The sequence below is a fragment of the Nerophis lumbriciformis genome, linkage group LG26 (genome assembly GCF_033978685.3).
Source record: "Nerophis lumbriciformis linkage group LG26, RoL_Nlum_v2.1, whole genome shotgun sequence".
NCBI lineage: Eukaryota > Metazoa > Chordata > Actinopteri > Syngnathiformes > Syngnathidae > Nerophis > Nerophis lumbriciformis.
The window spans coordinates 22720001-22840000 of record NC_084573.2 but is presented as its reverse complement, the minus strand read 5'-3'; the positions used below and the strand labels follow the sequence as shown (position 1 = coordinate 22840000).

Sequence of the window (120000 nt, the reverse complement as noted above, 5' to 3'; positions counted from 1 at the left end):
TCTTTGTCTTCTTCTTGATTTTGTTCTTCTTTTTTTCCTCGTTCTTTTTCTTCTTGTTCTTATTAATGTTTTTATTGTTCATCATCTTCTTGTTTTTCGTGTTCTTCCTTTTCTTCTATTTTTTGTTCTTCTCCTTGTCCTTCTCCTTCTTCTTCAGCCTATTTCACTTCACTGCAGGACGAAGGCCTCTTCACAAGTTTTCCATTTTGTTCAATCTCCAGCTCTTCTTTGCCAAGCAATGCCACTTTGTGCTGTTAACTCATCCCTCCATCTTCTGCTTTTTCAGACTAGATGTCTAGGAGTTCCATCTGCTGTCATACCTGCTGCCCAGGTGTGCTGCCCATCTCCATGTCTTTGATGCGATGGTCAACATAATACCCTGTATCTGACAGCCTGTCCTTACACCATCATGATTCTTTCCGTCACCCTCAGTCTGTTCTCCAAACATGTGATGGTTGTCCAGGTTCAGACACCATATGAGAGAAGAGGAATGATACACGGGTCAAATATGAGGAGAGTAGAGTCTCGTGAGATGAGCCAAACTTCACCCAAACCGTCTGGATTCTTCTCCTCATTTCCTCGCCGGTCTATTGACTGTTAATAACAATCAGGTCAGTGTTTTTCATACCTACCATTCTTTTCTCTTTGACTAATTTCACTTGATAAAACTTTTTCCAACACCCCCCTCTACAAAATAATAGTCTATATGATCTGTGCTGATATCGGATCAATATCGGCCAATACTCCAGGCTCCAACATCTGTATCGTATGATCTGTAAACTCCTAGGACTCTTGAACTACACACCCCGTTTCCATATGAGTTGGGAAATTGTGTTAGATGTAAATATAAACGGAATACAATGATTTTCAAATTCTTTTCAACCCATATTCAATTGAATGCACTACAAAGACAATATATTTGATGTTCAAACTCATAAACTTTATTTTTTTTTTTGCAAATAATAATTAACTTAGAATTTCATGGATGCAACACGCGCCAAAGTAGTTGGGAAAGGGCATGTTCACCACTGTGTTACATGGCCTTTCCTTTTAACAACACTCAGTAAACGTTTGGGAACGGAGGAGACACATTTTTTAAGCTTCTCAGGTGGAATTCTTTCCCATTCTTGCTTGATGTACAGCTTAAGTTGTCAGTCCGGGGGTCTCCATTGTGGTATTTTAGGCTTCATAATGAGCCACACATTTTCAATAGGAGACAGGTCTGGACTACAAGCAGGCCAGTCTAGTACCCGCACTCTTTTACTATGAAGCCATGTTGATGTAACATGTGGCTTGGCATTGTCTTGCTGAAATAAGCAGGGGCGTCCATGGTAACGTTGCTTGGATGGCAACATATGTTGCTCCAAAACCTGTATGTACCTTTCAGCATTAATGGCGCCTTCACAGATGTGTAAGTTACCCATGTCTTGGGCACTAATACACCCCCATACCATCACAGATGCTTTGCTTTTCAACTTTGCGCCTATAACAATCCGGATTGTTATTTTCCTCTTTGGTCCGGAGGACACGACGTCCACATTGTCCAAAAACAATTTGAAATGTGGACTCGTCAGACCACAGAACACTTTTTCACTTTGTATCAGTCCATCTTAGATGAGCTCAGGCCTAGCGAAGCCGACGGCGTTTCTGGGTGTTGTTGATAAACGGTTTTCGCCTTGCATAGGAGAGTTTTAACTTGCACTTACAGATGTAGTTACTGACAGTGGGTTTCTTAAGTGTTCCTGAGCCCATGTGGTGATATCCTTTACACACTGATGTTGCTTGTTGATGCAGTACAGCCTGAGGGATCGAAGGTCACGGGCTTAGCTGCTTACGTGCAGTGATTTCTCCAGATTCTCTGAACCCTTTGATGATATTACGGACCGTAGATGGTGAAATCCCTAAATTCCTTGCAATAGCTGGTTGAGAAAGGTTTTTCTTAAACTGTTCAACAATTTGCTCACGCATTTGTTGACAAAGTGGCGACCCTCGCCCCATCCTTGTTTGTGAATGACTGGGCATTTCATGGAATCTACTTTTATACCCAATCATGGCACCCACCTGTTCCCAATTTGCCTGTTCACCTGTGGGATGTTCCAAATAAGCGTTTGATGAGCATTCCTCAACTTTATCAGTATTTATTGCCACCTTTCCCAACTTCTTTGTCACGTGTTGCTGGCATCAAATTCTAAGTTACTGATTATTTGCAAAAAAAAAAAAGTTGATCAGTTTGAACATCAAATATGTTGTCTTTGTAGCATATTCAACTGAATATGGGTTGAAAATGATTTGCAAATCATTGTATTCCGTTTATATTTACATCTAACACAATTTCCCAACTCATATGGAAACGGGGTTTGTAATATTTATTCCGATACATCCTTTGAACTTCTTGAGCTGAAAAGGCAAACGTAACGATCTTGCTCGCTGTCACTCATCACTCGCATCGTGTCTTCTTCACCCAACGCCCTTTTGACACGCCGCTCTCTTTGGACTTTTGCCCGCCGAGGGTCTTGAAGGGCAAGGCGAGTGGCGGACATGTTTTGTCGTGCGGCGCACACCTCCAGCCTGCTAACAGCGGGACAACAGCCACCTTGTTAAGTGCATTCCCTCAGGCTCCAACCCAAATCCATGCTTGACCCCTCCTGATAAACTCTGCTATGGATAGCCCTGTGTCCAGATCCTGTTTAAAATAAGGCCCGGTCAAGAGTTGCCACGGTTACGCACGTGTGTGCACATGTTATATACGACAAGGCTCGTCTGATTGTGTTTGCGCGACCTTCCAGGTTGCATGGAAACCATATCCCGGATAAGGCATTATCTGTACTCTGAGAAGCATAGCTCCTGTATAGTATACTGTAGAATAATACGCCAGCATGTAAACAGCTTCTGCAGGCGTCTGTTGCTATAGTAACAAGTCATGTGCTGGCATCAAAACACACTTGGACACAGGTGACAGAAACCTAACACTTCAATCATGATAAGAAAGACAGGATGTACAAAACCCAAAACCAGTGAAGTTGGCACGTTGTGTAAATGGTAAATAAAAACAGAATACAATGATTTGCAAATCCTTTTCAACTTATATTCAATTGAATAGACTGCAAAGATAAAATATTTAATGTTCGAACTGAGAAACTTCTTTTTTTTTTTTTTGCAAATAATCATTAACTTAGAATTTAATGGCAGCAACACATTGCAAATAAGTTGGCACAGGGGCATTTTTACCACTGTGTTACATGGCCTTTCCTTTTAACAACACTCAGTAAATGTTTGGGAAATGAGGAGACCAATTTTTGAAGCTTTTCAGGTGGAATTCTTTCCCATTCTTGCTTGATGTACAGCTTAAGTTGTTCAACAGTCCGGGGGTCTCCGTTGTCGTATTTTAGGCTTCATAATGCGCCACACATTTTCAATGGGAGACAGGTCTGGACTACAGGCAGGCCAGTCTAGTACCCGCACTCTTTTACCATGAAACCACGCTTTTGTAACACGTGCAGAAAGAGGCTTGGCATTGTCTTAATAAGCAGGGGCGTCCATGATAACATTGCTTGGATGGCACCATATGTTGCTCCAAAACCTGTATGTACCTTTCAGCATTAATGGCGCCTTCACAGATGTGTAAGTTACCCATGTCTTGGGCACTAATACACCCCCATACCATCACAGATGCTGGCTTTTCAACTTTGCGCCTAGAACAATCCGGATGGTTCTTTTCCTCTTTGGTCCGGAAGACGAGGGACAAGCGGTAGAAAATGGATGGATGGATGGACACGGCATCCACAGTTTACAAAAACAATTTGAAATGTGGACTCGTCAGACCACAGAACACTTTTCCACTTTGCATCAGTCCATCTTAGAAGAGCTCGGGCCCTGCGAAGCCGGCGGCGTTTCTGGGTGTTGTTGATAAATGGCTTTGGCTTTGCATAGTAGAGTTTTAACTTGCACTTACAGATGTAGCGACCAACTGTAGTTACTGACAGTGGTTTTCTGAAGTGTTCCTAAGCCAATGGGGTCATATCCTTTACACACTGATGTCACTTTTTGATGCAGTACCGCCTGATGGATCAAAGGTCCGTAATATCATCGCTTACGTGCAGTGATTTCTTCAGATTCTCTGAACTTTTTGAAGATATTACGTACCATAGATGGTGATACCCCTAAATTCCTTGCAACAGCTCGTTGAGAAATGTTGTTCTTAAGCTGTTGCGCAATTTGCTCACGCATTTGTTCACAAAGTGGTGACCCTCGCCCCATCCTTGTTTGTGAATGACTGAGAATTTCATGGAAGATGCTTTCATACCCAATCATGGCACCCACCTGTTCCCAATTAGCCTGTTCACCTGTGGGATGTTCCAAATAAGTGTTTGATATAATAACCCGGTGTGCCTAATGTAAGGAATAAGTTTGGTTGCGCTTACTCACCTTGAAACAATTTTATTTGGTACATTGTGTAATGATAAGTGTGACCAGTAGATGGCAGTCAAACATAAGAGATACGTGTAGGCTGCACCGTTTGATGTGCTTCAACATAAGAGTATTATTATGGTGTGTGTATAAGGTAAGACATATTATCTGGCGTTTTGTTTCGCGATATTATGCAAAAGCAACATTTCTTACCTTCTGGTACCTGCTGATCTGTATTTGGGATCTGTATAAATCCTGAAAAATTGTGCGCGTCCGCCTTTATGGTCGGTGACGACACCGTAGTCAATAAGATTCTTCTTTTCCCTATCTTCTTGTTATGTGACATTCATCTTCCACTGTTGCCATTTTTAATATAAAGTAGTGTAAAGTTCTTACTTATATCTGTCAGTAAACTCACCATGAAAGCGCTAAAGCTCGAAGATGAGCTGTAAAACAAAGACAAAGAAACCACCATTACATGTTATGTAGACCACAAGGAAGTCTTTTACATTTAGAAAAAAATAAAAATAATATGACTCCTTTAATGCACCTTATAATCCGGTGCGCCTTATATGGGTTATGGGTTATACTTGTTTAGCGCTTTTCTACCTTCAAGGTACTCAAAGCGCTTTGACACTATTTCCACATTCACCCATTCACACACACATTCACACACTGATGGCGGGAGCTGCCATGCAAGGCCCTAACCACCACCCATCAGGAGCAAGGGTGAAGTGTCTTGCTCAAGGACACAAGGGACGTGACGAGGTTGGTAGAAGGTGGGGATCGAACCAGGAACCCTCAGGTTGCTGGCATGGCCACTCTCCCAACTGCGCCACGCCGTCCCCCTTGTATATGAAAAAAGATCGAAAACAGACCATTCATCGGCAGTGCGCCTTATAATCCGGTGCGCCCTATTGTCCGGAAAATACTGTAAATTAATATTATTAACACAGACATTCGTAAATGCGTTAGCATATTAGCTAATGCTACCGACGCTAGCTTAATTACGTTACGATAGCACGCACAAATATGCCTGAAAATACTCCTACAGACATCACAAATGGAACGGTGAAGTAAGTAAGAATGGTTTTAGTTGTATTGTAAAACTTACAAACGTTGCTTGTAGACAGAACGGCACTTCTACTTCCGGTTGAAAGCTCAGTCTAAACAGAAGGGCGATGCAGCACTGCAGCACCAGCAGTGAGCGAAGTCGTACAAAAGATGGCGGAATAGCACAAAAAATAACATACCTATTCAGTGTCTTTGCTTGTTTTTTTTGTTTTGTTTTATATATTTGCTAGTGATGGGTCCGGCAACGCCGATGCATCGGCGCATGCGTCGAGCTCATAGAGCAAAACCCTGTGTCGGTGCGCGTACCGCTTTTAGAAAGTCACGTGACCGATCATGAGCTGTTTCGGTCACGTGACCGATACGCGAACTGTGTCGCACTGACGCCTCCTCTGTGCCCTGTGAGCGGGTCTTTTCTACAGCCGGAGAAATAATAACTAAGAAGAGAAATCGTCTAAAATTTAATACGTTGGAAAACATGTTTTTTTTAATAAAATTGTGTAAAAAAAAATAAAAATAAAATTCCCAGTCCACAAGCATCCTCATTCACAACACGTTCTCTTAGATTTCCATGTTATGATACATGTTCACATTATTTATTGATTGTATCTAAAAAAAGATACAAATATATTTTTATTTAATTGAAGATATGAAATAATCCCAAATGAAATACAATGACTTGGTTTATATTATTGTATATACTAGGTCATAAAATCAGTGTCAGTTGAGTCGGTCCATAGGTTGCCTGTAGGGATTTTTAATGTCCAGCAGATGTCAGTATTTAGTGACACAGTATCGACACAGTATCAATACAGTTTTGCAATGTGTCGAAACGCTTCATGACGCCTCATCAACCCATCACTAAATTATTTGCATTATGGCCGTCGGTAAAGAAAAATCCATAAATTTGCTGCACCGTTTTTTTAAACAGCAGGGTAAAAAAAAGTAGTAGTTCGGAATTTACGGTACACACATGAAAAACCACATTATCTTCGTATGTGTTCATTTGACATGTAATGAACAGTTTGGACCTGATGTAGTAAAGCAGGGGTCTTCAACGTTGTCCAGGCCGAGGGCCCCATATTATATCAAACTGGTAATAAAGGTACCTTGTTATTGTGCAATATTCAGTTTTTCTTTTGTGTAGTGTTCTAATCTAGGATGTTTTTATTTTGTCTTTATTATGTGTGTGTGTGTGGGCAGCACGGTGGAACAGGGGTTAGTGCATGTGCCTCACAATACAAAGATCCTGAGTAGTCCTGGGTTCAATCCCTGGGATGTTCACTCCTTTATTTAACTACTAACTTTATCAGTGTTCAAATAACATAAGTACTAGCTTTAATGTTTTGTCATCTCATCGAATTGAACACAGGCTGTGAAGATTGTGTATTCGACATGAGAGGTAGCACTCCGGTTTATTTTTGTTGGCCAAACTATTGGTGTTGTTGGAGAAGAACAACGCTTGTTTATTTAACTTTATTTTCATTAGCAAATTAGCAGCACGGTGGACCAGGGGTTAGTGCGTCTGCCTCACAATACGAAGGTCCTGGGTTCGATCCTGCGCTCGGGATCTTTCTGTGTGGAGTTTGCATGTTCTCCCCGTGACTGCGTGGCTCCGGGTACCCCGGCTTCCTCCCAACGCCAAAATACATGCACCTGGGGATAGGTTGATTGGCGACACTAAATTGGCACTAGTGTGTGAATGTGAGTGTGAATGTTGTCTGTCTGTGTTGGCCCTGTGATGAGGTGGCGACTTGTCCAGGGTGTACCCCGCTTTCCGCTCGAATGCAGCTGAGATAGGCTCCAGCACCCTCAGCGACCCCAAAAGTGACAAGCGGTAGAAAATGGATGGATGGATGGATGTGTGTGTGTGTGTGCGCGGGCCAATGAAAAACAACCCGTGGGCCGCAAATGGCCCCAAGGTCGCACTTTGGACACCCCCGTTTGATAGTATTTTATGAATTAACTCCTCTGGATAATACACATGTTCATGTATAAATACCTTTTAGTTCCTGAAACATCTTCTGGACACCTTCTAGAATAATATTATAATTATATAATTCGAGCAGTTTTTGTCGTCTATAAGACAGTTTCATTTGTACATCTTCGTGTTTATAAATAATTAGTTTTTGGAGTCATGAATAAAAAGAGTTAAAAGAGTAAACAGACAGACAGGTAAAAGACGTTTGGCGACGTGAGGAGGCTCCAGGTTTTTGGTGGTCTTAAGCCCCCATGAAGCCTGCTCTCCATCAGCTGGCTGCAGGCAGTAATTGCTCCTGACTCCCAGGACCTGGCACCCACATGTCCATGGAAGGATGGGATCAACACGTTACGGGTGCCCCAGTGGTCGCTGATAAGACTTTTTTTTTTTTTTGGAAGCCTTTTTTTGTGGGCCACATTCCATGCAGGCTCCATGCTCAGGCTCAAAAGGTCACATTTTATTATAAACAAGAAAAACCCGCAATTAAAACTCTTTTTCATAAACACCAAACATGATTTTTTAAATATACTATGTAATATTGTAAGTTATTATATACTATTATGTGAATTATATTATATTTGTAATATTAATACATTATTTTAACAAACAGGACTAACTGTCAAACATGCAAAAATAAGCTAACCAAAACAATAAAACAACTGAAAAAAAAAAGTTATTGTAATTTCAATTGTATTGTTGTTAAATGTAGCCATATTGTACTGAGCAGCCAAGACCGTCAAAATGATCAAATTCTCTTTTTATTTGCTAAGTATGACGTGAGGCGTGCACGTATTAAGTAGTGTTATCACTGGAGGATGAGGCTGTACAGTGGGTGTGTCGGCATTGCCACAGTCAGTACACAACACTTAAAATGAGGGCGGAACGATCCATAAATTGGCGGTGCCGATACCAAGGGTGGTATCAGTATATGATTGATACGAGAGAATGGATGGATATTTTTACTTTCTCCAAATCTTTTTTGTTGTTTTTGTTGATATGTACAAACTCGTGGAATGATTCTCAGGACACTGGAGGTCTTTGAGGGCATCGGTATCAGCCGTATCGGAATGGGCAACAAAAAAACCCTGATCAAAACCTCCCTACCGATATGTATTAACTATAATTCCTTTGTATTTATAGTGAGTGTTATTGACAGTTTATTAATATCAACACAATATTTTAACTAGTTTCTTATTCTTGTTTATTACATACAATTTTATAACGTACAAAACAAAGTCAATAATACACAATAACTGCCCTCAAAGTCCCGCCGTGTCCAGGGATTTACCGTATTTTCCAGACTATAAGGCGGACTAAAAATATATTTTTTGCTCAAAACTCGACAGTGCGCCTTATAACCCGGTGCGCCTAAAGTACGGAATAATTCTGGTTTTGCTTACCGACCTCGAAGCTATTTTATTTGGTACATGGTGTAATGATGAGTGTGACCAGTAGATGGCAGTCAAACATAAGAGATACGTGTAGACTGCAATATGATGTCAATATGACTCAAGTAAACAACACTAATATTTTTTATGTTCCATTGAAAATATAGAACATTACACACGGCGCCCAAAAATCTATCAAAATGTTTTAGTACTACTTTGGTAAGCTAAGAAGCCGTACCGCTGGATGGATTGTCGGTGCATTATGGCTACCACAGTCAGACGTGTTGTGCTTCAACATACGAGTATTATTATGGTGAGTGTATAAGGGAACACATATTATCTGGCGTTTTGTTTCGCAATATTATGCAAAAGCAAATTTTCTTACTTTCTGGTACCTGCTGATCTGTATTTGGGATCTGCATACGTCCTGAAAATTTGCGCGAGTCCGCCTTTGTAGTCTGTGCCAACACCGTTGTCGATAAGCTTCTTCTTTTTCTCTATCTTCTTGTTATGGGGCATTCATCCTCAGCTGTTGCCATTTCTAATATAAAGTAGTGTAAAGTTCTTACTTATATATGTCAGTAAACTCGCCATGAAAGCGCTAAAACATACCGGTGTAGTGAGTTTACTTTATTCACCCAAGGAACTTTAGTTATTAGAGAGTTCCGGTCGGACGTTTTTTCACGGGACACATTTTCGGCGGATGAGGAAATGCTGCTCTGTTATTGATTTAAGTAAAGTCTGAATGTCATTAAAACAGTTAGCGCCATCTTTTGACACTTCTTCCACTCCCGTCCTTGTACGCTACACCGATACAACAAAGATGACGGGGAGAATACGCTACCGAAGGTGAGCCCCGTAAATAAAACGGCGCATCCGGAAGCGACTGTCAGAAATGGTCTGTAAAACATAATCCATGCAAAATTTTGACCAAAGAACCACCATTACATATTATGTAGACCACAAGGAAGTGTTTTACATTTAGAAAAAAATAAGATAAACATGACTCCTTTAATGCGCCCTATAATCCGGTGCGCCTTATACAAACCCCGTTTCCATATGAGTTGGGAAATTGTGTTAGATGTAAATATAAACGGAATACAATGATTTGCAAATCCTTTTCAACCCATATTCAGTTGAATGCACTACAAAGACAACATATTTGATGTTCAAACTCATAAACATTATTTATTTTTTGCAAATAATAATTAACTTAGAATTTCATGGCTGCAACACGTGCCAAAGTAGTTGGGAAAGGGCATGTTCACCACTGTGTTACATGGCCTTTCCTTTTAACAACACTCAGTAAACGTTTGGGAACTGAGGAGACACATTTTTTAAGCTTCTCAGGTGGAATTCTTTCCCATTCTTGCTTGATGTACAGCTTAAGTTGTTCAACAGTCCGGGGGTCTCCGTTGTGGTATTTTAGGCTTCATAATGCGCCACACATTTTCAATGGGAGACAGGTCTGGACTACAGGCAGGCCAGTCTAGTACCCGCACTCTTTTACTATGAAGCCACGTTGATGTAACATGTGGCTTGGCATTGTCTTGCTGAAATAAGCAGGGGCGTCCATGGTAACGTTGCTTGGATGGCAACATATGTTGCTCCAAAACCTGTATGTACCTTTCAGCATTAATGGCACCTTCACAGCTGTGTAAGTTACCCATGTCTTGGGCACTAATACACCCTCATAACATCACAAATGCTGGCTTTTACACTTTGCGCCTGTAACAATCCGGATGGTTCTTTTCCTCTTTGTTCCGGAGGACACGACGTCAACAGTTGCCAAAAACAATTTGAAATGTGGACTCGTCAGACGACAGAACACTTTTCCACTTTGTATCAGTCCATCTTAGATGAGCTCAGGCCCAGCGAAGCCGACGACGTTTCTGGGTGTTGTTGATAAACGGTTTTCGCCTTGCATAGGAGAGTTTTAGCTTGCACTTACAGATGTAGCGACCAACTGTAGTTACTGACAGTGGGCTTCTGAAGTGTTCCTGAGCCCATGTGGTGATATCCTTTACACACTGATGTTGCTTGTTGATGCAGTACAGCCTGAGGGATCGAAGGTCACGGGCTTAGCTGCTTACGTGCAGTGATTTCTCCAGATTCTCTGAACCCTTTGATGATATTACGGACCGTAGATGGTGAAATCCCTAAATTCCTTGCAATAGCTGGTTGAGAAAGGTTTTTCTTAAACTGTTCAATAATTTGCTCACGTATTTGTTGACAAAGTGGTGACCCTCGCCCCATCCTTTTTTGTGAATGACTGAGCATTTCATGGAATCTACTTTTATACCCAATCATGGCACCCACCTGTTCCCAGTTAGCCTGCACACCAGTGGGATGTTCCAAATAAGTGTTTGATGAGCATTCCTCAACTTTATCAGTATTTATTGCCACCTTTCCCAACTTCTTTGTCACGTGTTGCTGGCATCAAATTCTAAAGTTAATGATTATTTGCAAAAAAAAAGTTTATCAGTTTGAACATCAAATATGTTGTCTTTGTAGCATATTCAACTGAATATGGGTTGAAAATGATTTGCAAATCATTGTATTCTGTTTATATTTACATATTACACAATTTCTCAACTCATATGGAAACGGGGTTTGTATTTGAAAAAAGATCGAAAATAGACCATTCATCGGCAGTGCGCCTTATAATCCGGTGCGCTTTATGGTCCGGAAAATACGGTATTTCCTGCGTTTGTAAACATCGACAACAACAGAACATAAAAATATCGACCGTATCAAAAAAGTTCCATTTCCTGTTCTATGGTTATCATTAGAGATGTCCGATAATGGCTTTTTTGCCGATATCCGATATTCCGATATTGTCCAACTCTTAATTACCGATTCCAATATGAACTGATACTGATATATACAGTCGTGGAATTGAAGGTATGCCAAGGGGTACGTGAGATTTTTTTTTAAATATTCTAAAAATAGCAACAATTCAAAAATCCTTTATAAATATAAATAAAAACCTATCTTTTTTTCCAAATAGTTCAAGAAAGACCACTACAAATGAGCAATATTTTGCACTGATTTAATAAATCAGAAACTGATGACATAGTGCTGTATTTTACTTCTTTATCTCTTTTTTTCAACCAAAAATGCTTTGCTCTGATTAGGGGGTACTTGAATTTAAAAAAAATTCACAGGGGGTACATCACTGAAAAAAGGTTGAGAACCACTGTACTAGAGTAATAAATTAAACAATAACAGTCCTCATTTAGTGCAAGACTGCCTGGCATACTGTATAACAGGACATTATAAACTGGTGGTTGGGGGCGTGGCTAAGAGGGGAGGAGTATATTTACAGCTAGAATTCACCAAGTCAAGTATTTCATATATATATATATATATATATATATATATATATATATATATATATATATATATATATATATATATATATATATATATGGGTTGTACTTGTATAGCGCTTTTCTACCTTCAAGGTACTCAAAGCGCTTTGACACTACTTCCACATTTACCCATTCACACACACATTCACACACTGATGGAGGGAGCTGCCATGCAAGGCGCTAACCAGCACCCATCAGGAGCAAGGGTGAAGTGTCTTGCTCAGGACACAACGGACATGACGAGGTTGGTACTAGGTGGGGATTGAACCTGGGACCCTCGGGTCGCGCACGGCCACTCTGCCACTGCGCCATGCCGTCCCCATATATATATATATATATATATGTGTGTATATATATATATATATATATATATATATATATATATATATATATATATATATATATATATATATATATATATATAAGAAATACTTGACTTTCAGTGAATTCTAGCTATAAATATATATTTATTTTATTGTATATATATATATATATATATATATATATATATATATATATATATATATATATATATATATATATACATATATATAAAAGAAATACTTGAATTTCAGTGTTCATTTATTTTACCGGAAGTGGATCTTGAATTTTGAACTTGTTGAGTTAAGGGTTGAATTGTCCATCCTTGTTCTATTCTCTGTCACTATTTTTCTAACCATGCTGAACACCCTCTCTGATGATGCATTGCTGTGTGGCACGCACAAAAGTGCTTTCATCAAATGCACTATATGGCAGTATTGTCCTGTTTAAGAGTGTCACAACATTGCTATTTACGGCAGACGAACTGCTTTACGGTAGACCAAAACGTGACTGCTGTTGTGTGTTGTTACCGCACTGGGAGGACGTTAATGAAACTGCCTAACAATAAACCCACATAAGGAACCAAAAACTCGCCCTCGATCATTCTACAGTTATAACGTCATTGGGCAGGCACACCGTTTATATTGTGGGAAAGCGGACTCAGGTCCGCATGGACCTGAGTCCGCCAGAATTTCGGGAGATTTTCGGGAGATAATTTGTCCCGGGAGGTTTTCGGGAGAGGCGCTGAATTTCGGGAGTCTCCCGGAAAATCCGGGAGGGTTGGCAAGTATGACTTAATCCCTACGTCCGTGTTTTACCGAATACGTACCACTCCGTACAGCGGCGTTTTAAAAAGTCATTAATTTTACTTTTTGAAACCGATACCGATAATTTCCGATATTACATTTTAAGCATTCATCGGCTGATAATATCGGACATCTCTAATTATCATCACATTTGTCCTCGTTGCCGCCATTCTGTGACGGTATGACACAAAACGTTGACATGCTCCCACGTCCAAAGCTTCTGCTTTATTTGGCTTTCCTTTTCTCTCCCTGGCCTCTTTAATTGAGTCCCGTGTGGACTTGTGTCCAAGGCACAATACCTTCAGTCAGCAGGCCCTCCCTCCTTATCGTGCCCCGGCAGCTTGGCCGGATCAGGCACTGTAAAAGGCGGAGGAACGTGGCGCTCCGCTCATTGTTTTCATATTTGTTTTGATGTAAATCAGCGCACAAATGTGTTACGTCCTGCCCTTGTGCGGCGCGAGTCTCGCTGGACGCAGGAAGTTGGCTGCGGCGAGATTGCAAACCTGCAGATGGGTTTCCATTATAATGCTTTTTATTCATATGAGAGGGTGACACCCACCAGGGCGGGGTGGAGGTCAGTTTCCACTTGCTCTTCTGACTTTTGACCTGGTCACAAGTAGGGATAGTGTAGGGGTCCGTCACCCCCAGAGGGTCCGCATAGGTACTGCGGGGATTCGTAAAGTATTTAGTTGTTGGAACGTTTTCATATGTTATTACTAATACTAATTGCCAAGTTGCCAGCTAGCAATTAGCGTGATATTTGCACATTAGTTGCCGGGTAGCAATTAGCACTCTGGTTGTCAATCGATCAACTCATCAATCAATCAAATTTGATTGATACAGCCCTTAGTTAGGAGTGTCTCAAAGGGATTCACAAACTCACAGTGACGTCCTTTGATCTGAGCCCTCATCCGGCCAAGGAAAAACTAAAAAAAAAACCAGTCAATTAGCAAAGAGTGCGGCAGTTGCCAGCTAACAATTTGCTAGCAATTAGCGTTTTATTTGCCACCAAGCGATGAGCGTGCTGGTTGTGCAACATTTGCCGGCTAGCGATTAGTGCACCAGTTGCTAACTAGCGATTAGCGTGCTGGTTGTCCGCCAGCAATTTGCGTGCCAGTTGCCAGCTAGCAATGAGTGTACTAGTTGTCAGATAGCAATTTTTGGACAAGTTGCCAGCGAGAAATTAGCGCTCTGATTGCCAGGTTGCGATTAGCTCTATAGTTATCAATCAAATTGTATTATTACAGCCCTAAATTAGGAGTGTCTCGAAGGGATTCACAAACTCACAATGACGTCCTTTGATCTGAGTCCTCATAAGGCCAAGGAAAAACTAAAAAAAACCCCAGTCAATTAGCAAATAGTTCGCCAGTTGCCAGCTAGCGATGTGCTGACAAGTTGGCAGCTAACAATTAACTAGCAATTAGCGTTTTATTTGCCACCAAGCGATGAGCGTGCTGGTTGTGCAACATTTGCCGGCTAGCGATTAGTGCACCAGTTGCTAACTAGCGATTAGCCTGCTGGTTGTCAGCTAAAAATTTGCGGACCAGTTGCCAGCTAGAAATTAGCACTCAATTTGTCAGTTAGCTATTAGCGTGCCAGTTGCCAGCTAGCAATGAGTGTACTAGTTGTCAGATAGCAATTTTTGGACAAGTTGCCATCTAGCAATTAGCGCTCTGATTGCCAGGTAGCGATTAGCTCTATAGTTATCAATCAAATGTTATTAATACAGCCCTAAATTAGAAGGGATTCACAAATTCACAATGACGTCCTTTGATCTGAGGCCTCATTCAGCCAAGGAAAAACTAAAAATACCTGCAGTCGGTTAGCAGTTAGTGCGATTTGCTGACTTGTTGTCAGGTAGCGATTTCCAGACGAGTTGGCAGCTAACAATTTGCTAGCAATTAGGGTTTTATTTGCCACCAAACGATGAGCGTGCTGGTTGTGCAACATTTGCCGGCCAGCGATTAGTGCACCAGTTGCTAACTAGCGATTAGCGTGGTGGTTGTCAGCTAGCAATTAGCGGGTTTTTTGCCAGCTAGAAATTAGCACTCACGTTGTCAGTTAGCTTTTATCGTGCCAGTTGCCCGCTAGCAATGAGTGTACTAGTTGTCAGATAGCAATTTTTGGACAAGTTGCCAGCTAGCAATTAGCTAACAATTAGTGTTTTATTTGCCACCAAGTGATACAACCAATAGTAAGTTAATGTTAAATCTTATTGTGAAAAGTAATCACCCGATTCCTATTTTCAACAATCCATTCATTTGAGCAGGAAAACGCTGAACAACTCTTTGTTTTCTACCTGTCAACTGTCAGTTTAGGCTGCTCGCCGGCTCCTCATCACCACTTCAAGATGGCAGCCCAATTTCTCGCGTCACAGCAGCCAATGCTGCGTCTGATTGATTGATTGAGACTTTTATTAGTAGATTGCACAGTACAGTACATATTCCGTACAATTGACCACTAAATGGTAACACCCGAATACGTTTTTCAACTTGTTTAAGTCGGGGTCCACGTTAATCAATTCATGGTAAACTTATACGATGTATTTGAGAGACTTTGCTTCGGTCTTATTTTACCGGAAGTGGATCTTGACTTTTGAAGCAACGAAGTGTTGCACTGAATTTGTATAAACTGATTTCTTTACACTTTTTTGGATTTTAACAAACGGAATTTTTAAACACTAAATTCGCTCACAATTTTGTATTCAATGAAATTGTCGGCATAATTTGATCCGTTCACAAAATTCAAAGGCAAAAGTTACATAAATCAAGTGCCCCCCCAAAAGCTTTCCTAATAGGAACAAAATATTTTGTTCCCAACATGTGCGGTGATGACAGCCGTGTGTGCTTTGTCCTCTGCAGGCTTCCGTAGGATTCCTTTGCTGTCAGTGTTCCGCGGTGACAGACCAAACATCGCCGAGCCACACAACCCAAGCCCCCCTGCACTCAACTATGGAGGAGATCAGCAACATTGAAGTGGTTCCTTGCACAGACTCCGACTACCTAAAGCCCTTCAGGCTGCACTACAACCAGGTGAGCAGTTTGTGTGACAAGCGTTGACAAAAAAAAAAAAAAGATGCTCGCTGGATGCTGCGGGTTAGCCCAACCCCCCTTTCTCTTTCCACTTTGTGAGCTAGCACAACATGAAGGCTACGTTGACCTTAAACACAAACCCCGACAGCGACAATTGACATTTGTGAACAATAATAATGAACAATAATGCGTGTTCTCGCTTACAGTAGACTCGGCTTTGACACTGCTGTTGGTGTGAAACCTGGCAGCTAATGTACAGCTTGAGGCTAGCATGCTAACGTTAGCCTGCTACAGATGTTTCAGCAGCTCTGTTAATATACCTCATTTGCCTCGTCCAACACAAATAAAGCTCCTATTTAGGTTCGATAAGTTTAATAACAGCCCGAATAAGACTTGTTGATATTTGTTATTGATGGCAGCTTGTCCTCAACATAGGGCTGGGCAATATGGCCTTTTATTAATATCTCGATATTTTTAGGCCATGTCACGATACACGATATATATCTCGATATTTTGCCTTAGCCTTGAATGAACACTTGATGCATATAATCACAGCAGTATGATGATTCTATGTGTCTACATCAGTGACGTGCGGTGAGGTTCATGACTGGTGAGGCACTGACTTCATCACAGTCAGATTTACAAACATATGAACCCTAAAGAGTATCTTATTCACCATTTGATTGGCAGCAGTTAACGGGTTATGTTTAAAACTCATACCAGCATTCTTCCCTGCTTGGCACTCAGCATCAAGGGTTGGAATTGGGGGTTAAAACACCAACAATTATTCCCGGGCGCGGCGCCGCTGCTGCCCACTGCTCCCCTCACATCCCAGGGGGTGAGCAAGGGGATGGGTCAAATGCAGAGGACAAATGTCACCACACCTAGTGTGTGTGTGACAATCATTGGTACTTTAACTTAACTTTAACTTTACACATACAAACTGTAGCACACAAAAAAAGCACATTTAATAAAAAAAACGTTATTATGGTCTTACCTTTATTTATAAGTGCGGGAACAGTGGTGTTCGTGTTGGAGGAGTTGTGAATGAATGAAATATGAAATCCGTGCTGCAGTCTGCAGGTGTACCTAATGTTGTGTCCCTGCAGTCGTTCACGGCTCCTCCGGCGCGAGCAATGTTATTTTTGCACTTTTTGGCTTCTTGTTAAGTGACTTTTTTTGGGTGGATTTGGTCTTGCACGTGGAGGGTTTGGGTATGGGCTTTGGTTGGTGTGGCGCTCCCGTCGGGGGGTGCAGTCTGCACGGAGGTGCAATAACCGGCACCAGGAGGCGGGATTACGCGAGCCTCACACAGTGCGTCTTCGCAGCAGTTTTATGATTGCTCAGCACAAGAAATACGTTACACACATACAGTTGTTGACAAAATACACTGTACATTATATACCTCAGCTAACTAAACTATGGAAATGTATAATATAGTTCATATAGCAATACGGTCTCACTGCACAGCAGGCCAGCAGTTAGCCGAGTCCGCAATCCATGTTGAGGCACAACTGAGTGACGTGCCTCAACTGGCTGCTGATCACCGCACCGTCTCTTCTCAGTATTTGAACGGCAAATGTGAAAATTCAGCGATTTTGAATAAAAATAATCTAAAACTGGTGAAGTTAAATGGAAAATAACTTTATAGTATAATCACTGGATACATATAACAATTTAATTAATTTGTTTTCTTTTTACATTTTTTTTCTTTCCATGATGGCAGGTGAGGCCCCGCTTCACCTGCCTCTAGTGACCGCACGTCACTGGTATACATCAGTGTTTTTCAACCACTGTTCCGCTGCACACTGGTGTGCCGTGAGAGATTATGCAATTTCACCTATTTGGGGTAAAAATATTTTTTGCAAACAAGTAATTATAATCTACAAATAATGTGCCCTTGTTGAGTGTCGGTGCTGTCTAGAACTCGGCAGCGTAACAATGTTATACTCTTCCATATCAGTAGGTGGCAGCCGGTAGCTAATTGCTTTGTAGATGTCGGGAACATGGTTTGTCGTGATCACAACATGCAGATGACAGTGGGAGGCAGTGTGCAGGTAAAAAGGTGTCTAATGTTAAAACCGAAAATAAACAAAAGGTGAGTGAAAGGCATTGAAGCTTAGGGAACGAAACTAAAACTGAACTGGCTACAAAGTAAACAAAAACAGAATGCTGGACGACAGCAAAGACTTACTGTGGCGCAGAGACGGCAATGTCACGCCAAATTTCTTCCCCCTACAAAAACCTTCCCCCCCCCCCCATTTATTTCCGGGGTAATTTCCTCTTATGTCATTGACAGCGATCGATAACACTTTGGCTTTGAGACAGGACAGCAGCACACACAATATTGTAGTGAAATGGTTTCAACAATAATGTTGATTTAAAGTACAGACATTTAACAGTATTATATATTAATTAATATTTTTTGCACGTTACCACGAAGACAGAAATTCCCAGCAGCGGCCCTAACACTCTGCCTGAAATTTTCCCCTAACACTCCGCCTGGAATTTTTCGAAGCCTGCTGGTGTTTGACATAAGTCCCCTGGGAAAGATAAAGACAAATGTCATTCAGTGACACCACCATTTTCAGGAGATTTGGATTCTATCGATCGCTGTCAATGACGTAAGTAAGAGGAAATGACGTAAGAGGAAATGACCCCGGAAGTAAATGGGGGGGGGGGTTTGGTAGGGGGAAGAAATTTGGCGTGACAGCGTCCACAATGTACATCCGAACATGACATGACAATCAACAATGTCCCCACTAAGAAGGAAAAAAACAAACTGAAATATTCTTGATTGCTTAAAACAAAGTAGATGAGGGGAATATCGCTCAAAGGAAGGCATGAACCTGCTTCAGGAAAATACCAACAAAACAGGAAAAGTCAACAAGATAGGAGCGCAAGACAAGAACTAAGACACTACACACAAAAAAAACTCAAAATAAGTCAGGGCGTGATGTGACAGGTGGTGACAGTACACCTACTTTGAGACAAGAGCTATATTGATGCATGCTTGGTTATGGTTTAAAATCATATCCAACTATTGCGACAATGACTTTTTACTGTCAATATCGGCTACCGAGTTGAATTTTTTAATGATTTCCGCTGGTGGTGTGCCTCCGGATTTTTTCTATGAAAAAAATGTGCGTTGGCTCAAAAAAGGTTGAAAAACACTGGTCTACATTAAAACATTCTTGTTCATACTGCATTAATATATATTAGGGGTGTAACGGTACACAAAAATTTCGGTTCGGTACGTACCTCGGTTTAGAGGTCACGGTTCGGTTCATTTTCGATACAGTAAGAAAACAACAAAATATACATTTTTTGGTTATTTATTTACCAAATTTATTAACAATGGCATACCATACATATACACACAGGGTCCATTGCCAGGGTTAATGTGGTCAACATATATAAAATAAAAACTAAATAAGATAAGGCTCCGAATGGTTTCTTAACAAAACCTTTCTACATATAAAGGGCTTTTTTTGATTGATTGATTGAGACTTTTATTAGTAGATTGCATAGTACAGTACATATTCCGTACAATTGACCACTAAATGGTAACACCCCAATAAGTTTTTCAACTTGTTTAAGTCGGGGTCCACGTTAATCAACAATAAACTACCTCAAGTTGTTGCTCAGATTAAATAAAATGACAAAACTTTTCTTCTACATATAAAAAGTGCACCATTAAACAGTTTCAAGTCAACTCAGCCTCAGATTAACTTTTCTTTCCCACCCCCAGCCTGGCTAACTTGGCAGTAAGAGGTGGGAGCTGTTTGCTCATTTTTATCTTTGTTGAAGCGATGTTCACTTGGAGGTGGTGCCGCTTCAAATGGGTTAGCATGTTTGACGTGTTGGCAGAAGCATGCCTTACCGCTGCTGAACAATGTCGGCAAACCTCCGTCCTCCGCACCGCGCAGCCGAAGTGTTCCCAAACGGGAGATCTTAACGAGGCAGGAGGGTCTTCCAGCTCTGGCTTTTATATGTTGTCGTAGCCCGGTCGTTGCTAGCATGCCGTGTGTTATGCCTCGGTGTGCATTGTTTACACAATGTGCGCTACGCTACCTAATATGTCCGTGTGGAAACTCGTTCGGTACACCTCCGAACCGAACCGAAACCCCCGTACCGAAACGGTTCAATACAAATACATGTACCGTTACACCTCTAATATATGCTCATTTTAAACTTTCATGCAGAGAGGGAAATCACAACTAAGTCAATTTACCCAAACTGTATTTATTAAACAGTTATTAAGCAGTGGCACAAACATTCATGTCATTTCCAAAACAGAAAGTGCAAGATTGTCAGAGACATTTTAAAACAAGCTATGAGTGCACTTTTGTGCATGATGTCACTAAGATGACTTATCAAAACAACACTAAATTAAAGTGCACTTTTTGTACAGAACGCCACTACAATAGTTTAAAACAAATAGAGTGCACTTTTGTGCATGATGTCACACAATATATTTCAATATGTGTCAAATAAAAATGAGCTGCATAATAGGAAATCAAATAGTGTATGTCCTTCGCTATGTGGTTATCTCCTTCTGTTGTTTTCATACGGTGTTGATGTGGAAATAGTTGCTCGGGCATTTTGTTGGTGTGGCACCGAACATAGATGTTGACATGCGGAGTTTCAAGCACTCCTTATTCTCGAGCGGGTGACTTTTCAAATGATGCTACATTAGCAGTGCTGCTACTTTTTGTAGCAACGCTTTTGCCGCATAAATGTTGAACATATTCCCGCTTGAAGCCAAACCACCGCCAGACGATGGACCCCGTGCTGTTTTTCTTGGGAAATAATTCTTCCTTCATTTGTTACCAGATTCGCACCCTCTCTCTCTCTCTCTCGTATTACCACCCGCACCGCTCCGTTAGCATCACAGCTAACGTTACCATGTCGCTACCTGTCTGCTCCGCGGGAGCGTGTGACGTTGCACACGTGACGTATGTAAGAAGGTGCGCTTGTTTTAAGTCTCTGTGAGAAGGAGAGACAAGAAAGAGTGAGAAAAGCCTGAAGTGTAATGCCCGCAGCTAAAAGCAACTGCGTGAGAACGTATACTCGAATATCACAATATAGTCATTTTCTATATCGCACAGAGACAAACCCGCGATATATCGAGTATATCGATATATATCGGCCAGCCCTACCTCAACAGTATCAGTTGAAAGCAGGGGTGTCAAACTAATTTTAGATCGGGGGCCGCATGGGAGAAAAATCTACTCCCAAGTGGGCCGGACTGGTAAAATCACGGCACGATAACTTAAAAATAAAGACAACTTCAGGATATTTTCTTTGTTTAAAAATTGAACAAGCACAGTCTGAAAATGTACATATCATAATGTTTTTTTTTTACGCTTACATGTTGCGGTTAATAGTATTCTATCTTTATTTGTCGTTATGTATACTCTCTGAATACAATATGTGATAATTTTCAATCTGTCAAGATAAGAAAATGATATCAAAATCAAATTACAGTAGGTTATTTAATAATAATAATAATGATAATGGATTAGATTTTTTATCGCACTTTTCTATTGTTAGATACTCAAAGCGCTCACAGAGAAGTGGTAACCCATCATTCATTCACACCTGCTGGTGGTAAGCTACATTTGTAGCCACAGCTGCCCTGGGGTAGACTGACGGAAGCGAGGCTGCCAGTTTGCGCCTACGGCCCCTCCGACCACCACCTATCATTCATTCATCATTCATTCACCAGTGTGAGCGGCACCAGGGGCAAGGGTGAAGTGTCAAGAGACGGGGGAGCGAACCTGCAACCCTCAGGTTTGTGGCACAACGGCTCTACCCACCGCGCCATACCGCCCCTTTGTTTATGTAGTTTGATCTGATGTACTAACATCATGTGGTTTATTTTGTACATATGTAGCATCATCTACAAAGATACAAAGAATTGCTATTGCGACATCCAGTGGACAAATTTAGAACAGCAGTTTCTTTCATTCAAAATTTCAGGTTCATTTTCATACTTAGCAAATTCATCCCGCGGGCCGGATAAAACATGTTTGCGGGCCTTATATATATATATATATATATATATATATATATACATACAGTATATATATATATATATATATATACAGTATATATACAGTATATATATATATATATATATATATATATATATATATATATATATATATATATATATACATATACATACATTCGCCATACACTTGTAAAGATAATAATGTCACGGCTGTCTTGAGTCTCCAATACTTTCTACAACTCTTATGTTTTTGTGATAGAGTGATTAGAGCACATACTTGTTGGTCACAAAAAACATTCATGAAGTTTGGTTCTTTTATGAATGTATTATGGGTCTACTGAAAATGTGACCAAATCTGCTGGGTCAAAAGTATACATACAGCAATGTTAATATTTGGTTACATGTCTCTTGGCAAGTTTCACTGCAATAAGGCACTTTTGGTAGCCATCCACACGCTTCTGGCAAGCTTCTGGTTGAATTTTTGACCACTCCTCTTGACAAAATTGGTGCAGTTCAGCTAAATTTGTTGTTTTTCTGACATGGACTTGTTTCTTCAGCATTGTCCACACCAGGACTTTGGGAAGGCCATTCTAAAACCTTAATTCTAGCCTGATTTAGCCATTCCTTTACCACTTTTGACGTGTGTTTGAGGTCATTGTCCTGTTGGAACACCCAACTGCGCCCAAGAACCAACCTCTTGGCTGCTGATTTTAGGTTGTCCTGAAGAATTTGGAGGTAATTCTCCTTTTTTATTGTCCCATTTACTCTCTGTAAAGCACCAGTTCCATTGGCAGCAAAACAGGCCCAGAGCATAATACTACCACCACCATGCTTGACGGTAGATTTGGTGTTCCTGGGATTAAATGCCTCACCTTTTCTCCTCCAAACATATTGCTGGGTATTGTGGCCAAACAGCTCAATTTTTGTTTCATTTGACATCACATGGACAAAGATAAGACCTTCTGGAGGAAAGTTCTGTTGCCAGCCCTAACACCAACATACATATCCAATGTTTTATATGCCATGCATCAGATATTATAATGTAACATTGAGTTGGGGAAGACACAGATGTTAGCAACACTGGCATACCTATTTGAGTGACAGTGCTAACGTCATATTTTAACAGTGTATCATGCTCAGCATGATCACTGAAGAGAAAAAACAATGGCCAGGCGTCGGTCTTTGTTTAAGAATCTGTAAAGAAACCTGCTGTGGTAACAGTTTATTTAGGCATAAACACGAAGCAGCCTTATATTAGATACTGTACACCTCTTGATGGAGTGCAGATCCACGCCACTGCAAATTACAATCACCATTGTAGACAGGTTTTATTTGTCAGCATTATTACCTTGTGCAGAGGCAGATATTTTGCTACAGTAATAGATAAATTCATGTCCTGCCAGGGCAGGGGTCAGCAACCCAACATGTTGAAAGAGCCATAATGGACCAAAAATACAAAAAACAAATCTGTCTGGAGCCTCAAAAAGTTAAAAGCCTTATGTAAGTGTTATAATGAAGGCAACACATTAAGTTAGTGTCTCAGAGGGTGAGATAACTCCTGGAAATTACTGGCTTAAAACTGCCAAAGGTATAGAAGTGTGTGCCCAAGTTAAAGGAAAAGACAGGCTGTCTTCTTCTAATGGATTTATTACAATCTTTGCAAGATGGGTAACGTTTGCTGTGGTCAGACCAACATAGCACACAATCAGAAATGCAGCCAATATTACATACAGATAATGTGTCGTGAGACATGCAAAAGTAAGTAAAGGAAATTAAATGAACTCAAATGTACCTACAAATGAGGCATAATGATGCAATATGTACACACAGCCAGCCTAAATAGCATGTTAGCATGAATTATTAGCACTCCACGCAAGTCAATAACATCAACAAAGCTCACCTTTGCACATTCAAGCACAGCATAAAACGTTTTGGTGGACAAAATGAGACAAACAAAGAGTGGCATAAAACACGTCATACTGTGGCAGCGACGGAGAAAGTTGTACACGTAAACCAACTACGGTGAGTTCAAGGACCGCCAAAATTAGTTGGACAGAACTGGCCAAATACCACTAGGGCAGTGCTAAAGAGCCGCATGTGGCTCGAGAGCCGCAGGTTGCTGACCCCGAGCTAGGGTATATTTTTGGTTAAGTGGTTAGTGTATCCTACTATAGTCCCATACTGAAGTTCGCTACGACAAGTATCTTTAACAAGCGGTATTTGCTGTTAAATGTAAGGTAACTTACGTAAATGCAATTAACTTATTTCTTTTTGCTTGTACAACAGTTAAATCATAACTTAAGAAATCCCCAATACCGTATTTTTCGGAGTATAAGTCGCACCTGCCGAAAATGCATAATAAAAAAGGAAACAAACATATAAGTCGCACTGGAGCTCGGCCAAACTATGAAAGAAATTGCGATTTATAGTCCGAAAAATACGGTACATGACCCTTGTATGGATTATTTCTATTTCCATTATTTCCATCTGGAATTATTTTTGGTTCCCTAATTTAAAATTGTTCACAAAGCGACCATTCCCCAAAACCATGTATTGTTAAACAGTATGATCTCACTTTCTTTTTCGACAGTATTTGAGCAGTGTATGTACTTAAAGTACTTTAAGGACACCCTTACTTCACTGCACTGTATGTACTTTTAAGTACTTAAGAGAAGTAAGGGTGTCCCAATACTACTTTATCACTTCCGATTATGATACCAATATTGGAGGCTTGAGTATTGGCCGATACCGATATTGATCCAATCAGCTTGATCATACATACTTTTATTATTTTTTTAGTGTTAAAAGTTAAAAAAAAGGCTTTCTCAAGTGAAATTACTCAGACAGGAAAACAATGGGAGCTATGAAAACACTAATCTATTCATTAGGAGTGCAAAAAAAAAAATCGATTAAAATCTAAAACACGATTGTTACTCTAAATCAATTCATAATTTTCAAAAATCGATTTAGAATTTTTTTTTATTTTTTTATAACAATCAAATTTTAAAAATATCTTTTTAGGCAATCTTCATGCAACCAGTGGGAGCATTTCTAACCTGTAACCTGTTTTGAAAAAGTTTTGTTATAATTATCATACCAAATAATACATTGCGAGAATCTGTTTGAATTGAGAATTCACTACGAATTGAATCGTCACCCCAAGGAATCGGATCGAATCATTAGGTGCCCAAAGATTCACACCTCTCCTGTTCATTAACTGCCTGGAATGGATTTATGCTGTCTTTAAGTTAAATTGTAGTGGTAATTGTTTTTTTTGGCGACACCTTATGGCCACAATAATTCATTAAGTTAGGAATGATGCGGACACGTTTGTTACTTCTGCCTTACACACTTCTGTAAGTAATGTAATTGTAAGTATATTTTTGTATGCGTTGATATTGACAAATGTTGTCTTTTAGACTGCGGTATTGTTCAATTAAGGGCACTTAATACGTACTGTATGTCTAGCTTGTTTGCTATTAGCTGTTGTGCTAGCTCCCAGTAGCCGATAGCCTACCATGTTTCCTTTTAGTAAATGACTTCACTAAAACACAACACCAACCTTGTGTGTTTATAGGAGGACATTTAGATGTTAACTGGCTGTCGAGCTTTGCATACTTTATCAGAGATTTTAGATCCAAGCCGATATAATTCGATGCTTTTTTGTTTTGCTAATATCGGATCAGGAGACACGTATTTTGAAGGAGACCCTTTGCCGACTCGCCTTCATTACAAGCTCAGTCACCATGGTGCTTATAGTTTTTTTTTCACCATTTGGTGTTCACACCTGTGACAGGAGGTGGGGGTTCAGCTTATCAAGAGAATGGCGGAACAGCTAATATGGCAGATGGGCAACAAAGGAGATGATGATGGTGGACTCCCTCTCTTTCATCCTGGCCAAGTCCTTTCCAGATCACGATAGGCTGTTCAGGGAGTCCCCACAAAGGCTTTTCAGCCACTTTCCCCCCCAAAAAACCCTTTTGTCGCACAGCACATCTGCAGCCTCGCGTTGCTCCCTCACAAGCGTATATACTCACACTCTATAGTCCTAAGTGGTTCTCTCTCGTCATCATTCATGTTTATCGGTCTCCTCTCTATTAAAAAAAGGTGACTGTCTCCTGTTGACTCTGGGAAATGATACTCACCATTGTTGCCTCATTCAAGTTGCTACTTCATGCAGGCTAATCACCTTCATTTATTCATGATAATGATTTGAATTATTCAGCCTGTGTAGCTTACAGCCTGTGGCCCCTCAGCTCTTCAGTGAATACATCCATTATGATCTTAAAACACATTTTCTCTCTTGAACTATTGGTGGTCAGCCTTGACCTAAACTGCATCAAATAAAGTCACCTTAAAGCTTCCATAAAGGAAAACCACCACTGGCTGGCATATGCTACCAATAGTAGTTTAAAAGAACATACCAGTGTTGGCGCTAGGAATTTTCAAAATCAAGTTATAAAAATGGGGTCCCACAGTAAATTTTTGGGGTCACACTTTTTTGTAACCTGATGCCACTTTTCATTGAAGCTTCGCTTCTTGGGTTTATTGCTCGCCATGATGAAAACAATAACACGTGGGAGTCCTAATACCGGAAATGCAGTATTTGTGATCGATAAAACTTTTGTTGAATCACAATTTATGAAGCTTACTTTGAAGTCGACCAATAATTAATAATAATTAACAATTTGACCTGGCATATATAAACAAAACAAAACACCAGCGGAAAGCGATAATCGATAAAAATAAAAAAACAAGCAACCAAGCGGTAAAAAAATAAAAAAATCCGCGTCCACGGGACGTGCGGACTTCCAGAAATTTGCGTCCTTTCTGATTACAATGCGTAAAAAGACACAAAAAGTGCATTATCTCCAACACTGCATACTAAATTGTACGAACAATGTTTATCCATCCATCCATTTTCTACCGCTTGTTTTTCACAATTACACATTAACCTGTATATAAATTGTCATTCGAGCCGAACACGATGACTGGCGTTCATGGCCTTCACAGCTATGTTACACATGAACATGTCCTACTGTAAGAGTGTGCACATATAACAACGCAGTCTCAAAGAAGCAATCAACAATTTACTGTCATGCTGACATTACCATAGGCTGTATTCTATGATAGCTAAAGTTAGTAGCTAGTAGTGCAGCAAATAAATTACTGCAGTACTAATGAATTCAAACAGAAGTTATACTGTCTTGGAAAGATACCAGCATTTTTTTTTTTTCATGCCGTGGTGACATTGCTGACAACATGAGCCGAGGCTCACACACAGCACTTACAAGTGGAAACAGTGTGGGTACAGAAGAAGGATCATGGACGTATTTTGGCTTCAAAACTACTGATAAAGGTGAAGCTACAAACACCGAGCGGTGCTTTAAAACATGTGTTGGGCGATGTAGAAAATATACAATGTGGCTTAGACTTAGACAAACTTTGATGATCCACTGGGGGAATTGTTATACACAGTAGCTCAGTTACAAAGGATGAAAAAGGATAATTGAACACTCACAGAGGCACAAAAAGAGGGCGAAAACAATAAGTAAAAAGTAGACTAAAAATTCACCATTTACATGAGATAATATATAATGATATAAAATATAACATATACAGTACAGGCCAAAAGTTTGGACACACCTTCTCATTCAATGCGTTTTCTTTATTTTTATTCTCTCGATGAGCTTCAAGAGGTAGTCACCTGAAATGGTTTTCACTTCACAGGTGGGCTTGAAGCTCATCAAGAGAATGAATGCCAAGGGTGTGCAAAGCAGTAATCAGAGCAAAGGGTGGCTATTTTGAAGAAACCAGAATATAAAACATGTTTTCAGTTATTTTACCTTTTTTTGTTAAGTACACAACTCCACGTGTTCATTCATAGTTTTGTTGCCTTCAGTGACAATCTACAATGTAAATAGTCATGAAAATAAAGAAAACGCATTGAATGAGGAGGTGTGTCCAAACTTTTGGCCTGTACTGTGTATGTGTATATATATATATATATATATATATATATATATATATATATATATATTAGGGGTGTGGGAAAAAATCAATTCGGATTCGAATTGCGATTCTCATGTTGTGCGATTCAGAATCGATTCTCATTTTTAAAAAATCGCTTTATTTTTTATTTTTAAATTATTATTTTTTTGTTTTAATTTTTTTTTTCTTTTTTTTTTTTTTTTTCATTAATCACTCCAACAAAACAATACACAGCAATACCATAACAATGCAATCCAATTCCAAAACCAAACCCGACCCAGCAACACTCAGAACTGCAATAAACAGAGCAATTGAGCGGAGACACAAACACGACACAGAACAAACCAAAAGTTGTGAAACAAAAATTAATATTATCAGCAACAGTATCAATATTAGTTACAATTTCAACATAGCAGTGATTAAAAATCCCTCATTGACATTATCATTAGACATTTATAAAAAAAAAAAAAAGAACAAAAGTGTCACAATGGCTTACACTTGCATCGCATCTCATAAGCTTGACAACACACTGTGTCCAATATTTTCGCAAGGATAAAATAAGTCATATTTTTGGTTCATTTAATAGTTAAAACAAATTTACATTATTGCAATCAGTTGATAAAATATTGTCCTTTACAATTATAAAAGCTTTTTACAAAAATCTACTATGCTTGCATGTCAGCAGACTGGGGTAGATCCTGCTGAAATCCTATGTATTGAATGAATAGAGAATCGTTTTGAATCTGGAAAATATCGTTTTTGAATTGAGAATCGCGTTGAATTAAAAAAAAAATCGATTTTGAATCGAATCGTGACCCCAAGAATCTATATTGAATCGAATCGTGGGACACCCAAAGATTCGCAGCCCTAATATATATATATAAATATATATATATAGAATAAATATGACAATATAACAATTACCATTTATAAATGATATACATTTTGTTCGACGATATCATTTTTATATCGTCATATCGGGATAATGCATGTTGATGTGTGGCAAAAAAAATGAAAGTTTCCTCAATGTACTGCAAAGTCGTCGCTAGCTAGCGTTTAACGAGTCTCCACAGTGTTTTAGCTACTTCTAAATCACTAATCCTTGCCTCCATGGCGACAAATAAACGACAGTACATTTTTTACAAGTAACATCCCTGCTGGATGAGGAATACAGTAGCTAAACACCAATCAATCAATCAATCAATCAATCAAGCAATGTTTATTTATATAGCCCTAAATCACAAGTGTCTCAAAGGGTTGCACAAGCCACAACGACATCCGCGGTACAGAGCCCAAATATGCTCCACTACACACCATGGAAGGATACAATTGCTAACCACTAACAGCAGACTAGCGCTCCTGAATGTAAACAAATGGGTGTGTCTATACAAATATCGACTGTAACGAAACCAAGCACAAGAGCGGTACATAGTTGATACTATAATGATTACAACTCATATTTGCAGTATCTCAAAATCCTGTGTCAGTTTTTTATTGTTTATAAACTCAGGAAATGCATCCCCTGGACGCAGGAGGACTTAAGTATGACCAATTTATGACCAAAATATTGGTATTGGGATAACACCAGTAGCTAGGGAAGTAATGATATCAGTTCATGGTATTGTTGAATGTAGTGCTATGCGATATGGACAAATATATATCATGATATAGGTCATTTTATATCCTGATCGCCATATAGTATTCTTTATTAAAATAATCCATATTCACACACGAAAATAATGCAAATTTCACTTTTTTTTGTATAGAATCTTTATTTGATATAAAAAGGATAAGTAAAAATTAAGAATTATTGTTCGTATCACCCTTCTTTTTAACAGTGTAGGCCAGATCATGTTAAAGTTGAAGTTAAAGTGCCAATGATTGTCACACACACACGAGGTGTGGTGAAATTATTCTCTGCCTTTGACCCATCACCCTTGATCAACCCCTGGTAGGTAAGGGGAGCAGTGGGCATCAGCGGTGGCCGCGCCCGGGAATCATTTTGGTGATTTAACCCCCAATGTCTACGCACATGAATTTAGAGATGGAATCTGTAATTTTTTCGGTATCTGCAGTGCTGCTTGTCATAGACCAGGGCCTTCAACGTTGTCCAGGCCAAGGGTGGAGAGAAGAACCGGGGCACCCCCTACTTATATAATTTTGAAACTTTGATTGTATTTTACGTTAGGGCTGGGCGATTATATGATTGTGATCGTTGATTGTGATTCATTTCAGTTCGATCAGCTCTTAGCATATATTACCTCAATCAAACAGTCTGTTATCAAATAGTCTGTTACAATCTGTTAGAAGATACTGAAGTAGTCAACAGTAGAGAGGCAACGGTGTTCGGTATAATCCTGCAGGAAACAATCTGCCTTTATTGAATAAAAAAAGAAAGTGATATTAATCGAGATCAGATGATATGAAAAAAATATACTTTTTGTGCCATATCGTCTTGCCCTATTTGACAAGAAAACTGGTACTTTGTTATTGTGCAATACTAAAGATATTCAAATGATAACAATGTTGTGCCACTAGTCGCCAGCTGGCAACTAGCGCGCTAATCACTAGCTGGCAACTACTGCGCTAAATACTAGCTGCAACTACTGCGCTAATAACTAGCTGGCAGCTGTTACGTTAATCGCTAGCTGGCAACTAATGCCTTAATAAGTAACTGACAACTACCGCACCAATAACTTGCTGGCAACTGGTGAGCTAATCGCCCCCTGGCAACTAGTGCGCTAGTAATTAGCTGACAACTAGTGCGCTTTTACGTAGCTAGCAAGTGGCGTGCTAATCACCAGCTGGCAGCTATCACGCCAACCGCCCGTTGGCAATTAGTGTGTTAATAACTAGCTGACAACTATCCCCTAATACCTAACTGGCGACTAGCGCACTAATCACCCACTTGACAACTACCGCGCTACTAACTAGCTGACAACTAGCACGCTAATAACTAGCTGGCAACTAACGTGCCAATCGTTGGCTGACAACTCGGGTGTCAATCACAATCCAAGCCTTGATATTAATCTTTGTGATTACCAAAAGGTTTCATATCATTTGTCAATAATTATAATGTTAAACTGTAAGTAGGTTAGATACAGTTATTAAATATGATTAAAATCAAGAGTAAGATTACTATTCAGTGTTACTATTTGAGTGGGCCCTGGACCCCTCTGTAGTGGAAAAGTTTGGCCCCAAGTAGGGCTGGGCGATATATCGATATACGCGATATATAGCGGGTTTGTCTCTGTTCGATATAGAAAATGACTATATCGTGATATTCGAGTATACGTTCTCACACAGTTGCTTTTAGCTGCTGGCATTACATTACAGGCTCTCCTCGCTCTTTCCTGTGTCTCCTTCTCACAGACAGACAAGCACACCTTCTTACACACGTCACATACTGTCACGACATACGTCACATACGTATACGCCCTCGCGCAGCAAAGAGGTAGCAGCATGGCTAACGTTAGCTGTGATGCTAGCGCAGCCGTGTGAGTGGTAATACGAGAGAGAGACGGTGCAAATCTGGTAACAAATGAAGGAATAATTAATTCCCCCAAAAAACAGCAGGGGTCCATCGTCTGGCGGTGGTTTGGCTTCAAGTGGGAATATGTCGAACAGACAGCCGTAATTTGTCAAGTGTGGGGCAAAAGCGTTGCTATAAAAAGTAGCATTACTGCTAATATGAAGCATCATTTGAAAAGTCACCTGCTAGAGAATGAAGAGTGCTTACTCCGCATGTCAACATCTCCGTTCGGTGCCACACGCCCACACCATCAAAATGCAGAGGCAAACATTTCCAGATCAACACCGTATGAAAAAATTTTTGATTTTTTTAGTTGTGATTTCCTTCTCTGCATGAAAGTTTTAAAGTAGCATATATTAATGCAGTATGATGAAGAATGTTTTAATGTAGACACATAGAATCATCATACTGCTGTGATTATATGCATCAAGTGTTCATTCAAGGCTAAGGCAAAATATCGATATATATATCGTGTATCGCGATATGGCCTTAAAATATCGCAATATTAAAAAAAGGCCATATCACCCAGCCCTAGCCCCAAGGTCAAAAAGGTTCTAAATCAGTGGTTCTTAACCTTGTTGGAGGTACCGAACCCCACCAGTTTCATATGCGCATTCACCGAACCCTTCTTTAGTGAAAAATAAAATGTTTTTTTTTTTTCAAATTCAAGACAAGGTTATATGTTTTTGGTAACACTTCAGTATGGGGAACATATTCTAAGTAAAAAAGTTTTTTGGAGACTCTGGGAACATGTTCTAAGTAACAAAGACTTAATTTAGAGTTATTTGTTTAGGTTTAGGGTTAGGGCCAGGGTTAGAGGGTTAGGGTTATAATAAGGCCATGCCGAATAAGGCATTAATAAGTAATGACTAGTTAAGAGCCAATATGTTACTAATTTGCATGTTAATAAGCAACTAATTAATGGTGAATATGTTCCCCATACTAAAGTGTTACCATGTTTTATTACTGGTGCACAAAATGAACCGTGCATGAACATCACCTTGTTCAAACGACAAAACCAACACAGTGCATAAACTCACAACAAATTACACACCTGCAAATCAGTCTGACTTCTGCTGTTGTCATATCCGTTAAACGCCGATAGGGAGAAGTTTTTATTTACACGGTGAGTTGGGTGTGTTTTGACCTCCACCGAACCCCTGAGGCCGACTCACCAAAGCCCTAGGGTTCCATCGAACCCAGGTTAAGAACCACTGTTCTAAATAGTTTTTGTTTTACATAATTTTAAATGCGCCAGCTTGTAATTAACATATTTATTAGCATGAGATACTCTGCTCATAAGTTTTTAGGGAATATAATTAAAATAATTTTGCATGACTGTCAAATGATACCATAACATAATGCAATATTTTCCAATGCAATTTATGAAGTTGACGTAAAAGAAAGTGTGTCTATTTTACATAGAGTGTGTGATATGGATATAATAGTGTTGGAGGATATGGTTGTTATTTTGATACAGTGCGTGCTTGGGAAGCTGCTGATCCTGTGGATCCTCATCACAGGTCGGCTGTCGCAAAGTGTGCTTCTTTTGTTCCTTGAGATGTCGCCGATCATTAGTGGAGCAGCTGTAAAGTGCGTGCGATGCTGGGAAGATCACAATCCAAGCAAAATCCTCCGAGCATATGTTTCGGAATCAAAGAGCACTATTGAATTTGAAGAACTCAGTTGATTTTGCTTTTTCCCCACTTTCTGCAGCAGCTGCCAGCTTTGTAGTGTCGAGCGTGGCGAGCACAGTAGGTGCATGCGCCGGTCATCACACGTTAAGCACCTAAAAGATCAAGACGATACGCCCTGTCTCCACAATGGCCATTCAAACTGGAGTTTGATGCCCCAAAGCCAGGGGGACCACATTAATTTCAAGCCCCCCCCGTTAGCTTAGCACTGTGTCATAATCCACATCGAACATGACTCGGCGGCCCTCCTGAGCCATTGCACCTGCCCCACCCTCCTCTCAGCAAGAGGGTGTAGTAATGAGAGGAACCCCACCATCTGGGAGTGGTGACAAGATCCTCGAGAGAGAGAGAGAGAATGGCTGCATTCGAGTGTCATCTCTTCAGTACTCCAATTACAAATCCGTAGTGATGTTCTGCTGCGATTGTGCTAAATAACACTTTCTCTCGTAAGAGACATGACAGGTGGTGCTGGTGTTTATCTAAAATATCGAGCTATCCCTTCAGTGTTTGTGCCTCCTATGGGAAAGTTCATGCAGTTCCGTTCGGTTTTGTTAGGTGCAGTACACAATTTGCACCCTCATTTGATATCAACTGCACTTTTAAGATGTAAGATGTCTAGTAGCAAGTAGGGATGGGCGATATGGCTTAAACCAGAGGTGTGAAACTCATTTTAGCTCAGGAGCCGCGTGGAGGAAAATCTGTGCACACATGGGCCGAACTATTAAAATCCATCCATCCATCCATCTTCTTCCGCTTATCCGAGGTCGGGTCGCGGGGGCAGCAGCTTAAGCAGGGAAGCCCAGACTTCCCTCTCCCCAGCCACTTCGTCCAGCTCCTCCCGGGGGATCCCGAGGCGTTCCCAGGCCAGCCGGGAGAGATAGTCTTCCCAGCGTGTCCTGGGTCTTCCCCGTGGCCTCCTACCGGTCGGACGTGCCCGAAACACCTTCCTAGGGAGGCGTTCGGGTGGCATCCTGACCAGATGCCCGAACCACCTCATCTGGCTCCTCTCGATGTGGAGGAGCAGCGGCTTTACTTTGAGCTCCCCCCGAATGACAGAGCTTCTCACCCTATCTCTAAGGGAGAGCCCCGCCACTCGGCGGAGGAAACTCATTTCGGCCGCTTGTACCCGTGATCTTGTCCTTTCGGTCATGACCCAAAGCTCATGACCATAGGTGAGGATGGGAACGTAGATCGACCGGTAAATTGAGAGCTTTGCCTTCCGGCTCAGCTCCTTCTTCACCACAACGGATCGATACAGCGTCCGCATTACTGAAAACGCCGCACCGATCCGCCTGTCGATCTCACGATCCACTCTTCCCCCACTCGTGAACAAGACTCCGAGGTACTTGAACTCCTCCACTTGGGGCAAGATCTCCTCCCTAACCCGGAGATGGCACTCCACCCTTTTCCGGGAGAGAACCATGGACTCGGACTTGGAGGTGCTGATTCCCATCCCAGTCGCTTCACACTCGGCTGCGAACCGATCCAGTGAGAGCTGAAGATCTTGGCCGGAGGAAGCCATCAGGACCACATCATCTGCAAATAGCAGTGACCTAATCCTGCAGCCACCAAACCAGATCCCCTCAACGCCCTGACTGCGCCTAGAAATTCTGTCCATAAAGGTTATGAACAGAATCGGTGACAAAGGGCAGCCTTGGCGGAGTCCAACCCTCACCGGAAACGTGTCCGACTTACTGCCGGCAATGCGGACCAAGCTCTGACACTGATTATACAGGGAGCGAACTGCCACAATAAGACAGTCCGTTACCCCATACTCTCTGAGCACTCCCTACAGGACTTCCCGGAGTACACGGTCGAATGCCTTCTCCAAGTCCACAAAGCACATGTAGACTGGTTGGGCAAACTCCCATGCACCCTCAAGGACCCTGCCGAGAGTATAGAGCTGGTCCACAGTTCCACGACCAGGACGAAAACCACACTGTTCCTCCTGAATCCGAGGTTCGACTATCCGGCGTAGCCTCCTCTCCAGTACACCTGAATAGACCTTACCGGGAAGGCTGAGGAGTGTGATCCCACGATAGTTGGAACACACCCTCCGGTTCCCCTTCTTAAAGAGAGGAACCACCACCCCGGTCTGCCAATCCAGAGGTACCGCCCCCTATTAAAATCATGGCATTAAAACTAAAAAAATAAAGATAACTTCAGATTGTTTTCTTTGTCTTACTTTGGCCAAAAATAGAACACACACATTCTGAAAATCCATCCATCCATCCATCCATTTTCTACCGCTTATTCCCTTTGGGGTCGCGGGGGGCGTTGGAGCCTATCTCAGCTACAATCGGGCGGAAGGCGGGGTACACCCTGGACAAGTCGCCACCTCATCGCAGGGCCAACACAGATAGACAGACAACATTCACACTCACATCCACACACTAGGGCCAATTTAGTATTGCCAATCAACTTATGCCCAGGTGCATGTCTTTTGGAAGTGGGAGGAAGCCGGAGTACCCGGAGGGAACCCATGCAGTCACGGGGAGAACATGCAAACTCCACACAGAAAGATCCCGAGCCCGGGATTGAACCCCAGACTACTCAGGACCTTCGTATTGTGAGGCAGATGCACTAACCCCTCTCCCACCGTGAAGCCCTCATTCTGAAAATATTACAATAAAAATATAGAAAACAATACCGGCACCAGTAAAGTTTAGATCCATGAAGGAAAGGAGAATGTGAATGAATGTTAGTAACTAAATAAATATACATATGCATAAAAATTTTCTTTTGTATTATTTTTTTTAATGAATTAAGTAACGTTTATGACAACCTTTTTCCAAAACACAATATAGAATGTGAGATATAACAGGATAATGCCTTTGTTTTCAAAACGGTTACAAAAAAGTTGAACCCCAAAAATTTACTGTGGGACCCCATTTTTATGACTTGATGGGGTCCCTAGGATATCACCCCGAGGGCCATAGATAATTCACTCACGGCCTGGATCTGGCCCGCGGGCCTTGACTTTGACAGATAGGGCTTAAACCAATATACAATATAACGTGATGTATATTACAGCCTCCTGCGATAACGATATATATTCCGATATATTATTTTGCATTAAATGATAATTGGCATTTCAAAACAGTTACAAAGGCTCCTAATTTGGCTGCTGAGATTACATATGTCATAATTTCCTGTTGTAATATTTCTCAAAACTATTATTAATCTACTTGTCCATTTACTGTTAATATCTGGTTACATTCTGTTGTAACATGTTACTATCTACATTTCTATTAGAATGTAGTAAGCACTTTTATTATTCTGTTGTTTGAATACATTAGTTTTGGGTGATACTCGTACTCATATACCGATATATATTTTGGCTGAATATACGATATATATCGCTGTATATTTCCCAGAAAGTGAATTTAGACACAGTCAAACCAAATATGCATGTCAAGTTGTTTTATTGAAACAAATGGGTAAATTTCTGGAAATTTTAAAGTTTCATGCTAGTTCGGTGCACATAACATATTAAAAGCTTTGAAAATGACATAAGAATAGTAAAATATAGTGTTGTCCTGATACCAATATTTTGGTACCGATACCAAAATGTATTTCGATACTTTTCTAAATAAAGGATACCACAAAAAATTGCATTATAGGCTTTATTTTAACATGTTTTTCCTTAAATAAAATAGTGAACATCCTAGACACCTTTTCTTTTAGTAGTAAGTAAGCACACAAAGGCTCCTAATTTAGTCTGCTGATGTATGCAGTAACATATTGTGTCATTTTCCATTCTATTATTTTGACAACATTATTAAGGACGAGTGGTAGAAAATGAATTATTAATCTACTTGTTCATTTACTGTTAATATCTGCTTACTTTCTCTTTTAACATGTTCTAGCTACACTTCTGTTAAAATGAAATAATCACCTATTCTTCTGTTGTTGGATACTTTACATAAGTTTTGGATGATACCACAAATTTGGGTATCAATCGATATCAAGTAGTTACAGGATCATACATTAGTCATATTCAAAGTCCTCATGTGTCCAGGGACATATTTCCTGAGTTTATAAACATAATGTAATTTTTGTTTAAATGAATGAAGATATTATGATGCCAAAATATTGATGTAATCATAGTAGTAGCGACTTGATACGCTCCTATACTTGGTATCATTACAGTGGATGTCAGGTGTAGAACCACCAATGGCGTTTGTTTACATTTTGACACCGGTGAGCTACGGTGTGTAGTGAAGCATGTTTAGCTATTCCTCGTCCTACAGGGATGATACTTGTAACGGTGGTGGGGGACCGGTACTTTTCAGAGGCGGTATAGTATCGAATATGATTCATTAGTATCGCGGTACTATACAAATACCGGTATACAGTACAACCCTAGTACAATATAACTATAATCCTCAGCTAATAACAAAAACACAAACATAAAATAAAGTCCCTGGTTTAAGGGGACATTTTAAACATCAGCAGCAACTTGGAAGAAAAAAAATTATCTTGAACAATCGTGTTTTTTTAGCTCAACATTTTTAGAAGACCCTTGATCCCCTTGAAAATTTAAGCCAGAAACACCGAGCTGCCAACTGCAGATTGTGTACACATTTGTTGTAGCTGTGCTTCTTGAGCAAAGTACTTGTGACTGGGAAGCTCATATAACAAATGTATTATTTCTGGCAGCCTTTTAAAATCCGTTTTTTTTCATACCGTTGCAACTAAGAGCATATCTAGTTACACAAAGTTTATATTTTGGCAGAGATATGTCTTCTCCGTTGCATCCATCTCTCTCGCGTTGTTAATTTGAAAGAATCACGTGAATTGCCGAGTCTTGAGTCAACGGACCCGATTGCTGGCAATACTGCTGAGGATTTTTTTTTCATTAAGAGCAATATCCGGGGGGAAATGGGATCGGCACGACACCGAGGAAGGAGGGACACAGCACCCATTGCAGACACAATGAGCAGAGACACCTCTGCATTAAGACATTAAGGATTATATATATCAATATGCAGGCCTCAAATTTTAACTTTTTAAGGTCAAGGCAAGTGTTGCTTTAAAGGAGGGCTCATATTTAAGGGCACCAAGGCAAACATTATTTTCTTTTGAGGCAGGGGCTCCAAAGCATGCATATATATATATGCATGCATGCATGCATGTTTCCTCACCTCATTAACTCTCAGTCAAAGCAGCTGATGAACGCTGTATTGAGAAAATAAAAGCAACATCAAATAGTTTTCTTCTTCGCTGTATATTTTCAAGTGCGTCTGTCTCCAATATTGTCCACACCTGTCTCCATCTAAACACAGCAGTGCGCTCTTAAACGCACGGCGGGAAGCGAGGGAAAATGACGTTAAACTAAGCGCTTGGATTCGTTTACTCCAATGGAAAAAATTTTCGGAGCAAAGTCTGTGTCTTTAGTCCGCCATGATTATCAAGCCAAATGACGCTAGTACGCATGCGTCTGACTTCGTGTTGCCTAAAGTGCATTTATTAATGGCGGTTTTTCGGTAATTAAAAAATTAGACGGTGTTACGAACTGTCTGGAATTTTATCGCAAATTATCAGTATACCATTTATTGTTACATCTCTCGTCTCTTAACAAGTAAAAAGTCAAGGGCAGTCACGGCATGTTCTTGCCGCCGATGTTGCCGTGGTTAAATTCGAGCCCTGAATATGGCAGTATTGTCTCAAATACATATCTCTTTCTAAAATATACTGGTATAACTCCGGTATACTGCCCAGCCCTAGATGATACTACAAATTTTGGGTATCGATTCAATACCAAGTAGTTACTAGGGGTGTGAATATTTGGGTACCTTATGATTCGATCCAATTCCGATTCCTGGGGTAGCGATTCAATTCAGAATCGATTCTCTATTGAAACCGATTCTCACGATGTATTATTTGGTAGAATAATTATAATGAAACATTTTCAAAACAGGTTACAGGTTAGAAAAGCTCCTTATGGTTTTACGAATATGGCCTAAAAACATATTTGAAAAAAATAAAAAGTAACTTTTGATAATTATGAATTGATTTAGAATTGGGATTAATAGGAATCGCTCCAATTTTTCTTTAACACAGGCAGTATTGGCCATAGCAATGCTGATACTTTAAATTTTCAAGATAATTGAATGTTTTCATTTTTGATCACAATTATAATCAGACAAAACACAAGATGGCGGTGTAATATTATCAATATATTTTTTTCTACTATTGGTTATGATATAAATTATTTGTTTTTTTATCCCCATTAAGTCCTCTTGTGTCCATGGAGCTCATTTCCTAAGTTTGTAAACAATAACAAAAACGCCAAAATATTTTGTGGTTGTAAAAAATATCGATCTAATCACTGTAGTATCAACCATACACTGATACTGTATTTGGTATCGTTGCTGTCTATATTTGTGTAGATCTGCCCACCTCTGTTTACATTCAAGCAGTGTTGCCAACTTTTCGCTAAATCTAGTGACTTTCTTTGGATGTTTTGGAGACATGCAAGGGCGTAACTCTGCAGTTAATATCCTAAATGAACAGCCGGTGCTGCTGCAGGCAGAGCAGAGAGGAGATCCACACCCATTCTGTGCAAAGCTGCCGCTGTTTCGGCCTTGGTTTACAGAGTGAGATGTAAAACTAAAAGTTTCATCATTATCACGCTAAAAATAAAAACAAACCCATCGTTCATGTTAATGAGCCAGTCAATAAATTTGGTTAGTTTGTGATTATTCCAACCCTTCTGTCTTTTGATCAAATTTAATAAATTTTAACGAGGAAGAACAAAGAAAAATACAACTAAACTAAGAATTAACAGAAGAAAGTTCATTTACTGTTCTAATCATAATTAGCATTGTATGTGGCCAGCACAGTGGAACAGGGGTTAGTGCATAGTCGAATACAAAGGTCCTGAGTAGTCCTGAGTTCAATCCCGGGCTCGGGATCTTTCTGTGTGGAGTTCGCATGTTCTCCCCGTGACTGCGTGGGTTCCCTCCGGGTACTCCGGCTTCCTCCCGCCTCCAAAAACATGCACCTGGGGATAGGTTGATAGGCAACACTAAATTGGCCCTCGTGTGTGAATGTGAGTGTGAATGTTGTCTGTCTATCTGTGTTGGCCCTGTGATGAGGTGGCGACTTGTCCAGGGTGTACCCCGCTTTCCGCCCGAATGCAGCTGAGATAGGCTCCAGCAACCCCCGCGACCCCAAAAGGGACAAGCGCTAAAAAATGGCTGGACGGATGGATGGATGTCTCCAACAACATTATTTCTCTCTCGTACAGCATCCATTGTGTAAAAAAAAAATATATATATATACATATATGCAAATGGGGCGAAAATGTCATCTACCGACTTTTATGACAGCCAATAGCTACTTTCTGTATTGAGTAATTGACTTTACCAACTCTGTATTTAAGATTTCTAGTTCAGTGTTTAGTAGGGGTGTGAACCTTTGGGCACCTAAAGATTTGATCCGATTTCTATTGCTGGATTCAGCATGATTCTCAATTCTAACCGATTCTCGCATTGTATTTTATGGTATAATATAATAATATGCATCATGAAACTTTTTAAAAACAGGATACAGGTTAGAAAAGCTCTTTGTGGTTGCATGGAGATGGCATTAAAACATATTTAAAAAAAATATTCTTATATAATTCATAATTTTAAAACATTGACTAATATACCGGTATATATATATATATATATATATATATATATATATATATATATATATCAGTGACGTGCGGTGAGGTTCATGACACAAAAAAGCACATTTAATAAAAAAAAACCTTATTATGGTCCTACCTTTACTTATAAATGAAGTCCATGCGCAGCTCCTTTTGAACAAAAGCATCGATAACTTGTTTATAGAAGTCTTCCTTATCTTTTTTCAGTTTTAAAAGTCTCTCTGTCTCGATGGAGATCTTCCTTTAAGTATTACCTCCTGCTTCGATTGAAAGTCCAGTTTAGAAAACTGTTTTATTTTAGATATGTAATCCTCCATGTTAATAGTCCAGGCAAGAGGAAAAAAATAAACGATCGCTGCTAACTGTTGCTGCTTGTTGTCACTTCTTCTGCAGCCGAGTAGTCGCAGAAATGCTCCCTGGGATCACTACCGCCCTCTACTACCAGGAGGCGGCATTACTGCGAGCCTCACACAGTGCGTCTTCGCAGCAGTTTTATTATTGCTCAGCACAAGAAATACGTTACACACATACAGTTGTTGACAAAATACACTGTACATTATATACCTCAGCTAACTAAACTATGGAAATGTATAATATAATTCATATAGCAATACGGTCTCACTGCACAGCAGGCCAGCAGTTAGCCGAGTCATTGCGCAATCCATGGTGAGGCTCAACTCAGTGACGTGCCTCAACTGGCTGCTGACTCACCGCAAGTCTCTTCTCAGTATTTGAACGGCAAATGTGAAAATTCAGCGATTTTGAATAAAAAATAATCTAAAAATGGTGAAGTTAAATGGAAAATAACTTTATAGTATAATCACTGGATACATATAACAAATTAATTTTATTTTAATTTTTTTTCTTTCCATGATGGCACGTGAGGCCCTGCCTCCCCTGATTGCACGTCACTGCTATATATATATATATATATATATATATATATATATATATATATATATATATATATATATATATATATATATACATATATATATATATATTTTAGACAATGTTTTAAAATTATGAATTATATAAGAATAATTTTTTTTAAATATGTTTTAAAATGGATGGATGGATGGTTGCTTTGGCATTTTGTTGGTGTGGCACCGGCCGGAGATGTTGACATGCAGAGTTTCAAGCACTTTTCATTCTCTAGCGGGTGACTTCTCAAATGATGCTACAAATTAGTAGTGCTGCTACTTTTTGTAGCAACACTTTTGCCGCATACTTGACATATTACGGTTGTCTGTTCAACATCTTCCCGCTTGAATTCAAACCACCGCCAGACGATGGACCCCATGCTGTTTGTCTTGGGAATTAATTCGTCTTCCTTCATTTGTTACCAGATTCGCACCTTCTCTCTCTCGTATTACCACTCACACCACCTGCTACAGCTAACTTTACCCATGCTGCTACGTCTCTGTTCGGCGACAGCATATGACGTTGCACGCGCGACAGAATGTGACGTATGTAAGAAGGTGCGCTTGTTTTATCTCTCTGTGAGAAGGAGAGACAAGAAAGAGTGAGAAACGCCTGTACTGTAATGCCCGCAGCTAAAAGCAACTGCGTGAGAACGTATACTCGAATATCACGATATAGTAATTTTCTACATCGCACAGAGACAAACCCGCGATATATCGAGTATATTCGATATATCGCCCAGCCCTAGTTAGATCGCATTGATAACACTAAAAGTTCTATCGTCAGCCACATTTTTATCATTTGTGTCACATATCTTCCATATCGCACAACTCTATTGTTTGTTAATTTGTGAATTGGAATTTATCAGTGGAAACAGAACGTTATCTGTTTTTCTGTACTGCTTGTAGCCCACGGCTCCACAAAGGTTGGACAATCCTGGTTAATCCTGGGGCGGTATAGCTCGGTTGGTAGAGTGTCCGTGCCATCAACCTGAGGGTTGCAGGTTCGATCCCCGCTTCCGCCATCCAAGTCACTGCCGTTGTGTCCTTGGGCAAGACACTTTACCCACCTGCTCCCAGTGCCACCCACACTGGTTTAAATGTAACTTAGATATTGGGTTTTCACTATGTAAAGCGCTTTGAGTCACTAGAGAAAAGCGCCATATGAATATAATTCACTTCACTTCACTTCACAAATAAGTTTCACAATTCTGGCTAATGTTTAAAAAATCAGTTTAGGACACCGACAGTAAACCTAACATTTTCCAATGGATTTGAAAAACACGAAAGATGACACTGCAGCTGCCAGTGTAAAATATGTAAGTCTCAGCGTGTAGGAGGCAATCTTGCAGGACTCAACAAGCATTTCAATCATTTCAGATTGTTTTCCACACAAAGTGGGGTGCGGCTTGCTTGGCTTCGGCAAGGAATGATAGCCAGTAAGACCGATTATAGATACATTTCATAGTTGCTCTCCAAGCCTTTGGACTGATAGAACAATGGTGAATGTGGTGTGTTGCTTTTCTGCACTGCTATTATTGTTGTCGACGAACCAACCACCGTTAAAAAGACTTGACTGTCACCACGTCCCCAGAGTCACAGTGCCAAACATAAAGGATATCAAGGGTAAAACTTTCAGTGTGGGATTCAAATACAAATGCGCTGTAGCCATGTTAGCAAGTTAAAGCTATGCATGTAAACTTATAGTAATAATAACAAAGTGACCTGGTGAAATTGTCCCTCAAAATATCCACACACCGAGGGATACAGTACTTAGTCTTGCTACCTAGAAATCAATACTGGTACTCATTGGTACTAATTTTTGGTACTTTTGTGTGTGTTAATACATGTTTTTTTTTGATTAATCAATCCAACAAAATAAATACACAATAATATTATAATAATACAGATCCAATTCCAAAACCAAACCCGGCCCAGCAACATTCAGAATAGCAATCAACAGAGCAATTGAGAGGACACACAAACATGACACAAAACAATCCAAAAGTAGTCAAACACAAATTAATAATATCAACAACAGTATCAATATTAATAAGAATTCCAACATAGCAGTGATTAGAAATCCCTCATTGACATTATCATCGCAGCCATTTATAAAAAAATAAAAACATTTGCAAAATGAACAATAGTGGCAGTGTTGTAACGCGTTACTGTAACGCCGTTAGTTTCGGCGGTAACTAGTAATCTAACGCGTTATTTTTTTATATTCAATAACTCAGTTACCGTTACTACATGATGCGTTACTGCGTTATTTTACGTTACTTTTTATGTAGTATCGGCTAGAAACTGAGGATCTGAGTGTGTTTTATTCCAGCGAAGCAGAGACGTGCTTCTGATTCTTCCTCTGCGCTCTCTGTGTGTGCGTGTGACTGTGTCTGAGTGTGGGAAGGGGAGGGGAGGGGAGGGGGGTGCGCAATACAACCGTTGGCCAACAAAAAAGTAACCACAGAACACTATACGCCTATACGGTATAGTGTTCTGTGGTTACTTTTTGGTTGGCCAAGCGGACGTGACGACAGGCTGTCCCCACTCAGATCCGCACAGACCGGGAGGGGGCGTGCCTTAAGTCCGGCTGGAAATCGGCAGAAATTTGGAGAATGGTTGTCCCAGGGAGAGGCAGTGAAATTCGGGAGGGTTGGCAAGTATGAGATATTCTCACTTCTTTTCTTTTGTCGAGCACAAAGAAAAGAACATTTTAGTTAAATGTAAGTTGTGTCTTGGATCAAAGATCCCGTCTACTGCCCAAAACAACAATTCAAATCTGCCTGGTTAGGCTCTGTGTATGTCACGTGTGCCTTCCTTAGGTGAAGCCAGCTTTACAGCTATGTTGTTGATTGATTGATTGATTGATTGAAACTTTTATTAGTAGATTGCACAGTACAGTACATATTCCGTACAATTGACCACTAAATGGTAACACCCAAATACGTTTTTTAACTTGTTTAAGTCGGGGTCCAGATACAGATATATACTATCAAATATATACTAACATCATAATACAGTCATCACACAAGATAATCATCAGGGTATATACATTGAATTATTTACATTATTTACAATCCGGGGTGTGGGATATGGAGGGGGGGGGTTAGGTTTGGTTGGTATCAACACTTCAGTCATCAATTGCATCATCAGAGAAATGGACATTGAAACAGTGTAGGACTGACTTGGTAGGATATGTACAGCAAGTAGTGGACACGGAGAGAGAGATCAGAAAGTATAAGAAAAAGTGTCTACATTTGATTATTTACAATCCGAAGAGGTATTATGTGGAAGGGAGGGTGTTAGTTTAAGGTTGTAGTTGCCTGGAGATGTTCTTTTAGTGCGGTTTTGAAGGAGGATAGAGATGCCCTTTCTTTTACACCTGTTGGGAGTGCATTCCATATTGAAGTGGCATAGAAAGAGAATGAGTTAAGACCTTTATTAGTTCGGAATCTGGGTTTAACGTGGTTAGTGTTAGTGTTAGTGTTATTATGCTGTTTGTTACTTATGTATGTTATGTTGCAGCTATTTAAAATAGTTTTGTCAATTTGTTCTGGCCTGAAATAAATTGGCCCTTTGAAACATATCTTTGTCTTTGTGTGTTGTATGTAGAGCACATTGCTTAGCAGAGTTCAGTGATGCAAATGTATGTCAAGTTGATCAACAGATTGTATTATTCTCCAGTGCAATAACAGTACTAAAATGAAGGCTAAAAGGGCATTAATGGGAGCTTTAAAAAAAAAAAGTAGAAGAAGTAACTAAATAGTTACTTTTCACAGTAACGCATTACTTTTTGGTGTAAGTAACTGAGTTAGTAACTGAGTTACTTTTGAAATAAAGTAACTAGTAACTGTAACTAGTTACTGTTTTTCAGTAACTAACCCAACACTGAATAGTGGAACAGTGGCTTACACTTGCATCGCATCTCATAATCTTGACAACACATTGTGTCCAATATTTTCCACAAAGATAAAATAATTCATATTTTCGGTTCATTTAATAGTTAAAACAAATGTTAATAATAGATGCCATATTCCAATATATGACTCATTATTATCTAAACTAAATGCAGTTTTTTTTCTACTGATATCATTTCTATAGCTTGTGTATACCAGTCAGTATGAGTTGGACTATCAACATCTATCCATTTTTTTTTATTTTTTCCCTTTTTGTTGTGATGCATATTGAAAGAAATGCATGTATACTACGGCGTGGCGCAGTGGAAGAGTGGCCGTGCGCGACACGAGGGTCCCTGGTTCAATCCCCACCTAGTACCAACCTCGTCATGTCCGTTGTGTCCTGAGCAAGACACTTCACCCTTGCTCCTGATGGGTGCTGGTTAGCGCCTTGCATGGCAGCTCCCTCCATCAGTGTGTGAATGTGTGTGTGAATGGGTAAATGTGGAAGTAGTGTCAAAGCGCTTTGAGTACCTTGAAGGTAGAAAAGCGCTATACAAGTACAACCCATTTATCATTTAAATTGATGCAGATCCTCAAGAATATGTGTTAACACATGTTAATTGTTTATTAATAACATAAAAAAATATATTCAACATTTCTTGCACAGTGAGCTGATAATGGTATTAGGGGTGTATCGATACAACCCTCAACTATTGGCCGATACCGTTATTTATCCGATATGATTTCAGTATGATTCGTAGTAAATGATTTTAAAAAACAACCTTAAGACAGACTTATGTTGTCTTTAAACTCAAGTGAAGTAATTGTTGTTTTTTGCAACACCAAGTGGCCACAATAATTTTTTAGAGTAGACCTACGCATTATGCAAAACCAACTTTTCTGACCTATTGGCACCCGTTTTTGTGTAATTGGGATCTACATAAGTCCCGAAAATTTGAAAAGAAACAATGGAGGCATTGCGGAGATATTTATAAAACAATCTTGCTGAAAAGCTTTGCATGAGTCCGACATTGTCAATAAGCCCCTTATTCTATATCCTCTTGTTGTGGGCCAGACTGACTCGTACATGCACATGCATCCCCTGCTGTTGCCATTTCTAATACAAAGTAGCGTATAGTTCCAATTTATATCTGTCTGTAGTCTCAATATGGAATTGCTAAAAAATGCAACAAAAATTGGCTGGGAGAAGATGCGGTCCAAGTGGAGCCACGTAAATAGAATGGCGCATTTTTAAGAAGCGGCCATAAAGTGGCATGAAGATGGTCTGTAAAACATAGGGCCTGAATTACTAATATCCAAACACCACGCGCTGAAGAGTGTGTGCAAACAATAAAATAGCGTGTGCTATTAGTGGGTGTGTTGTGTGCGATTAACTAAGATTGTGTGTGCAATTAAAAAGTGGTGCAGACCGCCCTATTTAAATGAGGATTTTGCATGTGCTAAACGTGGAATCACCACTGAGACACTCCCATTTACTGCACCTTCATGTTAAGCTCCTACCTTTGGCGTTTTGCTATCTTTTTAAAGATGCAGGAAACATCCACCACTTTTTATGGGCATTTTAAAAGCAGTCCTGCAGTGCAGCTGTATTCAATGTCAATCAATCAATGTTTATTTATATAGCCCTAAATCACAAGTGTCTCAAAGGGCTGCACAAGCCACAACGACATCCTCGGTACAAAGCCCACATAAGGGCAAGGAAAAACTCACCCCAGTGGGACGTCGATGTGAATGACTATGAGAAACCTTGGAGAGGACCGCATATGTGGGTAACCCCCCCCCCCCCTCTAGGGGAGACCGAATGCAATGGATGTCGAGTGGGTCTGACATAATATTGTGAGAGTCCAGTCCATATTGAAACCAGGTGAAGGTGTGGACGATATTGGAGACAGACTCATTTGTATCACACTAAAAGTATACAGCGAAGGAGAAAACTATTTGATGTTGCTTTAATTTTCTCAATAGAGCGTCCATCAGCTGCTGTGACTGAGAGTTAATGACATGAGGAAACATGCAGCAGGCATTGTGTAGGGAACGTTGCCACAACTTGTTTATAAAGTAGTTTGTTTGTTTACTGGGATGTTCTCTCCTGTATTTAACCACTAACTTTATCAGTGTTCAAATAACATAAGTCCATCCATCCATCCATTTTCTACCGCTTATTCCCTTTGGGGTTGCGGGGGGCGCTGGAGCCTATCTCAGCTACAATCGGGCGGAAGGCGGGGTACACCCTGGACAAGTCGCCACCTCATCGCAGGGCAATAACATAAGTACTAGCTTTAATGTATTGAATGCAGGCTGTGAAGATTGTGTATTCAACATGAGAGGTACCACTCCAGTTTATTTTTGTTGGCCAAACTGTTGGTGTTGTTGGAGAAGAACAACGCTTGTTTATTTAACTTTATTTTCATTAGCCAAACTGCTTTGTGTTTTATTTTGATATCAAAAAGTAAACGGCAAGTTTTTTGGTTTTTTTACATTACTTGTGTTTTTTTTATTTCATAAAGTTATTATTTTAAAAAACATTCATGTGACATGTCATGTTGTTAATATTTCATGGTGTATAGTTCATTCATATACGACATTTCTGCGCAAACTCATAATGGATTTGTCCCAATACAGCATGTACATAAAAATGTACATAACTTTAAAAAAAACATCCCTCTATCAAAATGTTTTAAATTTTAAAAGCAGTCCTGCAGAGCATCTATATTGAAACCACTTTTTTTTTTTTTTTTTACCGCTGAAGGTGTGTTCATTGGAGAAAGGCTGCACTTACTCCATGTAAGATGCAAAATTGCATACTTAAAACCGTTTTTTTCATATAAGAAATATTTTAATAATATATATTCAATGTGAAAAAAACAGTCATTAAAAAAATACTGAAACAAAACGCATCAATTGAATTTGTTTTAATCAGCCCCTTAAGTCCTCTAGCAGCTATAAAATTATGTTGCTGAATAGACGATATGTGGAATCATTTTTATTTCTGACCGTCCAAAATGTTGACATATACGTAGGACAGAGGATTCTCATCTGTCCATCGTCTTGTCTTTGCAGCGTTAGCACTGATCCTGCAGCCGTGTGTGGAACTGTCAGTTTGCGCGTCCTTCTCACACATGCTAAATAATTTGCAAAATAGTGTTTGCAAAACGGCATATATTTTGCATATTAATGAAGACAGAGGCGCGGAATGGATTGCACACCTTATTCTGCTCACTTAACTCAATCAAACTCAATCCACTTTGCACACGTTTAGTATGTCGTGTGCTCTCCAGTTTGTACGTGTTTGTGTACACACAAACCTTTAGTAAATCAGGCCCATAATCTGTGCACAATTTTAACCAAAGAACCACCATTACATGTTATGTAGACCAAAAGGAAGTGTTTTAAGTGTGGAAAAAGTGTGAAAAAAACCCCAACAATATGACCCTTTTCGTTTGCGTTTGACGTTTATGCAGTAAATTCAGTGATGCGGACACGTTTGTTACTGTATACTTCCTAGTATGCTTCTTGCTGGAGTCTTTATATATGTAAGTATTATTGTATGCCACGACCGTATATGTCTATCTTGTGTGCTTCGCTGTTGTGTAGCTGCTAGCTCCTAGTAGCCTGTAGCCTACCATGTTTATTTTTTGTAAATGAGTTGACTAAAATACAAAAAACAACAACAAAAAACAACCTTCTGTGCTTATTGGAGGGCATTTTTTTGTTAACTGACTGTTGAGTTTTGCACAAATAAACACGCTGCAGGACTGCTTGTATCAAAGCTTATATCAGAGATATTAGATGTTACTAAATATCATCCGATACTTGTTTTTTAGCGGATAACGGATTGATATCTGATCTCAACACTGAGTTGGGACTCCTCATAGTTGTTATATCTTATTTTCTTACACTTCTGAGTCTCATTTGCAAGCGTTATAGTAGACACTTTGTATGCAGTTACAATTTCAAGACATTAGTTGGCAATAGCTTATAGAATTGTGGTCTTTATCTTTAATTTCAATATGCCAGTCTTTTCTTGCGCCCTACAAAGTGTTTGTACTGTAAGTATTGTACTTATTCCACACCAGCTGTTTGAGTTTGACGCTTATCTTTTTTGTATTTTGTATTACCAAATTTGGAGAGGTGTTGAAATTGCCATGTAAAATCGCTAATGCTGATCGGTAGCATGTCTGAGGTTCATGTCTATTAGCATCGAGCTAGCGCATTTTCAAATGTGTAGCTTAACTGTACTCTCCAATAGGTAAACTGTATCATGATGTAAGTGTTTTGTATCGGACGATAACGATAATTATTGATTCTTTTTTAGGACCTATCAAAAATAAGGGCCAGTAGAAACATTTATTACAATTAAACATTTTTATTTAATATGTAAGTGTCCCTTTGATTTTAAGCCTCTGAGATAAGGCAGAAAGGAAAGAAAATGCCAACACAACGAGGGAAAATACTCAATACATGTAAACACAATTTCTAAAATCACATTGAACACTTAAGAATAATCTCTTAAAATGAAGGTAAAAAATAGGGAATATGTAAGAAATGCTTAATCAAGTAACAAAATAGTGTGAAGTGTGAAAATGTAAACATCGAAAAGAACACTTTTTTTGCAGGTTTAGTGCCAGGAAGTTAACAGCTAAGGTCTTGGTCTGACTATTGTCCGTTTAAAAAAAAAATCCCCCAAAACTGCTATACTTTTGAGGGTACTTTGCCAGTTTTCCCCACCAATCCATCCATTAGCCTATCTCAGCTACAATCGGGCGTAAGGCGGGGTACACCCTGGACAAGTCGCCACCTCATCACAGCTTTGCCAGTTTTATCAAAAAGAAAAAAAAGAAAAAAGAATTCACTCTCTGCCATACTTATTTTCAGTTTCTCTTTTCACTCCATGCAAACCATAAATCGCTAGACATCAAGATGACCCAACCAAAGTTGATACCGTTACCTTTTGTTGGCCTTTAGCGTGTCACTCCCACTGATCAGTGATAACTTCCTGCGTTGCTCGGTTACCACAGCGTCAGTGCCTTTGTTCATGCTTTGCAACTTCCAGTTTCTTCCGACATTGAAGAAAAAGAAAATATCAAACACGGTTTTTTTATAATTACGTGTCTATCGCGATATACTGTACATTTATACCGTTTTATCACCCAGCACTACTTTCTAGCGCCTTCTTTTTGCTTTGTTACCTCAAGGCATTCCGATTAAGTTCGATCTGAGTGCTTGACTGCTTGTTTCTCTGGCAACCCGGCATTGCGTCACATGCAACAAAGTTAAGTTGCTGTGACTGAGAGTTAATGAGGTGAGGAAACATGCAGCAGGCGATGTGTCGATAATGTTGCCACAACTTGTTTATAAAGTAGTTTGTTTACTGGGATGTTCACTCCTTTATTTAACTACCAACTTTATCAGTGTTGAAATAAAATAAGTACTAGCTTTAGTGTTTTGTCATCTCATCGAATTGAACGCAGGCTGTGAAGATTGTGTATTCGATATGAGAGGTACCACTCCTGTTGATTTTTGTTGGCCAAACTGTTGGTGTTGTTGGAGAAGAACAACGCTTGTTTATTCAACTTTATTTTCATTAGCCAAACTGCTTTGTGTTTTATTTTGATATCAAAAAGTAAACGGCAAGTTTTTTTTGTTTTTTTACGTGTTATTTTTTATTTCATAAAGTTGTTATTTTAAAAACCATTCATGTGACATATCATGTTAATATTTTATGGTGTATAGTAAATTTCTATACGACATTTCTGCGCAAACTCTTAATGGATCTGTCCCCATAAGGCATGTACATGTAAATGTACATAACTTAAAGAATACCGTATTTTTCGGATTATAAATCGCAGTTTTTATACTCTGGAGCGATTTATGTGTGAAATTATTAACACATTACCGTAAAATATCAAATAATATTATTTACCTAATTCACGTAAGAGACTAGGCGTATATCAGCAATCGTCACACACATACGTCAACCAATAAAAATTTGGCGGGGGCGGGTCATGGCAGAAGTGCATTGTGGGTCATGGCAGAAGTGCATTGTGGGTCATGGCAGAAGTGCATTGTGAAAAAAAAGATGCTACCTGCTACTACTTCCGCACCTATGAAAATGGATCATTTCAACATTGGCGGTAACTTATAAAAACTGAGAAGGGCTGAACAAAAATGGCACCGAAAAGGAAATCACATACTGCAGGTTACAAGCTGGACGTAGTGAAATATGCAGCAGAAAACGGCAAGAGGAAGCGGCGCATCGTCTACCGTTGGAGTTGGCAGAGTTGTTTAGAAGCGACACCGAGGAAGAAGATTTCATGGGATTTAGCGATTAGGAGTGACAGATTGTTTGGTAAACGTATAGTATGTTCTATATGTTATAGTTATTTGAATGACTCTTACCATAATATGTTACGTTAACATACCAGGCACGTTCTCAGTTGGTTATTTATGCCTCATATAATGTAGTATTCAGCCTGTTGTTCACTATTCTTTATTTATTTTAAATTGCCTTTCAAATGTCTATTCTTGGTGTTGGGTTTTATCAAATAAATTTCCCGGAAAAATGCGACTTATACTCGAGTGCGACTTATATATGTTTTTTTCCTTCTTTAATATGCATTTTCGGCCGGTGCGACTTATACTCCGGAGCGACTTATAGTCCGAAAAATACGGTACCTCTCTCTATCAAAATGTAAAAATAGAGTTAAAGGCTTCATGTAATGAGAAAAAGATGACACGTTGATAATTAACTATTAATGAACAAAAAAACAAATATTTGTCTTTAAATGTATGGATAACCTTTTTATTTCGACATTACAAATTACATGATGGCGTCATGGCGTTCACACTGTTTTACCTAACATGATTAATAATTATGACTTCAATATTGATCAAATTCATTTTAATTATTATTTTGGCCATCATTTTGCAGCCCTATGTATAAGACTAAATATCATACATTAACACTATTATCTCCATTGACAAAAAAAAAAAGTTAAAGTACCACTGATAGGCACACACACACTAGGTGTGGTAAAATTACTCTCTGCATTTGACCCATCCCCTTATTGCACCCCCAGGGCGTTGAGGGGAGCAGTGAGCAGCAGCGGTGGCTGCGCTCGGGAATCATTTTGGTGATTTAACCCCCAATTCCAACCCTTGATGCTGATTGCCAAGCACGGAGGTAATTGGTCCCATTTTTGGTATGACTCTGCCGGGGTTTGAACTCACGACCTACCGATCTCAGGGCGGACACTCTAACCACAAGGCCACTGAGCAAAAGTGCAGTTACGTCTAATGGCCTTCGGGTGCCATCTTGCAAAATTCTTACATTTGTTTTTATTTTTTTTATCTCTTATGTCCATATAGTGCTATCTTGCACAATGTTCACATTTGTTTTATTTCTTTTTCTACCATATTATTTGTTTATAACGCTTGTGTTTCTTTCATATGCTCATTCAATTTCTACTTGAGGTCCATGAAACAGTGTTTTTATCTACAACAATGGCTCTCCTACAAAGGGAATCATTTTCAATGTGTTGGGGTTATTGTTTTTTTGATAAAACTTGGATAAAAGATTTCAGTGTACCAGTAAGTATTTTATGTACATTTTGAGCATGTTTAAAAATACAGCGATAATAATGATAACCGTGATAAGAAATGTTCATACCGTGACATCCCTACTTGTAGCATAGTGGTGCCTTTCTTTTCCTGCTTGCTCCACACCAAGTCACCCCGACCACAGTTCTAATCCAGTGGTTCTTAACCTGGGTTCGATGGAACCCTAGGGGTTCGGTGAGTCGGGCTCAGGGGTTCGGCGGAGGTCAAAACACACCCGACTCATCGTGTAAATAAAAACTTCTCCCTATCGGCGTATTACGAATACGACAACAGCAGAAGTCAGACTGATTTGTAGGTGTGTCATTTGTTGTGAGTTTATGCACTGTGTTGGTTTTGTTCTTTGAACAAGGTGATGTTCATGCACGGTTCATTTTGTGCACCAGTAAAAAAAACATGGTAACACTTTAGTATGGGGAACATATTCACCATTAATTAGTTGCTTATTAACATGCAAATTAGTAACATATTGGCTCTTAACTAATCATTATTAAGTACTTATTAATGCCTTATTCGGCATGACCTTATTATAACCCTAACCCTCTAACCCTAACCCTAACCAAATAACTCAAAATTAAGTCTTTGTTACTTAGAATATGTACCCCTAGTGTCCATAAAACTCTAAATTAAGCCTTTGTTACTTAGAATATGTTCCCCATACTAAAGTGTTACCAAAAACATATAACTTTGTCTTGAATTTGAAAAAAACAACATTTTATTTTTCACTAAAGAAGTGTTCGGTGAATGTGCATATGACACTGGTGGGGTTCGGTACCTCCAACAAGGTTAAGAACCACTGTCCTAATCGAATGAAGACTTTTGTGCGTCTCGTCTCACGTCCGAGGAGCGGCAGCCAGCATATCAAACATAAGTAGGTGACGATCAGATGTCTTTATTTCACGCTGAAAGTGAAATTGAGTGGATAATTTCATATCATTATCGTTTTCACGAATGCAGCCTTGAAACCCAGCATGTATTTGAACCCGCCCCATCCAAAGGTAATGGCTATAATAAACTTGACTCTCAAGATGCTAAGCGAATTCCTTTACACTTTTAAGTAATGAGAAACATCCGAGACAATGTGCAAATCACTTCCCACACACCGAACACCCGGTGTTCTCTTTTGTGCTGCTTCTTAACCACACATCTGATGGTGTGTAATGCTGCACATCCTGTTGATGTGACAACATGACCGCAGGGCATATAAAAAGCTATTTACAACCTCTGCCACCGAAGCTGAATAACAATAGGGCGTGTTTTAGCATTTAGTCATCAGGATTCCCTCCCTGAAACTTAATCCAGTGCGGAAACACCCATCCTTTCATTTCAGCCTCTTCTTTTAAAGTCATTGTTGCTATTTCGTTTAAAGCTAAGACACATTTTGGTCCCCATCAGTCAATGGTGACGTCCCCGGACCATAGAAGTTATTTGTCAGTGCTTCTTCAAACATTTGGGAATTATTAAAGATTACCTAACACAAATGGCTGAGGAAGAAGTTCAGATCTGTAGCAAGGTTTTCTCTTACTATTTTAACCCATTATCTTCATCGCTTTCAGAGAAAGTTCTCCCCTACTCAACAAAAAATGTCTCCCAGACTCTTTACTAATAATGATTTAGTTCAGTTCAATCAAGTTACCATGAATTGATTTACGTGGACCCCGACTTAAACAAGTTGAAAAACTTATTCGGGTGTTACCATTTAGTGGTCAATTGTACGGAATATGTACTGTACTGTCCAATCTACTAATAAAAGTTTCAATCAATCAATCAAAAATTCAGTTTATTTCGAACATGCATACGATGCAATGTAATGCATCAGACAATTCCAGTTGTTTCATTACAGCAAGTCCGAAAAGGAGTAGGAAGAAGCAGAGCTTATTTAATCCTACCCCTTTTCACATCATAGCTATTTTATCCAATATCCTTGTTCTCTAACAGAACAGTGAACAAATAAGTAATATACCATAGTAAGCAAACAAATATGAAATACCGGTACATAAATAATATTTGTCTCAATAAAAAGAAAAAAAAAGAAGGGAAAAAAAAAAGGGTTTAAGAAGTTCATCATAATTCTTGTTCTGTGTACTTTGTGAACACTTGTAGTTTGAACATTCTCTTAAACTGAATCATATTGGTGCTTTGTTTGATTTCTTTGGTTATGGTTGGTTCCATAATTTAATTCCACATACTGATATGCTAAAGGTTTTAAGTGTCGTACGAGCATACAAATGTTTTAAATTAGATTTTCCTCTTAAGGTTATATTTCTCCTCCTTTGTTGAGAAGAATTGTTGTATTTTCTTGGGTAGCAGGTTATAGTTTGCTTTATACATAATTTTAGCTGTTTGCAAATGCACAAAATCATTGAGTTTCAATAATTGTGATTTAATAAAGGGTTTTTTATGTTCTCTATATCCAACATTATGTATTATTCTAATTGATCTTTTTTGTAACACATTGAATGAAGCGTGTAGTTGTTTCTCCACATTTCTACACAATAACTCAGATATGGTAACACTAGTGAGCAGTAAAGAATATGAAGTGATTTTTTCTAGAACATGGGTGTCAAACTCTGGCCCGCGGGCCAAATTTGAGGTGAGGTGATATCAAATTAACACTAGAGCTGGCCCGCCGATTATATACAGCGGCGGTGCCGGTACTAATTCTCATACTTGCCAAAACTCCCAGGAGACTCCCAAATTTCAGTGCCCCACCCGAGAATTGTAACGTCCCCTTTTCGTCCAGTCCAACGGGTGCTGGTTCAGTTACATAATATGTGCAGCTTTGACACGCACACAAAAGTGAATGCAACGCATACTTGATCTTCAGCGATACAGGTTACACTGAGGGTGCCAGTATAAAAACCTTTAACATTGTTAGAAATATACGCCACACTGTGAATCCACACCAAACAAGAATGACAAACACATTTCGGGAGAACATCCGCACAGTAACACAACATAAACACAACAGAACAAATACCCAGAACCCTTTGCAGCACTAACTCTTCTGGGACGCTACAAGGTGTGTGTATGTGTGTGTGTGTGTGTGTGGGTGGGGGGGTTTGGAGGTAGCGGGGGTGTATATTGTAGCGTCCCGGAAGAGTTAGTGCTGCAAAGGGTTCTGGGTATTTGTTCTGTTGTGTTTATGTTGTGTTACTGTGCGGATGTTCTCCCAAAATGTGTTTGTCATTCTTGTTTGGTGTGGATTCACAGTGTGGCGTATATTTCTAACAATGTTAAAGTTGCTTATACGGCCACTCTCAGTGTAAACTGTATCGCTGTTGATGAAGTATGCTTTGCATTTACGTGTGTGTGCGTACAGGAGCCGCTCATATCTTGTGACTGGGCGGGCACGTTGTTAGAAGGGATGAAAAGCGGACGTGACGTCAGCTCATAGAGGACGTTAAAAGCAGTGCCTGTAAGGCACGCCCCCAAGACTGTGGAATACGAGATATAATGACTGATGAACACCTTTGTTCGATAATGAGGGATGCCTCAGCTCAAAGCCTGAGCTCCAACATTAATGAACTAGCATCCAAGAAAAGATGGCAGGTATCTGGCTTGGGCACATCAGATTAGATCAGTGTATTGCAAACTGAGCAGTTTAAAGTCCTGAATGGTTGGTTTATTCATTATTTTATTTTCAAATTTATTAGCCTGTGGAAAAAGTTAATGTTGATATTTACCTCAGAAGGCTGCAAATAGAAAAGAGGTATTCAATTTTTTATTTAAATTGTATTTGATATGCCATTGATATTTTTTAATTACTAATATTATTATTTGAAACTCGATTTTGCATGTCACTATAAAGTTATATAAGCCTTGCTTGTTCAATATTTAATGCAAAACTTGTTTGAGTCCCTATCAAAAAGGTTAATTTGTTCAACCTTGCCCCGCGGCTTTGTTCAGTTTTAAATTTTGACCCACTCTGTATTTGAGTTTGACACCCCTGGTCTAGAACATGTTTTGCTTTATTCATTATTGATGTGTTTCTTGCTACTTTATGTTGTATATTTTCTACATGAGATTTCCAATTCATGTTATCTATTATTACACCCAAAAATGTGTTTTCTTTTACCCTTTCAATATTTACTCTGTCTATTTGTATTTGTGTTTGACTTTCTCTTCTACTGTTTCCAAATAGCATTGTTTTAGTCTTACTGAGATTCAAAGAGTCTGTTTTTGTCAAACCATCTTTTTAATTTGTTAATTTCTTCTGTTATTATTTGTATTATCTTCTGTGTGTTCTCTCCTGAACAAAATGCCGTTGTATCATCTACAAATAATACTAACTTTAAGTCCTTTGTAACTTTACAAATGTAATTTATATAGAGATTGAACAATTTTGGTCCGAGTAGTGATCCCTGAGGTACACCACAAGATATTTTTAGCTCTGGGGAAGTGTGTTCGTCTATCTTCACGTATTGCTTCCTGTTGGTTAAGTAGCTTCTAATCCAGTTCAAGACCAACCACACATTTAGAATAATGTAGAAATTGGATGGATTTACAACATCTTGCCCAACTGAATTGAATCGCACTTGACAAACCCCGTCTTTGTGTATATCCAATCCAGAACTATAATACTCCTTGAAAAATGGTAAGTCAAAAATCTCCAAGTGCTCCAAGTCCCACATTGCATTGTTCCATTACTGTCCCATATAAAAGTGGGAATCCGATTAATTTGCAAAAGATATTCAGTCTAAGAGGCTACTAGCCAAAGATGCATGCCAGACTTTTGTAGTTTTACATGAACTGAGCGCCTGTTGTCGGGAAGCTTATTGCTTTAGCAGTACCCAGATTCAATAAATCAAAGATGATTTGGCATCCTGACTTCAAGGACCTCACGCTTCAAAGGAAGCACCTAATTCTGCCTAACCGGAGCATTTGAGCATTCAAATAGTTTAGTGCTTTTTATTGCAGTCACTCACAGATTGTGTTTCCATCTTATCTCTCCACAGAATGGCACAAAAAAGTCCTGGGACTTCATGCGAACTCATGACAGGTAACCACACTCTTGCTTTGTAGCGTTTGATTGACACTTTAATTGGCGCGAATGAAATGAAAGTAACATTGAAAAATAAACATTCTAAATAGGGATGGGAATCGAAAACCGGTTCTTGTTTAAAACTGGTTCCCAGTGTATCAATTCCTTGGAATCGCTAGCCATTTATTCAAACAAATCTCTTGTCGATCCTTCCGGGTGGGGATGACGTCGCGTACTGACGTCAGATCTCAAAATGGCGCAGCCCGGGGGCTACAAACGCTCTACAGTTGACTACATTTTACAAGAAATATTGCAACAGCGCTACTTGTAATAATTATAAAGCTGCTAGTTCATCAAGAGGAGGACATGCGAGCAATATACTGAAACATTTGAACACACAGCATGCAATAATTATAAATGAAAGTCGCGTTTTTAACCGCTCCAGCAGCAGTAACCCAAGCACGTCATCTGAATACAACAGGTACTAACACCTCCTATCATGTTAGTGTAAACCTGGGCAAATTAAGGCCCGGGGCCCACATGCGGCCAGTTAAGCTTTTCAATCTGGCCCGCCGGACATTCCCAAATCATTTTTTTAGATCTTTAAGATGGAAAGTGTAGCTGCGATTATGATGTGAAGTGATGTTTTCTAATGACTGTAAGTCTTGATAACTGCACTTTGATAAACTCAGGAATTGAATGGCGCCAGCTCACTATTTTAAATCCTAAAATGAAAACAAGAGACAATAATGTCTTTCCATATTAAGAAATGACATACCACAATCTCAACCTAAAACATTGCTGTTTGAGCAACTAAGCTATTTAATTATGCACATTGAACCTACAAGCTGTGCTCTCTTAGAAATTAATTATTGTTCTATACTGAGAGACAGAGGCTTTTTTTCGGTGCATCTAAGAACCGCTCAAAAGAGTAGGACGCCACAATGTTCGCCAGAAATGATGAATAATAAAAATAGATTTGATTTGTTATACACTTTTCATTTATATAAATATTAAAATGCTACAGTACAAATCATTATTTAAAACAAAAACAGTTTAGCCATTAAAACAGATAAATTACTAACACTAAAACACTAACGTCTATTTATTTTAGTTATTTAAAAAAAAAATGCCCTTGCTGACAAGATTTGAATGTGTGTATAAGTACTTTTTGAGCACATTCAACACTACTGGGATAATAATAATAACTGATCATTTTGGTTCCGATATCCGTAGCATGAAATGTTCATATCGTTACATCTCTACACGATCTCTGTCCACACAAAACCCTATTCAAAGACAATGTTCAACAATCAGAACCCTTAAAAGTCCACCACAGCTGATTTAGTGGAATTAAAACGCATTTGTTCATTAGTAGAGTGATATATTATATGTACAATGACATTTACATTGTCTTTAAAATCAAAGGGATGAACAGGCTTGTCTGCAGTTGCACAAAATGAAAACCAAAACTCATTAGTAAATAACTTCATGTTTTGTTAAGTAATGTTTAAAAAGATGATATAATGTCAGACATTTCTTATGAAACAAACCAAACAGTTTAGTTTTACCCGCTGAAGTTAAGTTTTTTAAACTCTACACTGGAGTTTCAGAAAGTTCAGTTTTTAAGGACAAAACTCTAAGTTGACGTGTGGACAAGGCCTCGAGACCTCATTATTTTGGGGAAAATGGAGCCCCTTTATTGTACTTGTCAATAGCTATAATTATCTAAGCCTCACAGGGTGTCCTGTAAGAGAAATATCACACGTCCACGTCAAAGCCCTGGTTCCTTCTCTGTTCTGCCTGTGGTACGCTAATGCTCAGAGGTACGTCTCAGGTCATTTAAGCTCTCTTTCCTCTACTCTTAACCCCAAAAGAAGTCCTTGTAAAAACAGCACTCCTGAGACAAAGGCTGTTAACCTCATACATGTATTTCCGAGAGGAAATAGGCCACGGGAGCCGGCAATTATTTCCCAGGTGTCAAAGTAGTATTTCCCGTTTTGACATGTATTGAATGGACCTAAATTTGTTTAGCATTTTTGTTTAAGTGGGCATTACAATTTCCTCTGTGCAGGGTTGAGTCATGTCTAAGCTTCTTTGCACGTTTCAGGTGAATGACCTAAAAATGTGAAAGCCAGATTTGGGGGCATCACCGATCTTTTTGGCAGATATGAAATCTGTTGGTTCTGGATTCTTCTTGTTTGTTGAAGACGTTTGCCTCTTTATTTCCAAAGGGCTTCTTCAGTTTTTAACTTTAGATCTGGAGTGTCCCTATATATGTCCTTGGTGGGTGGGTCCCCAGGGAGTGGTAACCATAAGGTTGTCATTGTTAATATCGTCCTGCATGGCTGATGAAGGACCGTCTTGCATACTAATGGGTCATTTATCTGCATCGTGGCAAAACAACTCGCTAAAGGCAACTAACAAGTTTTGCGGATTACCAAGATCTAGATGACTGAGAATTTACTCAAACAATAAATGTTGTTTGTCTTAAGATCAGCTCCTATTTCGCCATACCTAGACTAAAGTGTAGAATGGAAATGTCAAGACATCTCTATCAAATAGCTTAACACATTCTGCTTGTATGTGTGATCTTATTCAGTCATGCTGCATACTTAATAATAATTTGCTCAGAAAGTGGCACAGTTCCCATTTCAATTGACAGCTACAATTGTGCACTGAAGACAGACTTGTTCACTGAGTTCATTGGGAGGCGTTCTGGGCCATTTGCGCCTGCATACTTTTAGCAGTGAGCACAAATGTGCTTGGAAGTGAGACGCGATCACAAGTGGTTCCTCAAGTTGTGGAAGATATGCATCATAGGCAGGAAGCGAATTGTACACACAAATCAGCAGACTAACTCATCCAAAGCCTTCATCACTTTTGTCCCATTCATTTCTCAACTAGTAATTCTATGACATGAAGCCAAATACCTAACGTTGTTTGCTTGACCTTAGTACCTGGAAACTATGTTGATTGCTCAGTGTAGCAGATTAATGCTGCCAAGAGGAGTTGTATGTGAATAGCTGAAGTCATGTTGTTGTTTTTAAAACGGCAAACTATTTTGGACAGAATCAACAGCGCACAACCAAGAAGTGCATGCATTTTTTTTGTCAATTTCTTCAAACCCGCTTTAGTCAACCATCAATTTCACGCAATCAGCCAAATTCCTATAATTTGCTATGCTTGGTGAGGAATTACAAAACATTAATCTCGAAGATTCCTATTGCTATTATAATAGTCTACAAGGTTAACACAGTTAGCTTCTCTTTCTTCCCCTCCATTTATCTGCTTTCTTTTGTAAATCAAGTTATCATTACATATATGTATTGTTGCATTGGAAACAATTGTGTTGTTGATAATAGAGGTAATTATTGTAATTATTTATTATCAATAGTGCTATTTCTATTGATATTTTTATTGCTCCATTTGTAGTGCAATAATGTTCATTGTCATTTATGTGTTATTAATATTTATTTCACTAACTGCTTCTTTGTTGTCACTTTTCATAACATATTTGTACATATCCTATTTGCTGATGCTGTTATGTTGGTTTTGTTGTGGTTGTTGTTACTGTTGTTGTTGTCTCTCTGTCTTATCCCCTTTTTGTTCCCGCAATTTCCCCCTCCGTCTTCCTTTTTTTCTCTTTCTATCCCCTCCTGCTTTGGTCCGGCTGCGCCAAACAATAATATAAATCCATTTAATAAAGTCAAATACAAATAAGGCAACAAGAGAAGTATCCCACACTTCTTATTTGTAAAGTAAATCTGTACAGAAAATATGGGCATCTACATCAACAATATGATTTGCCTGAATAGCTGGACAGGACAAAAAAAATAAAAGAATCCTCATTTTAACTGAAAACATTGTGTGATCATGGTATCAAATACTGTATAAATTTGCTTTTTTGCACCGGAAGAAGCTACTTTCTGCTGTTTTGATACTTAACAAAATCACTGCTCATATCCCACTGTCCGGATTAAAGGACCCTTGAGGAGGTAACACGTTTAATGGCGCATGAAAAATCCCAAGCGTCTTGGTATAACCATTAGAGCATTTTGTTTTTGGGAAGCTGCAGAAGAGCTGTAATGTGTGGAACAGTTTTAAAAGACCCAGAGTTGCCTCAAGGGACAGCTTCCATGCCTCAGGCCTGCATGTCCCACTTTTTTTGTTTTTGCCTCAATCTGCTGCATAATTGTACCTGTACCTGTGTTCTAGTGCAGATATGTTTCAACACAGCTCCGACTGTTGCACTTGTCCTTGTCTGGATTTTTGACACCTTCAGAATTTGAAAGAAAAGTGATGGTTATCAACATTCTCTGTGGTCTGAGCGTTGACACATTGTGAATATCCATGATTACCTCCACCAGGAGGTTATATAATCGTTGTTGTTACTTAGTCAGCAAAATAACTCAAAAGGTAATGGTCGGATTTTCATAAAACCTTCAGAAAATATCCTAAATGGGATAAGGAACAGCTCATTTGATTTTGGGCCTGCTTCTGATCATTTCTATTATGTTACAAGCTTCATCTTCTGTGTATGCGTATGCTGGCGGCCTCACAGAGACAAAGACAGGGGATGAGTGACAAGTGTGCTCACACTTCTTTAATTCCGCTATAGATAACTCAAGGAATTACGGGCAGATTTGTATCTACCTATTAGGACATACATTCACATACAACAAAACTATGAATAATTGTATTTTTGGGGCATTCAATCGATTGCAACTGGACCGTTCAGTTTTTCTTAAAAGACAATTTGCCTCTCATCCAAGTAGGCTTCATCTGTTCATGTTTATAGACCGAAAGATTGGTCGGATCTAGTCTAATATAGTCTTATATTTATATTGATCAGATCTAGTCCCGACTAGAAAGAATAGAAAATAATATAATGCTTTAATGTCCTTAAACATGGGAGCATGACGAAATTACAGGTGGCTACTCTGTTAGGTGACGTTAAAATACACGACAAACAATAAATATCATGTTAAAAATAAATACATAAATACCAGTACAATCAGCAGTGAAAATTGAAAAACAGTGTAAGTTATAGAGACGGATTCAATATCGTAATGGCCCACGGGTAAAAACTGTTTTTAACTCTGTTTGTCCGATAATCTTCTCAGCTGTCCTGGTCACCCTCTGCAGGGCCTTCCTGTCTGCAGCAGAGCAGGCAGCAAACCACACAGTTACATAGTACTGGCTCTATGTTGGCCCCATTAAAAAATGCCTGCTTTTTCTCCTCAAGTTGGTTCCTCCGCAGCACGAAGGAAGTGGAGTCTCTGGCGTCCCTTTTTGACCAGTGCTGAAGTGTTGACAATCCATGTTACGTGGTCAGTCTACATCGCGGCCATCCATTTTTTGTTAAGAATAGAAAAATAATTTAACATAAAAATCCACTTTCCCAGTTTATTTTGGTTTGATAATTAAAAAACTAAAAACTGATCATTATCCATTATCCGTTATCTGTTAAAATTGAATAATTGGAAAACTCTTTTCCGTAGTCCCCGTTTCATGTTTGTACATATGAGAAGGTTGCACATGTGCAGTGTCTCATTTTCATATAATCGTTTGTGAGTGACCTGGAACAACAACAGAAGAACAAGAACCGACTACACTGACACCATTCTTTGTCTTCTTCTTCTGTTGTTCCGGGTCACTCACAGACGAGGATCCTGAAAAGAGACACTGCGCATGTGCAAACCACCGATACGTCCAAACAAATAGAACGAGGAATAGGGAAAAGAGTTTTGTTTTTATTCCCTATTTTTGATTTTCAAACACTATAATAATGTGGATATTGGACAGCGGATAACGATTCGTTTTCCGGCTTTTGTTTTTTTATGATCAAACCAAAAAACGGGGAAAGTGGATTTTTATGTTAAATTATATTACTATTCCATCCAAAATTTGGATGGCCGTGACGTACACGAACCTGAGGTCCTCCAAGATGTATGTTCCCAGGAACTTAAAGGAGGCCACAGTCTCCACACATGCTTAGTTTCATTCAAATAGACTATGATCCCTTCTCTGTCCAATTAAAGTCTAAGACTAGATCTGACCAATCTAAATCTATGAGCATGAAGTGATGAACCCTCTTGGATGTGAGGTGAAACGTCTTCTAAGACAAACAGAATAGTCGGTCGATTGAATGCCCTTAGAACACAACGACCTGGATGAATGCCAACATCCATATATTTTATTAATTGTTTTATCGTAACATTTCCCCTTTATTTATCCTCAGTGTATCCGTGCTGATCTTCAACACCACCTCCCACTGTTTTGTCCTTGTCAAGCAGTTCCGTCCAGGTAAGCTTTGTTTAACCACTGTTGCTGCTTATTTATTTAATTCCTTCGACAATGTCAGATTTACAGTATATTGTTACTCTGGAGCCACTTCTCACCAAAAAAAAGTGTATTTCAAATCCCGTTTATTCATGCTGGTTGGAGCCACATTGCTTAAATACGCCACAAGAGGCCTACCTCCTTTGTTCGGCACTAAATTCAAGGAAGTCTGTGTATTAATATCTTTTGTTCGCTTCTATTGCTGGGAGGAAATGGATAGATAAAAAGATATTACGCACTTTATCCGAGACTTTGCTTGACGTTGGTGTTTAACATTTGGCCTGTGGATATTAATTATTAGTATAATGTGCTGTATTTTACGTGACACACTTAAATGCAACTTACGGACTAACATTAATGCTTATCCACTAGCTGTATTCATGTGTGAGTGGGAAAAGACCAAGACGCAGCCATGTCAATCTGCTGAAAAGACAGAGGAGGGGGTCGCCGAAGCTGCAGCGTCTAGCTCCGAGAGCCAGGAGGCCCAAGCGCCTACAGCGGGGGAAAGCCCATCTGCGTGGCCGCCGGCCGCCGCTGGGGTCACCTACGAGCTGTGCGCCGGGCTGGTGGACAAACCCAATCTCTCCTTGGAGGAAATCGCCAGACAGGAAGTGCTGGAGGAGTGTGGCTACGATGTGCCTGCTTCAAAACTCAAGAGGATTACTTCTTATCGGTGAGAAGTGTTATCTGTACCATTTGTATTTGTTCACTTTATGATATTATTCAAAACTCCTACATCGCATACACATAATATTTGAACAATAAGCAGACAAGAAAGACCAACAAAACAAGTCAACCAGACTAAAAATATATATTTTAGTACTCATTAGGGCTGCAGTTATCGATTATTTTAATAATCGAGTAATCTATCAATTAGTTCGATTAATTGAGTAATCGAAAAAAACAAATTTAATTGCTTCAATGTGTATTTTAGGTAAAATAGTTGAAATAAACAAAAGTTTTTCTGCTTGCCATAACCTTCATCCTTTTTTTAAATAAATGCAGAACATTAACATTAGAAATTGCTAGGGTGACCATTTCCATGACACCAAAAAGGAGGACATTATGCGGCATATCAATAAATTACTATGGTGTACATAGGACTCTGGTATACTCTTATTTATAGTACAATTTTGAGTGGTTTAAAGATGATGTTTGTGTGGCTGAATAGGAAAAAATATTAAAGTCAAGTGTTTGTTAACAGTATTTGTATTTATTCAATACATTGTGGTGTTCAAAAAGTGACCACTGAGATTAATCTTTTCAAGTGCAGAGTGTCACAAAGCATAACATGTGTGGACTTAAATGTAAACAACAATTAACAGGTAACATATATAATTTTAAAAAAATGCCACAAAAAATGTTCCACTTCAACATCAAGGCTGCTTGCTGCATATCTGGTTGCGTTATGCAGAATATGGGCCAAACAGTTTGCAGGGAGCACATCTTTTTGGCTCAGTTTCAGCTTCTGATACACACTGTTATGTTTGCCATAATTGACACTGGCATTGTCTGCTGCATATGCAGACATGTTTTTCACCTCTAAGCCAGACATCTCAAGTTTTGCCAGCAGCTGGTTTGTTATGGCTTCTGACGTTTCGTTGCTGTCACTATAAAAATCCAACAGGACATGTTGGATGCCTTCATCAAAGTGAAAATACCTTACCACAATGGGAAAACACTTGTTTGTTCCTTTATTTGAGGCGTCGGTTGCCACGGAAAAGGGTAGGTTGTTTTCTTTTATGTAGTCGGTATGTTCCTGTACCGAATAGTGAGCGATGACGTTCTCGCACAATGCCTTGGCTTTTGTTCGGCCACAGGCCATCCCTTTAGCTGTGGGCGAGTCACTGAAAATCTCCCGGTCCACTTTCATGCCGCAGTCTAAACTTCTGTAGGACTGGTGATGCTTTACAGCATGGTACACCTTGCACAGCTCCGCAGCGGTTATCTTGTCATCCAGGGGCGACGAAACTTCACGAAAAAAATGTCCTCATTGAAGAGGTACCTGCCGCACGTTTATTACTTTTATGTTTATCCGTACCCGCATGCCGTTCAATTGCAGCTTTCCCCTGACTACTTACGTCGACATCACATCGACAAAGTGTGCAGAAGCCATGGAATGAGTCTCCACTGCTTTTCGTTATAAATGTGTGCTCTTTTATCCATTCAGAATTAAACGAGGTCTTGCGTTTTGGCATGATGCTAACTTTCTGTCAATGTCATGTCGCAGCAGCACATGGACCCTTGTTTACTTTTTTAACCAATGATAAGCAGATTTGTATCCGACACCGCTCTTAGCCAATCATTTGATATGTTACTGCGTTGGGGGCAATTTTTTACGGTCTTTAATTGGCTATTGCGCTGCAGCCCAGCAAAGATGAAAAAACTCCGCTCTTCAAGCCTAGTGCCTCAAAAAGGAGAACAAATACGTGTCCGGCTTGATGCTGCGCCGGACGCCGGACAGGGCATTAAAAATACGGACTGTCCGGCCTAAATCCGGACACCTGGTCACCCTAGAAATTGCACTTTTAACATGTGTGAATTAATTCTAACAAATAAGTACCTAAAAACTCTTCTCTGTTCGCCACCACACAGATAACTTTACGTTTTGCATATTTCAAGTAATGGGTACTCAATGCGGTCTTTTTATTAGTGCTCTCATGAATTGTATAATTGAAGCGACAGGCTGTTGCATGGATTTGACTAATGTCCCAACCATTAAATATGCGTGGTGGTCAAGATAGCTCTGTCCTCAATGGTTACTACTCGCCATTTAGCCTTTCTCAAAGAAAAAATTACCTATGCTTGTGTTGTTTTCGGCTGTATGAATCGTTCAAATCTCAAAAAGGATAAACGTTTCTTCAGAGTTCCTCGAAATGTCATTAAAAAGGGAGGAAGAGTGCAAGATTTTAAGAAACAACGAGAAAAGCAGCACACACTTCAGTCCAAGGGAGCAGAGTCAAAGAATGCACGAGTTTGCAGTGATCACTTTGTTAAAGGTTTGCTTGATATATTTTTAACGTTTATCATTTCCCATTTAAGTACTTTCCTAATGTTATTTGTATTTCTTAAACACATGTTAGCTTCGAGTGTTTCGAAAAGCACCAACTTGGCGAGTCTAAATAAAATCAAGCACAATTCAGCAAAACCTTAAAGAGTTAAGCTTTTACCAAAGGCAGCAATCATAAATAATGCAACAAAATTTTGTTCTTATCTGAACTGTAAAGTTCAAATTTGAATGACAATAAAAAGGAAGTCTAAGTCTAATACACAATGTTGACATCTATAGTTATATTTGGATAAAGACGGGAAAAACACACATAATTGTAAACAGCACGTGCAACAGCAACAAACATGGCAGTAGACGCCAAGTTAAATCATGAAATGCAACCTTACCTGAGGGAAAACGATGCACATTTATCCAGGAGAGTCTTGATACCGATGTCCTTGACCCAGCCACACATAAAGAAGTTGTAGACCTCCACGCTTTTCCAAGTTTCCTTCTGTTTTGTGGTGTACAATATGGCGTCTGGAGCACATCAGTTCGATATGTCTGAGAACACGACCAACGTATAATTTTTGATATCACTCTACAAATCTTTTTTTGATGAAGCATAGGGATCTGTTCCATTGCATAGTTGGATTTTTTGCACATTGCTGCTTTTTGCAGGAAGATTTAAGCCTCTTTTGTACTCAGATTATAAAAATGGGACCCATTACCTCCCTGCTTGGCACTCAGCATCAAGGGTTGGAATTGGGGGTTAAATCGCCAAAAATGATTCCCGGCGCGGCCACTGCTGCTGCTCACAGCTCCCTTCACCTCACAGAGGGTGAACAAGGGGATGGGTCAAATGCAGAGGACAAATTTCACCACATCTAGTTTGTGTGTGCCAATCATTGGTACTTTTACATTAACTTTAACTTTAGATATCTTGCACGCTGCTTGCTGTTCATCAGCCATCTTAGCTTTGTTAATCACCACTGGTTTTCATTTCCAGAAGGAGGGCAAGTGTCGTAATACAAGCAATAAATCAAATAGTTTTTCGATTAATCGTTTCACGTCTAATACTAAATTACTGCACAATAATTTAGTTAAATGTGGTCCAACATGGTGTAGGTAAATGCTGTGTAAATCCTGTTTACATATATGCCTCACAAGATAAGGAAACATTTAAAACAGTTTTTTTCTAGTAACCACCACTGATGATGGATGAGAGCTAAAGATTCAGAGATATATGCAGGGTAAACGGAAGCATCAAGTGAGCCATCAATCTTTTTAAATGTTTTATTAGCAAGCCCAATGAGACAACGCAGCAGGAAGAAAAACAACCCCTACCACACCTGCACAGGGTAGACTGGCGGCTCTCATAACTGTGCTTTTGATTCGACTCGCTGGCCTCCTCCAGCTTTGTTGGTGTCGTCTATGGTCCTTGTTACGTGTGGGTCCGCTTCCATTAGAATAGATGGGTATCGTCTTAACCCTCACGACCCCTATGAGGGTGCAGAATTTTGACGGAAGTGCATTGTGTGGCGGTGAAGCTGCACGCTAAGGCACTGAAATGATTTACTGTGGCGGCTAAATGGGCTTTGTTGTGTATTATAAACACTCAGAGAGTGAAATGACATACACATTGTACTAGATGTTATTTGGGGTAGCAATTGTTTGATATATCTGATAACTATATTGAGCTCTCTACTTTTAACTGTGGTAGATATTTTGACACATGAGAATATAAACATTTGCATGCTGACTTTTGATACTTAATTCAGTGAAATCTCGATTTTGGAACTTAATTGGTTCTTGAACAGGATTTGTAAATCTAAAAGTTCGTATCGTGAAGCAGATTTCTATGTAAGAAACACTGTAAATATGAATAATGGCTTCCATCCTTGACAAAAGTCCATATTTTAGTGAAAGTTTGTTCACTTTGAACACAATATAAAATGTATCAAACAAACATAACAAGGAGTTGATGCATCAACGTTTTCTTTATTAACAAGTTGGGCTGTCAAGTGATTTTTTTTTTTAAATCAGATTAATCACACTCTTGAAATGTAATTAATTATGGGTTATTATTTGCTTGCATAATGAAAATCTGCTTAAGAAAATACCCCAATATTTGGATACAAATTTCATACAGCAACCTTATCTAAGTAATGAAAGTGAATGACTTGGTGGTGGTCGAAGGGGCCGTAGGGCCAAATTGGCAGCCATGCTTCCGTCAGTCTACCCCAGGGCAGCTGTGGCTACAAGTGTAGCTTACCACCATCCATGTGTGAATGATGGGTTCTCACTTTCGCTTTGAGTATCTAAAAAAAGCTCTATATAAATCTAATTAGTTATTATTATCACTTTGACATTTATTAACGATTCTTGATGGCGACAAGAAGAGAAGGAGAAGAGAGAAGACGCTGCCTTCATACTTAACTACAATTTCTTTCTTGTGGTGATTCCCCTCCTTCTTTATCAAAGTGTTGGTACTCACAACTTTCTTTGGGCCAAAGGGCTTATTTTGCAGTTGTACTCCATTAAAAAAAAAATCACAGAAACTGTCTGGAAGTTACATGGATCCTGCTCCAACACGAAGAAAGGAGACAGACAAAGAGTGAAGTGAAGTGAATTATATTTATATAGCGCTTTTCTCTAGTGACTCAAAGCGCTTTACATAGTGAAACTCAATATCTAAGTTACATTTAAACCAGTTTGGATGGCACTGGGAGCAGGTGGGTAAAGTGTCTTGCCCAAGGACACAACGGCAGTGACTAGGATGGCGGAAGCGGGAATCGAACCTGCAACCCTCAAGTTGCTGGCACGGCCGCTCTACCAACCGAGCTATGCCGCCCCTAGAGTTGTTCATCTTTCTGTGTGCCTTCTCTGAACAAAAAAGACACGCCCACACACAATAAAGATGATTACAGGGGTTCCCTGGATGGACTCTGTGTATAGTGTCCCAAATCTGAGAGAACCACTATCCATTCTTCGCAGACACTGACTTGAATCACCAATAATACTAGTTTGATGCGCGTAAAGTTTGACTGTACGGTAACCGACACGGTAAACGAATCAAACCTTTAGGGAAATTTTTTGTTAAAAACCGAATGAGTGTGGCGTACAAAAACCCAAGATATGTACATTTGACTTATAAACTGATACCTCAACCTACGAGCTCAGACGGTTCCACGATTGAGCTCCTAACTCAGCACAAATCAGCGCTGCTTATTAAAATGAATTTCAATCAATTTAGTCCGCGCTTGGCTCTTCCAAAAAAGCACACTTTTACCATTTAACATACCTTTTAAAAAGAAAAACTCACTTTTAGATAAAAAAAAATATTGTTTGACAAACATTACAATAGCATGTACTACCAACGACTACAGTAGAAATAATGTAATAATATTGTACCGAATTTACCTTACTTTTGTAAGTGTCTCCTATTTGCTGATTATCCGTTGTGTAACAGTAGGAACTAAGAAATTGTTTTTTATGTTGCACATGGACAGACATCTTTGAGTGAGGGACCGGAGAAGTCAGCGTTGAGAACAATTGACAAATCAAAGCTCGTCAAGTCATATAGACAGAACAAACTGAAACACAACCCCGGCAGCTTCTTCATATTTTTATGGATAAACGTCCGTTGTTTGTGGCTTTGCTGGGCTGACTCCGCGGGGCGGCTAACCGATAGGACATGTTTGTTTCTCTGATTCAGTCGTCAGCTTCTTCTCCTTGGCACTAACTGGACAAATACTAATTCAGCCAGCAGAGGGGAAGCTCATAACTCATACTTTACTTGCAACTTAAAGCGTATCTTAAAGCACTCGTAAGTTGAGGTACCACTCCACAATAAGATAATCATGATCCATATTCTGATGTATGAGAATGTATTTTTGTAAAATTGTGGGCCTGGAGGTTTTACAAAAGCCGTATTCAGGTCATTTTGGCACAAAACCCTGTTCACATCAATCATTTTGCATAACAGTCGGAACAAAATATAGTAGTACCTCAACTTAGGAGTTTAATTGGTTGTGTGATGGAGCTTTTGAGTGTGATGTAGCTTTTCCACTCAAAGCACTTGCATCTCAAAGCAACGTCTCCCATTGAAATAATTGAAATCATTTTAATTGGTGTTTGGCCCCCCCAAAACAGCACAATTTTAACGTAACACGTGAAAAAGAAAATCCAGCTTTTTTATAAAAATATTGCATGGAAAACAATACAATAAAATGCATTTTGGCACAAAACCCTGTTCACATCAATCATTTTGCATAACAGTCGGAACAAAATATAGTAGTACCTCAACTTAGGAGTTTAATTGGTTGTGTGATGGAGCTTTTGAGTGTGTGACGTAGCTTTTCCACTCAAAGCACTTGCATCTCAAAGCAACGTCTCCCATTGAAATAATTGAAATCATTTTAATTGGTGTTTGGCCCCCCCAAAACAGCACAATTTTAACGTAACACGTGAAAAAGAAAATCCAGCTTTTTTATAAAAATATTGCATGGAAAACAATACAATAAAATGCACTACAAACAACTACAGTAGTTTTATGAAGTAATGTGATAATAATGTCCAGCATTTACCTAGGACTACTGTGGTATCTCCTTCCTGCTGCTATTCCATCAAACACACTGAGCGTTTTTTCCATATTTCTATGGATAAATAGCGACATGCTATTGTTGTTTTTGATGATTTCTTTCTTTACTTTGATGTATATCGTCCACTTCTTCTCAGCACTGTCCTTCACATTCACTTTCTTCCTCCCCATGCTTGGAAAAAAAAGTGATGTCCCTTTTAGCTATACGCTAATGTTATAGTAGGACTAAGCATATGGCTGAAAACAGTTTTTATTTTTTATGACCTATTAAAAATATGCACCACGAGAAAGATATATTAAATGTAAACATTTTTATTTAAATTGTAACCTTTTTCTGATTGTAATCCCCTCAGCTTTCAAGACAGAAAGGAAAGCAAATGTGCAACACAATCATGGAAAATAATCAATGTAAACAATATTGTAAAATCACATTGAACAGTTAACAGTAACCTCTTAAAATAAGGTGCAAAAATAAGGAATATGTAAGAAATGCTTAAGAAAGTGTAACAAAATGGTGCAAAGTGTGAAACGGTAAACATAGAAACCTGAGAGGAACGATTTCTGCAGGTTTGGTGCTAGGAAGTTACGGCTATGGATGCCATCCATCCATTTTCTACCGCTTATTCCCTTTGGGGTCGCGGGGGGTGCTGGAGCCTATCTCAGCTATGGATGGATAATCAAATTATTATTTTATAGTAGCTAATTTGTTATATTTAGCAATCTATTTTATTTTATATGATTCTGCAGTTTTGTTATTCTCTGTTGTGTCCTTATACCCAAACAGGGAACGGAAGAGGGTTGAAAAGAAAAAACCTGAGCGTGGCTAATGACTACTGTCTGTTTAAAAAAAAAAAACAAAGACCGCAAGATGCCGCAACCAAACTTGATACTGTTACTTGATTAGCTGTTAGCGTGCCTCTCCCATTGCTCAGTGATCACTTCTTGTTTTGCTGGGTTACCAGAGTGCGAGTGCGTCTCTTCATGTAACCAACCTTGCTTTGTAACCTTTGGGTTTTTTCTGACCAAATATCAAAAATACATATACAAATACATATGTATGTTTTTGTATATGTGTATATAGGTATGTACTGTATGTATATGTACTGTATATGTATGTATACAGGGACGTGCACATGATCATAGAGGGGCAGGGGCTCAAAGTCAGAAAAGGGCAGGACATTTTTTTTTTGGTCATTTACACAATATGGAAATTGATGTCAAATTAAATTTGCTAATAGGAAGCTAACTATACAACTATACTGTACTGTAATATTTGATAAGACCTCTTCTCCTACATCACTTGTAGCTCCTTCAACTTCCCCCTCATCTATGGCTTCCTCTGCAGTAGTATCATCTGCCTCCCTTCCTGTGGATTCTTCCTCAACCAAACATTTACCGGGATTTCTATGGTTTCCTCTGTGTCAGGAGTTGCATCTAAAGCCTCTTTTCTCTCAGGTGTTGCTTCTACACTCTCCTCCTCCTCTCTCTCAGGTGTTGCTTCTAAGGTCTCTGCCTCTCTCTCAGGTGTGACACTTTCTGTGGTCTGTGGTCTTTCTTGAATTCTGGTGCTAGTACTTGGTTTTAGCCATGTATTAAGAGGTCTGCTACCCTTAGCTGCTTCCTGGCGCTCCTTCTTCCTTTTCTGTATCCTTTCTTTTTTTGGCATTGTGCTGCAGGCATAATCAACATGAATCAAGTTTAAATACAGATGGTAATATTCCTAACAGATAACCTACATCTTATATCCCCAGAATGCTGAAATTATTATTATTATTAATAATAATAATAATAATTATTATTATTATCATTATCATTATTGATTGTATTATTATTGTTATTATTATCATTATTATCATTATTATTATTATTATTTTGTTAACCCACACAGTAAGAGCAAAGTCACAATAAACTTTATATCTAAACCTCTACTGTGAGAGAAATGTGATCCGCCGTAAACACAGTGCATTTTATTTTGAAAATTAACCCAGTGTTTTATTCAGTATTTTGTACACTACTTCCTGTCCCGCACGATCCGCTCTGCTCTGTGCGGTATTGATGTGCCGTGCTCAATTAATGCGCCGAGCTCCGACGTCCGGCAAAACCAGAAGCTGACACATTGAATAATAGAATAATACAGCGTTTTTCTGAAATATTACCCATATTAGATGCTCAATAAGTGGACGGCGACTAGACCATAACTCACAGGTTCAAGTTGCTCCACTGTCACGTCTCCTCAGGGGCGCAGTTGGCTCTCTCTCCTCTCACTTACTCACTCACTCGCCCTCTCTCTCTCTCTTTCTGGCGGAGGCGGCAGGCTCAAACAACCCGGTATTACAAGAAAACGTGGAGTTTTTGTACCGCTGTTTTTTGGGTTTTTTGTTTTACATCCCTGACAGGAATTTATTAATGTTGTTTAAAGAAAAAAAACACACAGGCAGAGGGCACTTTTTAAGACGAGGCAAAAAAGGGCAGGGGCTCAAGCACCCATAGGGCCCTATGTGTGCACGTGCCTGTATGTATATATGTATACACATATGTATATATTTGTGTGTATATATAAAAATGTATATATGAATGTGTATATATGTTTGTGTGTGTGTATGTATGTATTTATATATATTTGTTGATTAAGTGTCTTAAAACTGTATCACACGATAAGTGTTTTATATCAGTTGATATCGATAGTTATTGATACTTTTTAGAGACTTATCGAAAATATGGACTAGGAGAAAAATATTTTCAATGTAATTATTTGTACTGAAAATGTAACCTTTGTCTGATTATAATTCCCTCAGCTGTGAAGGTAAAAAGGAAAGGAAAACCCTCAATGTAAACACATTCTAAAATCACATTGAACACTTCACAGTAACCTCTTAAAATTAAGGTGCAAAAATAGGGAATATGTAAGAAATGCACAATGAAGTGTAACTAAATAGTGTGAACATTTAACATAGAGAACTATTTTTTTGCAGTTTTAATGCCAGGAAGTTGAGGCTGTGAAACATTTAATATGGTCTGGTATTCTTATTTAAAATGGAAATTAATTTATGTTACACAGTAATTGTTATATTTTGTAATTTATTTTATTTATACATTCCTGCACTTTAGTTCCTCCCGGTTGTTTCCGTGATAATGTTGATACTGTGATTTGATTGGCTGTTAATGTGTCCCTTCCATCACTTCCTGTTTTGCTCGGTTACCAAAGAGCGAGTGCTTTTGTTCATGCAACCAACCTTGCTTCGTAACTTTCGGTTTCTTCTGGCCCAAAAATATTGAACGTTTTTATCGAACGGATTTTTTATTGATATAAATTACGTGTCTGTCGTGTTATATATTGATATTTTTTATCGCCCCAGACAAGCAACATTGGATGTTTTGGGCGGATCTTACAGGATTCAATGATGCCTTTGCTGTGCCTACCAGTGGCGGGAACGCTTGTTACTAACATTCACAAAACAATTCGCAGAAACAGAGCTCTTATCTCAAAACACTCTTAAGTGGAGGTACCACTGTTGTAGTTTGGTGGAAAAACACATTTTCCGTTTACATTTGCCTCTTCTGTCTCCAGGTCGGGCGTGGGCGTCACAGGCGCCAATCAGACCATGTTCTACGCCGAGGTGTCCGACGACAACTGCGTGAGCGCAGGCGGAGGTGAGCCGCGGGAGGGCGAGCTCATTGAGGTAGTCAAAGTCCCGTTGCACGAAGCCATGACGTTCGCCTACAACGAGCGCATCCCCAAAACCATGGGCGTCATATTTAGCTTCATTTGGTTCCATAACAACATGTCCCCGAAGTACAAGATCTCCACCAACGTGTAACCACTAGTAACTTTTATGTCAAATCACTGGCCCAGCACACCTACTCGCCTCCTCATAGCCCCTCACTTTTTTTTTTTTTCGCATTTTTCGTCAATGGCACGTGATGACAGGTGGACGTCTGCCAGCTTCTATTTTGTCGAACGTTTTTTGTGTATTTTTCCTAAACGCAGACTGCCTCAGCAGGCTGTCACTGGCACTTTTCTCTCCCAGTTTTGTGTCATTTTTCCTGAAAATGTATGTTGCCAGGCATGGAAAATGGTATCACATATCCCTGGTTTTAAGTAAACGAATGCTCCACTGCTTAAACTTTTGCGTTGACACAAGCTTCAGCTGCAGACATCTATTTTTTGAACTACTGTGTTGACCCCTATTTTTCAATGCCCAGTTTTGGAAAATATATATTTTTTGAAATGTGCCCTTTGAAAACTCTTATTTAAGATGCGGTTTTGGAAAAAAAAAAAAAAAAAAAGCAAACAGCGGAGCATTCCTTTACACTGCGAGCCAGTAATGCAAAAACTATGCTAGTCAGTGGCGGCGGCCTTTGATCATGGTGATGGTTGCACTGTGTTGTTAGCAATGCCTCAAACCGTTTCCTTGTTCTGCAGACTTTTAATCTTTTAATTGATACCAACACAATACGCAAATATTTAGGAAATTTATCAACATACTTGCAGATTGTTGCTTAGCACTGTTAGCTTAAGCACAGTTTGTGTGATTGCGTGAGTACCAAACACAATGAAAGCCACCCTGAATGGTATTGAAGTCCTGCTGCACCCAACAAGTAATAAGAACGTGAACGACTCCGTTCACATAAAGGTTGGTTTTAATTCCATTTCGGTTGCGTCAGTTTTGCTGGAATGAAGTCTGACTGGATAAAAAGAAAAAGAGTATTCTTCATGTGTTGGCTTACATTCTAATCATATAAGGTAATGTTTAGGTAGGATGTCAACTAGTTAACTATCTGTAGTAATGCAAAACGAATTGCTGCCTCACACACAAACTGGATCCTACTTTGCTGTTCGTTAAAAGCTCAGGTCCAATAATAAAACTTTGCTCCGGTTCAGGGAGAATCTCTGGATGTGTGACGCTGACCAGCATTTTAATATCATACTTCAAACTCGCTTGCAGCAAAGTCTCCAATCGTCCTACTATCTATGAGTATTCCTCCTCGTTCGAATAAAGGGCTGGTACCGCATCGTAATGTTCCGCATGTCAGGTGGAAGAATTTCCCACCATATCTTAAGTTTCCTTTTGGACAGTATGCAAAAACGTATTGTAGATAACCAATCTCTTGAATCCATGATTGCAATCAGATCATGTAAGAACCTCTCTTATGGACCTGAGTGACTGAAATAAATATGTTGAACTGTTATTGACTGAACTTTAACACAGAAATGTAAGCTGTAGACACCATGTAAAAAAACACGTTATTTGTTGCAAAATAAGGTGACAATCAACATTTATACGCGGTCACTTCCTTCACAGAGTAGGTTGGAGTAATGATCTCAACAATGTTAGTGATAATCCCAGTTTTTGCAGAAGCAATAGAATAGTTCCAGGTGTCCTAGTGCAATAATTCGGTACAGTTTAGGTTTTAGCCGTGTTATTCTCACCTGCACAATTTCTACCAATATCAGCGATACTCTCCTCTGTGTCTTTTCTAGGCATTCCTTTATGCAGAGTTGAATGTTTTTACAGTAACTTTGTGAATTCTGAGGTAGTCAAGCACTCACACAAATGCATATAAATGTCATTTCTCAACATTTGCAGCCCATATATAGAATACACAAATAAGGGCAGAATGCTATGATGTTGTGACGATGTCAAATTGCAATGGACTAACTATTGCCGCTTTCTTACTATGTAGTACTCGTTTTAGCTTGGCTCCAGTTACTTTGGTTGGTTTTTCAGTGTATTTATTTTTTCCCAACATGTGGCTGTTAACTACAGTAAAGAAATCATTTCAAAAAAAATATTGTTAGTTTATTTTTCTAAATATTATTATTATTATTATTATTTTTAATAACTACATTTATTCAAGAGGAGATTGAGGGCCACTGCAGCAAAGTGGAGACTGTGGAGTATGTTACCGCAGCGTCCATAGATGAGGTATGGCAACAGGGTACGCTAATGTTAGCATGTGTGTTTACTGTAATAACTGAGCTAAAAAAAATATTGCACAAAATATAATGCCCTAAAATGAGAAAACTAGCACATTTTATTTGTGCAAAATTGATAAAATTATAATAATTATTTTTGGACAAATATTTTTGTTCCCGGACAAGTCTATAAGCCACAGGTGTACACATTGAAACATGAAATATTTACACAGGCGCTTACCGGAAAAGTCATTGAGCGCAGTCTTTGTCCCTCTTCGCTGCCTTTCGTGGTCCGTTAGGGGTGGTTGATTTCCATTCTTTGTATTGTCTGTTTCCTTTTTCGATAGCCCGTTTGATCGGCTTAGGCTGTGGGGCTGCGTCTTGTGCATATTCTGCTAATGATAAGGGTGAGTCCATAAGGCGCTAAATGGCTGACTGAATGATTGTGTGTGCGCGTTTGATTTAATGTGAACAATTTCATTGGCTTATCGTGACCCGTTCGGCAATTTCATTGGTCTGATGCAGGGGTGTTCAAAGTGTGGTTCGGGGGGCCAAATATCGCCCCGCAGCTCGTTTTTTTATTGGCCCTCAGCAGATCATAAAAATTAAATGAATTCATTATTATCAAGATGTTATTAGTTATGCTGTCAAACGATACATTTTTAAAATCAGATTAATCACAGTTTTACATTTGGATTAAGTACAAGTATTACCATTAGTATAAACCTGCTTACATGATATCAATTGACAAATGATTCTATTAACTTAACTCACCAATGCAATTTTGTTGTTGGAATTGATAGAAGGTAAAAGAGCAAATTTATTTGCGCGATTAATCTGCGTATATACGTGATTATTGCAATATAGCGACTTGTCCAGGGTGTACCCCACCTTCCGCCCGATTGTAGCTGAGATAGGCTCCAGCGCCCCCGCGACCCCAAAGGGAATAAGCGGTAGAAAATGGATGGATGGATTTTATAATTAATCGTAAGAGTTGACTCGTTTTTTTCTGACATTCCCAGTTATTACATTACACACACTTTATTTGTCACGTATAACACAAAGCTAACGTGGATGTTTTGTTCAGGTAGCTTAGCATGTATTGACGCACACTGGGTTGCTTTTAGCATCTTTAATATACAAAATGCATCAGAGTGGCCCCCACATCCTTCAATTTTACTTTACACAGGCCTCGCTGGAAAAGGTTTAAATGGTCTGATGTGAAGAGGCTAAATTTATTGGTGGCATGTGAAGCTTGTGAACCCGGAAATACTATAAATTAGCCGCAGCATTGTATAAAACTAAGGGTTCAAAGGGTGGGAAAGAAGTAGCTGCTTGCCGTCCTGAAATTACAGTATTTTTGTGACTTCTATTCAAAAACCGCTCGACCAATGAGCAACCAGCAGTAGTTTACACCGCCCGCATGGACCGGGTACTAGAAATAGCTATTTTTTTTCTACAAATAGAAACACTAAGGTGAGCCAAGTCGGTACTGTGCAGTAAAAAAGGGCCGTCGTTAAAGCCTCCAATCAGATTTCTTTGATGTCATCCCTTTGCTGCTCACAGCCCACAGGGGCCTACTTTAAATGGTATCTGGGGACTGCCATAGAGCATTGTTATGATATGCTGTGATGTACAATATTAATCGTTATAATCCGCAGTTAGGTTTTATTTGGCTTTTCTCACCAAATTCTAGCAATTTCTAAAGGAGTTGCACTTTCTAAGGCAGTGACACGTTAGTTTTTTGTTGTTGTTTTTTTTGGTGAGACAGGTTTTTAAATTTTCATTTAACGTTTTACCACAAAACTGTCCGATCCTGTGCAAGACCTTAACTTGTCAAAATGTAATCCATGTTTGGAAATGTTAAAGGGATACTGCACTTTGCCTATGAGTCACAATCCTTATATAAGACAAGAACAGGTATGTTTTTATATTTTTATGCTTTCTATATCGTAAATAAACATTAGCAAAAGTCAGCTAACAATGGAGTCAATGGGAGCTCCTCTACTCTGCCCATGAAACCCTCTGAATAACCATCCAAAAACCGCCAACAATGCTGTATTTAAATATCGTGATCTGAATATTAACTAAGTATCAGCAATATTGTTATTGTAAGACAATCTATTTTTAGCGGCGCATTGATCACGGAGAGCTAACTAGCCTATGCTGCTGTATTGAAACGTTGAGCCGGTGTCCTGCTGCTGCTTCATCCTCTGGTTTGGTAACAGTTAATTCTAGATTATAAATCACCTGGAGAGTAGAATGTTGTTACCATAGACCAAGAAGTGGCCATCTTTGACATTCAACTTATACCCGAAGACACAAAAAGACACTTGTTTGCGGCAACTTTTTTCACAAGGATGATTAAATCTTCATCTAAACGGGAAGATATAAACATCCCATCAGTGGGCATCCCAGTGAAAGCAGACATTGTGCAGTAAGTGATTGTTTTAGTATGTTCATAGTTTGTATTTCTTGTTTACCACTTAGCAATTCTGCTACACGATGCTTCGTGTTTCACTAAAGATGGATCTGTTAAGCACACAGCTCATCCTCCTTATGTTCAGGCTCAAAAATATAAGGTTCTGGATCATAATTTGTCCAAAAGTAGTCTTTGTTGTTTCTCACAAAGTGTGCCGTGAGTAGTAGATTTGCTGTTGTTAAAGGGAAAAGCAAACGTTGTGATGCGTCTGTGAAATTAATAAGTTGCTGTATGCTTAAAATGAGCAAAATAAGTAAATATTACTGTAAATTCCGGACTATAAGCTGCTACTTTCTTCCTAGATTTTGAACCCTGCGGCTTATAAAACGGAGCGGCTATTTTGTTTTCGCTAATGGCCATAAGGTTTTGTGTTCAATAGTTTGCATTAAACTGATATGGTGTGTTACTGTCTGTGCCATGGCGCCAACTTTTGGGCGAGTTTGCTCACTGCAGGTATTGCGGGTTGAAAATGTAACTTCCTATTTTGATGCAGTAACCAAGAAATAAGCGTCCGTCGCGTTTTGCTCGAAAGGATTCTTCATTCATCACTCCAAGCAACCTTTGTAGGCTTCACAGTTTAACTAAAAAATGTCTTACTTACTGAACCGTCCCATGTGTGATGTCTGTAGGAGTGTTTTCATGCATATTTGTACGTGCTATGGTAATGCAATCAAGTTCGCGTCGTTAGCATTAGCTAATATGCTAACATGTTTACCAGTGTCTGTGTTAGTATTAATCACTTACTTTTTTGTATTGTTTCAGATTCACAAATTCCTCAGTAAATTCGCCAAAACGTTAAAGTTAAAGTGCCAATGATTTTCACACACACACTGATGTGGCAAAATTATTCTCTGCATTTGACCCATCACCCTTGATCACCCCCTGGGAGGTGAGGGGAGCAGTGAGCAGCAGCGGTGGACGCGCCCGGGAATCAATTTTTGGTGATTTAAACCCCAATTCCAACCCTTGATGCTGAGTGCCAAACAGGGAGGTAATGGGTCCCATTTTTCTAGTCTTTGGTATGACTCGGCCGGGGTTTGAACTCACAACCTGCCGATCTCAGGACGGACACTCTAACCCAGGGGTGTCAAACTCAAATACAGAGTGGGCCAACATTTAAAACTGAACAAAGCCGCGGGCCAAGGTTGAACAAATTAACCTTTTAATAGGGACCCAAACAAGTTTTGCATTGAATATTGAACAAGCAAGGTTTATATAACTTTATAGTGACATGCAAAATCGAGTTTCAAATAATAATAATAATAATAATTAAAAAATATCAATGGCATATCAAATACAATTTAAATACAAATTAATGCCTCTTTTCTATTTGCAGCCTTCTGAGGTAAATATCAACATTAACTTTTTCCACAGGCTGATACATTTGAAAATTAAATAACAATGAATAAACCAACCATTCAGGACTTTAAACTGCTCAGTTTGCAACACACTGATCTAATCTGATGTGCCCAAGCCAGATACCTGGCATCTTTTCTTGGATGCTAGTTCATTAATGTCGGGGCTCAGGCTTTGAGCTGAGGCAACCTTCATTATCGAACGAAGGTGTTCATCAGTCATTATATCTCGTAGTCCACCCGGACCACAGTCTTGGGGGCGTGCCTTAAACGTCCTCTACGAGCTGTCGTCACGTCCGCTTTTCAACCATTCTAACAACGTGCCGGCCCAGTCACAAGATATGTGCGGCTTCTGTACGCACACACACGTGAATGCAATGCATACTTGATCAACAGCGATACAGGTTACACTGAGGGTGGCCGTATAAACAACTTTAACACTGTTAGAAATATACGCCACACTGTGAATCCACACCAAACAAGAATGACAAACACATTTCGGGAGAACATCCGCACCGTAACACAACATAAACACAACAGAACAAATACCCAGAACCCTTTGCAGCACTAACTCTTCCAGGACGCTACAAAATACACCCCCGCTACCACCAATTTTGGCCCGCGGGCCAGAGTTTGACACCCATGCTCTAACCACAAGGCCACTGAGTAGGTACAGGCACTGTTTGGAAACAATTAAGGTGTGTAAATAAACATTTACAAAATATTCCTGTGTAAATACCTCATGTAACAACGTACGTATGTGCGACTTATAGTCCGGTGCGGCTAATACATGGACAATATTTTTCTTCTTCTAAAATTTTGTGGGTGTGGCTTATATCCTGGTGCGCTCTATAGTCCGGAAAGTACGGCATATGTTATTATGCATGTGTCTGTTACTGCATTACATATATATGTACAGTGTGTATATAAAACGTTGACAAAGGTTTTTTAAAACACTTTATAGGCGGAATAGAGCGACTCCAATTGGCTCCATTGTTAGCTGACTTGCAAACAATTTTTTACGATTTAGAAGGGATTAAAAAAAAAGCAAAACATTCTGTATGTGTTCTTGTCTTGCATGGGATTTTGAATGATAGGCAAAAAATAAAAAATAAAAAAGTGCATTTCCCCTTTAAGCGACATCACACCTTCACAATATCTGCACCTTTGCAATTTATTTACAAGCCATTTTCTCCACAGTCGAAAGTGACGTTTGCCACTAAAAAGCCATATGCTCACTCTCTTTTAACACTGGCGAGGTATGCAGCTGGTGGTTTTCAAATTCCTCCTTGCCTGCGGTAACTATAGGACCATGAGCTCAACGTTAAAGACACTTCTACCTCCATCACTCAGGCACACTACCCAACTATTTTGTGCCTGTTTGCTGTCTAACACGGCGCTGACATATCCGACTCTCAGCATCGCATCAGAAAACGACTTCATCCAGCATATTTCAGTGTTATATCTTATTCCCCATGACTATGCTGTAGTTGCTTCTTTAACTGTGACTGTTTCTTTTATATCTCTGCACTTTTTTTTTCATTTTTTTTTTCATGTCGCTGTGATTTCTTTGATAAAGGTGCTAAATGTTGTGTCCTATTTAGTAAGACAGGTGGAGTACTGTTAAATTAGGAGTTGATATGCGGACGTCGCAGTTCATATATTAACTGTTTGTCTCACTTTCTTCATTAGGCACCACAGCTTTATTCATTTACCTTTTTCCGGTTTCTTTTTAGCAGACTGGTAGCTGGATTTAGACAATCTACAAGAAAGTAATCCGCTATAAAACTCTTCATATTGACAAGATATTTACTGGAAATACAAGGTATTTACATTTTTCTTTATCACAAAGTCTTCAGTCATATTTTTATTGTCTGACTTTCTTTCTTAAAAAAAAAAAAAAATAGACACAAATACGTGTTTTACGCTTTATTAAGAGTGTTGGATCTCTGTGCCCGTTGTTTTTCGGTATTGTTCCAATTCAGTTCATTCTACTGACTCAGTGTTAATATAGGGTAATTTTAAAAACATGACTCTTGGTACAAACAAATGGTATACATTCAAATAAGATACTTTGCATGTGCACTAACTGTGATGGATTAAGCTGAAATAAAATGGGTGCAATACCCAGAAATCATTTTGAGACGATGTCATTTGTGATGATTTGACAACATCTTTGCCTTTTTCACACATTCAGTACACTTGTACAGCCAGTACAAGAAAATTGATTTTTTTTTTTTTTTTTTAATCCTGATTTATTTATTTTTAAAGAAATCACGCTCCGTTTTGACCCTTTTAATGACATTAATGTAACAATATTGTGTTTGTTTGTTTTTCCTCCCCAAGAAATATCAGAAATAATGTTCCAGTGTCAAGATGTCACCATCATACAACCTTTATTAGCTGTACAGGCAGGGGCGTCGAAGTGAAGGGGTAAGTAGAAATGTTGTAGCAGTAAAAGTCGAAGATTTGTTTCTGTCATTTAAAAATGTCGGTTATATATACACTATATTGCCAAAAGTATTTGGCCACCCATCCAAATGATGAGAATCAGGTGTCCGAATCACTTGGCCCGGCCACATGTGTATAAAATGAAGCACTTAGGCATGGAGACTGTTTCTACAAACATTTGTGAAAGAATGGGCCGCTCTCAGGAGCTCAGTGATTTCCAGCCTGGAACTGTCATAGGATGCCACTTGTGCAACAAATCCAGTCGTGAAATTTCCTTGCTCCTAAATATTCCAAAGTCAACTGTCGGCTTCATTATAAGAAAATGGAAGAGTTTGGGAACAACAGCAACCCAGCCACCAAGTGGTAGGCCACGTAAACTGACAGAGAGGGGTCAGCGGATGCTGAGGCGCATAGTGCAAATAATTTCTGCACAGTCAATTGCTACAGAGCTCCAAACTTCATGTGACTTTCCAATTAGCCCACGTACAGAACGCAGAGAGTTTCATGGAATGTGTTTCCATGGCCGACCAGCTGCATCTAAGCCCTACATCACCAAGTCCAATGCAAAGCGTCGGATGCAGTGGTGTAAAGCACGTCACCACTGGACTCTAGACGCCTTCTCTGGAGTGATGAATCACGCTTTTCCATCTGGCAATCTGATGGACGAGTCTGGGTTTGGAGGTTGCCAGGAGAACGGTACATTTCGGACTGCATTGTGCTGAGTGTGAAATTTGGTGTGGGGTTGTCTTTCAGGAGTTGGGCTTGGCCCCTTAGTTCCAGTGAAAGGAACTTTGAATGCTCCAGGATACCAAAACATTTTGGACAATTCCCAACCTTGTGGAAACAGTTTGGAGCGGGCCCCTTCCTCTTCCAACATGACTGTGCACCAGTGCGCAAAGCAAGGTTCATAAAGACATGGATGACAGAGTTTAGTGTGGATGAACTTGACTGGCCTGCACAGAGTCCTGACCTGAACCCAATAGAACACCTTTGAGATGAATTACAACGGAGACTGAGAGCCAGGCCTTCTCGACCAACATCAGTGTGTGACCTCACTAATGCGCTTTTGGAAGAATGGTCGTAAATTCCTATTAACACACTCCGCAACCTTGTGGACAGCCTTCCCAGAAGAATTTAAGCTGTAATAGCTGCAAAAGGTGGACTGACATCATATTGAACCCTATGGGTTAGGAATGGGATGGCACTTCAAGTTCATATGTGAGTCAAGGCAGGTGGCCAAATACTTTTGGCAATATAGAGTATACATATTTTTAAATGCTGCTGAGAATGTTACACTGTCAAAAAACTGGCTCGGCAGATTTTTACCGAAAAAAAACAATACTGTATTTTAATATACAGTAATATTTTCGGACAAAGTAACATTTACGGTAACATTTTTGTGACTGAGTTGAGGTTTTTTTACTGTAAATTCCTTTGGGGTTATTTCACAATGTAAGCAAAGATAAATGTTGCTGTCAAAGTGCAAAAATAAGGTTGCTTGAAAGAAATTAAGAACATCTACGACTAAACCTACACACACAGGTATAAAAAAAAAAGCAAAATGGCTTGCTCCACCTGGATAGCGACAAACCTAGCATCGAACCAATTCACTCAACACAGACGTCATAACGTCATCAAAGCTCACCTTTAAGCGGTCACACGCAGCACCACTTGAAAGAAGTGTAAAATGACAGAAGGATGGTAAAACATCACTAAATCTACCTGAAGCAGCAAAGGAGAAAGTAATGGTTAAGTTTCACTTTCACTCTGGTGCATTCAAGGAGCCTCGGTTTAAGTTGGAAACACAGGTTTCACAAGTTTTTAAGGACGAGGGTGGCTTAACCCCCAGCAGATGCACTGATGATAATATCATCATAAAAATAATGATCTACTATTATGATTTGATACTCCTGTGTATCAGCTGATTCATACATGTCAAGGAAATTGTACCATATTTATAATCATATGTAAGTGAATGACGAGAGGCTATAATATTTATTAACTTCGTATTTATTCCGAGTGCTGCTGAGATGATGATTTTTCATATAAATATATAGACATGGAAATATATATTTATGTGAATTATATTAAAAAGCACCTTTTCTCGAGTGACTCAGAGTGCTGTTGGATTGAAAAGCTATTATCTACATTCTTAAGATACATTTACACCAGTGTCGGTGGCACTGGGTGTGAGGTGGGTAATGACGACGAGGATGGCAAAAGCTGGATTTGAACCAGGAACCCTGAAGTTGCTGGTCGGCCGCTCTACCATCTGAGCCACGCCGCTCCATGACTGTCTTATGACATAGTATTAGCAATAAAATGACCTCTTATTAGCATGCTAATGATCGCTAATTAGTCGAATTTCAAGTATATTTACTGTGCCTTGTTAACAGAAGCCACACAAACAGTTTCTTGAAGTATACTGTTCAAGTGGAATTTCCCCAAGTGGGATGTATAAAGTTGGTCTAATGCAGTTGTTCTTAACCTTGTTGGAGGTACCGAACCCCAGCAGTTTCATATGCGCATTCACCGAACATTTCTTTAGTGAAAAAAAAAAAGTTGTATTTTTTCAAATTCAAGACAAAGTTATATGTTTTTGGTAACATATTCTAAGTAACACTTAATTTAAAGTTATTTGGTTAGGGTTAGGGTTAGAGGGTTAGGGTTATAATAAGGCCATGCCGAATAAGGCATTAATAAGTACTTAATAATGACTAGTTAAGAGCCAATATGTTACTAATTTGCATGTTTATAAGCGACTAATTAATAGTGAATATGTTCCCCATACTAAAGTGTTACCATGTTTTTTTACTGGTGCACAAAATGAACCGTGCATGAACATCACCTTGTTCAATGAACAAAACCAGCACAGTGCATAAACTCACAACAAATTAAACACCTACAAATCAGTCTGACTTCTGCTGTTGCCGTATCCATAATACACCGATAGGGAGAAGTTTTTATTTAAACGATGAGTCGGGTGTGTCTTGACCTCCGCCGAACCCCTGAGCCCGACTCACCGAACCCAGGTTAAGAACCACTGGTCTAATGTTATCAAACCCTATTCAATATTAGCCACATTTCAGTTATTAAACTGATAAAGTATTGTTGTCTTAGCAGATAATATTCATGTAAATAAGTCAGAGCCTGCGTAAAAAATTAGTTTGCGCCTTTGTCAATAGAGTCCGCGCCTTTGTCAATAGAGTCCGCGCCTTCATAAAATGAGTCCGCAACAGCGTAAAATGAGTCTGAATCTGCGTAAAAAATTAGTCCGCGCCTTCGTAAAATGAGTGCAGGCCAGCGTAAAATGTATGAATATATTTTCTAATATTTCTTTATATATATATATATATATATATATATATATATATATATATATAAATTAAAAAATAAAAATATATATATATATATATATATAAATAATCCGTTCATGAATGAGTATATCCGTTCGTCCACCGTGTTCAATGGATAAGTCTGATCTACAAAATGTGCAGGCAGCATACTCCTTCCCCTTCGAGCTGTCCTGGATGAACTGAAATTATTTTTTCCAATCATTTTGGAACTTGCAAGCGTACTTCTTCTTCTTACTCGTCGTCGCCATGTCTCTTCTTCGTTTTTCTGCTTCGTCTCTGTTATGTTTTTGGACATTACTACTTGCCGTAGTTTTGAAGCAATGCATGATGGGAATCCGGATGTTGTGTGTCAGTGTATTAACATGCCGGCTGGAATAAACACACGCTGAGAAATAGCTCCGTGCCTGCCTACTTTATGGGTTATAGATAAACCTATGGATAACGGACACATATATAATAGTCTCCTTTTCAGGTTGTAGAGGACGCTAAAGGCAGTGCCTTTAAGGCACGCCCCCAATATTGTTGTCCGGGTGGAAATCGGGAGAAATTCGGGGTAATGGTTGCCCTGGGAGATTTTCGGGAGGGGCACTGAAATTTGGGAGTCTCCCAGGAAAATCGGGAGGGTTGGCAAGTATGGCGCAGAGACGTCCCCAACCGATGCACAGATGAGTGGTCCACCCTGGGTCCCGACTTTGGACAGCTAGCCCATCATCTGTGGTCACCGAATCTGTGCAAATGTGAAAATGAGTATGAGTCTGCCTATGTGAGTCTGCGCCTGCGTATAATGAGTCAACAACAACGTAAAATGAGTCAGAGCCTACATAAAAAAATTAGTTTGCACCTTTGTAAAATGACTGAGGCTGCGTAAAATGTGTCCGCAACAGCGTAAAATAAGTCAGTCTGCGGAAAAAATGAGTGCCAGTCTGTGTAAAATGAGTCTGCAACAGCGTAAAATGAGTCTGCAACAGCGTAAAATGAGTCAGAGCTAGATTAAATTAAGTCCAAGTCTGCGAAAAAAATGAGTCCGAGTCTGTGTAAAAGGAGTCCGCGCCTGCGTAAATTGAGTCCGCAACAGCGTAAAAAGAGTCAGAATCTGCGTAAAATGAGTTTGAGTCTGTGTAAAACATAGGTCCAAGTCTGCAAAAAATGAGTCCGTGTCTGCGTAAAATGAGTCCGTGTCTGCGTAAAATGAGTTTGCGCCTGCGTAAATTGAGTCTGCAACAGCGCAAAATGAGTCAGACCCTGCATAAAATGAGTTTGAGTCTGTGTAAAACATAGGTCCCAGTCTGCGTAAAAAATGAATCCGTGCCTTCGTAAAATGAATCTGCAACAATGTAATATGAGTCCCCGCCAGCATAAAGTAAGTCAGCGCCAACGTAAAAAGAGTCGGCGCGTGTGCAAAATAAATGTGGTTTACACACGCGAGGATTTTGGCCCTGTTTTGACCCCAGACTTCCACACTCACGCAGGAAGCGCCTTCACGCAAAAGCAGTCCCAGAAAAGAACAAACTATTTTCAGTATTGTTGTTAGGATAGAACAGCGATGCCCTCACTTTTTTAGCAGGTGAGCTACTTTTCAAATGACCAAGTCGTTGTGATCTACCTCATCTTCATATGTGTGTATATACATACAGTACAGACCAAAGCTTTGGACACACCTTCTCATTTCAATGCGTTTTCTTTATTTTCATGACACATTGTAGATTGTGTCCAGGGTGTACTCCGCCTTCCGCCCGAATGCAGCTGCTCCAGCACCATATATATATATATATATATATATATATATATATATATATATATATATATATATATATATATATATATATGTCTTAATAAGGTTATCCAAAAAATAGTGCTCGATACCGTAGTAGAGCGCAATATATGTATGTGTGGGGAAAAAAATCACAAGACTACTTCATCTCTACAGGCCTGTTTCATGAGGGGGTTCCCTCAATCATCAGGAGATTTTGCACCTAAATCTCCTGATGATTGAGGGAACCCCCTCATGAAACAGGCCTGTAGAGATGAAGTAGTCTTGTGATTTTTTTCCCCACACATACATATATATATATATATATATATATATATATAATTCATTATTTTGACGTTTTTGTTATCATGTTAAAGGTGTTTTTATGAAAATACAAGCATGTTTGACAAATAGATTCCCTTCTTTCATGATGAAAAAAATATAAGTTGGTGTATTACCTGATTCTGATGACATTGATTGCAATCAGACAGGATAACTTCCACATTTTCAAACTTACATTTGTGGAGGAGAAAAAAAAGAAGAGGTTGGTTTTTGGCATCTTATTTGTCCAACTTGCATACTCGTATCCTTGACAAGAATTACATTGACGGCACACTCCGTAGCCCACCAGCTTGTGTGCGCTAGACTCTTATTGTGTTAGCGCAGGCAGGATGGAGCAGCACTTGTATTGTGAAGACAGGAACTGTGCGGTTGGTCTTTCTTGCCTTCCTGCCAGTGTTTTTTTTTTTCCACATGCTAATTTTTAGGTCTATTTTTTCAATGCCTGGCTGGCAATCGACTGACACCCTCCGCGATCAACCGGTACCTCGCGATCAACTGGTAGCTCACAATCGACGTAATGGGCACCCTTGCAATAGAACATATTCACCGATAGCTACCATTCGCTGTCCAAGTCACTATCATTAGCTAAGAACGCACAACATAAGAGGGCGGGACATAATGTTTAAAACACAAGCCCCCTCTGATTAGCGCATGTACTGCACTTCTATTGACATTGTAAAAGTGGAATCGAACTTTAATTTCACTTTCACATAAAATGTGTCGCGTCGCCGAGTCTTTCCTCCCATTCAGCAACCTGACAGTCAGTGCGTGCTGATAAGACCGGACGGGAGATAGTGGATGAGAAAACGAGCTGATCCATTCAAGCAAAGAATCCCTTCCGCGTTGATGCAATGCAGATTTTCAACACTTGATCTTGATCCTCTTCTCAGATATGAGAATGTGATTTTTGCAGAGGAAACGCGAGTCACAAAAGGGACCATTTGATGCCTTAAGCAGACACGTGCGGAGACATATTGGTTCCCCGCAGAGCATTTTGAAGCACTTTCCCTCTGCTTAGTGTTGCTTGGGAATACAAGCTTACACTGTACTCCCACCTCAGTGTCACAACCTCCGTTTCCTCTCCAAAAAGAGGAGAAGTTAATTGGAGACTGTAAACTGTCCATAGTGTGGTTGACTGGTGATCAGTCCAGGGCGCACCTTCTCGCCCTTCACCTCACTAAAAGCTGGGATAGGCTCCAGCTCTGCCATGACCAAGACAACTGGTAGGAAATGAATGAATGAACTTTAAATAAGTTTGTTTAGTGACATTTCGACTTGAACTTGTTTTTTTTTCCCCCCTTGCCAGAGTTTCAAGGCCCAATGGTGGCATGGAATGCTGCACAGCGTCTTAATAACTTGAACAACACAACCCAACCCGGAACATCTTGTCGGTAAATATGCTCTCTAGAGCAGTAATTCTCAAACTGCGGTACGATTACCACTATTGGTACGCGGGCTCTACCCAGTGGTACGCCAAAGAATCATTTCATTCAATATTGTAATGTTCCTACTAGGGGTGTGGGAAAAAATCGATTCGAACTCAAATCGCGATTCTCATGTTGTGCGATTCAGTATCAATTCTCATTTTTCAAAAATTGACATTTTTTATTTTATTTTATTTTATTTATTTATTTATTTTTTTTTTAGTTAATCAATCCAACAAAACAATACACAGCAATATCATAACAATGCAATCCAATTCCAAAACCAAACCCGACCCAGCAACACTCAGAACTGCAATAAACAGAGCAATTGAGAGGAGACACAAACACGACACAGAACAAACCAAAAGTAGTGAAACAAAAATTAATATTATCAACAACAGTATCAATATTAGTTACAATTTCAACACAGCAGTGATTAAAAATCCCTCAATGACATTATCATTAGACATTTATAAAAAAAAAAGCATAGTGTAACAGTGGCTTACACTTGCATCGCATCTCATAAGCTTGACAACACACTGTGTCCAATATTTTCACAAAGATAAAATAAGTCATATTTTTGGTTCATTTAATAGTTTAAACAAATTTACATTATTGCAATCAGTTGATAAAACATTGTCCTTTACAATTATAAAAGCTTTCTACAAAAATCTACTACTCTGCTTGCATGTCAGCAGACTGGGGTAGATCCTGCTGAAATCCTATGTATTGAATGAATAGAGAATCCTTTTGAATCGGAAAAATATCGTTTTTGAATTGAGAATCGCGTTGATTCGAAAAAAAAATTGATTTATAATCGAATCGTGACCCCAAGAATCGATATTGAATCGAATCGTGGGACACCCAAAGATTCGCAGCCCCAGTTCCTACGTTCAAACTAGTGTTGTCCTGATACCAATATTTTGGTACCGGTACCAAAATGTATTTCGATGCTTTTCGGTACTTTTCGATACTTTTCTAAATAAAGGGGACCACAAAAAATTGCATTATTGGCTTTATTTTAACAAAAAAAATCTTAGGGTACATTAAACATATGTTTCTTATTGCAAGTTTGTCCTTAAATAAAATAGTGAACATACAAGACAACTTGTCTTTTAGTAGTAAGTAAGTAAACAAAGACTCCTAATTTAGTCTGCTGACATATGCAGTAACATATTGTGTCATTTATCATTCCATTATTTTGTCAACATTATTAAGGACAAGTGGTAGAATATGAATTATTAATGTACTTGTTCATTTACTGTTAATATCTGCTTACTTTCTCTTTTAACATGTTCTATCTACACTTCTGTTAAAATGTAATAATCACTTATTCTTCTGTTGTTTGATGCTGTACATTAGTTTTGGATGATACCACAAATTTGGGTATCAATCCGAGACCAAGTAGTTACAGGATCATACATTAGTCATATTCAAAGTCCTCATGTGTCCAGGGACATATTTCCTGAGTTTATAAACATAATATACATTTAAAAAAAACGAAAAAAGATGTTGTGATGCCAAAAAAATATCAATGTAATCATAGTAGTATCGACTAGATACACTACTGTACTTGGTATCATTACAGTGGATGTTAGGTGTAGATCCATCAATGGCGTTTGTTGACATTTTGACGCCGGTGAGCTACGGTGTGTAGTGAAGGATGTTTAGCTATTCCTCGTCCTGCAGGGATGATACTTGTAAGAAACTTACTTTATTTGTCGCCATGGAGGCGAGGATTAGTGATTTAGAAGTAGCTAAAACACTGCAGACTGGGGCTGGACTTTAGCCGCCAGCTAGCTAGCCATTTCTTAAAGCACCTCTTCCTGAGGGTGTTTCAGTGTTATAACTTCACCTTTATCTTTAGTTTTTAAGCCAAAATGCGTCCGTTCTCCATTTTCTGTCTACACACATTGTCGGTTTGTAAGTACTCCGTGATTGTGCGCTGCCGAACATGCTCGTCTGCTCGTAAACCAGCAATGTAATGACGTGACGACGATGGGGGGGTGTAGGACCGGTACTTTTTAGAGGCGGTATAGTACCGAATATGATTCATTGGTATACCATACTATATACACATACATACATATATACATACATATACATACATACATATACACACATATATATATATATACATGCATACATACATACATACATACATACATATATATATATATATATATATATATATATATATATATATATATATTCATTGGTTTACCGTACAACCCTAGTTCAAACACAGTGTGACCGTTCAAACTCAATGTAATGTTACAATATACTTGCTAAATAACACCACAGCCTTGTTTTTATTGAATACTGTATTTTAATGTTGGACTGTAGCCAAGTTTTTTCTAAGGTGCTACTTGGTGTAAAAAGTTTGAGCTTGAGAGCAATTGTTTTTTTTTAAGTGTGGCACAGCGAGGTTTCCTGCAGCGAATATAATGTAATCTAATACTTACCCCAAAATGTCGTTTTTCGGAGCATATTTTGTGAACTTACTAAATACTTGGGCTGAATCCCAATTCTCCCACTACCCCTTCCACTCATGGCATCTAAATGACTGACATGACACTAAAAAGTTCTCGTTAGGTATCTTTTGTTCCTGAAAATGTATCTGGCAGTCAATTAGATTTGGAATAATCGGTATATCATTTATTGTACCTGGAAGGCCCCCTTTTCCCATCGCCAGACTCCATATATCGCCCCCTCTTGATGTGACGGTCATTCCCCACATACAGTGTGGATAAAGTCATATAAAACTATTACTTTCATCACTTAATTGCATTTTTTGTTGCCTTTGTCCATGATTACTTCAAAATCGATATGGTTAACATTATGAGCAAAAAATAAGTATGAAAGAATCATCATATCCGGACTTCAGGGATGTGAGCACCCTTTGACAAAAAAGAGGAACATTTCTATCAGCACAAAAAGAAATTTTAAAAATCAACACTACATTTCCTGCAATTATTATATATATATATATATATATATATATATATATATATATATATATATATATATATATATATATATATATATATATACCCCAAAACCAGTGAAGTTGGCACGTTGTGTAAATGGTAAATAAAAACAGAATACAATGATTTGCAAATCCTTTTTCAACCTATATTCAATTGAATGGACTGCAAAGACAAGATGTTTAATGTTTACATTTTTGCAAGTATTAGCTCATTTGGAATTTGATGCCTGCAACATGTTTCAAAAAAGCTGGCACAAGTGGCAAAAAAGACTGAGAAGGTTGAGGAATGCTCATCAAACACTTATTTGTAACATCCCACAGGAGAACAGGCTAATTGGGAACAGGTGGGTGCCATGATTGGGTATAAAAGCAGCTTCCGTGAAATGCTCAGTCATTCACAAACAAGGATGGGGCGAGGGTCACCACTTTGTGAACAAATGCGTGAGCAAATTGTCGAACAGTTTAAGAACAATATTTCTCAAGGAGCTATTGCAAGGAATTTAGGGATTTCACCATCTAAGGTCTGTAATATCATCAAAAGGTTCAGAGAATCTGGAGAAATCACTACACCTAAGCGATGATATTACAGACCTTCGATCCCTCAGGCGGTACTGCATCAAAAAGCGACATCAGTGTGTAAAGGATATCATCACATGGGCTCAGAAACACTTCAGAAAACCACTGTCAGTAACTACAGTTTGTCGCTACATCTGTAAGTACAAGTTGAAACTAGAATATGCAAAGCAAAGCCATTTATCAACAACACCCGGAAACGCCGCCGGCTTCGCTGGGCCCGAGCTTATATAAGATGGACTGATGCAAAGTGGAAAAGTGTTCTGTGGTCTGACGAGTCCACATTTCAAAGTTATTTTTAGAAACTGTGGACGTTATGTCCTCTGTCTTCTTGCGCCTATGACGCACTGTTATAGGCGCAAAGTTCAAAAGCCAGCATCTGTGATGGTATGGGGGTGTATTAGTGCCCAAAGCATGGGTAACTTACACATCTGTGAAGGCGCGATTAATGCTGAAAGGTACATACAGGTTTTGGAGCAACATATGTTGCCATCCAAGCAACGTCTTTTTCATGGACGCCCCTGCTTATTTCAGCAAGACAATGCTAAGCACGTGTTACAACAGCGTGGCTTCGTAGTAAAAGAGTGCGGGTACTAGACTGGCCTGCCTGTAGTCCAGACTTGTCTCCCATTGAAAATGTGTGGCGCATTATGAAGCCTAAAATACCACAACAGAGACCCCCGGACTGTTGAACAACTTAAGCTGTACATCAAGCAAGAATGGGAAAGAATTCCGCCTGAAAAGCTTCAAAAATTGGTCTCCTCAGTTCCCAATATATATATATAGTATATATACATATACACACATATTTATACACATACATACATATGTATATATAGTATATATGTATGCACGTGTATAAATATGTGTGTATATGTATATATATATATGTGTGTATGTATGTATATATATAGCGTGCCTGCTGCTTTCATGTTGTAACGGGACACAATGGCCGTACCTCCGCTCTCCAGAGGCCATCTGTGTGTGTGCCAGGCCAGCAGATGGATTACCTTGTCAATGTGTCCTATTCACAGGTGGGAGCGAAGAGGAGCTCTTTGACAGGAGGACAAGATCCACGGCCACAGTCTGAAGCTAACACGATTCCAACACACTCCCCATCTGTATGATAATGAGACCTCGTGTAAGGGGGCGGGGGAAAATATCAGTTTTTCTTTCTTTTATCCATTGGTTAATACATCATATAAATATATAAGCTTGTCCATCTGGGAAATATGTTGGAGAAGTTGGTTCTACAAATATAATTTTTTTTTTTAATGTGAATGTTAAAAGGATTGCAGAGAAAAAAAAAATTAAATTGTGTGAGCTGACAAATAATGAACCGTGGACCAAACATGCATTTTGGTGGCTTTATTTACCAGGATTATGAAATAACTACATTTGCCACAAAAAGTGTTGTTAAACTGAAAATTCATAACCAATTTTTATATACACTTTGTCAAGATCTAATCTGCTTATAAAGCGCTCTAAAAAAAATATTCAAAAACCTCAATCAAAGTTTTATATACACGCTGTACATGTTTTGTCGTAACATTCATAATAACATGTAATAATGACGTATTTTGCTCATTTTAAGCATACAGTGACGCATTGATTTCACATCTCATATATATGTATATGTGTGTAAATATATATATATTATATATATATATATATATATATATATATATATATATACATGTGTGTGTATATATGTGTATATATACTGTATATATATATGTGTGTGTGTATATATACATATATATATATGTGTGTGTGTGTGTATATATATATATATACACACACAGTATATATGTATGTATGTATATACATTTATATACAGTATATATGTATATATAACTATATATACATATATATGTGTGTGTTTACATATAATAATTTAATAAATAATTAACAAATATTACAATTGAATGTTAATAGCAGAGGTGGGACCAAGTCATTGCTTTGCAAGTCACAAGTAAGTCTCAAGTCTTTACCCTCAAGTCTCGAGTCAAGTCCCGAGTCAAGACAGGGCAAGTCCGAGTCAAGTCCAAAGTCAAGACTGGAAAGTCTCAAGTCAAGTCCCAAGTCCTGCATTTTGAGTTTCGAGTCCTTTCAAGTCATTTAACCACAGACTAATATATTTACACAGATTGTGTATGCTTTTAAAACGCTGTATTTATTTATTAAAACAAGTGCATTTGAAATTGCAGGGAAAAAGATAGTGCTGACATTGCACTTCAAAATAGCACTATTAACCAGTAATTTTAAACATGTAACTCATTCCTTTACAGAATAAACACATTTGAAAAAAAACAAGTGCAACTGTACTTATTTGCACAAAAGTGTTAACATTGTATTTCCATGGCATATTGCATTGTAACTAGTTCCACAGCAGTTTCTATCCTGTTCTTACCTTATCTCATTGATCTCATCTCATACTGTATGTGTGTTTATGTGTGCGTACACATGAAAAACATAACAAATATATGAACATAACAATGAACAGAGTTGTACTTTTTAGATGTCAGGACCCTATGCAATATGTACACATACTCTTAATATAGTATACATTTTAACTGACCTTTATTTGACTATGTTTGTCTTTTTGTAGGTGGCTAAAATACGCGGTGCTGCTGACTGCCGTCTAACGTTACGTTACTGTGTGTGATACATTGACTAACGTAACGTTATGTATAGGTACCTCATGAAACCCTGCTTAAAAAAAAATCACTTGACAAAAAGTATGAATAAGGTAGCAAACTTCAGTGGACGCAACAGATTGCCGTGTTTGCAATGACGTTATAACCATAGACATCTTTTAAGTAGACGCAGCATTGGTTGCTGTGACCTGAGCAATTTGGCCGCCATCTTGAAGTGCTGATGAGGAGCCGGCGAGCAGCCGAAACTGACAGTTGACAGGTAGAAAACAAAGATGGTGTTCAGCGTTTTCCTGCTCAAATGAGCAGACTGTTGAAAATAGGAATCGGGGGATTACTTTTCACAAGTGAGATTTAACATTAACGTACTATTGGTTGTATTTTATGAAAATAATATTACCACAGAGTTGAGAAGGATCAAAGATCTTCAATATTTGTATGTGAAAATCACAAAGAAATCTTCTGTGGGAGGATGACGCCCCTACAGGGGTTTGGTTTACAAACTTTCAGCCCCACCTAAAACAAAATTCACCAGCCGCCACTGATTATGATGCATTCTCATTTTAGGCAAAGTATAAGACAATACTTTCTTAACAGTATAATTGTAATCAGGAATCAGTCTTCAAGTAACAATATTCAAATACTAACATTGTTGGGTAAAACAGAATTTGGTTTTATTCTGAATCCAGTGAAACAGATTGGTGGTTTTAGCTGATATGAAGACTTTCAGGTGTTTATATATGTTTAAGTATTTGGCAGACGCTTTTATCCAAAGCGACTTACATAAAATAATACATATAAAACAATCACTGCAAACATTATCATTTAAGGGAAGAATGTAATAGAAAATATTAATACAAAGTGTCAAGACAGAATAAACTCTCTGCTGCTGAAGCAACAGAGATACAGTCTATGGTCCCTAAGATATATAGATATCTAATGTATTCATACATTGTTTATGTAGGATACACACATATGTATATATAACCTAATCATATTGTTTCTTCAATTTAAAAATAGATTACCGTTTTTTCCCCCCTTCTCTGGGATTATATTCCCAGTTTTGATCTCGGACGTCTGGTCACTTATAGCGTATAAGAATATTATATTACTGTTAAGCAAACTATGAATAATAAAACACGCCAAAACATGTGTCTGTTATCATAGCTACACGTGTGACAGGCAACTACCAAACTGACCTCGGAGACCATCATTGAGCTGCAATACGCCGATGACTGTGCCCTGGTTTCCCATACACCAGAGGCTCTGCAAAACATCCTCTCGGCAGCTGTAACTGCATATACCAGAATGGGACTGACGATCAACACCCAGAAGACAGGTACTTTGTCAGTCCAGTGCTGACCTCCCACAAAACCCCACAATAACCCTCACAGCAGCAGGGCAACAGCTGCTCACAGTGCCCACCTTCAAATACCTGGGGAGCATAATGTCTGACACCTGCTCAATGGATGACGAGATCCAGAACCGCCTCAAGCAAGCATCAGCATCTTTTGGTCGTCTAAGGAGAAGGGTTTTTCAGAACAGCAACCTCAAACTCCACACCAAAGTGCTGGTCTACAGAGCAGTATGCATCACTGCATTACTGTACGGATGTGAGGCATGGACTATCTACAGCCGCCATCTGAGAAGCCTGGAGACCTTCCATGTAAGATGTCTGCAGAAGATCCTTGGCATCACATGGAAGGACAGAGTGCCGCACACAGAAGTGCTGGAGAGGGCAGGTAGCTGCAGCGTGGAATCCATCATGACCCAACATCAACTCAGGTGGTTGGGGCATGTCATCCGAATGCCCAGCCATAGACTCCCACGCAGAATCCTCTATGGTCAGTTACACCTAGGCCAACGCAGTGCTGGTGGGCAGAAGAAGCGGTTCAAAGACCAAATGAAGACCACACTGAAGAGATGCCAGATCAACCCCTCTTCACTGGAGGAACTTGCTTCCTGCCGAGACCTCTGGCGCTCCCACTCCTCACAAGGAGTGGATTATATTGAGGAACAGCGCACACAACACCGTGCAGCAAAACGCGTGAAGAGGCATGCTCGCCAAGCCACCCCTGCTCCCCCCAGCACCTCCTTCACATGCCCGGTCTGTAACCGCATCTGTAGATCCAGGATCGGACTTTTCAAACATCAGCAGACTCATAAATAAAAGAAGATGGTCATCATCGAATCGATGGACAACCATAAGCAAGCAAGCAACGTGTGACAAAAAAGGGGGTGAAAATCAGTGGTATTCAGTGAGGTAAGATGAATTAAATGCACTGACAGTTCATTGCTCCTGCCAAATGAATTGCACTGAGTGGAGCGGATCACCACTCCAAGATGGCGGCCACGCGCCTCGTCTGCGCCAGTAGGCAGTAGCGCTAGATGCTGCGTCTACTTATAAGATGTCTATGGTTATAACGTTAGCAGTGAGTTTGCAGCCTCACTGATTTAACTACACAGAAAATAAAAGTCACGTTACTTAGCCAATAAACGTTATCTTACATTCAAAACTTACCCTTCTTTGTGCAACTTCAAATGTCGAACGAAGTTGGAAGTTGTTGCGTCTCCGTCTGTAATATTCGAACTGCGTGATTTGCATACCGCAATTCGTTTTTTGTTGACCAAGTCGTAGTTTTTATACCCGAACGAAACCAACTTTAACATAATTGTTTCTCACTGGCACGTTGTTGGACAACTCTTGTTCATTGGTTGTACTGCAATTTGATTGGATGAATGCTGCGTGATGAAAACAACGTAAATCTAATTTGATTGGCTGTTGTACTGACAGCACACCAGCTGATAGGAACAACACGCTGATAGACAGACGAAGAAAATGAAAAATACGGAGCGCTCCCAAATAACTTTTTAAGCTTTGGATTTTGGGGAAAGTGGCAAGTCATGTCAAGTCATGTCAAGTCAAAAGGCTCAAGTCCAAGTGAAGTCACAAGTCATTGATGTTAAAGTCTAAGTCGAGTTGCAAGTCTCTTCACATTTTGTCAAGTCGAGTCTAAAGTCATCAAATTCATGACTCGAGTCTGACTCGAGTCCAAGTCATGTGACTCGAGTCCACACCTCTGCTATTAACCAGAGGTGTGGACTCGAGTCACATGACTTGGACTCGAGTCAGACTGACCAAGTCATGTGACTCGAGTCCACACCTCTGCTATTAACCAGAGGTGTGGACTCGAGTCACATGACTTGGACTCGAGTCAGACTCGAGTCATGAATTTGATGACTTTAGACTCGACTTGACAAAATGTGAAGAGACTTGCAACTCGACTTAGACTTTAACATCAATGACTTGTGACTTCACTTGGACTTGAGCCTTTTGACTTGACATGACTTGACATGACTTGCCACTTTCCCCAAAATCCAAAGCTTAAAAAGTTATTTGGGAGCGCTCCGTATTTTTCATTTTCTTCGTCTGTCTATCAGCGTGTTGTTCCTATCAGCTGGTGTGCTGTCAGTACAACAGCCAATCAAATTAGATTTACGTTGTTTTCATCACGCAGCATTCATCCAATCAAATTGCAGTACAACCAATGAACAAGAGTTGTCCAACAACGTGCCAGTGAGAAACAATTATGTTAAAGTTGGTTTCGTTCGGGTATAAAAACTACGACTTGGTCAACAAAAAACGAATTGCGGTATGCAAATCACGCAGTTCGAATATTACAGACGGAGACGCAACAACTTCCAACTTCGTTCGACATTTGAAGTTGCACAAAGAAGGGTAAGTTTTGAATGTAAGATAACGTTTATTGGCTAAGTAACGTGACTTTTATTTTCTGTGTAGTTAAATCAGTGAGGCTGCAAACTCACTGCTAACGTTATAACCATAGACATCTTATAAGTAGACGCAGCATCTAGCGCTACTGCCTACTGGCGCAGACGAGGCGCGTGGCCGCCATCTTGGAGTGGTGATCCGCTCCACTCAGTGCAATTCATTTGGCAGGAGCAATGAACTGTCAGTGCATTTAATTCATCTTACCTCACTGAATACCACTGATTTTCACCCCCTTTTTTGTCACACGTTGCTTGCTTGCTTATGGTTGTCCATCGATTCGATGATGACCATCTTCTTTTATTTATGAGTCTGCTGATGTTTGAAAAGTCCGATCCTGGATCTACAGATGCGGTTACAGACCGGGCATGTGAAGGAGGTGCTGGGGGGAGCAGGGGTGGCTTGGCGAGCATGCCTCTTCACGCGTTTTGCTGCACGGTGTTGTGTGCGCTGTTCCTCAATATAATCCACTCCTTGTGAGGAGTGGGAGCGCCAGAGGTCTCGGCAGGAAGCAAGTTCCTCCAGTGAAGAGGGGTTGATCTGGCATCTCTTCAGTGTGGTCTTCATTTGGTCTTTGAACCGCTTCTTCTGCCCACCAGCACTGCGTTGGCCTAGGTGTAACTGACCATAGAGGATTCTGCGTGGGAGTCTATGGCTGGGCATTCGGATGACATGCCCCAACCACCTGAGTTGATGTTGGGTCATGATGGATTCCACGCTGCAGCTACCTGCCCTCTCCAGCACTTCTGTGTGCGGCACTCTGTCCTTCCATGTGATGCCAAGGATCTTCTGCAGACATCTTACATGGAAGGTCTCCAGGCTTCTCAGATGGCGGCTGTAGATAGTCCATGCCTCACATCCGTACAGTAATGCAGTGATGCATACTGCTCTGTAGACCAGCACTTTGGTGTGGAGTTTGAGGTTGCTGTTCTGAAAAACCCTTCTCCTTAGACGACCAAAAGATGCTGATGCTTGCTTGAGGCGGTTCTGGATCTCGTCATCCATTGAGCAGGTGTCAGACATTATGCTCCCCAGGTATTTGAAGGTGGGCACTGTGAGCAGCTGTTGCCCTGCTGCTGTGAGGGTTATTGTGGGGTTTTGTGGGAGGTCAGCACTGGACTGACAAAGTACCTGTCTTCTGGGTGTTGATCGTCAGTCCCATTCTGGTATATGCAGTTACAGCTGCCGAGAGGATGTTTTGCAGAGCCTCTGGTGTATGGGAAACCAGGGCACAGTCATCGGCGTATTGCAGCTCAATGATGGTCTCCGAGGTCAGTTTGGTAGTTGCCTGTCACACGTGTAGCTATGATAACAGACACATGTTTTGGCGTGTTTTATTATTCATAGTTTGCTTAACAGTAATATAATATTCTTATACGCTATAAGTGACCAGACGTCCGAGATCAAAACTGGGAATATAATCCCAGAGAAGGGGGGAAAAAACGGTAATCTATTTTTAAATTGAAGAAACAATATGATTAGGTTATATATACATATGTGTGTATCCTACATAAACAATGTATGAATACATTAGATATCTATATATCTTAGGGACCATAGACTGTATCTCTGTTGCTTCAGCAGCAGAGAGTTTATTCTGTCTTGACACTTTGTATTAATATTTTCTATTACATTCTTCCCTTAAATGATAATGTTTGCAGTGATTGTTTTATATGTATTATTTTATGTAAGTCGCTTTGGATAAAAGCGTCTGCCAAATACTTAAACATATATAAACACCTGAAAGTCTTCATATCAGCTAAAACCACCAATCTGTTTCACTGGATTCAGAATAAAACCAAATTCTGTTTTACCCAACAATGTTAGTATTTGAATATTGTTACTTGAAGACTGATTCCTGATTACAATTATACTGTTAAGAAAGTATTGTCTTATACTTTGCCTAAAATGAGAATGCATCATAATCAGTGGCGGCTGGTGAATTTTGTTTTAGGTGGGGCTGAAAGTTTGTAAACCAAACCCCTGTAGGGGCGTCATCCTCCCACAGAAGATTTCTTTGTGATTTTCACATACAAATATTGAAGATCTTTGATCCTTCTCAACTCTGTGGTAATATTATTTTCATAAAATACAACCAATAGTACGTTAATGTTAAATCTCACTTGTGAAAAGTAATCCCCCGATTCCTATTTTCAACAGTCTGCTCATTTGAGCAGGAAAACGCTGAACACCATCTTTGTTTTCTACCTGTCAACTGTCAGTTTCGGCTGCTCGCCGGCTCCTCATCAGCACTTCAAGATGGCGGCCAAATTGCTCAGGTCACAGCAACCAATGCTGCGTCTACTTAAAAGATGTCTATGGTTATAACGTCATTGCAAACACGGCAATCTGTTGCGTCCACTGAAGTTTGCTACCTTATTCATACTTTTTGTCAAGTGATTTTTTTTTAAGCAGGGTTTCATGAGGTACCTATACATAACGTTACGTTAGTCAATGTATCACACACAGTAACGTAACGTTAGACGGCAGTCAGCAGCACCGCGTATTTTAGCCACCTACAAAAAGACAAACATAGTCAAATAAAGGTCAGTTAAAATGTATACTATATTAAGAGTATGTGTACATATTGCATAGGGTCCTGACATCTAAAAAGTACAACTCTGTTCATTGTTATGTTCATATATTTGTTATGTTTTTCATGTGTACGCACACATAAACACACATACAGTATGAGATGAGATCAATGAGATAAGGTAAGAACAGGATAGAAACTGCTGTGGAACTAGTTACAATGCAATATGCCATGGAAATACAATGTTAACACTTTTGTGCAAATAAGTACAGTTGCACTTGTTTTTTTTCAAATGTGTTTATTCTGTAAAGGAATGAGTTACATGTTTAAAATTACTGGTTAATAGTGCTATTTTGAAGTGCAATGTCAGCACTATCTTTTTCCCTGCAATTTCAAATGCACTTGTTTTAATAAATAAATACAGCGTTTTAAAAGCATACACAATCTGTGTAAATATATTAGTCTGTGGTTAAATGACTTGAAAGGACTCGAAACTCAAAATGCAGGACTTGGGACTTGACTTGAGACTTTCCAGTCTTGACTTTGGACTTGACTCGGACTTGCCCTGTCTTGACTCGGGACTTGACTCGAGACTTGAGGGTAAAGACTTGAGACTTACTTGTGACTTGCAAAGCAATGACTTGGTCCCACCTCTGGTTAATAGTATGTGAAAGTTCAACTCCTACCTTATTTACTTCCGCGATGGCATCTTTAAAGCTTTGTAATCAATCAGGAATATCAAGCGGCTAAAAGTCAAACGTGGATAAGTGTGGAGAGTGTTTTGCATTTTTCCCATCATGCCTTGCCCATCCATCCATCCATTTCTACCCCTTTCGGGGTCCCTGGGTGTGCTTGCGCCCGAATGCAGCTGAGATCATGCCTTGCAATGGATTCAAATGGGTGTGATTTACAGTATATTTTAGTATGTATGTATATATTTATATACTGTATATAGTGTAACCCAGGGGTAGGGAACCTATGGCTCTAGAGCCAGATGTGGCTCTTTTGATGACTGCATCTGGCTCTCATATAAATCTTAGCTGACATTACTTAACACGATAAGTAATGAATAATTCCGCTGGTAATCACAGTGTTAAAAATAACGTTCAAAATATAAAACATTCTCATGCATTTTAATCCATCCATCTGTTTTCTACCGCACCTGTTCAAGAAGTCGCATTAATGGTAAGAAGTATTTTATTTATTATTGGTTAGCTTCAGAATAACAATGTTATTAAAAAGAATGAGAGACTTATTATACTCTAAAAATGTTGGTCTTACTTAAAAATGCACGCATTTAGTTGTATTCAGTGTTTAAAAAAAATTATTATATGGCTCTCACGGAAATACATTTTAAAATATTTGGCTTTCATGGCTCTCTCAGCCAAAAAAGTTTCCCGACCCCTGGTGTAACCTATCTGTAAAAAACATTTTTCTGAAAAAAAAACAACTAACTATTCCTGACATATTTTGTTTTCTGGTAGTATCAACAGTTTATTATTGTAGCCTTACAGTAAGATATTTCCCCATCACTCTAATAATACTCACTGAAATACTTTTTTTGGGGTTATTTTTGGATGGATGATCAAAACTGCGATTGTTTGGCTTCGGTGGAGGTCTGTTTGTTCTAATAGTCGTGTGGTGTGTTGGTCAAAATGACTTTAAACACTTGTATTATTCGTGACGCCTTTTGACCACATCGAGGGAATCCCTCATCATTTTGCTAAACACGTAAGTATGCTGTACATATTTTACATCCACATTTCCATCCAGCGTGTGTGAAGTATCCCTGTCCTTCCCTCCTGCAGCGAGGTCACGACCTTAATGGATCAGCATCCAGCTCTGAGAAGGCGCAGCGGGGTGAAGAAGTGGTCCGGTCTGAGATAAGAAGCAAAGGGAATGCTGACAACCTGTTTCTGCTTTAAAGTTGACCTGCCTCTTGAGGTTTCTGCAAGCCCAGTGAGTTGTGGTTTGGCTTTAATACATATTTACGAGCACCTCAGGTTTTACGTGAAGCGATGGATGGTCGGGTTCAGGGCAAGTCTGTTTGCGTGTGGAAGGAGACGGTCTTATCTGGGATGCTCAGTAAATACATTTTGCTTTGCAAACATCCTTGCTCCAAATTGGTTATGTGCGGTAAGTAGCGTGATGGAGCCAATCACAGCAGCTTTTACTGTATAAGGAACTCCTTCAGAGTTCAAGGGAAGCTGCCTCTGCTTCTTTGCAATGATAGAGTGAGAGAATATGTTCAGATTTAATAGACACTGTCGATATGTATTCATTCAACAATATGTTTATTACCGTGGTTGTCATTGGCAACTGTCAAGCATCGACTTCCACAGTCAAAAATCCAAATAATTGCACAAAAAACAGCATTTACAGGAGTTTCAGTTTATTTCGAACAGGCATACAATGCAATGTAATTAGAGATGTCCGATAATATCGGACTGCCGATATTATCGGCCGACAAATGCTTTAAAATGTAACATCGAAAATTATTGGTATTGGTTTCAAAAAGTAAAATGTATGACTTTTTAAAACGCCGCTGTGTACACGGACGTAGGGAGAAGTACAGAGCGCCAATAAACCTTAAAGGCACTGCCTTTGCGTGCCGGCCCAATCACATAATATCTATGGCTTTTCACACACAAACACAAGTGAATGCAAGGCATACTTGGTCAACAGCCATACAGGTCACACTGAGGGTGGCCGTATAAACAACTTTAACACTGTTGCAAACATGTGCCACACTATGAACCCACACTAAACAAGAATGACAAACACATTACGGGAGAACATCCGCACCGTAACACAACATAAACACAACAGAATAAATAACCAGAACCCCTTGCAGCACTAACTCTTCCGGGGCGTTACAATATACACCCCCCGCTACCCCCCCCCCCCCCCCCCCCCACACACACACACCTCAACCCCGCCCACCTCAACCTCCTCATGCTCTCTCAGGGAGAGCATGTCCCAAATTCCAAGCTGCTGTTTTGAGTCATGTTAAAAAAAATAATTCACTTTGTGACTTCAATAATAAATATGGCAGTGCCATGTTGGCATTTTTTTCCATAACTTGAGTTGATTTATTTTGGAAAACCTTGTTACATTGTTTAATGCATCCAGCGGAGCATCACAACAAAATTAGGCATAATAACATACTTGCCAACCTTGAGACCTCCGATTTCGGGAGGTGGGGGGGGCGTGGTTGAGGGCGTGGTTAAGAGGGGAGGAGTATATTTACAGCTAGAATTCACCAAGTCAAGCATTTCATATATATATATATATATATATATATATATATATATATATATATATATATATATATATATATATATATATATATATAAGAAATACTTGACTTTCAGTGAATTCTAGCTATATATATATATATATATATATATATATATATATATATAAATAAGAGAAATACTTGAATTTCAGTGTTCATTTATTTACACATATACACACACATAACACTCATCTACTCATTGTTGAGTTAAGGGTTGAATTGTCCATCCTTGTTCTATTTTCTGTCACTATTTTTCTAACCATGCTGAACACCCTCTCTGATGATGCATTCTGCTTCGCCTCCTTGTTGTGTGCGCAGTTGTGCACTGCACTCTCTAAAAGCCCTAGATGTTAATGTCACATATGCATGTACAGTAGAGGGCAGAATTGTCCTGTTTAAGAGTGTCACAACATTGCTGTTTACGGCAGACGAACTGCTTTACGGTAGACGGAAACGTGACTGCTGTTGTTGTGTGTTGTTACCACGCTGAGAGGATGTTAATGAAACTGCCTAACAATAAACCCACATAAGAAACCAAGAACTCACCCTCCATCATTCTACAGTTATAACGTGATTGGGCAGGCACGCTGTTTATACTGTGGGAAAGCGGACGTGAAAACAGGCAGTCGACACGTCACTCAGGTCCGCCTGAATTTTGGGAGATTTTTGGGAGAAAATTTGTCCCGGGAGGTTTTCGGGGGAAGCGCTGAATTTCTGGAGTCTCCCGGAAAATCCGGGAGGGTTGACAAGTATGCATAATAATGTGTTAATTCCACGACTGATTTCGGAATCGGTAATTAAGAGTTGGACAATATCGGAATATCGGATATCGGCAAAAAAGCCATTATCGGACATCTCTATATTTAATGCATCACATATTTCCAGTTGTTTCATTGCAGCACGTCCGAAAAGGAGTAGGAAGAAGCTGAGCTTATTTAATCCTACCCCTTTTCATACCATAGCAATTTTATCCCATTTCCTTGTTCTCTGTAACAGAACAGTGAATAAATAAATAATTAATATAGCATAGTAATTAAACAAATATTAAATATACAAACAATTTTTATCTAAAAAAAAAGAAGGGGTTTAAGATGTTTATCATAATTCTTGTTCTGTGTTTGTGATCACTTGTAGTTTGAACAGTCTCTTAAAGTGAATCATATTGGTGCTTTGTTTGATTTTTTTGCTTAATCCATTCCATAATTTAATTCCACATACTGATATACTAAAGGTTTTAAGTGCTGTACGTGCATTACAAATGTTTTAAATTAGATTTTCCTCTAAGGTTATATTTCTCCTCTTTTGTTGAGAAGAATTGTTGTACATTCTTGGCTAGCAGGTTATAGTTTGCTTTGTACATCTTTTTAGCTGTTTGCAAATGCACCAAATCTAATAGATCTTTTTTGTAACACAGTTAGTGAATGAAGTGCACATTTGTAGTTGTTTCCCCATATTTCTACACACACAGAAAAAAATAATTAAATTTGAATATTTCCTACATAAGCAACACTCCTCTGATTTGCCAAATAAATAAGCTACTGTCTTTTTGTTGACAAAAACGTATACAGTCGTCCCTTGTTTGTCGCTGTTGATCAGTTCTGAATATAGGATAGATAGACTTTTGTTCTCATCACAACGGGAAAATTGTGTGTTTTCAGTCCCAAAACGATTATTAAAAGCAGCGTTAAAGTCAAGAAAGAGGGATTAAAACCAAGCGGTAAAAAAAACATGTGAAAACAAGCGGGAAACATTAAAGAAAAAAAAGAGGATATACAGTAAAAGAGCAGAAAGCTGCTGCAATCAGCCGCCACTTTTGGCGGCACCATTTTTTTTACATACAGCAGCAAAAGTAAAACGCAATAAAAAAAACCTACAAATGAGTAATAAATAACTCATATTGCGCACGTGCGATTGCACCATGCGTCGATGACATCACCATTATAAATTAATTTCCATGAAGTAGGAATAATTGCCGTGTTTTCCGGACTATAGTGCCCACTACACGCACAAGGAAAACATATGTTTCCATGTATTAGCCACACCGGACTAAAAGCCGCAGATGCATACGTTGTGAAATGAGTTATTTAAACAGAAATATTTTGTAAATGTTATTATATACAGTACCTTAACTTTTTCCAAACGGTGTCTGTAACACAGAAGTTTTGCTAAAATGTTAGCATGCTAACCTAGGATGAATTAGCATACTTCGAAGATGGCGGCAAGTATCGAAAGCTTTGATTTTTAAGTACAAACGAACATAATTAGTTGAAATGCTAGTGTAAAAATGCTAACATAGGAGAAGTTAACATACTTCTAAGATGGCGTCAAGTATAACGAACAAAATTAGTTAAAATGCTACCAAAGAAGGTTAGCATGCTAACATCGAAGAAATTATCATACTTCTAAGATAGTGCCAAGTATCACAATCCCTGATTTTTTAGATTCAAGCGCACAAAAGCAGCTAAAATGCTATCATAAAATGTTAGCATGCTAACATAGGATGAACTAGCATACTTCGAAGACGGCGCCAAATATCAAAAGCTTTGCTTTTCAGGTACAAACGAACATAATTAGTTGGAATGCTAGTGTAAAATGCCAACATAGAAGTTAACATACTTCTAAGATGGCGTCAAGTATAACGAACAGAATTAGTTAAAATGCTAGCACAAAAGGTTAGCATGCTAACATAGAAGAAGTTATCATACTTCTAAGATGGCGTCAAGTATAACAAATAGGGATGTCCGATAATGGCTTTTTGCAGATATCCGATATTCCGATATTGTCCAAATCTTTAATTACCGATACCGATATCAACCGATACTGATATCAACAGATATATACAGTCGGGGAATTAACACATTATTATGCCTAATTTTGACAAATTGGTATGGTGAAGATAAGGTACTTTTTAAAAAAAATAAAATAAGATAAATAAATTAAAAACATTTTCTTGAATAAAAAAGAAAGCAAAACAATATAAAAACAGTTACATAGAAACTAGTAATGAATAAAAATGAGTACAATCAACTGTTAAAGGTTAGTACTATTAGTGGACCAGCAGCACGCACAATCATGTGTGCTTACGGACTGTATCCCTTGCAGACTGTATTGATATATATTGATATATAATGTAGGAACCAGAATATTAATAACAGAAAGAAACAACCCTTTTGTGTGAATGGGGGGGAAGGTTTTTTGGGGGAGGAAGGTTTTTTGGGTTGGTGCACTAACTGTAAGTGTATCTTGTGTTTTTTAAGTTGATTTAATAAAAATAAAAAAAAAATAAAAAAAACGATACCGATAATAAAAAAAACGATACCGATAATTTCCGATATTACATTTTAACGCATTTATCGGACATCTCTAATAACGAACAAAATTAGTTAAAATGCTAGCACAAAAGGTTAGCATGCTAACATTGAAGACATTTTCATACTTCTAAGATAGTGCCAAGTATCACAATCCATGATTTTTTTTTATTTATTTAAGCACACAAAAATGAGCTGAGATGCTATCATAAAATGTTAACATGCTAACATAGGATGAATTAGCATACTTGGAAGATGGCACCAAGTATCAAAAGCTTGGATTTTTAGGTACAAACGAACATAATTAGTTGAAATGCTGGTGTAAAAATGCCAACATAGGAGAAGTTAACATACTTTTAAGATGGCATCAAGTATAACGAACTAAATTTGTTAAAAATGCTAGCATAAAACGTTAAAGAAATGATCATACTTCTAAGAAAGTGCCAAGTATCAAAATGTATGTTTTTTCTTTGTAAATATAAGAAATGTGCTAAAATAATAATAATAAAACGAAGGACATGTCAATAGGAATACAGGCTGGACCAGGCTTCTCAACACAAAATATCTAACTCGGCGAGTCAGCAGAAAAGAAAACAAAAAGTGCCCTGCAAAGTGAGCTGCGTGGAACAGAATCCGGCAAAAGTTCAATCAATGAAAAAATGTAGGTGTAGTTTCATTGGCGGCACATCCTCATGAGAAAGCGATGGATATTTCGAATGGCATCGTCGTCATTCACTGGCTTAACTGGCTGACACGTCTGTCTACGGGTAGGGCTGCGGCGGTAATGACATGCAAATATGCATTTCCCGTTTGTTGTGGGGAAAGTCATTTCAGCAAACATTTCACACAGGCTGACTGGTGTGCAGTGGATGAAACCCGAGCGTTCTGCACGGCAGCCAACAAATGCATACGGTGCCACCAGCAGAGCGGGACATAAGGGCATGAAAAAGATAGCGCTGTGTGTCAGTGGTGACAACATGTCTCCTCTTATCGCAGCGGAACTGCCCTTTCCACGCACTTGATAGCTCAGTCAACCATGGGAACCAAAAGGAAAGCGGCATTCATTTGCCGCAAATCATTCTTAAAATACCGTGGCATGCTTCATTAGACACATGTGGAGTCTGGCTTCAGTACAACATTGCAATGACTCTTTAATAGGAACATGTCGCTTGGGCAGCTTTCTCTTCAGCTTGGACATTTTAGGTGCACACCAAGAGCTGAAAAGAAGAAAATGTGTCGATGGGCAGGTCATTTTGCTAAAACAGGATGACAAACCCCGACATCCAATATACCGTATTTTCCGCACTATAAGGCGCACCTGAAAACCTCCAATTTTCTCAAAAGCTGACAGTGCGCCTTATAATCCGGTGTGCCTTATATATGGACCAATATTGAGCCACAACAGGTCTCGGACACTGACGAAGAAGAATTCGAGGGATTTGTGGATGAGGAATAACTTAATAAAGTGAGCTTTACACATACTTGCAAACCTTGAGACCTCCAAATTCGGGAGATTTGGGGGGGGTTGAGGTGGGCGGGGCTAAGGGGGGAGGAGTATATTTATAGCTAGAATTCACTGAAATTCAAATATATTATATATATATATATACATACATACATATATATATATATATATATATATATATATATATATATATATATATATATATATATATATATATATATATATATATATATATATATAAGTGTCATGTCTGTGCTTTTTTTGGATTTTGTCAGTTCCTGTTTTTTCACTCCCCGTTTTGTTTCCATGACAACCCATTAGTTTTCACCTGTCCTCATGTTACACACCTGATTCATTTGCACTCACGCACCTGTTGTTAATCATGTCTGTGTTATTTAAGTTTTTCATTTTCTGTTGGTCGGCCTGGCGACATCACATTCATGCTCTGCACTCTTGACACGCTGCTTACTCTGTCCAGGTCATAGTTCTTGCTGCTCTTTTCTTGTCACCTAAGTTTTTTGTTTATTCAAGCCTCTGTTTTGTAACTCCGCTGTTTGTTCCTTTTTTTTGTCCATAGTTCTGCCTTTGTGCGAGTTTTTGTTTTTATAGCCTAGTTTTGTACTTCCGCCTTTGTGCGCGCCTTTTGTTTATTCCTTTTTTGAGTGTTAAACTTAAATATGTATTTAACTTCACGCCATGTCCGGTCCAAATCCTTTGCACCATGGGAAAACAAACCACGCCATAGTCCACGTCTTGACAAAAAGAAATACTTGAATTTCAGTGTTCATTTATTTACACATATACACACATAACACTCCTCTACTCATTGTTGTATTTGAAAATGCAATGCTTTGCAGCCAGTAGCACAGCCTTTGAAGGAGCGTAGGTATGGGCAGTGTAATATTCCGGGTTGGAGTCAATAACCAGGCGAGGTGACGAAGTTACGTCTCTTTACTTCCTACTTCAGAACCGACTCCCACACTTGCCGTCAGGGTGCCCAATACAACGTGAACCGTTAGGCCAACCAAAAAGTAACCACAGAACACTATGTTCTGTGGTTACTTTTTGGTTGGCCAAGCGGACGTGACGACAGGCTGTCCTCACTCAGTTCCGCACGGACCTGGAGGGGGCGTGCCTTAAGTCCGGCTGGAAATCGGGAGAAATTCGGGAGAATGGTTGTCCCGGGAGGTTTTCGGGAGAAACACTGAAATTCGGGAGTCTCCCGGAAAATTCGGGAGGGTTGGCAAGTATGGATTTACATGTTTATTTTGTGTGTTGTGTTGTGTGCAGTGTTGGGTTAGTTACTAAAAACCAGTAACTAGTTACAGTTACTAGTTACTTCATATCAAAAGTAACTCAGTTACTAACTCAGTTACTTACACCAAAAAAGTAATGCGTTACTGTGAAAAGTAACTATTTAGTTACTTATATATATATATATTTATTTTTTTTAAGGCCCCCTTTAATGCCCTTTTAGCCTTCATTTCAGTACTGTTATTGCACTGGGGAATAATACAATCTGTTGATCAACTTCACATGCATTTGCATCACTGAACTTTGCTAAGCAATGTGCTCTACATACAACACACAAAGACAAAGATATGTTTCAAAGGGCCAATTTGTTTCAGGCCAGAATAAATTGACAAAACTATTTTAAATAGCTGCAACATAACATACATAAGTAACAAACAGCATAATAACAACATAGCTGTAAACCAAGGAAGGCACACACTACATACAAAAAACGCCCTAACCAGGCATTTTTTCTTGAAATAAAATCATGGCTGAAGCCCAGAACACTCTACACATTTCCCCAGTTTTAGTTTAGAGAAAAGGAAAGATTGGCCTAACCCACTAGCATCCCTCTTTATGTTTGTGAACTTTATAGTCTATACATTTAGAGTGATGTGATAATCAAACACTCTAGAAGTCTAGAATGAAACAGTATATAAGAGAATTGACAGAGTGTGTGTACCTTCAGTGCTGCAATGGCTCTATCAATGTTGTCCTGGCTAGCAGTGCCTCGTTAAAATCCAGCCGCTGTTGCTTAGGAGGTGAAGTGGGTCTCTCTTTGCTAGCTTCGTCGAAGCATGTTGCTTTTGTAGCTGTTTCAGCAGATTTGATTTGCTAGGATAGGATCTTTGATCCTAGACACAACTTACATTTAACTAAAATGTTCTTTTCTTTGTGGTCAACAAAAGTAAAGTAGTGAGAATAGCTCCATGTTAAGAAACTTGGCTTCGGCTCTATGTCTTGTTAGTAAACACAGACACACATTGAACGTTTAGGGGACCAAGAGTTGACCCGTGTGGTACACCTGAGTGGAAAAAAACAGGCGCTGTCTTTGTTTATTTCTCTCCTTTTACACATTTGAAGAAGCAATGGTAGCAGGAGAAGAACAAAATAAATTGTCCCCTAACTCAAAACAGAAAGAATATTTTTATCTAGACCGTGGTACCTTGGTTTTTGTTAGTAATCCCTTCCAAAATGTCAGACGACGCCCAAATCTCACAAAAAAACAAAGGGTCTTTTTCCATAATAATGCAAATCCTATTGATTTATTCTAGACACCTAAAAAATATTAAACTAGATATTTTATAGAGACTAATTCTAGTTTTACATGGAGTAAATAAAGCAAAAATACTAATAAATCTACAAAACCCCAAACTAGTGAAGTTGGCACGTTGTGTAAATGGTAAATAAAAACAGAATACAATGATTTGCAAACCCTTTTCAACTTATATTCAATTGAATAGACTGCAAAGACAAGATACTTAACGTTCAAACTGGAATTTTTTTATGATTTTTTTGCAATATTAGCTCATTTGGAATTTGATGTTTCAAAAAAGCTGGCACAAGTGTCAAAAAGACTGAGAAAGCTGAGGAATGCTCATCAAACACTTATTTGGAACATCCCATAGGTGAACAGGCTAATTGGGAACAGGTGGGTGCCATGATTGGGTATAAAAGCAGATTCCATGAAATGCTCAATCATTCACAAACAAGGATGGGGCGAGGGTCACCACTTTGTTAACAAATTTCTCAACTAACTATTGCAAGGAATTTAGGGATTTCACCATCTACGGTCCGTACTATCATCAAAAGGATCAGAGAATCTGGAGAAATCACTGCACGTAAGCAGCAAGGCTGAAAACCCACATTGAATGCCCATGACTTTCCTTCCCTCAGGCAGTACTGCATCAAAAAGTGACATCAGTGTGTAAAGGATATCACCACATGTTTGTCGCTACATCTGTAAGTGCAAGTTAAAACTCTACTATGCAAAGCGAAAGCCATTTATCAACAACACCCAGAAAAGCCGCCGGCTTTGCTTGGCCTGAGCTCATCTAAGATGTACTGATGAAAAGTGTTCTGTGGTCTGACGAGTCCACATTTCAAACTGTTTTTGGAAACTGTGGACGTCGTGTCCTCTGGAACAAAGAGGAAAAGAACCATCCGGATTGTTATTGGTGCAAAGTTGAACAGCCAGCATCTGTGATGGTATGGGGGTGTATTAGTGCCCAAGACATGGGTAACTTACACATCTGTGAAGGCGCCATTAATGCTGAAAGGTACATACAGGTTTTGGAGCAACATATGTTGCCATCCAAGCAACGTTATCATGGACGCCCCTGCTTATTTGAGCAAGACATTGCCAAGCCACATGTTACAACAGCGTGGCTTCATAGTAAAAGAGTGCGGGTACTAGACTGGCCTGCCTGTTGTCCAGACCTGTCTCCCATTGAAAATGTGTGGCACATTATGAAGCCTAAAATACCACAACAGACTGTTGAACAACTTAAGCTGTACATCAAGCAAGAATGGGAAAGAATGCCACCTGAAAAGCTTCAAAAATGTGTCTCCTCAGTTCCCAAACGTTTACTGAGTGTTTTTAAAAGGAAAGGCCATGTAACACAGTGGTAAAAATGCCCCCCTACCAACTTTTTTGCAATGTGTTGCTACCATTAAATTCTAAGTTAATGATTATTTGCAACAAAAAAAAAAAAGTTTCTCAGTTCCAACATTAAATATCTTGTCTTTGCAGTTTATTCAATTGAATATAAGTTGGAAAGGATTTGCAAATCATTGTATTCTGTTTTTATTTACCATTTACACAACATGCCAACTTCAACTACTTATATTTTAGACGCATCACTAAAGAGTGAGTGGTTAGAGTTGTACTCACTTCTACTTTATTATACTTGTATACAAAGGTGGGTCGTAACGCGCTACATTTACTCCGTTACAGTTACTTAGGTAACTTTTCGGAGAATTTGTTCTTGTTAGAGTAGTTTTAATGTAACATACTTTTTACTTTTACTTGAGTATTTTTGAGAAGAAGAAACACTACTTTTTACTCTGTTACATTGAGTAAAAATGCAATCGATAATTTTTTATAATTATCAATTAAGGCTTGCAAAGTCATATTGTCATGTCAGCGAGCCGGTTTCCGGCTGTTCCGCCAGGTACTGTCACATGACTTTGTTTCGCCAATCCATCGTACGCGGTAGTGACGTTTGATTCCAATTTCACCAATCGAACAAGCAAAAAGTACAGCTGAAAGAAAGAAAGAAGCTGAAATAGGTCAGTAGTTTGAAAGTACATGATAAAATAGAGACCTACGTATTGGTTTAATATGTGTCAGAATGTTCCCAAAGATGAGGTGAAGAATCCACTCTTATTTGAAGGCATGATACAGGATCTACTCTGGTCTAAGATCATTGTGCAGGATCCACTTTAGTCTGATGACATGGTGCGGGATCCACTTTAGTCTGAGGTCATGGTGAAGGATCCACTTTAGTCTGAGGTCATGGTGAAGGATCCACTTTAGTCTGAGGTCATGGTGAAGGATCCACTCTAGTTTGATGCAGGTTCAACTCTAGTCGGAGGCCACGATGAAGGATTTGATACAAGAATATTCATGTTACAGATCTATAAATTGTTTAGCACATTGCTAAGAATTCATAAAGTGCTATAAGCCCGACGTTCAGCTCTACTGCTTCGCCCCCTTTTGTTGTTATTAAATGATTGATTTAATTGATTAATTAGTTGAATCAGTTTGTGCAAGATTGGATAATTAACAAAAGGGGGAAAAAAAAGTTTTGGCAAGTCAAAAGTCCATAACTAATTGATGCCGAGAGATCTCTTCAAAAACAAAATAAAAAGCACAGAGTGAACAATACAACAGTCGGAAGGAAAAGAAAAAAACCCCCAGCAAATGACAAAAGTGCTGCATTATTTCATTCTTTCACATGTTGATTTTGCAGTACATGCCATTGTGCTGAACAGGGGAAGGGTGGTGGTGGCCAGGAAACATATATCAATGATGCTGAAACCTACAAGCAAGAGTTCACCAGTCAAGGTCATTTATCATTCAAAGTTGAATGAACCCACAGGGAGAAGAAACACTTTTATGGTCCGAGTGGGGACTCTCATATTATTCATTTTTTTAAGATTGTACTATTTGACAGAACACATTATCACCTCTTGACACACCCTGTTCTTTTTACACAATTAAGCCATGAAGACATGAGAAGCTGAGATGTTAAGATGGTGGGTTTTTTTTGTAATTATTTCTGTAGCCATGGTGCGCAGTATATATCATTTTATACTCAGTTTTACTTTTGATGTTATATGTAAAAAAAAAACTGCGCCACTGAAGTGGCAGCTGGTTGCAGCAGCTCCTCCTTTGTGTTCTTAATGTTTCCCTCTTGTTTTCATATGTTTTAACACTGTTTTGTAGACTTTTTAAATCTGCACTGCAACCACATAAGTTTCTCTTTGTTTGGAGAAATAATGTCTATCCTTTCCTATCCTATCCTGCACACTCGGGCTAAATCCAAACCACCAAAGCTCTTCTTTCGATCCACCAAACGTTACTCAAATAACAATAATAATAACTAATGGAACATTAGACTTTTATTAAAAAATTTTTATCTGATTCCAATTCCTGGGGTGACGATTTGGTTCAGAATCGATTCTCGATTCGAACTGATTCTCCCAATAAAAAAATATATCCATCCATTTTTTATATATTAAATATATATATAAGTATATTTGTATATAGTGTGTGTGTGTGTGTGTGTGTGTGTGTGTATATGTATGTATATATATATATATATATATATATATATATATATATATATATATATATATATATATATATATATATATATGTGTATATATATACATATATATATATATATATATATATATGTGTATATATATATATATATATATATATATATATATATATATATATATATATATATATATATATATATATATATACAGTCATGGTCAAAAGTTTACATACACTTGTAAAGAACATAATGTCATGACTGTCTAGAGTTTCCAATAATTTCTACAACTCTTATTTTTTTGTGATAGAGTGATTGGAGCACATTCTCGTTGGTCACAAAAAACATTCATGAAGTTTGGTTCTTTTATGAATTTATTATGGGTCTACTGAAAATGTGAGCAAATCTGCTGGGTCAAAAGTATACATACAGCAATGTTAATATTTGGTTACATGTCCCTTGGCAAGTTTCACTGCAATAATTTTTGTTTCATCTGACATCACATGGACAAAGATAAGACCTTCTGGAGGAAAGTTCTGTGGTCAGATGAAACAAAAATGTAGCTGTTTGGCCACAATAACCAGCAATATGTTTGGAGGAGAAAAGGTGAGGCCTTTAATCCCAGGAAAACCCATCCCAACCGTCAAGCATGGTGGTGGTAGTATTATGCTCTGGGCCTGTTTTGCTGCCAATGGAACTGGTGCTTTACAGAGAGTAAATGGGACAATGAAAAAGGAGGATTACCTCCAAATTCTTCAGGACAACCTAAAGTCGTCAGCCCAAAGCTAAATCTTGGGCGCAGTTGGGTGTTCCAACAGGACAATGACCCCAAACACACGTCAAAAGTGGTAAAGAAATGGCTAAATCAGGCTAGAATTAAGGTTTTAGAATGGCCTTCCCAAAGTCCTGACTTAAACGTGTGGACAATGCTGAAGAAATAAGTCCATGTCAGAAAACCAACACATTTAGCTGAACTGCACCAATTTTGTCAAGTGGAGTGGTCAAAAATTCAAGCAGAAGCTTGCCAGAAGCTTGTGGATAGCTACCAAAAGTGCCTTATTGCAGCGAAACTTGCCAAGGGACACCAAATAACCAAATATTAACATTGCTGTATGTATACTTTTGACCCAGCAGATTTGGTGACATTTTCAGTAGACCCATAATAAATTCATAAAAGAACCAAACTTCATGAATGTTTTTTGGGACCAACAAGTATGTGCTCCAATCACTCTATCACAAAAAATTAAGAGTTGTAGAAATTATTGGAAACTCAAGAAAGCCATGACATTATGTTCTTTACAAGTGTATGTAAACTTTTGACCACGACTGTATATGTGTATGTCTATATATATATATATATATACAGGTAAAAGCCAGTAAATTAGAATATTTTGAAAAACTTGATTTATTTCAGTAATTGCATTCAAAAGGTGTAACTTGTACATTATATTTATTCATTGCACACAGACTGATGCATTCAAATGTTTATTTCATTTAATTTTGATGATTTGAAGTGGCAACAAATGAAAATCCAAAATTCCATGTGTCACAAAATTAGAATATTACT

The 120000-nt window shown here is 39.0% G+C and overlaps 1 protein-coding gene across 2 annotated transcripts; it reads left to right on the top strand.

The window, feature by feature from the left end:
• Nucleotides 1-16158: 16158 nt before the first annotated feature.
• On the top strand, nucleotides 16159-96652 carry nudt14 (nudix (nucleoside diphosphate linked moiety X)-type motif 14). Of its 2 annotated transcripts, XM_061987174.2 has the most exons (6): nucleotides 16159-16380; nucleotides 58701-58744; nucleotides 64971-65035; nucleotides 65444-65744; nucleotides 76232-76314; nucleotides 96337-96652. In XM_061987174.2, exons 1-6 carry the CDS (start codon nucleotides 16300-16302, stop codon nucleotides 96390-96392), a joined length of 630 nt encoding a protein of 209 aa, XP_061843158.2. In that variant the 5' UTR covers nucleotides 16159-16299; the 3' UTR covers nucleotides 96393-96652. The 2 variants fall into 2 exon arrangements, with proteins under 2 accessions (XP_061843158.2, XP_061843157.2); XM_061987173.2 differs by lacking the exon at nucleotides 96337-96652 and having other exon boundaries at nucleotides 76232-76896.
• The last annotated feature ends 23348 nt before the right edge of the window (nucleotides 96653-120000 follow it).

Bases quoted from the DNA above. Each gene is read 5' to 3' on its own strand.
- nudt14 (XM_061987173.2), top strand. From the start codon at position 16,300: ATGGAGGAGATCAGCAACATTGAAGTGGTTCCTTGCACAGACTCCGAC. The intron at 65,036-65,443 runs GTAAGCTTTGTT...CTTATCCACTAG, and splicing joins TGTCAAGCAGTTCCGTCCAG to CTGTATTCATGTGTGAGTGG. The intron at 65,745-76,231 runs GTGAGAAGTGTT...TTCTGTCTCCAG, and splicing joins AAGAGGATTACTTCTTATCG to GTCGGGCGTGGGCGTCACAG.